The sequence below is a fragment of the Scomber scombrus genome, chromosome 19 (genome assembly GCF_963691925.1).
Source record: "Scomber scombrus chromosome 19, fScoSco1.1, whole genome shotgun sequence".
NCBI classification, from domain to species: Eukaryota; Metazoa; Chordata; class Actinopteri; order Scombriformes; family Scombridae; genus Scomber; species Scomber scombrus.
Genome location: NC_084988.1, coordinates 12,863,250 through 12,985,145, shown reverse-complemented (window position 1 = coordinate 12,985,145; position 121,896 = coordinate 12,863,250). Strand labels below are relative to the sequence as shown.

The 121,896-nt window shown below is 39.4% G+C and overlaps 8 protein-coding genes, 22 non-coding genes and 1 pseudogene across 33 annotated transcripts; 29 read left to right on the top strand and 2 right to left on the bottom strand.

Annotated features, from left to right (window-relative positions):
* The first annotated feature begins 489 nt into the window (after positions 1–489).
* On the top strand, positions 490–14,940 carry si:ch211-15d5.11 (nuclear receptor coactivator 7). 2 transcript variants are annotated; one of them, XM_062441036.1, is made up of 16 exons: positions 490–601; positions 1,265–1,482; positions 3,100–3,296; positions 3,550–3,629; positions 6,744–6,890; positions 7,365–7,535; positions 8,928–9,059; positions 9,158–9,342; positions 9,439–9,806; positions 9,907–10,063; positions 11,283–11,472; positions 11,681–11,797; positions 12,824–12,976; positions 13,057–13,152; positions 13,275–13,348; positions 13,476–14,940. In XM_062441036.1, the coding sequence occupies exons 2-16, from the start codon at positions 1,382–1,384 to the stop codon at positions 13,609–13,611; spliced, it is 2,304 nt and encodes a 767-aa protein (XP_062297020.1). In that variant the 5' UTR covers positions 490–601; positions 1,265–1,381; the 3' UTR covers positions 13,612–14,940. The 2 variants fall into 2 exon arrangements, with proteins under 2 accessions (XP_062297020.1, XP_062297019.1); XM_062441035.1 differs by having other exon boundaries at positions 7,362–7,535.
* selenon (selenoprotein N) lies at positions 13,632–22,772 on the bottom strand. 2 transcript variants are annotated; one of them, XR_009927468.1, is made up of 14 exons: positions 22,705–22,772; positions 20,401–20,578; positions 19,506–19,623; positions 19,261–19,391; positions 18,696–18,908; positions 18,490–18,614; positions 17,660–17,797; positions 17,473–17,554; positions 17,064–17,255; positions 16,871–16,976; positions 16,462–16,574; positions 16,271–16,372; positions 15,568–16,147; positions 13,632–15,494 (listed from the first exon to the last, which is right to left on the bottom strand). XR_009927468.1 is itself a non-coding variant. In XM_062441037.1 (13 exons), exons 2-13 carry the CDS (start codon positions 20,563–20,565, stop codon positions 15,980–15,982), a joined length of 1,653 nt encoding a protein of 550 aa, XP_062297021.1. In that variant the 5' UTR covers positions 20,566–20,578; positions 22,705–22,772; the 3' UTR covers positions 13,632–15,979. The 2 variants fall into 2 exon arrangements, 1 of the variants encoding a protein (XP_062297021.1); XM_062441037.1 differs by having other exon boundaries at positions 13,632–16,147.
* A 100-nt stretch (positions 22,773–22,872) lies between these two features.
* On the bottom strand, positions 22,873–24,720 carry znf593 (zinc finger protein 593). Of its 2 annotated transcripts, none has more exons than XM_062441040.1 (4): positions 24,687–24,720; positions 24,162–24,377; positions 23,392–23,454; positions 22,873–23,266 (listed from the first exon to the last, which is right to left on the bottom strand). In XM_062441040.1, exons 2-4 carry the CDS (start codon positions 24,359–24,361, stop codon positions 23,140–23,142), a joined length of 390 nt encoding a protein of 129 aa, XP_062297024.1. In that variant the 5' UTR covers positions 24,362–24,377; positions 24,687–24,720; the 3' UTR covers positions 22,873–23,139. The 2 variants fall into 2 exon arrangements, with proteins under 2 accessions (XP_062297024.1, XP_062297023.1); XM_062441039.1 differs by lacking the exon at positions 24,687–24,720 and adding an exon at positions 24,504–24,675.
* A 1,244-nt stretch (positions 24,721–25,964) lies between these two features.
* On the top strand, positions 25,965–40,694 carry rlf (RLF zinc finger). The gene is made up of 8 exons (XM_062441034.1): positions 25,965–26,273; positions 28,566–28,720; positions 30,306–30,387; positions 31,135–31,270; positions 31,357–31,559; positions 34,695–34,831; positions 35,061–35,202; positions 35,461–40,694. Exons 1-8 carry the CDS (start codon positions 26,094–26,096, stop codon positions 40,204–40,206), a joined length of 5,781 nt encoding a protein of 1,926 aa, XP_062297018.1. The 5' UTR covers positions 25,965–26,093; the 3' UTR covers positions 40,207–40,694.
* Positions 40,695–41,963: 1,269 nt separating this feature from the next.
* On the top strand, positions 41,964–47,491 carry zmpste24 (zinc metallopeptidase, STE24 homolog). Its single transcript, XM_062440715.1, has 9 exons — positions 41,964–42,370; positions 43,821–43,967; positions 44,207–44,410; positions 44,498–44,650; positions 44,762–44,903; positions 45,032–45,207; positions 45,512–45,616; positions 45,782–45,925; positions 46,048–47,491. The coding sequence occupies exons 1-9, from the start codon at positions 42,263–42,265 to the stop codon at positions 46,270–46,272; spliced, it is 1,404 nt and encodes a 467-aa protein (XP_062296699.1). The 5' UTR covers positions 41,964–42,262; the 3' UTR covers positions 46,273–47,491.
* Positions 47,492–48,684: 1,193 nt separating this feature from the next.
* atp5if1b (ATP synthase inhibitory factor subunit 1b) lies at positions 48,685–50,782 on the top strand. The gene is made up of 3 exons (XM_062440168.1): positions 48,685–48,808; positions 49,429–49,541; positions 49,654–50,782. The coding sequence occupies exons 1-3, from the start codon at positions 48,740–48,742 to the stop codon at positions 49,793–49,795; spliced, it is 324 nt and encodes a 107-aa protein (XP_062296152.1). The 5' UTR covers positions 48,685–48,739; the 3' UTR covers positions 49,796–50,782.
* Positions 50,783–56,437: 5,655 nt separating this feature from the next.
* rpl13a (ribosomal protein L13a) lies at positions 56,438–60,316 on the top strand. Its single transcript, XM_062440467.1, has 7 exons — positions 56,438–56,505; positions 57,717–57,789; positions 58,060–58,125; positions 58,528–58,629; positions 59,236–59,321; positions 59,539–59,598; positions 60,070–60,316. The coding sequence occupies exons 1-7, from the start codon at positions 56,485–56,487 to the stop codon at positions 60,277–60,279; spliced, it is 618 nt and encodes a 205-aa protein (XP_062296451.1). The 5' UTR covers positions 56,438–56,484; the 3' UTR covers positions 60,280–60,316.
* Positions 57,131–57,207, top strand: LOC134001471 (small nucleolar RNA SNORD50). Its single transcript, XR_009927507.1, has one exon. It is a non-coding gene; the product is annotated as a small nucleolar RNA SNORD50 (small nucleolar RNA).
* Positions 57,901–57,982, top strand: LOC134001455 (small nucleolar RNA Z195/SNORD33/SNORD32 family). Its single transcript, XR_009927493.1, has one exon. It is a non-coding gene; the product is annotated as a small nucleolar RNA Z195/SNORD33/SNORD32 family (small nucleolar RNA).
* Positions 58,362–58,442, top strand: LOC134001462 (small nucleolar RNA Z195/SNORD33/SNORD32 family). Its single transcript, XR_009927500.1, has one exon. It is a non-coding gene; the product is annotated as a small nucleolar RNA Z195/SNORD33/SNORD32 family (small nucleolar RNA).
* Positions 59,060–59,136, top strand: LOC134001478 (small nucleolar RNA SNORD50). Its single transcript, XR_009927514.1, has one exon. It is a non-coding gene; the product is annotated as a small nucleolar RNA SNORD50 (small nucleolar RNA).
* On the top strand, positions 59,396–59,474 carry LOC134001469 (small nucleolar RNA SNORD34). Its single transcript, XR_009927505.1, has one exon. It is a non-coding gene; the product is annotated as a small nucleolar RNA SNORD34 (small nucleolar RNA).
* LOC134001475 (small nucleolar RNA SNORD50) lies at positions 59,747–59,823 on the top strand. Its single transcript, XR_009927511.1, has one exon. It is a non-coding gene; the product is annotated as a small nucleolar RNA SNORD50 (small nucleolar RNA).
* A 3,476-nt stretch (positions 60,317–63,792) lies between the features above and the next one.
* Positions 63,793–67,217, top strand: LOC134001304 (large ribosomal subunit protein uL13-like). Its single transcript, XM_062440867.1, has 7 exons — positions 63,793–63,796; positions 63,970–64,071; positions 65,292–65,375; positions 65,640–65,705; positions 66,114–66,215; positions 66,807–66,892; positions 67,110–67,217. Exons 1-7 carry the CDS (start codon positions 63,793–63,795, stop codon positions 67,200–67,202), a joined length of 537 nt encoding a protein of 178 aa, XP_062296851.1. The 3' UTR covers positions 67,203–67,217.
* Positions 63,808–63,888, top strand: LOC134001463 (small nucleolar RNA Z195/SNORD33/SNORD32 family). Its single transcript, XR_009927501.1, has one exon. It is a non-coding gene; the product is annotated as a small nucleolar RNA Z195/SNORD33/SNORD32 family (small nucleolar RNA).
* On the top strand, positions 64,723–64,796 carry LOC134001479 (small nucleolar RNA SNORD50). The gene has a single exon (XR_009927515.1). It is a non-coding gene; the product is annotated as a small nucleolar RNA SNORD50 (small nucleolar RNA).
* LOC134001457 (small nucleolar RNA Z195/SNORD33/SNORD32 family) lies at positions 65,479–65,560 on the top strand. Its single transcript, XR_009927495.1, has one exon. It is a non-coding gene; the product is annotated as a small nucleolar RNA Z195/SNORD33/SNORD32 family (small nucleolar RNA).
* Positions 65,948–66,028, top strand: LOC134001461 (small nucleolar RNA Z195/SNORD33/SNORD32 family). Its single transcript, XR_009927499.1, has one exon. It is a non-coding gene; the product is annotated as a small nucleolar RNA Z195/SNORD33/SNORD32 family (small nucleolar RNA).
* LOC134001477 (small nucleolar RNA SNORD50) lies at positions 66,631–66,707 on the top strand. The gene has a single exon (XR_009927513.1). It is a non-coding gene; the product is annotated as a small nucleolar RNA SNORD50 (small nucleolar RNA).
* On the top strand, positions 66,967–67,045 carry LOC134001468 (small nucleolar RNA SNORD34). The gene has a single exon (XR_009927504.1). It is a non-coding gene; the product is annotated as a small nucleolar RNA SNORD34 (small nucleolar RNA).
* Positions 67,218–67,316: 99 nt separating the features above from the next.
* Positions 67,317–67,393, top strand: LOC134001474 (small nucleolar RNA SNORD50). Its single transcript, XR_009927510.1, has one exon. It is a non-coding gene; the product is annotated as a small nucleolar RNA SNORD50 (small nucleolar RNA).
* A 701-nt stretch (positions 67,394–68,094) lies between these two features.
* Positions 68,095–68,176, top strand: LOC134001456 (small nucleolar RNA Z195/SNORD33/SNORD32 family). The gene has a single exon (XR_009927494.1). It is a non-coding gene; the product is annotated as a small nucleolar RNA Z195/SNORD33/SNORD32 family (small nucleolar RNA).
* A 75-nt stretch (positions 68,177–68,251) lies between these two features.
* LOC134000942 (large ribosomal subunit protein uL13-like) lies at positions 68,252–72,476 on the top strand (annotated as a pseudogene).
* On the top strand, positions 68,552–68,632 carry LOC134001459 (small nucleolar RNA Z195/SNORD33/SNORD32 family). The gene has a single exon (XR_009927497.1). It is a non-coding gene; the product is annotated as a small nucleolar RNA Z195/SNORD33/SNORD32 family (small nucleolar RNA).
* LOC134001476 (small nucleolar RNA SNORD50) lies at positions 69,244–69,320 on the top strand. Its single transcript, XR_009927512.1, has one exon. It is a non-coding gene; the product is annotated as a small nucleolar RNA SNORD50 (small nucleolar RNA).
* On the top strand, positions 69,580–69,658 carry LOC134001467 (small nucleolar RNA SNORD34). Its single transcript, XR_009927503.1, has one exon. It is a non-coding gene; the product is annotated as a small nucleolar RNA SNORD34 (small nucleolar RNA).
* Positions 69,930–70,006, top strand: LOC134001472 (small nucleolar RNA SNORD50). Its single transcript, XR_009927508.1, has one exon. It is a non-coding gene; the product is annotated as a small nucleolar RNA SNORD50 (small nucleolar RNA).
* On the top strand, positions 70,699–70,780 carry LOC134001454 (small nucleolar RNA Z195/SNORD33/SNORD32 family). Its single transcript, XR_009927492.1, has one exon. It is a non-coding gene; the product is annotated as a small nucleolar RNA Z195/SNORD33/SNORD32 family (small nucleolar RNA).
* LOC134001458 (small nucleolar RNA Z195/SNORD33/SNORD32 family) lies at positions 71,166–71,246 on the top strand. The gene has a single exon (XR_009927496.1). It is a non-coding gene; the product is annotated as a small nucleolar RNA Z195/SNORD33/SNORD32 family (small nucleolar RNA).
* Positions 71,538–71,616, top strand: LOC134001464 (small nucleolar RNA SNORD34). The gene has a single exon (XR_009927502.1). It is a non-coding gene; the product is annotated as a small nucleolar RNA SNORD34 (small nucleolar RNA).
* On the top strand, positions 71,889–71,965 carry LOC134001470 (small nucleolar RNA SNORD50). Its single transcript, XR_009927506.1, has one exon. It is a non-coding gene; the product is annotated as a small nucleolar RNA SNORD50 (small nucleolar RNA).
* Positions 72,477–121,896: the final 49,420 nt, after the last annotated feature.

Below are 121,896 nucleotides of genomic sequence, written 5' to 3'. Positions count from 1 at the left end.
CAACTAATGATTATAATGAATCGATTAATTGTTTGGCCTATGGAATGTCAGAAAAAAAGATGAAAAAGGCAGCTCTAACATTTTCCAGTGAAAGGTGACGTGACTGACGTGATGTCCTGTTGTGTATGATCAACATTTAAAAAAGATATTCACTCAACAAAGAAAAGAAATAAATCATCACATTTTGGGGGCATTTTTCCTTTTTCGTTTATCAAACTAATAGCTGGTTATTTTTCTGTCAACTGATTATTGAATAATGAACTAGAAAACAAAGAATAATACATACTTAATAGACAAAATAATTAAATAAATTCAAGGGAAATTAGCCCTGGGGATCAGCAAATACTTCCATCTCCTAATAAACCCTTTTCTGAAAGCACTTAAATGACAAGAGGAATCGCTCCCGTCTACTTCCGCCTTCGCTTCGTCGGCCGGCCGGGGAGAGGAATCATCTTGACAGAAATCTCCGACTGCTCCTCAAACAGTGGGCGGCGCCTGAATATTGAACTTGGTACTGTTGTCTGCAGTGATATCATAACACTGCAATATGAAGACGCGCTCTTATGACCGCCACCCGTCTCCATCCATGGCCAAGTGACAGGTCGGTAAAGATACTCCTCCGTCTACCTGCTGCTCACATCACTTCTTCATCTCTTGTTGCGCTGCTGATGTCATATTTTTTCTGGCCATTGCAGCTATCTCGATCATCCTGTAATGTCGTCTAAAAAAATGCCTTTACTTCCTCCATGGTGATGATGGCACCCCCAGCACTTACAGGAAGCAAATTGTGATGATTTTTAAAAATGATATGACTTGAGTAATTTTGCAGCCCTTGAATGATGCATCACACAGCTGAACTAACCCTGCTGACCATGACACACATATCTCCACCCAAAGGGATGCGAGCCGGATGAGTTGCAGAAATGAGGCTGTTGTAGGATGTAGCCTGATGCATTCCTGTGCTATGATATGTGAATAAGTCATGTCTGAACAGCTGTGCACTGCTGTCAGGAAATGAGGAGTCTGATCAATTCTAGAGGTTGAACAAGACATAGAGACATTGATTGCAAGCATTATATAGATGGATTGACAGCTTAATTGAATTGGAAACCTGGGTCCATTACTCTGCTAAATGCCTAGCTCACTTCCTTATGGGGTCATGTGTCTGGAGGAAAGGCTTTTACCATCTGTTTTTTCACCCTATGCCTGGATGTTTGTAAAATCAGCCCACATTTTATGACTTAACTGCTGTTCTGTGGTGTAGGTGCTGCGACTGTTGCAAAAGGTAGGCATGGGGAATAAAAGGAGGAGGAAGGATGTCAGCTGAGCCCCATCATCCCTCTTTGACTTCCACCACTGCCAGCGTCAGACTAAAGACAGAATGGCTCAGTCTATGAGGAGGACAGAGACTCTAGGAGCCATGGACCATGAGCCTCAGAGGGAGAAGACCAGGACCAGCTACTTTGGCAATGTTAAGACCAGGTCAGGCTCATGAATATGGGGATTACTGGAAGGAAAACAGGGGGAGTAAGCTCCACTCAGCCATGTGACAGCTTTGGCTGGCATTTGCATATCAGGCTTAAGATTGCCACAATCAAGTCTTTCAACATTTTCGTTTAATGTCATGCAAAGACAACAAGGTTTCAGATTCAGACTACTATACGAATATGAATGTTTTTTAGCACAAAAATCCTCCAGTTTTTTCTCATCCACTGGTAATATCCGCTGTCATTGAAGGACTTCACGCTTCGTCACAGAGCATCATGTGGGTGAGAGCTGCAGCATCTTGCCAAGAATTCACTTCCCTAGCCATCGCTTAGACAGATCCCACTCCCCTAAAAATAACTCCTCTCTGACTCTGGATTCTGCTCGATACAGTTATTCACACTTCCAGTACTCTAAACAACGAATCCCTGTTTTTAAAGAGAAAATCCAACCCACCACAATTCATTTGTACATTAAAACCTGTTTTTCCTAAAACTGAACAGCAGAGGCTCTTGGAGATTATGTCATGAAGGGGAAAAGATTTGGAGAGAATAATAATAACAAAATTCTTTGTTTCACTGAAAACAGCTACAAGATCAGACTGCCTCATAATAAAATACATGCAAATGTGTAAAAGCAAATGGGGAGACATAAAGACAACTAAGAGAAGGCAAGTATGAACATGTGGGTCATGTCTAAAGTCTAAAGAGAGAATTTAGGAGCCTTAGTTTTGAGTCTAGAGGGAGGCACAACCAAAATGCTCCAATCAGAGGACCGTAGCAACCTACTGATAGTATGAGACTGCAGGGGATCTGTAATATGAGCTCTGAAAGTAATCATATGAATCATGAATTGGATTTTGAATCAATAGTGTAAAAAGATCAGAGTCAAATGAGACCTTTTCAATGACCTGTCAAATAGCTTCTTTACTACTTATAAACAGTCCGAGGATATTTCAGTAAAAGAAAAACCTGAAGAGGGAAATACAAAAGACTAGATGGGATGAACTAAAAGCATGAATCATCATCTCCATCTTAGCTTGAGGTGCAGTTGGTCTAAGTTTAGTAGTGTTGGTCAGCTTGGAAAAACAGGAATGAATCAAATGCTTCACATGCTCGTCAAGAGATAATGTCTGGTCCAAAGTGACACCTGACTTTCTGAGTGTGGATTTAAAAAGATGAGGAAACATAACAAGACTTTTCCACACCTCTAAATTAACCCTAACCCAGTCATTCATTCATATCATTTAGGCTATCATGTAAAATACATTGATTTTGTTGTTATAAGGGGTTAAGAGAGATGTATAACTGAAGATCATCAAGAAATACCTGAGTATATCAGAAAAGTAGGTCTTGATCTGGTGATTTCCTGCTTATGGAGGCATTTGTTTGTGTTTGTATATTGATTTTACTGCCCAAAATCATTATAATAACGCATTGTGAATTAGTGCTCATATGATTAGTCCATTGACAGAAAATGTATCTGCAATCATTAGACATAGTCCCCACCCCCACTTCCAGTTTCTCAGGTGTGCAGAATGGCCGCTCTATGTACAGTTGTAGAAATAAAGCCAACTAAACTCACAAGTTAATTTTTTCTTGCTTCATCTCTCAGGCTGGGCTCCAAACTGCCTGCTAGTGTCTCTCAGCCCTCACAGTTCACCAAGCGGTCGTGGGAAACTCAGGCTCAGGCTCGAGTGATGCAGGAGCCTGCGGCCAGCAACCAGCGTCAGCACCAACCCGCTGTGGTCCGGCCTCTCGACCACGTCCCCCATATCAGAAACCCCAAGCTGCGGCAGTACTACCTGCATGGTACGCTGGATTTGTTTGACATGAGTGGGCAGAGTGCCAGCTGTTTGCACCAAGCAGAGGCAGCGTGGCTGCCAACAGCTGCTTAAATTTACACTTCACAATACGTGTTGGCAATTTCAGGTATTTGCATGAAGTCATTTTCATATCTGGCAGCCATTCAGGCTGTAGTGGAAACTGTACCACTGCCTCATACTTCAACTGTGATCAGGATGTTTTTACATGATAATGACTTAAATTCTTTACCTCCTCACAGGAACTTCATGGGACTTGAATAACACTGCAGTGAAACAAGAACAACTGGGTGGACCATTAAATGACATCACAGGCAGCAAGGTTAGTCACATGTTTTTGTCTTTCTTTGAGAGGAGCACTGTGATGAGCACAGATGTGGGAACAGTGGGAACAGGTAAGGGGAAACAGAGGAAGTTGGGAAGTGACAGATTTATTCCTCTCATGTTGTCTCTTTACGAGCATTATACAACTGGTAATTGGTTTACAATTTATGATCTTGAAAGAGTTTGATAAGGAGCGTCCAAGGTACAGAGAGGAGTTGTATCTGAATGTGAGAGTTGTCACAGCCGTTCTCCGACGCTATGGGAAAACAGAGTCTGTTTCAGAGCCTCTATAACAGATACAGCCGGAGGAATGTACATTCAGACATTTACTCTAAGGTATTTTTTTGTTGTGTTTTTAATTTTGCCGAGGAGCTGTTGAGTAGCGGTTGGATAAGGTATGGTCACGCCTCTGAAATATGTGCTCTGGTCAGATATTTGACCTTTGCATCGGAATTTACAGTATTATCTGTGGTCATCATCATTGCTTTTCTTTTTCTTATAATTTAAACCATTTTTTACGATTACTGTTTTACTGTTCTTTTAGAAAATAATGATTTTATCCATTTTAACGACACATTTCACATTTAATGCTTTTTAAGGTAGACTAAACATTAAAACACCTCTACTATATATACACTACCGTTCAAAAGTTTGGGGTCACATTGAAATGTCCTTATTTTTGAAGGAAAAGCACTGTACTTTTCAATGAAGATAACTTTAAACTAGTCTTAACTTTAAAGAAATACACTCTATACATTGCTAATGTGGTAAATGACTATTCTAGCTGCAAATGTCTGGTTTTTGGTGCAATATCTACATAGGTGTAGAGGCCCATTTCCAGCAACTATCACTCCAGTGTTCTAATGGTACAATGTGTTTGCTCATTGGCTCAGAAGGCTAATTGATGATTAGAAAACCCTTGTGCAATCATGTTCACACATCTGAAAACAGTTTAGCTCTTTACAGAAGCTACAAAACTGACCTTCCTTTGAGCAGATTGAGTTTCTGGAGCATCACATTTGTGGGGTCAATTAAACGCTCAAAATGGCCAGAAAAAGAGAACTTTCATCTGAAACTCGACAGTCTATTCTTGTTCTTAGAAATGAAGGCTATTCCATGCGAGAAATTGCTAAGAAATTGAAGATTTCCTACAACGGTGTATACTACTCCCTTCAGAGGACAGCACAAACAGGCTCTAACCAGAGTAGAAAAAGAAGTGGGATGCCGCGTTGCACAACTGAGCAAGAAGATAAGTACATTAGAGTCTCTAGTTTGAGAAACAATCGCCTCACAGGTCCCCAACTGGCATCTTCATTAAATAGTACCCGCAAAACACCAGTGTCAACATCTACAGTGAAGAGGCGGCTGCGGGATTCTGGGCTTCAGGGCAGAGTGGCAAAGAAAAAGCCATATCTGAGACTGGCCAATAAAAGAAAAAGATTAAGATGGGCAAAAGAACACAGACATTGGACAGAGGAAGACTGGAAAAAAGTATTGTGGACGGATGAATCCAAGTTTGAGGTGTTTGGATCACAAAGAAGAATGTTTGTGAGACGCAGAACAAATGAAAAGATGCTGGAAGAATGCCTGACGCCATCTGTTAAGCATGGTGGAGGTAATGTGATGGTCTGGGGTTGCTTTGGTGCTGGTAAGGTGGGAGATTTGTACAGGGTAAAAGGGATTCTGAATAAGGAAGGCTATCACTCCATTTTGCAACGCCATGCCATACCCAGTGGACAGCGCTTGATTGGAGCCAATTTCATCCTACAACAGGACAATGACCCTAAACACACCTCCAAATTGTGCAAGAACTACTAGAGCAGAAGCAGGCAGCTGGTATTCTATCGGTAATGGAGTGGCCAGCGCAGTCACCAGATCTGAACCCCATTGAGCTGTTGTGGGAGCAGCTTGACCGTATGGTACGCAAGAAGTGCCCATCAAACCAATCCAACTTGTGGGAGCTGCTTCTGGAAGCGTGGGGTGCAATTTCTCCAGATTACCTCAACAAATTAACAGCTAGAATGCCAAAGGTCTGCAATGCTGTAATTGCTGCAAATGGAGGATACTTTGACGAAAGCAAAGTTTGATGTAAAAAAAATCTTATTTCAAATACAAATCATTATTTCTAACCTTGTCAATGTCTTGACTTGTCATTTCACAACGTATGGTGGTGAATAAGTGTGACTTTTCATGGAAAACACAAAATTGTTTGGGTGACCCCAAACTTTTGAACGGTAGTATATATATATATATATATATATATATATATATATATATATATATATATATATATATATATATATATATATATATATATATATATATATATATATCATAGAAATGGGTAAGGACATTTTTAGCTGCACATCCTCCTATTGTTTTTCTCTTGAGCCACTGCTGCTTTTGGTGTCAGGAGTGCAATCTTTTTTTACAAAGATAAGCAGTACAAATACAAATACACACACACACACACACACACACACACACAGTGTATTTTCCTATGAAAGCTCACATACACGCTTACACCCACACAAATGCACACAGTTTTTCTGCGGTCACATAATCTGTCAGGCGGCAGTAATCTAATTTAGGTCAATGGATCCATCTGTCAATGGATCACAGTTGTAGAACTGATGCTTCCCCATGCAGTTTCAGCTCATCAACTGGATGATCTTACTTGTAAAACAGTTGTATGTGTCACTCAAAGATTAACATCCAACCTTATAACCTTATTTTGAGTGGAAACACATCACGAGTGTTCCACAACCAGGGGCTATGGGGATAATTAAATGTTTAGAGCTCTTCAATAGTGAATATAGTGAGTGTTCCTGCATTTAAATTGAGCATCAAGTGAAAGATTTCTTCCATTAGGTATTCCACAAGTGCAGGAAAAGTCACTGTTGAACTGTTGTGGACACAAAACATTAACATTTCACAGTGATAGTGAAGTCCAGTCTATGTTATTTAGTCTATGGATTTCATGAAACATTTAAAATAGAAAAAACATACTCCTTTATGTCATGCAGTTAAAAATAATAAACTACTCCAAAGCTGGTGTGTGATAAGATTTGACTTAACTTGATTTCCTTACATTTATGCTCTATGCTTGCAGGGTCTCCCTGGCGACACTGTGTTCAGTGTCTCATCTCAGTTCAGCAGCAATGCTACACCTTTAGCAGAAGAGGGTAAAGTGGGTCATTGTCCCTCTCAGTCCTCCTCACAACTATCCTCCTCATCTGCTACCACTGTCCCCAGAGAGGTGAGAGTCAACTATAATCACATGATGTCCCCTGACATGAGATGCACACATTATACGTGCACAGTAGTCTATTAAAATAGTGGAAGGGACTGTTGTTGACTGGATTTGAAATGCAAAACAAGAGCCCCCTCCTTTCTGCCTCATTAGCTAAGCAGCTTTTTGCATGGCAGGAAGTGTGTTGCTTCACTCTCAACACATTCGAGCAATCACCCCAAAACTAAGCAAACAGACCGATAGTATATAAAATATTCTATTTGTCATTTTGATGTCAGGAATTTGTTTATTGTAGCTGTAAAACTGCTTCCAACCCCACATCCATCACATAGTCATGTGGAGTTAAGATATGACTACAAACAAAGAGCAGTGGGGAAATACTGGCTTGTAGAAAGAGGAAGTAGTCACTCCTGTTACTCCTTAGACTGTATCTATTTCAATGTCATATCTATTCTTATCATGGCTTCCATTTTGAAGCAGCTGGTCGCCCGAAAGGGAGAAAACACTCAAACCAATCGAGGATTGACTAAACCTGAACTGGACTCTGATCTTAAACCAAAGCCTGAAGAGGAGAGTTATCCGGACTCTTCCGATACGCTCCCTGCTCAGCCTCAGTCCCCCTCTCCAGAGGCAGAATATGACAAATTGCTGGTAAGCAGAACAAAATAACTTCCTTTAAGTACTGATTGGAAACAATTGTTTTTATGTTCATGTCAAAGTATGTTTTTAAGAAAGAAGCATTTCTGTGTTTTCAGTTAAATAAGATATTGACCTTTTAATGTCAAACAGGTCAAAGTAAAACAGCCATTTTAAAACATCTTGCAGCAGAACGTTTAGCACAACCTTTATGTAGGTGCTAAAGTATCATGGCTTTTTATTTTGACTTTTGACACACAGTTATGCAAAGTTATCCCTACTGTGTGTACAAGTAAATGAGTATCAATAGTAACATTTTGATGATTCTTTTCAATAAGTTAATTTAGTAAATGAAAAGGAAGGAATGAAAAGCAAAGAAACAGAGATACGGTATCTTTGTAATTGAACAGATTTGATCATAAACTGGCTGTTCATCTTATTACTGTGCATTTTTGTCCTCAGTAATTAAACAGTTATTATCTGCGGGGAGGAGAAATGAGCCATGGAGGTTTTATAATGGATCAAGTGAACAGAGCATGTTACCCTGGAAACAAGCAACAAAACAAGCCACGGAAATGAAATACAGAAATAAAAACATTACAGCGCTGAGTGCAGACTGTATTTAGGAAGACAGGAGAAAAATACGGCACAGAAATCTCAGGAAGAAAATATTTTGCTCAGTAACAAAATTTCCAAAGATAGGTAACTGTTAACTTGGTAACACTGCCTCTATTTAGCATTTATAATCACAATGATCTGTTAATACACCAGCCTGCAGTTCTGAGTGCCAACAGGAGCAGTTATAGTTTTTTCACAAATACATTAATAAACACATAAATCTGCTTACAAATAAATTATAAATGATTAATTGGGAGAGCTCTACATTCAAAGAAACATACTGACTTTGAAAAAACCATGGATTTAACTCTTCTGCACATATATGTGGACCTGAGCGGCTCATTCTTTACAAACAAAAATCACTCGAAAAATTTGGGAAAATGTTAGATATTCCATGCTGCAGTTGGATTAATTGATCAATTTGTATATTACAGTTTCATCTAGTGCTGCAAATAACATTATTTTCTTTGTTGAGTTATCTGCCAACATTTTTAGGGATTAATAAGTTAAAGGCTTGATCTAAAAAAAAAAAATAGTAATAAATAGTAAAAGAAAAATCCATCACAATTTCCCAAAAGCCCCAGGTGAGTATATGCATGGCTTGTTTTGTTCAGTGCAACAGTCCAAAACCCAAATGTATTCAGTTTTACTATCACAGAGAAGAAAACCCCCAATAATTCACATTTGTGAAGCTGTTATAGAAGATTCATTTTCTGTTGATTGGCTAATTGATCAATCAAATAATTTTTTGTTTTTTGTTGTTAACGCTGATACATGTGATGTTAACAGGATGTGGAGGCGGTGCCAATGCCTGATGGACAGCTCTGCTTATTGGCTCTCCCACCTGAGTGCTGTCAGGGGGAGGGGCCAGAGGCCATGCCGTACCTCAAATTGTTCTGCCGCTACATCACTGATCGCAAAGTGGGTGTGAAGAATGTTTGCATCTGATCTTTACTTGTCTTCATCAGTAGACATTTGTAGGCTAACATTAACATTTCCTTTCTTCTTCTCTCCATCAGGGTGTGGTTTCGGGTATTCTGTTGGTGACATCCAATAAAATCTTCTTTGATCCATGTAAGACACATCCTCTCGTGAAGGAACATGGCTGTGAGGAGTACCTCCTGTCCTGCTCCGTTGACAATCTGGCATCTGTCTCCTTTTACTCTGACATCTCACATGTTCACTTCAGCCAGTCCCAGCAGAGGTCAGTAGAGGTTCACTGCTCCAAAACACACACATATAGAGACACAGAGATTACATGAAATATCAATACAAGCTTTTTTCTTTTTTCCCTTTTTAGGAGAAAAGGAAAGACATTTTTCCAGAAGTTGAAAACTGCCAAAAGCCCCAAAAGCCGAGCAGGCGGCCTCCCAGACCACAAGGGGGAGTCAGTCCCGGCTCTGATGTCTGCAGCTACATCAGATCTGTCCAGTCTGGCACTGGGCCTGACCAAGGAGGTTTCTGAGAATGAGGAGGCAGAGAGCAGGGACATGGCAGAGGCAGAGCGGGAGCTTGATAGCAGCCCACTGGAGGTGTTGCCAGATGCGCCTGTAGGAGCTCTGGGGGTGACCTTCTGCTGTGGAGGTCAGGAGGCGCCAAGTAATGTAAAGATGGAGCTGCTACACACTGATGAAGCAGAGAAGTCTTCTGTGAAGAGTCAAACTGCAGGTACGAATGTGAATAATGTTCAGTGTGATCTTCTAATCATTTTTCTAATAACTAATATACTAATTTACAATAAGTGGACTCGTCCTCTCTCTATTTCCAGTTCCTCGGAGGTCAACAGGTGGTGCTGGGACTTTGATGTTTGTGCGGCTGCGGGTTCAGTCGTCTGCAGGAAAGAAAAAGAGTGGAGGGGTGCTTCACCTGGGGATAGCCAAAACATTACACAGAAGGGATGCCTGGCTTGCCCTTTCACAAGAGAGGTACACTAACTAATGTCAGAGATTTAAAGGGGAACTCCAGAGATTTAGTGTTGCTAAACAGTAGAAAAACTCATAAGAGACAGATTAGAAAAATCAAAGCAGCTGAAGCCGAGATGGGTCAAAATCCAAAAACACTTGATACTTTATTTCTCATAATGCAACTCAACACTCAGTAGAACCATCCCGCACATATATATGCATGTATATATGTATATGCATTAAATAAAGTTTGTAGCATTTTGGTCACCAGCTTAGTTTTGCATAAAAAGATGCCAAATCTGACCACTTCAGATAAAAGTTTACATTTAAAGTCTGTGTATAGTAAAAATAAATATGTGTTCTGAGTTTGACATACCACAGAAAAGTGTGTTGTTAACCACCCAGCCAAATTTGAATTATTAAAAAAATCGCCAAATATATGAAATTACGCTTCAAAGTTGTGTAAAAGTCAGCCTATTTCTCTTCTCCCAAACGATGTGGGAGTGCCCGTCGAGTTCGCTAAAACCCCGCCCCCTACCAAGTGTCAACTGTCAATCAAAGTCACCACCTCTACCAGAAACATGGACGCTAGGTCCAACTCAGCTGCTAGCTCGGCGGCTAGCTCGGCGGCTAACTCAGCTAACTGGCTACCTGTAAACTGTAGTAAAGTGAATGTATGTACTCTACAGCAGCAGGGGCGGGTTTATGCTCCGGTGTGTAACCGTGCTATTGGTTAACGGCCGCGTTACGTAACCCGGCGGTGATTTTCAGACCCGCCTATTAAATCCAGACACAGAAATCTTGAAACACAGTTTGTGAAGCCTAGCTCCACAATTCAAATCTAAATGGTTGAAATGCTTTTTACACCTTTTTTAGAAATACATTTATGACCTATTTAATGTGTTTGGAAGAAAATGTCTGAATTCACTTTACACAGTCTTTAATGAGCATTATGAAAACATCAGTAACAGTACAAAGGTAGCTCTTATGAAAAATACAGTAAGTTAAGTACACATGGTCTCTATAAAAGAGCCAACATGACATTCAAACTCTAGTGATTTAATTATTACACCTGAACAACCAGCCTGTCTTAATTTCAGTGATACTCTCGAAATTTGTGACAGGTTTAAAGAAACCAGCAGCTCAGTCTGCTCTTGCAGCGTCTTGTTTCTCACCATGGTTACGGGGCTGTTGGTTCATTTCAGCAGTTGTGAAATATTGCATTCTTTTCCCCCTGTAGCTCTGACGAACTGTTTGCTTACCTTACACACTGTCGACCAGACCTGTGTATACTTGAAGGAAGGGAGGAGGAGGGAGAGGCAGACCGTGACGAAGAGGAGTTTGTACTAATTGAGGATAATGAGGAGGAGGAGGAGGAAGAGGAGGAGGAATTGTTAGAGAGGCACCGCAGCTCAGGAGATGACTGGGAGGTAAGTGGGTTTATTCAAGTCTTGGAGTAGAGACGAAAAATAGCAAATAAGAAATCTTGAGGACAAACAGTAACAGGTGTTTGTTTTTGAACACACTTGCCTCACGATTGGTGTGTCTTAAGACTAAAAACTTTTGCTGTCTGATAAAAACTAAGTTAACTACTAGTTGTTGAGCAAATTGATGTTTCATGTTTTTGTCTTTTTGCAGATGGTGTTGATGGAGGACAGCAGAGACAAGCCAACCCTGGTCATAGACAGGGACCCTGAAGGACTAAATAACATAGTGGAAAACAGCCACATTTTTGAAGCCTCCCATATCAGAGAAGTAAGTGACATACACAGACGGTAAGATGCACACACACATCATCATACACAAGGTCATCCAAAAAAAAACACTTTTACAGCTAGACATGAATTCAGAGTGAAAAAATACTTGTGCAATAACACAAGATAAACAGAATTACATTAAATAAGAATGATGAGGGATGAGATGGTGTGAACAAAATAAAGAAGAAGAGGAAAAACATATGAATATAAAGTTTATATAACAAATACCTTCAGTCAACACTACACTGAGGAGGTCCACAGTGTTGTTCTAAGTCGTTGTTTAAAAGTAAACAACATGCAAATTTGAATTTCACAAACAAACATCTCTCTATCTGCAACAGTGGTTCTACTTTTTCATACCAATGACCCTTAAACTGACACAAATTAGCCCACTGTTACAAAAAGTTTATGAAAACAATGACCTTTGTGTTACTTATGGTTGGAATTAGGGTGAAAATAAATTATTCTTATTATGTCACTGAATGAAACAGAATATCAATCATGTGTAAATCAGATATGTTGACCATATTAAGGCTACTTCCTTTTTGCCCCCACACACTGTTTTTGTTGTTCTTTGTCAGAACTAAAGGTCTACTCTGTATAATAAGGGAGTTGTATGCTGGACAAATTGTGTTGAGAGGAAAACTTGTGATAGAGTTTGTGATTTTTGGCTATATATTACCTCTTACACTTTTAACTGCTGTTAAAGCTGTAAATGTGTCTTATATAAGCAAACTTATTTTCAGCTTTAACAGTTTTCAACAATGCAGCCTGCCTGTTAGTAGGTGTAAATATTTAACATCTGGTCCACACACAGTAACTATTCTGTGAGGTGGAATCTGTTTTGATTTTAGTTCCTTTGTAGCAAGACCAGGTCTGAAATTCAGAATAGCTGGTGCCACTGGCTCCAGAGTCAGAGAAGAAGAGCAGACTGACAGCTGTGTGGATCAAAAGGATATCTCTTCCTTCCTCCTTCTTTCTCCTTCATTTTAATGTTCTTTTCTCATCTTTTATCTCTTCCCAGCTCTGTAAGGAGCTGCCCCCAAGGACAGTTGGCTATACCTGGCAACTGGCTTACAGCACGTCTCGTCATGGCGCCAGTCTCAAGAACCTCTACCGAAAACTCAGTGCCACAGAGTCCCCTGTGCTTGTCGTCATCAAGGATGCACTTGATGAGGTAAAATCACACATCCATATAATAGGTGTCATGATGTCTTTTTGAATTGCTGTGTTTTGCTTGTGACTTTTCGTCATCAGATATTTGGGGCGTTCCTCTCTCACCCGCTGAGGCCCAGCGAGACATTCTACGGTACAGGAGAAACATTTCTCTTCATGCTGCATCCTCGTTTCAAGGTAAACCAAATAACAAGCAGAGCTTTATCTGTTGGTTCACACAGTTAGTAAAATATCTGAAGTTTCTGAATGTTAAATTATAGTTGGCTCTAAAAAAGATGTTGTGCCATCTCTCTCTGCAGACATTCCGCTGGACTGGAGAGAACTCCTTTTTCATTAAAGGAGACTTGGACTCATTTGCCATTGGTGGCGGCAGGTAATGTTTTTCTCTGCACTTCCTCTTTTGCATACAATTTATACATGTATACTTGTGTAAAAAATGTTTCAGTCAAACCAAGTTGAGGAAAAACAGGCAGTTTTCCTTTCTTTCTTTTCTTCCCCAGTGGTCACTTTGGTCTGTGGCTGGATGAGAATTTATATCTGGGCCGCAGTAGCCCCTGCTTCACCTTTAATAACTGCTGCCTCTCAGAAACAGATGACTTCCGAGTCATGGAGCTGGAGGTGTGGACATTCAGCTGAGGAGACTGGGTGACCTCCAAGTTTCTCCTTGACTCGCCTCGACGCTGCCGATCGGCTTTATCAAGACAGCATTTATCTCTGAGCAAAATACATGCGGCTTAAATGTCAAAAATCTACCATAAACTGTTGGATTTATCCGTGTGATTAAGTGCTGTGGACTGTAATGAACTTAAATGAACCAAACAAAGCTGATCTTGGAGCGCTCACTGTCCCAGAGTGGGTTCTAATGTTGGACTGTTTCATGGTTTACTCATTTCTGTGGGTTTGGCGACCAAACTCCTAAACTGAGTCCAGCTGAACTGTTAGGAAACTGGATTCTTTGAATCCTGGTGTTTGAATGGAACGGGTTACAAGTCTCAGACTTTGCACTTTTCTCTTTAATGTGAATCAGTGATAGCAATGCCATGATATCTCATCGTTTATCATGTGAACATGATGGTACACATCTTCGTAGGTAATGCATGTCCCCGCTGTCATAGAAGTGTGTTGGGTTAATGCTGGAACACGTTAATCTTCTTATGAATAGATCTATTGTAAAACAAACTGCGGCTGCACTGCACAAATGAGACTCTTTCTTCTCAGCCTCTGTTCATTTTTAAAGGGTTTCATCAGTGAGTGTCTTAGACTGCATAAATTAATACTAAAATGAATCATATAAAGAACACTTGGAGCTCCACTTTGAGAAAAGCTTCTCACTTGAAGAACATCTGTACGGTCAATTTTTATGCCTCACTCATTCAGATGTCTTTTCATTTCAAGTGCTGACTCATACATTACTGTGGTTTCTGAACATGAAGGGAAAAGCTCAAGAATTACTTTGAGTTAATGCATTTTTTCATTCAAATGTATCTGTAACCTGCTCTCACAAGCCTCTGATAAACCAATATACTAGGCTGTACAGTAATGTAGATTAGTTAATAAAAATCAGCACAATGTGAACATGTAAATGTTGAAAATGTTTGAATAGAAAAATAAGACCACAATTCAATTTGTTAAAAAAACCCCAAAATGTTTTATTTCAACTTGTGAAAAAATGGCACTGTTGTGTTACAGAATAATAATGTTTAACCCCTCAAAGGCTCCAAGCAGACAGATATTTCACATGGTCAAGACCTTGTAAGTCCAATTTCATGTTAATTCTTATTCAAACTGCACAACTATTAATTCAAAAGAGTTTTCTTCATCCCTGGTTTCTTCTGTTTCACACTAAAAACAGGATCAGGGCCAGAAAGTGGAATCATTTCTTTCTGTACATTTGAAAAGGGTGAAAAGAGACATAATGTGTAATAGAAAAAGAACAACTAACGGTCCCTTCAGATTGTCATCTTTTTTTTTTTTTAAATATCCGTCTGTGTAAAGACATGAGACTTGAGTCTAAAGCAGAGTAATAACAGGTCATGGTATCCAGTGCCTTTCTGTTGAAGAAGCAAACAATTTTGCAAAGATTATGACCATTTGGTTCTTTTGAGTTACATAAATATGAACCAAGTAGCAACTTGATAGATTTATTGGTAACAGCTGCTCTAGGGCTGCAAGCCAGCTACTGTCTATACATAATGAAAACAATGCTCTTTGGTGTGGTCATATCGTCCTCAAAACAGAAAATCTGCAAAACATTTCGACATTTGGTTTCAAACTCAAAATACAACTGGGTTCATCATACTATATGCCGTCGTCCAGTTTAGTTGTTCCTGCTGCTTTAGTCCCCAGAGTCAGAGAAAGGGTGTTCCCTCCATCAGCCTCAGCTATAAACATCAGGCCCTGCCCGACTCGTAGAGAGCTTTCAGGCAAAACCTTCACAAACTGCTGAAACACAACTGGAAGCAACATCTGCACTAACCCTGTCTCTGAGTAAAAAACAGCAGGAAAACACAGAAACACATCTACTGTTCAGTATTTAAATATTGCACTATTTAAAAGAAGGTCAATTAAATGTTTCAGTTTGTTATGATGCACTTGTGATTTGTCACAGGAAGGTTGTGGGAAGGAATGACTTTAATCAGCAGCTGAAAGCAGATCTAAATGTGTTTAAATATTTGCAGCTGCTCAGTATGGGAGGCCTTTTTTATGTCATTATAATGTACTATATTGACAGGTTTGAGATGTAATATTTCCCTGTAGGTAATTAATATGTGCTATGCACAATAGAAATACTGGTAAATTAGTATACATTTTTTGATCACGCCTAAATAAATAGTAAAAGAGGAAAAGATTTTTCAGCTGCCAACACAGATGAGAAAGCTTCCCTCTAATTGTTGGAGGGTTTTCATTATCTCGGTTCATTACCCAGAGGAATGATGATGACTTCCTCCACTTTAGTCTTGCAGGCTCTATCGCATACACACGGGCGAAAACGCACACACACACTCTACTGTGCCAAGTACTGCTTGGCTTTTTCCAACCCCTCTTTCAGGAAACTGATGTAAGTAGAAGTGGAGGGGTCCTCAAACCCCCCAGAGAAGCTGAAAGTGGCTCCTTCCTCCTCTGGTTTCATGGCTGTCTGGTCCAGGAAGAAGTTTGCATTGATGTGGTGGACCTAAAGATTTATACAACAGATAGAAGAAATTAAGTGGGAAGCAGTTTTAAGCCCTTAATACATTTAAAATGTTTTTACTTGATATGTTGAAGTTGCAGGATGATAAAATAATAAGCTATTTACAATAGTTCCATTGGGAAGAGCCAACATCATCTCCACAGGGAAGTTGTAGTTCTCCAGGTGTAAACGAGCCTTTTCACTCAACGCAGGGTTCTGTTCATCAGCCTGGTAAGAGAGGAAACTGTGCGTCAATTACAGCAGAATGACGACCAAGCATTTATTCAGTCAGCTTTTGCACAGTCGTGGCCGCTCACCTGCATGTTCTCCAGCTCTTTGACCAGAGACCAGCTGCTGATGAAGCTCTGGTTGAGCAGGGCCAGGACGGGCGAACTTTCCAGGACTGTCTCCCGGAGAGTTCGCCCCGAACCTGCAAAGGTGTGGAAAGAAGACAGAGAAGTTCAAGCATAATAAATACACCAGAGTTTATCATTCAAAAAGGTTTATTTTAAGGATTAAGGTAAGCTATAAGGTTATGCTTCAATACAATGCTATAAGTTAAAGTTATTGACCAATAAAATTCACCTTTGAAGACAGAGGTAATCTTGTCAACAGGCTTGTTATTGTATTGATTCTGCACATTTTTAAGTCATTTTAAATATTCATTTTCCCAGACGTCAGTGACTGTATAACACTGTGAAATCAGTGACATGTTTATGAGCTCACCTCAGCAGGACTGATCGTCTAATGCTCCCCAAAGCAGAATGGAATGTACCAACTTTTTATCTGCTTCAGCTCGCTCAAAGGCCTCAGAAAAAGGCAAGTAGGACACCTGTGAAGAAGCACGGCATGAAAACAATTAAACAATCACTGCTTCATGCCCAATTCATGGGAAACAATGATGTCGACAGGTGTTTACCTTCTTAAACGGGTAGAAAGTGACCTCCAGGTTGTGAGCGGCTTCCTTCCGACTAATCTCTGCGTTCCAGTGGATGTCCTCAAAGACAAACTGGATCGGCTCGCCGCTCCTGCCGGTTCGACTGTCGATGATGTTGCCCTCCTCATCCGTGATGATGGAGGGAGTGGACGGGCCTGTGGACTGCAGCTCCAACTGTGAACACAAGAACAACTCTAAATACAAGCACCCTGGCAAATGAATTAGTTTAATGTAACTTTGAAAAATTGGTTACGAAGTGGTTACAAGAGTTTTCACTATGTGGAACACAAGGTAGAATATTTAACGTAATAGTAAATAATGAGGTGACATTTACAGGCCATATCATTTCCCTTCTACCCTATAAAATATAAATGCATCACTGCAGCAGCACCTGTGGCAGGTATCCGATGTCCACCTCCATGTTGCTGCTCTCGCTAGCCCCGTACAGCCACTCCATGTCCACATTTAGAGACCTGGGACACAGCACAATATGTCACACTGGATCCACAGTAGCAGGAAACCGTACACTATACTAAGAGTGGACTGTATGCATGGAACAGTGTGTTCAGGGGCTTTACCTGTTACTGGGGACATAGAGGTGGAAGTGGCGGACATGTGAAGCGTCTTTAGAGAGAACTATGTTGCCGGTCATTTGCCCCGGCGTGAACCAGAAGGGAAAGTCTGGAACTTCATTCAGCTGAAACTCTGCATGAATCCTGCAGAAGTGAACAGAATACATAGTTGAGTTTATTCTTTAACATGTACTTTACAAAAATTCAGGTCATCTGTATTGTGTTTTAAATGCTACATATAAAAGTGATGTTGAGTTAGTAGCATGTAACAGGAAAGTGGTGAAGTCATTTAAAGAGGACTGTACCAATGATTTTGTATTTTAGGCAATTAATTACAAATTGCGTAAACTTAACATCACTGCTGACTATTTTCCAAAGCAAACAATAATTTGACGATTTATTCCCAACCTTCCTGACGGTCATCAAATTCCTGTGAAGTGAAATTTGCTTACATTAGATTTTCCACTTCTTGTTTTTTTTTTTTTTTAAATATATTCTTGTTTCATGAAAAATACAGTTGAGTGAGGACTGTCTTTAACACTGAGAGAACATAATGAAACTGTGAGAAGAAGAGTTGTAAGTTAGTAGGTTAGAATAGTTTAAATCTGGTACTGCTTGCTAATGCAATACCACACAAAAATGATGTACTTGAAAAATGATGTGTAAACACTTTCTTGGGTGGATAAACCTCTACATGCTGATTTTAAATTGAAACCAATGGCTGCCTGCCAGGAAGGACATTGGTCTAAAAGTTTATCATTACTCAGCTCTAATGCAAAGTATACTGAATTTGAAAATATGAAAAGGCATTGTTATAGTCTCATATGTCACCTCACCTGAAGACAATGTCATAATAAAAGTCGTTGCTGGCACGAATGCAGGCGACTGCACCCTGAGGAGCAAAACGTGATTTGATGAAGGGCCGGGGATGAAACATGCTCAGCAAGGAGTGGATGAGAACCTACAGCAGGACAAAAACAGCTGTTATTACAGTCACAGCCTAATCACAGGCTGAATGAACAGCAGTGAGCTTTTAGGATACCTCTTTTCCCTTTGGTGTGGGAGGATGGTAACGATTGTTGGGCAGGTACCCAGTGAAGATGTTGAGCTCGCTGGGAATCACCCACCACGTGTCTCCCACTTCCACCTTGTTCTTTGGGGGCAAGAAGACCCTGAACTGGCTGGCAGAGAAGGAAGAGGAAGGCACTGCCGGGCTCTTCCATGAGCGCAGGCCAGCCAGAGAGCTGTGAGAAACCTGCAAGAGGCCAAAAACGAGAGGTGCAATTAATTTAATGTCAGTGTCACCAACTCACACGCACTTCTTCAAAAGTTGAGGGATTTCCTCTTCAAAAAAAAAATGTATGGAACAATTTAATGAATAACAATGCAATAATAATGTAACACTATGAAAAAAATGAAGACAGTGATTCATAGTTATGTGATCCATTTGTATTTATCACACCTGGTACACATGTTATTTTAATCTCCACCTAAGATATACCTGCAACCAACCGGCACCTGATTGAAAACACTGTCTGTGCATGAAGTGTTCTGCTCACTGCAATAATAATTTACTTAAATATATTCATCTTTAGGTGTTGTCTTACCCCAAGAAAGCCATCCTTGCTTTTTGTCATTGTGTCAAGTATCAGAGGCTGCATTTTGGCCTCCAAAGTCAAAGTTTCTCCATTAGGGTCATGGATCACTTCCTCCTCAACATCGACCGGGGGTGTAATCCCTGCGAGGAAGCCACAGGAAACACATTCAGTGTAGAAGATAATGAACAACTGGCACAATCAGCGGGGGAAAAACGCACATACAGGAGGAGAAGAACACATTACATGTGATGTACCTGTGAGTTTCTCTGCAATGGGTTTAAACTCTTCCGGACTGAGATAGAGGTCATGGTCGGTGTCTAAGGAGGAGAAGAGAAAAAGCCCCTCGGCACCCAGAGATCGAACACTCTCTTCCTAATGGAGAGACACATGTATTATTGTTATTCGACATGCTTCAGTGATTTTCAGTGTCATGTGATGCATCACATAAAAACAGGGACACTGAGACTTCTTATGAGATTAAATAACAAATGCGGGATGTAGTAGATGTGAAAAACACTGTTGAAGAAGCACAATAAATTGACATTAAGACATAAAATATGTTGAAATGATTAAAATTTTGTCCTTAGTGTTTGGCCATTCATCCAACATCAGCAGCAGTTCTGTGTGCATAAAGATCAGCCCAGAGGCCACAGATTCTTAGCATGTGTTTCAGTCAGACCCTTTCTCAGACAGATGCGTGCCTAGCAGCTCTCGTACAATGGAGGGAAAGGGGGGCAGGGAGGTAGCAGACCCTCTGAAGCCAAAAAAGAGTGGGTTTAAACAAGAGGTTGAGTTTAACCAGCTGGGACAAAGAACCAACCCCCCTAATAAAACTCCAAGGGGTGGAAAAAACTGCAGATGTGGTGTTTTATGGCGACTGCTGTCTGGCAAATAATTAGTCTGAACACACCCTTTAGGGAGAATAGTATTCATACATAATGTCACAGTAATACCGTCTGTCAGGATGTGCCAGGAGATCACTGCAAACTCTTTACAATCACAACGAAAGATGTTAATTAGGGCTTTCTTTGCATTTGACACATGTACAAGCAGACTTCATTTCTTTTTAAATTAAAAAACGGACCAAGTTAAGATTTCTCCTAAATATATGAGACGTGTGTTAATGTCATTACAGATGTTAAAACTCACTTGTCGTTTGAGGAACTGGGCATCTTGGTAATACTTGATCCCAAACGCGAGAAGAGGGACAGCAGCGACCATGAGCAGCGTCCACATCACTCTGGAGACCCGGGATCCTGAACACCGGGACCGGTGCCCATCCTCGGGGGCTGTTTGATCCACGTCCGCGGCCATCCTCGACCTCCAACTCGGCTATTTACATAAAGGCATGACCGTCGGATAACATCCAAAAAACGATCTACCAGCAATCCTTCGGTGTAATAAACTAGCACCTTAAAGTGACATGAATCCACCGACACCTCCGTTATCTCGTTCCCCGGAGATCGCGCCTCTTCTCCGGCTGTAAACGCTCGCTGGCAACAGCTGGTCGTCTTTCAAGGCAGCTAACTAGCAGCACACATTTCTTATTTCCCACATCCACTGTAGAGCCATATGTAAACGGTTAGTATGTATCAAGTGACCAGATTAAAGGCAGGAAAAGACCGGATATGTGGCATCTGCATCCTTTCACACTTACAGTCTAGCCCAGAAATGTAAGGGGGGGCTCTTTCACACCATCAGCCACCAGACTGCACAACACTACAGCTCCCAGTACCTCCCACTCCCATTAAAAAAGACTGATGCTGTCCTTACTATGTCAAAATCCCAGGAAGATTGCACACATATAATCTCAGGAACTTCTGCATATTGCACATTTATATACTGCAGATTTTTTTTTCACCGAGATTGTTTATTGTATCTAGTATTTTATTTTATTTGATCACTTTCACCCTCACACTGCTGCTTTTTTCCCACTATAGCTACTTCTTGTGTCAATTTGAATTTCTTCTTATCTAAATTCCCACCCCGAAACACTCATTAATGTATTTGCAATAGTGAAAATCAGTTGCGATGCCTGAAATGTAATCCCAGTAATTTACCGGGATCCAAGTGTGAAAGAGGTGATTCAGTCAAAAATATAATCCCAGGTGACATAAAAATATCTTTCATCTTTCATCTTTATCAGCAGTGATTTGACCCTTTGGATTATTTCATCATTAGGTGAGGTACTTTCTGCCCTAAAAATCGTTTTCTGTGGGTAACAAGGAAGTTTAAAAGGAAAATTGGGGCAAACAGTAAACATCTGTGGTATCAAGATGAAAACTCACTACTGGATAACTGAAAAAATACATACACACATGAGTGAATACTGAAGTCACATGTAAGTCTAAACCAACCCACAAATCCATTTTACTATTAAATGTTTTATTTTGAAATGGGTGACCGGAAGTTCTCCTGTATATTCTTTGTAATTTGGCCGACATTTAGTGCTGGCACAGTGGTCACAATTAAAGGCGCATGGTTGTCTTTTCATCCCAGGAATGTCTGCTTACAAGCTTCAATTTGCCTGCCAGAGGGGTGTATTATTACATTTCGTGCAACTCCAACTCTGCCCTCTAAGTGCAATGAAGGCTCTGTTTCTGCTGGACTGCTCTCTAGGATTTTATGTTCACAATATTAGATAAGATTAAACTTTATTTTCATTGCACAGAGGGGACAGGTACTGATATAACAAAATACAGCAGTGAGGCTATGTAATTAACTTATGGTTAGGGTACTGATAGAAATACATTGTGTATATTCATTGTTTCATTAACTGTTGACCAATGAAGTGTTATGACCTATTACCTAGTTGCTAGAAGAAGATTCTGTGTGCTTATTTGTAATTTTCTCACACAGATCCCTCTTAAAAATTCCTGTTTGGACCAATATTTGTTACAAAAGATGCTTGGATGGGAGCTGTTAACCTTGAAGAGATAACTGCTTATGACGTATGTTTAACCAGCCTGGAGAATAAAAGTACTGTTTCTCTTCCAGTCTGGGAAGCTTCCCATATATACAGATTGTTTGTGTGCTGTCTGTGTAAGATTTGTGAATTAATGAGACGCTGACTTTCAAAGACCTTTTGTTAAGTGAGACAAATCTTTGCGTCATCTCTGTGAATTAGGTACTAGCAAAACCGAGACACGGACTCCAGCCTCCAACTAAAGCACAATATCTCTAACCTTTGCTTGTGCTTATGATCCCTTACAGTGAAGCAAAGTCTAAATGTTACCCACTCATTTTGACCCAATGCATTAGTGTGGATAGGGGTTGCACACACTTTACACTAACAGTGGATTTTCTCCTTTCAGATTTGTTTCCATTTTACAGGTTTTAGAGGCCTCAGACCACTGAAATACCACCCACATCCAACAATTTCCCCAATCAAGATAAGCAAAAGTAATTGTAAATGAGAAAAAAAGAGTTAGGACATGAGTTAGAAAGCAATACTTACTTTATTGTGTCTTGGGAACACTTGCTGGATCCTAACCCCAGACTGGGGAACCCAGCTGAACCCAGCTTTAACCACAGATAGATAGATATACTTCATTGATCCCAAGCTGGGAAATTACAGGCCTTGATATGTCACTAGGTATGAATGCAATCTGACTGAATCCACTCTTTTTATAGTTTATTAGCATTCCACACAGTTGTGCAAACACCCAATATTTACATGTTGCATGTTACATTACCCAGTATAAGTTAAGGCTTTCCTGAATCCGGCGATAACAGATAATATAACATGTGGTGGCAAAAACAAATGTTATGTGTCGCGAACTAAACATTAAACCATGTTTTTGTGGCAGCAAGAAATATCAGAAGCATTATAGATTTCTGTTAATGCTTCTGCAAATTCAGTCCAAAAGGTGAAAGTGGGGGCGGTTCTCAGTCCATGTTCTCTTCCACAGACTGTGTCTTCACTTCAACTGTTTTAGGAGGGATGTAGGAGCCCATTCCTGCTGCTCTCTCTGCCTCTGCCTGGGTGTACGGCTCTTCTCTGAGCTGTTTCAACCTGGACAGAGAAAGAGAAGTAAGCTCTAAAACTCACACTGACATAATTTGAGCAAGAAGAAATTGAAGCGACAAACATTCAAATGCAGATAAAAAGTGACATAGTTTGAGATGCTGGTGGCTTACCGTTTTTTATGCACTTTAGTCTTGAAGTGCTCTTTTAAGGCTTTCAAATCCACAAAATACCTCCTGCAAGACACAAAGAGCCACTGTATTAAGAAACTATACAGTAAATTAATGAATCCACCAACAATATAGGGACACTTTCCAAAACTGTAGTCAGCTCAAGTCATCTAGATTTTCTAATGCTGCTTTCTAGAGCTGCAACTAACAACTAATTTAGTCATCGATTACTTTATCTTTGGTTATTTTCTTTAATAAATTGGTATATGTAAGTGTTGAGAACGCTTTGGTAGCCAAGTGGTTACCATGCATGGCACATAATCGCAGCGTCCCTGGTTTGACTAAGGCCAGGGACCTTTGCTGCATGTCATTCTCCTCTTTCTCTCCCTGATTCCTGTCGCCTTTTTGCCATCTACTTACAAATAAAGGCAAAAATACCCCAAAAATATAATATATATAAAAAAAAGCTTCCAAAGCCTAAGATGACATCCTCAAATGTCTAGTTTGTCCACAGCACAGAAGATATTCAGGTTACTTTCACAGATGAGTAAAGAAAACAGAAAATATTCACATTTGAGAAGCTGGAAACAGATCATTTGGAAAGTGATTAATCAACTAATCATTGCAGCTCTACTACTTTCAAATTCCACTTTCAAAAGAAAATTTGTAGTTGCCCCTTTCACAGATAACACTGCTATGGTTTGATATGATTTGAGTATTTCCTCATCTTGCCTATCGGAGCTCCTGATCAGGACAGACAGTGATGGACTTACGCGCAGTGTAAGCAATAGTGTTGTGCACATCCTGTGACATCGAAGTCCACCTCCTGATGCAGCAGTTTGGCTGCTGTCTCAGGCTTCATGTCTGAGTGGATCTGGTCCAGGTCTTTAGTCCTGCGCTTGGTCTTCCATGTCTTCGCGATGTTCTTCTTCTTGTCACTCTTGTGGTTTCCTATTTGTTTGGACTTTCCCATGATGGACCCCGCTGGACTGCAACGAAAACCACAGATACACGTATGGTAAGGTTGTCTGTGGGTGGATTTCAGAAGAAAACTGGATCCTGCTGTTTTATTGATAGTCGGGACTATCGATAAGCAGCGATAAATAACTTTCTACTTGAGTGTTTAGCAAGTGAAGTACAGACTCCAGATGTCAGCTGGTCGTTTAAGCTGTTTTGAAGCACCAGCTGTGATCTAACGAGGTAAATAGACTGATGATGAATAAAATGTCTCAACTCAATAACTTATGCGGCAGATTTGCTTTTAAAACCCTTCCCTTGTCCATTTTATGTTTGCTTACCTTTCACACGTGTGGTCGAGAGGGATGAATGTGCTTCCGGGTCAAGAAAAGACAAAAAAACAAATGCACCTGCTCACCTGTAGGGGGCGTCAAACACAACTATGGGCCAAAAAACCCCCACTATAATCAATACATAGTGTCTGATCATTATAATTAATACAAATACGAAACCTAAACATACAAAAAGTAACGTTTTAATTCACCAAACTCTCAGTCAGACATATTAAGAAAAAACATGTGCTTAACGTGATATTAATATTTATTGTACAAATTAAATTACAAACCTTTACAACACATTTCACATTATAAGTGTACATTCATGTTGAACGATAGAGAGCAGTGGTGGAGTAGATACAGATACCTCATTTGTGCTCAAGGAGGAAATTCATTTCCACAGTAGCTGCATACAAACACAATCGAGACAGAAGTAATTCAAACAGAGTTATAATAAATACAGAATTTACAAGGACACGTTGATACAGAGGTCACACAAGGACATGGAATGACTCTGCACACCACAGACTGGGTGTTTTTAGAGACATGCTGCACCCTCTGGTTTTTCATCTTTGTGAAAAGGATTAATTCTGCAGCAGGATAATGACTCCCCCCTTACGCTACTTTCAAATATGCCACTGTTATTGGTAAAACATCGTACACATTATTTTTGTTGCACCTTTCCACCACACAAGACTTAGGACTGTAACGATTAGTCAATTAGTAGTCAACTATTAAATTAATTGGCAACTACTGTGATAATCAATTAATGTTTTTTGAAGAAAAGAACACGAATAATCAATCAAAAATAATACCGACAAACATCTACGAAACCAATTTCTGCCAATGTGATGAAAGAAAAAGATCCTGCAAGTCAATATAATGAAAAACTTTCTCAAAATAATGACTTATCTCAAAATAATGAGACACTATCTCAAAAATAATAACTTAGTAACTCAAAATAATGAGAAACTATCTCAAAAATAATGACTTATTACCTCAAAATAATGACTTATTACCTCAAAATAATAAGAAACTGTCTCAAAATAATGAGAAACTATTAGAAAATAATAGTAACTCAAAATAATGACAAACTATCAGAAAATAACATAGTAACTCAAAATAATGAGGAACCATCTAAAAAATAATGAAGCACTAATAAGTCATGTCATTGTTTTGAAATAGTTTCTCTTTATCTTGAGCTACGTCATTGTTTTGAGTAAGTAAGCCATTATTTTGAGGTACTAAGTCATCATTTTCATCACATTGGCGGAAATGGGCTTCCATATGTAGTCGTCTACTCCGTATCTTCGAGTTATTCAGGTGAAGTTCCGCTGACATGTTTAAATATTCCGACAGCACTTGAAGGCGGCGTCAGACTGCACTGCATACGCGCCGTGGCGGAGAGTGAAGATGGCGGAGAGTAATGTCGAACCAGAGCACGAATGGAGCGACCGGGCCCTGGACACGGTCGAAGACACCCTGGTTGCAATGGAAACCCTGCTGGCCACACTGAGAGCCTTCGAGGACGTCCTCAGGCAACAAGAAATATCCGTAGCATCCTCCACGGAGTACTGCGACAACTTCTGCCAGGTAATGTGTACATGCAACATCGAGGCTATAGCGTTAGCCGTCACGTTAGCTTCAACCAGGATTGTTTTTCTCGCAGCCCTGCAAGCTAATCTGCGACGACTGCTGGCCCGCTAGCTACCTACCTACCCCACCTGGACAAGTTTACGATGGGTGGATATCCCATTTATCCACTTACGTGTATTTTTTAAGAATCACATTCACGTCTACGCATTATTGTACGTGAACACACCTTTATTTGTAGCCGTTGCAGTAATGACAACTAGTGTATACATTTGGCAGCTGGGTGATTATTTTTGCTGCTTCAAATTGTTACAGAAAGATCGCCTTTTTGGTTAGCCTTCATGTCATATCGAAACATGCATGCAAATCTGTGTACGGCTTTTTGCATATTCATTATACTGCCACAGTTTGTACATTATGCAGGACATACTACAAGAGTATGGGGCGGGGCGGTGTGGTGTGTTGATACACATTTACAAGCTATTGGGGTGGTGTAGTGACAGTGAAAAGGCTCTCTGGTCATTATCAGACGTTGCACACATCTTGTACTGGTCTAATGTATCCTTTCAGCTTTGCATTCAGTCTCATGACCTGTGCATCTAAGCACTTGAGTTGTTTTTATGGTCTCAGTATTATTTATTTGGGAGGGAGAAGCAATGTAAACAAAAGTATAGTGATTGTATCAAGGGGGGCACACTGGGATTATACCCAGGCTTCCACTTTGCAGAATGCCTGATTAAATAAACTGTAGGCCAGATATCACTTTCGTTTTCATTGTTGCCACTTGAGTCAATTACAGAGGAGCTTCTATTAAATCTTGGTTACCAGCCAAAGTTGGATCATACAAGAGTGTTTACAAGTAAGCTGCAACTAACGACGATTTTCATTAATGTGACAATTATTTTCTCAAATAACCAATTAGTTATTGGGCCTATAATATGGTGAAAAATGTTGATCACTGTTTCCAAAAGGCCCAAGATTCAAACTCAAATGTCCCAACCAACAGTCACAAGGACAATACACACAACCCAAAGATATTCGATTGAGTGTTACAGAAGAAAAACTATAAAATACTGACAATTAAGAAGCTGGAACCAGTGAATATCAGATTTTTTTTTTTTAATTTTTAAAGTGTCTCAAAGCGATTAATAGATTATCAAAATACTTGATGTGATACAGTGTTCTGTATTTGGATGGTGGCATCTTTTAAAAGATACGTTCACTTTTTTAAAAGATTAAAAAACAATTTAGTCTTAAAAATAATATGCTCCTCCTTCCAAAGTTATCATACTACATTGTTCCATAAAATGAGGAGTGTGGCTAATAAGTTTGTCATTGTGCATATGAGCATATAACTACAGTTTGATTTTGAAAAATGTGTAAACCGAGTATTTTTTGGGGTTGATATTAAAAAAACACTTTTGTCAGTGTTAACTTTCTATTTCAGTCGGAAGTAGTCCAGATGTAATTAGTACAATGATATGGTTCTCCAGGGTTGAGACCTTATTCTTAGCTCCCTTTTGAGAGAGTACCGTATATTTAGACTGAGGGGAATTAATTTAGCGCCGCTGTAGACACTGGCACCAACCAGAAAGGTTTTTGCTGTCTGGCAAATGGGACTCTTGGGATGTTGATAGTGCTATGATGAATTAAAGTGACTACCAGATGGCTAGATACAGGTGACACATGTTTTAGACAAATTGATGTTGACTCTTCTTTGTCTGCAGACAGACAGTTGAAACTTATATTTAATGTAAACAGCAAGGTGTTTTCTGTGTAAGGCAAGGAAATGAGTTACACAAGAGGATTATTTTCAGTTCCTGTTTTTTTTATTTTAGTGTATAATGGTCATGTTTTGAAAGATCTCATGCATTACTGGAATATGGTTAGTAGGCACCCACTTACTAGTCAGATATTAAAAATATAAGTGTGAAAAGGTTTTATCATCAAATATATCATAGTATATATTCCCCTCAAGTCATTTTTTTATAGTGCATCTTTGCTCCCTATTGAAGGTGTAGAGTGTCATATGCTGTACAATTAAGTCCCTTCAGGCCCAATCAGGAGCTCTTCACAGCAGATGGGTGTCAGCTGGGATCAATCAGGTATAGACTGGTATCTCCCCCAGGTGGAAAGCCCCCGTTCATCCAGACAAATCTCATCTCTCTCATCTGATATTTAAGCATTAACAGTCTGTTTCATTAAATACTTTTTCTTGTTTGTCTTTTATATATATATATATATATATATATATATGTGTGTGTGTGTGTGTCCATGTCCGTGTGTGTACAGGCGCTGATGCACTATGCTGGGAGCAGGAACTCTATGGATCATGGTCTGCCTCTTCTGGAGGTGTACTGTCTGTCCATAAACTGCTTTGCTGCAGCCCGATCCCACCTCACTGCAGATTCTGACAGAGTGGCCCTTGTGTTGAAGAGACTAGCTTTGTGAGTACCGACAAATATTCCAGGAAAATCTTGCAGTTTGTGTTTCCTCTTGGAGTCATTCTCACCACCTGTATGCACAAGTTCAAACATCACATAAAAAGTAATGAGACTTTGTGGTCCATGCATATATTTCAGTTTGTAATTAAGCTAGTATATCTTGACTCCTTGCAGTTTGAGTTGTGAGGCTGTTTTGAGGTGAAAAGCTCATCTGCTTTTGTAATTTATTCAGCTCTTAATTGTCTGGTAATATAGGCTTACATTCACTGTTTCGTATAATATGGTCTGCAAGGCTTAGTTGCATTTGCTTTGGACAGTCGTTTCATTTGTGTTGTACAGCAGATAGACAGTTAGACATTTCTTTCCTTCAGAAGCAACCATGCGTCCTTTCAATATACGATTGGGGAATGGCACAAGTAGCAATGTTGTCATTTATCTTTTCCTCTCATTTTAAAAAACTTGGAGATGTTGATTTGCTCCAAAACTATCCACCAAATTGGGTTTTTGAATACATTTGAGGAATAAAGCTATGCAGTTTCTTAATTGTGCTTAATTTTTTTTATCTTTAACATCTAGTTTGATCACCTTTTTCAAAGGTCGTACAGACAGCAAGTAACACTGTCCTCTAAACCTCTTTCACCCTCTGCTGATTGGTTCATCAAGAACTGAGTCATGTTTCATTGCTGTAACACTTGAACTTAAAACACTAACAATTTAGATTTTACGTATTGTCTTTCACGTCTCAAAATAGTGTCCAACAAACATAATTTCTGATGAAGATTTTGTTTGTTGGCCACAGAATATGGTTGAATTTTTTTTAAAGAGTAAAGTGGAGCCTATCACCTGAAACCAGTATCACAATTACTTGTTGGCACATGTTGCTTATGTTTCCTTTCAGAGCCACAACATTGTTTTTAAGACAGTATTTACTTTAGGTTTCAGTGTGTTCTGTATCACGTTGAAGCCAACCAGTGCCAGACTAAGCTTTAACAGTTCCTCCTCCTCATTTCTCATTGACCCAAGCTGCAATTTCTCCATTATTTGAGTTGTCATACTGGGCACTTGTAGTTAATTACATCGCTTAAAACTGCTGGGTGGAACAACACAAACTCTACTAAATGAATCAACCCACACAAAAGACTGAAGCACACGCTGACTGACAGTGATTGGTTGTTACTTTGAGTTAGATCTGATTCTTGTCGTACTTTTAAAGTGCATTAACAGAATGGACTATAATTAACACCCTGTCTGAAGGTATTTACAGAGCAGACTTAAATTCAGATTCAGATTCTGTCCATCAGCAAATTTTTCACCGGATCAAATGTGGAGAATGGAGGTTATTTCAGTGTTTTGTGCAATCAAAAGTCTTACAAGAATGATATTTGTTGTATTTGGTATCACCTACCACAAAATTGCTCTTTCTATATTCAAACATGCCTTTTTGAACTTAGATGTGTGAAGATTTAAGAATGACTCCTCCTGAAACATTAATGCAGAGCCACAGAAGGCTTAGTATAACACAAACCCTAATGTTGTCATAATATTCCTGAGTTATAATTGATGAATTTCTCTGTTTTTTCTGTTACAGGAGCTGTTTTGAACTTTTGCTGTCAGTACCTGAAAACGAAATCCCATATGAAGCCTGGCTTCAATTCCACCACTCTGTTCAGGTAGAGGAGCGCGTTTCAAAACGTTGTTTCTCGGGTTGTTATCAAAAGCCTTCTGATAGGAGCCTGAGAAACTATGCTTGTTGGTTTAGATTGTGCTGCTTTCTGTCTACTTTCACCTTGTTGAGTCTTAAATCATGCTGGCATTTAGTACACAGAATGAACACTGTGCTAAAATTAATCCATCAAGCATCAGATCATCTGTTTTCAACTGTGAACCTTGAAATGATACAAATATATAAATTAATGTTAGGATAGCTGTAGACTTAAAGCCTTGGTGAACCACATTTTCACTGCAGGGTCAACAGTAAACTCTGAATCAGCGGTCCAAACAAAAAACTATGTTGTAAGAGTTATGGGAACCCATTATCACAGTGCAGGTGCAGTGAAACTTTATATTGGTTGAAAAAAAAAAGTACAAACACTCCTTTGCTGTCAGATTGGGTCTAACTAAGGCACTGTGAATTTTCACAAGAATGTAATGTTTTGATGGGTTTATTTTAGTGTGAAACCATATTTTTTGTCAGCAGCAGTTGACAGCAAAGGAGAAGGAATTAAAAAAACAGGCAGCTTGAACATAATTATCATCAGGTTTAATTTACAGACATGAACAGTGGTGTTCAAAAGACAAATACTGTATGTAGAGAAGATAAATTGTTAAATGTGGCCTACATATTTAAGTCAGTTCTTAAGAAAGTGCTGAACAGTGTTTTGAATGCAGAGGTGACATTTTTTGTGTGTTCATTGTAGATTGCCCATGATACCTTGCTACAGTATGGGAGCACAGACCTCCAAGCTTTACTCCAGATCACGGGGGAGGGAGGAGCATGGAGCAACCTGGTCCTCACCTCCCTCCTCACCGGCCAGCCCACCAACAAAGAAGAAGGTAGGACTCTAGCTGCAGTAGCTAATATGGGCTGTTTTATGACATAGTTGTTCACTAATCTGATTGTGTTTGAATCATGTCTGTAGTTGATGCATACATCAGCTTGGAGGGCGAGGGCTTCATGGAGATGCGAGTGAAGCACCTGGAAAAGATGAGCGAACTGGCTAAGGCAGTGGTTTTGGCCAAAGCTTGCACTGAATGCAGCTTCATCTCCAACCAAGCTACCTTTCGTCAAGTATATGTCACCCTGCTTTGTCACCTGCTGCCTAATGAAGAAGCCATCATGGAGGTATTACAACACTTTGTTTTTGTTAATAGGGGCGGGAATACTTTCAGTAGATGTATAAGTTGTTGACACGATTCCCTTTTTAACTACAGTTAAAAACTGGGATGAAACATTACTTTACATCCATGGTCCCCACAGGTAGTCAGCCTGATTTCCAAGGCACTGATCAGGACTTGTTGTAAATAACTGAGGGAGGGTAAAGAAGTGAAGAGTTGATAAACCAACCTGCAGGATTTTCCAAAACAAAAATCCAAAGTGTTAAATTCAGTTTTTCACTGAGACAATCATGATGTTCAAGGATTTTTTTAAAATCCTTTAACATCAAAGGATTTTTAAAAGGGCAACTATAGTACATAGACACTTTAAAACACCATGTTGCTATAGTAAGATACAGATGGTACTGTCAGGATGCAGTGAGGGTTCACAGCAGGCCTTGATCTCCCCTAAGTCCTCAGTCTGAAGGGACCAATATACTGTCAGAAGTGCTTGTCAGGTGGTCGAACAGCTTCAGAAACCTCCCTTCAGACCTCTCTAAGGGCGTTTTTACTTCTCTAGTTCTTTTTTTTTCATTCTTGACACAAATCATTGTGTGACTTTTTATATGAACAGTTGGTAGCAACTCTATGAAGAAGATGTGCACTGCCGTCACCACATTTAAACAATATCACATCTCCCACTCCTCTGTGACAGTTGACTTATGACTTTGCTTTCGAGTGTGGCCATTCGGAACAAAGATGAACACTTTTGATTCCCGATAACACAATGTAACAATCCAGTTCTGATCGACCTAAACTGACGCTTAGTCCAGATGAAACCAGTTCTGTTCTCAGCATTCAGTTGCACACACAAACACAGGCTCAGTGATTCTCTCTGTTCAGGCAATGTATACTTGAAATTAAAGTTATGATGAAAAATGATGTTAAATTAGTAAGTCAATCATTTTTTACAGTTAATTTAACAAAGGTGCCTATTTTTAAATATTTATCTGCACCCTCTCCAAAAATAGAACACTAAATTCACTTGCAAATTTGGCTTACTGGCATTCAGTTTGAAGATTCAGAAAACATCAACAGATAGAGCATTTTTGTATTTTTCTGGCCTACTATGTATTATGTAGTTTATGTCAAACTACGAATACCTGATTTACAGGGATTCAGTATAACATACTGTGAATCCAGTGTTTTCAACATTCCCTTAAAGCAGAAGCAGCACTACTTCTTTACATGGACACACATGATATGGGTGTGGTGTCTGTAATGTCCTTTCACTGCTGGTTTATCTGATCTTGAAGACAGTTTTCTCTTTAAAATCACCACCACTTGTGTAGCTCATTGTTCAGTCTTGCCTTTGGGGTGCTGCCGGTCTCCATTCCTCCACCTTTTCTTGCTATGCTGTCCAGCTTTTAAACGATAATGCTTCCAGAGCTGTTGAAAGATCACTTGCACAGTTGAAGGTTGAGAACTTGCGCTCTCAGCGTCATAAAACCCATAAAGTGTCATTCAGCTAAAACAGACTGTTTACTTAGTTCCTCATAAGTTTACAACTTAGGAAAACAAAATAAAGGAGTATTGTGCGTCTAGGCATTTAAAGGGAAGCATGTTCATATCAGTTTACATGCAGTTGTTGCACTGATTGTCTTGATGTAATCTAACTGTTAAAGTCACTCTTGCATCTTGGTTGCTTTCCTCTTGCTGCCCGTCTTTTTTTGTTACGCCTTTTTGGGGTGAAAAAAGCAAAGTTCTAGAAGTCAGAGTAATGAATTAAGGAGAAAGGGGAATTGAGGTCTTCAGGTTCAAATTAAATATGTAAAGCCTCAATGTAAAAGTAATACACTATAATATACTTAATGTGACATATAATGGACCAATATATTTAGGTGTAAAGAGCTAAATATTGTATCTTGTATTTTAAATTTGTGTAGTGATTTTAATTAATGTTTGCAACATTTGTTTTAATTTGCTGAGTCGGGCTAGTTGAACACACTAACCTGAAATGATTTCCTAAACTTCCTGAGCATTAACTGTGCTGTGTCCTGGGAATCATGAGCATGAACTGCAGCTCTAACACCTTGACTTTTGTTTGAATCTCTTTCCCTCTTAATGTGGAGTAAAGTTGATAAATACTTACGCTATTGTCGTCTTCATGTCATCCTGGCATTGGTGTATGACTAATAAAAGAATTATGGACATGAATACAACTTACACAAATTATATTATGGATATTTTGGTGCTTTGGTTTTTAATTGTTTTGTTGCTGATTTTGACCTTCATTAAAGAGTTAACAGTAGAGGATAACACAACCCAATTTGACCAAAAGTTCAAAGTACTTTGGAACCAGAGGAACTAATCTCAGGACTAAATTAGGAACCAAAAGTCCCTGTTGTGCAATCTTGATAACTTTTCAACCACGTGTGGGGAACCGGGTAGATCATACAAATTTGACCCATAACATAACCCATCGTTCTTTGTATTTACTGTTGCATGAGTTGGATGTAATGAATTAATGAAAAGGAGAAATGCAGAGGAGGAAAATTAAACTGAAATGAAGAGCATCTGTCTCCACAGTAAATCATCTGCTGAGTGCTTGATGGTTATTTATTTGTGCTTTAGAACATAACTGCCATGAACAATCAGAAAATAATGATTTATTTTCTCTCATTCACTGTCCTTTCTACCACCGCTCGCTCGACTACCGCTGCTCTCTCTAATGCGCTTGTGCTGTCAGCTCACTCTTGCTCTCTCTTTTTCTTGCTCTTTTTTAAAACAAGCCAGGAAGTTGACAACAAAACCTCAAGTTAAAGTTGACAGTATTTTAGTGTTAACAAGTAAATAGAAATATCCTTCCCTTGTCCTAAACCGATACCAGAGTACGTCCTTGTTTTATGAATGAAGCTACACAAGTTGAAGAAGTGTCTGTGTTTGACTAATCAGCAACGGTCATCCCTGCAAACCCTGCGCTCAAAGTTCCTCTACTCTTGGAAAGTATTTCCACTGCAGCAGGGACTTTTTGGGAGGTAAAACAATATCTGGAAATCGTTCCTGCAGTCGAAACATGGCTATGGTTACATGGCATTAGTTGAGAAATTGTGCCTCACACTCCAATCCTAAGCAGTTTACATTGTATTTACTTCCTCAATAGATATCCAGACTTGACTGTAAGGATGTGCTGGAGATAACATGTAACATGGAGACAGAGGGCGAGGAGAATACAGGCTTCATCCTGTGCACAACGTTCCTGACACAGCAGCTTCAGCAGCAGAACCTTTACTGCTCTTGGTGAGTCGCCTCTGTTGGATGCACTGCATATATGATTACAGTCTAATGTAAATTATTGATTTATTTGGTTGGTTGTATAAAATCAGACTAGATGTCTAAACTGCAGATCTCTGATCAGATACGTTGTTTGTGGTTATTAGAGTCAGTCAAATCTGTGTTAGTGGTTTTCAGAAAGAGAAAATCACTTAATTTTGTTGTGTTTTGTTTTGGGGGGTTTTTTTATCCAAAGGGAGTTAACTCTCCTGTGGAGTAAACTTCAGAGGAGGATCGGCCCCTCGTTGACGTCTCTCCTTGAACGATGCCTTCAGTTGGGTGCCATTGCCAAAACGGTCCACCATTTGCTTTGCCTGGTCCGTGTTATTCAGACAGAGGTGAACCTGAACAACCATATTATCCATTTTTTTTATAGTACATTGTAATTGTTTCATTGATTATATAATGAAAGTCAAGTAATTTGTGTTTTGCAATATGAAAATCATTTTCCATTTGAATTACAATGGAATATTTCCTACTGTTTCTGAATGTGAGAAATGTAGAATTGTATGTGTTTTTAAATGACTATTAATATAATAATAATTATTATTATTTATAAACGGTATGTGATTTTTTTTTTTTTACTGTCATTTCAGGCGGAGGCAATGGGGATAGCTGCATCAGTGGAACTTTGTGTCAAGGCCCTCCAACTTCCAAAGCAGGATGACTCAGATACAAGGATCTCTGTCTGTAAGACTGTATCCTGCCTACTTCAAGATGACCTTGAAGTTTTGCGTGCCTGCCGACTCACAGAATTCCTGCTTGGCCCCAGCCAGGAGAGCTTTAGTTGCCTTGAGGAGCTCTACTTGCGCCCAGACCAAAAGTATGATGAGGAAAATGAAGTTATTCCCAACTCACTACGCTGCGAGTTGCTCCTAGCACTGAAAGCATATTGGCCTTTTGACCCCGAATTCTGGGACTGGAAAACTCTCAAGAATCAATGCATAGCCCTTCTAGGGTTAACGCCAGAGTCAGAAGGGGAAGAAGAGGAGTTGTTAGTCAAACGAGAAAGCGAAAAGGAATATGAGACACAGGGAAACGCAGTGAAAGTAGAATCTGAGCATCAACAGAGTTTAAATGGAAATCTTGATGATGATGAGCAGCATGATGAGAAGACGACTTCTGACTCATCAGAAGTTCAAGGAGAATCAGAGACCAAGAAACACAAGTTCTGCTGTTTGATTTGTAAGAAGTCAGTCGCTGACACCCAAATCATTCACCACTCCAAAAGACACGCAGAGGACAAAAGCAACCCCTGCCCCGTTTGCTTGGAGAAGTTCAAGAGCAGAAAGGAGCTCGTTCCTCACATGAAACAACATATTCAGAGTGAAACACAGCTGAGCAATAACAACATAAAGAAAGAAGATCTGCAGAAACAGATGGATGAGGATAATGACGTTGAACCAGGTGAGATCACCATCGACCCCTCCTTAATGCTATATTACAAATCCACACACGATCCAGATGTGCTGGACCACATTGTGCAGCAAGCAAAAACTGTGAAAGAGAAGCATGTGGAGGATGACGAGCATGTAACATTCGATTACATTGAGCAACACTTTAACCTGCAGAACAGGGATGAGTATCCCTGTCCAGGAACTGGATGTACCAGGACTTTTAAACATTCCAAGTACCTGTATGTTCACTTAAAGTCAGAGCATAAAGCTGATGAGAATGTGAAATATTTTCATCAAATGAGAGACAAGCGGGAGAAGTGTGTCTTTTGTAGACGCCATTTTGTCTCAGCTTACCATCACCGCAAACACAGAAGAGTTCACTATGGTGATCACCCATACACGTGTGTGGTCATTGGTTGTGGCGCCAAGTTTAGTACTTCCAATGAACTTGTTACGCATAAGCAAACCCATGGCTTTCAGCTGAACTACCAGTGTGAGCTTACAGGCTGTTGCGTCACTTACTCCGACTTGGGACAAATCTATCACCATGAGGCACAGCATTTCAGAGATTCTGCATTTACCTGCTCTAGTCCTGAATGTACAAAATACTATTTATCCAAAAAAGAATTTTTAGAGCACCTATCCACACACAATATTACCTTCTCTGAAGATGATTTTGAGGCCCAGAGGAAGGCAAAGCGGAAACTTTTTAAGACTGTTTCTGAAGCCCACCTTAATAAGTCAAGTGATTCAGAAGAGATTATAAATGGTAATGTCTTAAACTCTTCCTCTGTAAGTTGTGCCTCCTCTTTGCAAGAATCTGACAACAAAGAGCCGAAAGGAACAATGACCCTGGTGGCTGTGTGTTTTGATGGAAGTAAGTTCACCTGTGGTTTTGAGAAGTGTGGCATGACTTTCTCTAGAGCCAGAGACGTCCAAAGACACCTGAAATGTGCCCATCCAGAACACCTGAAACTGGAGAACAAAGAACACAAACACGACAAGGAACGAGGCTCAAAGTCCAAAGGCATAAAGACTGAAATTGAACCAGAGAGTGAGGAAAAAGGACAAAATGAGCCCTCAACTCCACTTCAACCTGTTGAGGCTGGGAAAGAAAGAAAAGCAGCCACTCATCCCAAAAACAATGAAACAAACTCTTCAAGCCTTGCAAAAAATGACGCCCTGAAAGAAATTCTTATTGGTATCAGTAAACTGGACCTGAATTCCTCATCCCCTCATAGTGTGCCAAATGAGCCCCCTCAGGCAGAATCAAATGCATCACAAATGTCCCTTCATCAGGCAATCACAGCAAACACACCTGTTGTATTGCTTCCAAAAAGACCTCCGGTTCTGCCCGACGAAAAGATAGAAGTCAAAACTGAACAAGTATCCACAGATGATGAAAAAGAAGACAATGTTGAATCATTAGCCACAGCTAAGCCGTATACCTGTGAGGTCAAAGGTTGTAGCTTTAGGACTGCACAGAGTTACAGCTTACTCCGCCACTATAACACCAAACATGGCCGTACGGTCGAACAGGCCAAAAGGTTGACTTCTTTGAAAAACACATCTTTTAAGCCGTATGTGTGCCAGCTTTGTTCCAAGAGTCACAGAGAAAAACACGTATTGAAGGCTCACTATATCCAGGCACATAATCTGAGTGAGACTTTGGTGAACAAAATAAGCTATGCATCTGTACGGTATGAGGGAAACAAAGGCACCAACTCTGCAAAGCATACATCTCAGCACTTGGCAAACCACGCTCTAAAAGTGAGGAAGATTGATATCTCCAGATTGCATCGCCAACAAGAGAGAAAAAAAGTAACCCCAGTAAGTGAAAATGGACAAAACTCTGGCAATCAGTCTCCATCTGAAGAGGAAGGAGAGGACGAAGCAGAGCGCAGAAAGGAAGGCAATAAGCAGAAGGGAGAAAGCAAGGTTGGGACCACACAACGGGTCAGAACTACGAGACGCTTGGTGGCCAAAAGTAATCTCTGCTATATTTTGGATAAATTCAGTAAACCCTTTCATTGTGTAGCAAAAAACTGTGATTCAGCTTTTTCCACCCAGGGAGGCCTTGTACGCCACCTGCAGTTAATACATCATTACAATCGCTCTCAGCTTTTGTTGGAAAAAGATTTTGATGTGCATCACAGTCCAGAAGCCAAGAAGGAGCCTGCCAAGAAAAGGCCTCTCTCAAACTCGGATGAACCTCAACCCCAATACAAATGTCACTTTGCCAACTGTGTCTCCTCATACCACCTTAAAAGCAGCCTGGTACGACACACTCGTGACTGTCACTCTCAACCAGCACCCCAATACAAATGTCACTTTGCCAACTGTGCTGCCTCCTACCACCTTAAAAGCAGCCTGGTACGTCACACTCGTGACTCTCATGCTCAACCACCAGAGCTAATAAGATGCAAGTATGAGGGTTGTACAAGAGTGTTCAGCCATGATGATGCACTTAAGAAACATACACTTTATAGTCACTGTGAGTACTACGATTCACTGGTAGTACGTCTGCAGAGCACTCACAAAAAGTCAATTACTGGATGTCAAAAGAAGCTTATAGTCACTCCACAGAGCCCTCAGAAAGAAGAACCTGTTTCACCAGACACACAGGCTGTGATATCTAGTCCCAAGCCTGAGGTGACCGCCCAATCAGAGGAAGTGGGTGAGCAGGGTAGCGAGGAGGAAAAGAAGGTGACAAGAGTCAGGAAGGAGAGAAGATATTCTTTCAACCGCTTTGTCTTCAGATCTCATGAGGAAGCTTTACAAATGTGCCAAGACCGTTGTCTGCGTGTGGCCTACCCGTGCTTGGTTCAGAACTGTGATTCGGTTGTCACATACATACGGAGCTTGCACCGTCACTACCTGAAGGTTCACCGTATGCGTCGAGACGATATTTTGAAGAATGAAGATAAGCTTTTATTGAATGCTGAGCAGCTGGAAGAACTGATTCAGAGGACGTCAGCCAGGCCAACTGTTACAGGAGTTAGTAGCCCAAATGGGGTTCGCAAAATGGAGTATCAAGCTGAGCCAGAAAACAAAGGGGGGCAGCCTGCACCCATGAGCCTGCACTCCATCAAGGCAGACACACAAGATGAGGATCATCATGATCCATTGGGATTCCCTGACGAGGAGGATGAGGAAGAGAAGGAGCCACCTCCTGTTGAGAGAAATGGTGTCCTTGTTGGTGCAGATGATGTTCTGTATGGTGAACCGAGCACCGGTGGGCACGCCGAAGACTCAGCTGCAGCAACACAGAACAGTCACAAACCGGAGGAGAAACTCAGCTTGGATAAAATCAAACCTCTCCTTCGTACCGTCACTGTTGACCTCTCACCACCTTGCTTATTGCGATTTACTCCTGAGGAGGGCTTTCAAGAAGCATCAAGCATCAAAGATGGTAAAATGTTGAACAGGTCCGCTCTGATGCCCACTCCCCCTGTTCGGCAGCCGCTAAAACGGAAAAATGAACTATCTGAACAGCCATCAAACTTGAAAGACACTCAGTCTTGTAGCCCTTCTCCATGCCCTTTTGACATTGGCACATATAAGCCCATGGGCTTTGAGTCCTCATTCCTGAAATTCATACAAGAAAGCACACCTAAAGACAAAAGTGCAGCATTGGCGAAACGACGAGACTCATTCAGACGCAGTTGTTCTGTCAAAGAGAACAACCAGCTGGGAATCTCTCACACCCGCAGCAGACGCACTCATTCCCCACTGCTGAAGCCCCATTCTATGACTAGGGACTTCACCTCAGTCCAAAACTTGAAGTCCATCCTGGACAAAGCCCTGGCTGGGTGTGGGGACCTGGCCATTAAGCAGCTTCAGTACCTCAGACCTGTGGTGGTCCTGGGGAGACCTGTGTGCACTACCCTGCCCGACCTCTTCCCATCAGACACCAACAACAGCAAACTGCTTCTTGGAAGTTAAGTTTAACAGAGTACCTTTTTAACATGGCTATGGCTAATTATTTTGTAATTTCACAAGCTGTGTACCAGTATTTTCATTCACCCGAAATGATAGTATTATGTTTTTCTTGTTTGTTTTTTTTAAGTTGCCAAACTGAAGACTTATAGAAATTAGCATTAAGATAAAAACAAGCTTAAACAGTGCACATCAGATCACGACTCTTTTTAGACATGTTGCAAAAACATTTTAGATAATGCATAATATGTTAACTCATAAGTGTATATACTGTAGTTCTCTGATATATATGTACAGATTTTCAGATTGTTAGAAGTGGTCAGTAGCGCATTGCAAGTCCATTTCTCTTGTGTGAAAATGTGACTGAAAAGCATTTCCTTAAGGAATATGTGTGGATATTTTTCACCTCAGTTTATATTACATCAGTGTTGGGATGCAGTGGACAGAGGTTGGCAGACATGTATGTAACACTTTCTAATAAAATAAATGTGGAAATGAATGTAAAGCTCTTCACTTTCTGAATTGTGTAATTGACTTCTTTTCGTGACAAGTTTTGTCAAGTCACAAGTAAATGGAGCCTTTGGACCTGCAACAAGTTGGGTGTATTTCCTTTGAAAACAGGATATTGAGACAAAACTTCAGGTGACTGTCCATTGGTGCGGAGGCCCATTATTCTGGCCTTTTTGTTTTTTGAGATAATAGATCATCGGACCAATGGTCTTTTGATCCAATGGGGAGTTTAAACTATTGGAGTTTCAGAATAACGGGACATCAGACCAATGACATGGTACTGAACATAATGCCGGGAAAGCACAATTAAAAGAGGAAAGGGAGAAGCCGTCATCGCACTGAAACTTTCAAGCTCCTAAGTTTTTATTAATGCAGTGTATAGGACCTTGCAGGTCAAACATTGCATTAATAAAAAGTCTAGGACTTGCACATTTCAGTGCATTAGACGGCCACTCCTTTTCTTGTGTTGCTGCTTTTTATCATGCACGTTTCTTTTGCTTTTTCATTTGAAAGTATAATACCTATTCCTTTTGATGTAATGAACAGAGGGGAAGTTTTAAATTATTAAGCTCTATTGTAGTGTCTTTAATATATAATTCCACTGGCAGGAATATTATTCATGCTCATAGGTGCACAATGAGGCCCCATTATTGAAAACTGGGAAAGTATGAAACATTTTTGTCATTACAACTTTAAAAACACCTCAAGTGATAATTGCCATCATCAGTTTTGTATTTCTGAAGTGCACCAATTACTTAAAAAGTTATGTTGTGTGTTTTCTGGTAGTTTTTGCACTGTACATATTACAGACATCCCAACTCTCCCGGAAGTTCCGGGAGTCTCCCGTATAATAGCCCGGAAATGAGCTACAATCTCCCGGAATCTGGAGACTATCAATGCAATAATATTGAGGAATATTGTACTACCGCCACCAATATGAATGCATTGCTGGCAGACATCAATGTTGACACTCCTCTGGTTTTATTTGATTGACCCGGATTTGCAAGTCTCGAACATTTTGGGTTGAATGAACTCTTATCACGTTGGTTTCGACAAAAGAAACACAAATAAACAATGTAAGAAATGTTATATGTAAACAACATTAACATAAAAAATATATATGGGGTTGTTTGCTCATAAAAGTTCGTATTAAGTCGTGTTGTTAACCTATTTGACTTCAACGAGTTCCTCACATATAATTTACCTGAGATGAGGAACCATTCTTACCGCGGTCGTTTCAGAGGGGGCAGAATTAGTCGCTACACTCTCCCGACATACTCGCTCGCATGAATGGAAAGATATTTGCTATAAAAGCCTCGATTTAGGAATGGAAAGATTTACGAGTTCACATTTTTAATCGGTACCTGTCAATTTAAAGCGGGGGGATTTTCCCCTTTGTTTCATCTTTAACGTGTTGCTTGTTTGTTGTGTGTATAGCGGAGGCTAAGTTAGTTAGCTCGCTGCTAGCCTAAAAACTACCAGTCAGGCTAGTTAACGTGAACATTACCAGGACTGTCGAGCTAGTTCAACCTGCTCCAACAACACAGCAGAGATGGTTGAGACTATATTTGACCTCCCGGTGGAGAAGCAGATATTTTATGCTGTGTTGGGGTTTTCGTGGACAGTATATCTATGGGAGGCATACCTTGCTTACAGACAGGTAAGTTAATATGATTATTAGCCGTCATCAAACTATTGGTTTATTGTTTATTGGGGGTCAAGTTGATTTTTTTTTTAATTTTCTAAATTACATTTAATGCCAATTTATTTGTTTGAAACCATTTTGAATATGCAAGGAGGCCATTGTTTACTTAATTCATGAGTACAGACAAATCTTTGTTGTAAATTAGTATTTGCAAGTGATATTGGACATAAAGTGTTTGACACTGCTGCAAAATCGTTAATGTAGATAAGAAACAATAATGGTTCTCAATTAACTCAAACTCCCAAATTCAAAATATATACCTTTTTATGGTGTAATGTGTAGGTTTTTGCAAGCAGAAGAGTGATAGTTTTAAGTAGTTCACATGACACACAGAGCATTTGTTTTCTAGACATCTAGACTGAAAGCATTTATATAATAGATGACTTGTGGCTTCCTAAATATTTCAGATTGTTACCAATGTGTGTTGCAGGGCCTTTCGATTGTGTGAAAATGTAACAGACGTTTCCTTACTGCAAAGTTTTTGAGGAACAGCATATGTTTGGTTGATTTTTTACATTCATTTATACTAAGTCAGATGTTGACGTTTGCAGACATGTATGTAGAAGTGTCTAATACACTTATAAACAGATACACAGCATTTTACTTTCTGAACTGTATAAAAGGCTTCTTTGTGTTTGCTATATTGGGTGTATTTCCTCTATGAAAAGGAAGTGAGACACCACAAAATGCAGAGTAGTCAACAGTCAGTATCAAGATCTACTTTATTGGTCAAGTATGATGACTCACTGGAAGTATTTGACTGTTTCTCAGTAGTTCTTGATGTATTTCAGCACAGAGCCAACAAATGTACTAAAGGGTATAAAATACAAGTCATCAAACAAATATAAACATAGAAATATTTTAAATAAGCAAGATGACAAACTATCTTTAAATGACAAGTTTGTTGCTTTATTGTACGTACAGTGTTGTGGTACAGGTAGTGCAAACAATACTGGAATAATTGTGGTATGAATAATATGTTTAAATGAGTGCGATACAGATGTAGTGGTGAAGCAAATAAAACGGTTTCAGTAAGGATTTGTAAAGGAAGCTGAGTAACAACAAATGTGATGGGCAGGTCTTGCAAAGTTTGAAATAGGAGCTAAACAATTCTCAAATTGTATGTTTTTTGTTTCCAATTCTTACTGTTAAATGTTTGTTTTTATGTAAAGCACATTGAGTTGCCCCTGGGTATGAAATGCGCTATATAAATAAAGCTGCCTTGCCTTGCTTAAATCCTGAAAAGGATACAGATAGGTCTAAATTTGTGGGATAGTTGTGTTGATTTTATATGACTAATATCTGATAATGTTTGAATTAAATGAATAATCTCTAATATGCCCTGCATTATATGTGATAAATTAATTGAGCTTTAACATTGTGCTGATCTCTTTCTTCTCTGCAGCGGAGGATATACAGATCAATAACAAATGTGCCACAAGAGCTGGGGAAGATCATGGATTCTGAAACATTTGAGAAGTCACGTCTTTATCAGCTGGATAAAAGCAACTTCAGCTTTTGGTCTGGACTCTATTCTGAGAGTGAAGGAACGGTAAGACACTCACTAGACTGACTTCCCCCTTACACCTTTTTCTTCCATCAGTCTAGTTATTGAAGATAAGTAAGTGGGTTGTCCAATTAGAGGGTCAGTGCTAACACTAGTGTCTTATGGATGTAGAATAGTACAGCTCTATTTAGAGTACTATTCCCCATTTTCTTGTTAGTTTGTTGCTACATACTGTATTTAAAATGTTAAATTTAAAAAAGGTTTTTTTCTTCTACACTTTGTAGTTGATTCTGCTCCTCGGTGGAATTCCATTTCTGTGGGACGTCGCCGGCTCTGTGACAGCTCGCTTTGGATTCGCCCCAGAGTACGAGATCACGCAGTCCCTCGTGTTTCTGACGCTTGCCACTCTGTTTAGTGCCTTTACGGGACTTCCCTGGAGTTTGTACAACACGTTTGTCATTGAGGAGAAGCATGGCTTTAATCAGCAGGTAACACCGGTTGTACAGCACTCACTCTGTGCTCTCTCAGTTTTATGTGTTGTCTTTCTTTATATTCATGTCTGGTCTTCCTCTTAGACTGTGGGGTTCTTCCTCAAAGATGCTGTAAAGAAGTTTGCTGTGACCCAGTGTATCCTGTTGCCTGTTACCTCACTGCTCCTCTACATCATTAAGATTGGTGGAGACTACTTTTTCATCTATGCCTGGCTCTTTACCCTGGCTGTTTCTCTAGTGAGTGCCACATTTAACTTGCCAGCTGTAAGAGATCTCAGTAATTATGCTCTGGTTAGTTGTTTGATACCAATTGCTCATCATACATCTCCTCTTTGCCTCTGTTCTCAGGTACTTGTAACCATCTACGCTGATTACATTGCTCCCCTGTTTGACAAATTCACTCCTTTACCAGAAGGAGAACTCAAGTCAGACATTGAAGCAATGGCCAGAAGTATAAGTTTCCCCCTCACTAAGGTTTATGTAGTTGAAGGTAATAAATGGTCATAAATCCAGGCTACTCTTACATTGAGTTACACATCTATTTCATTGTTGTTTCATGTTTGTGTTTTATGCGTCATTATTATTACTGTTTTTAATAAATGTTTTCCATGTTTCCAGGTTCAAAGCGTTCATCGCACAGCAACGCGTACTTCTATGGGTTCTTCAAGAACAAGCGCATTGTGTTGTTTGACACTCTGCTGGAAGACTACTCCCCTCTCAACAAGGCTGGAGAGCCACAGCCCGAGCAGCCAGAGAGTGACGAGACTCCCAGTGAACCAAAAGCCAAGCCCAAGGTAACAAAGCCACAACATTTATGGAGACCTTAATCAATCTTAATCAACCTTAATCCTCCCATTGAATGCCTCAGAACCAGGAAGTGCAATAGTATTAAATTAAATGCATAATTATAAATAACACACATATAATGTGTTTATTTTGAGGACCTCTAGAACAACTTGCCACAGAGTTTGGAGGATATTTTTGGTCACCAAACAGTGTTTCTGTCAAAATCACCTTGTAGTGATTGTATTATATGTTTGATTTTATGTTGTCTTCCTGTGTAATCCAACAGTGTTGATCTCATCAATATTTTAACAGAACAAGAAACAAGGATGCAACAACCCAGAGATCCTTGCTGTCCTGGGTCATGAGCTGGGCCACTGGAAGCTTGGTCACACTGTCAAGAATATCGTCATCAGTCAGGTGACAAATTCTCTCCATTTAGCATTATTATCCTGAACATCTGAATTTTCTTTTAATGTCTTCACCAAAACAAAGCCACAAGTTGGATGACCACTGATGAAATGCAGATGTTGAGATGTTTTGTTCATATTCAGATAACATCTGCTGACTCTGTTCTCTCTGCAGATGAATTCCTTCTTGTGCTTCTCCCTGTTTGCTGTTCTGATTGGACGCAAGGAGCTCTTTGTAGCTTTTGGCTTCAATGACAGCCAACCTACATTAATAGGCTTGATGATTATCTTCCAGTTCATCTTTTCTCCTTACAATGAGGTGACTATAGAATTCCATCAACATTGTATCAGTGTTTTTGTGTTATTTACATCTTTACCTCATTTCACTCCATCATTTACAGAACAAATTTTAGACCTTCATATTTGATCTTGTCTTTGCAGCTTCTGTCCTTCTGTCTGACGGTCCTGAGTCGCAGGTTCGAGTTCCAGGCAGATGCCTTTGCACGCGGCATGGGCAAAGCCTCAGAGCTCTACTCTGCCCTCATCAAGCTCAACAAGGACAACCTAGGCTTCCCAGTGGCTGACTGGTTGTTCTCCATGTGGCACTATTCACACCCTCCCCTCCTGGAGCGCCTCAGAGCGCTGGGCAACGTCAAGCAGGACTGACGGGGCTGGAAGGGGGAGCAGCGACTGCTGCCTCCTCCAAAGGGCCTCCGTAGACCGCTCTTGGCCCTGTGATGCACCCCACTCTTTTTCTACCTGTCCGCCCCCCTCCCTCTCATCTTGTTTTATCTTGTTTTAGTGATTTCTTTAAATACCATACTTTCCGTTTTGTTCCCTTTTGAAACTTTGTTTTAAACAAAACCAAAACATATCAGCACAAGGCAGCCTGAAAAATCTTCCCTGAACTGAAGTTTCTGCTGTTTCTTTAAGTAGAGACACCTAATAATGCACTTGCTGAGAGCAATCCATCTGGGCAATGTGTGTTTAACAAAAGCTATTGTCAGCACATAGGTCACATTTTGCAGTTTGGCCTAATAGTTTAGTTTTTGAAATTATGTAATTTCTGCACAGTTTGTGTAATTTTGTTGTCATGTATGATTCTTATAATAACATGACATCCAACTACTAAAAGCATAAGAGTTTTTTTTGTTTGTTTTTTTTAAAGAAAAGCGTATGAACTGGTATACTTTGAATTTCATTGGTTGTAAATATCAAGAAAGCGGGTGAAAAAAGACATGGCAGTTACGCAGATCACCCCTTACTTAATCACGAATATGCTTTTTACAGGCACACAGGCCAGAATATGGTATGTTCCTCAAGTGCAGCCGTTGCTTCTTTAGCAATATGTCCAGACAAACTCAAGAGTGTAGAGGAAAAAGGAACTATGTAGATGCTTTATCACAGCGACAAAATGTGAGTGCCTCTAATTATCTGTCTTTGTTCTGGTTATTGACATCATTACGAACAGAGCAGTGCACAAATTTTCTTTTTAAGTTAGGTTAGACTTGTGATTTTCATTTTTTACAAGCATCTTGGGGGGATCTTGTTTTGCTTCTTCTAATGCACTTGCTTGCTGACAAGGGTCCAACCATACCTGTACATATGTAACTTTGACAAGTAGAGTAATGGCGTATGAAGTGAATTGTGAAAAATGTTGAATGTGATTTGAAATTTTAAGTTGATAAAGGTGTTAATCTTAGTTTCTTCTCTTGATTTTGGGCTGGAATGAGCCCAGAGTTGCCTGGCAAGCAAAGTATTTATAGGGGACTTAGAGGGAGGGGGTCTGTGAAGTACCTTTCACCACATAAGCCAGCGTTTGGTTTGCTCAAAGAGGGGAGCATATACTTTCTTTGCAGCGTTGAATAAAATCCTTCAAAGCATTCCTCATATTGTGATTTCTTTTCATTTTTAAATATAGTTATTAAAATTAGGTTGGATTTTTTTAAGCATGACAAAGTTTCATCCTTATTTAGAACTTACTGTGATGACTTTCATTTAAACATTGTGATAAGCTTTAGGTTTATGCTGGCAATAATTCAGTAAAAAGTATTTAATCAATTTATTATAATCATTATTATCATCATTCTCCTTATTGGAAGGGACTTTACAGCCATAGAAATATGGTTTACAACTATACAATGAAAATACTTTTCATGAATCCTGTGTTGCACTTTAATATTTTAGTTCAATTGTAACATATATTAGTTTTTGGTTTTTTTTAAATCTGTTTTGTTTTCTCTTAGGATTTTTCTTTCCATAACTTTATATTACTTAGTTAATAGGCCTACAATAAAACTTTACACATATCAATAAAAGGAAATAGGTCAATCCATAGCAATTATTTCAAATCATGTAGATAAAAAAGAGTTATTGCTCCATAACAAATAAAAGATACAAATTCTAAGTGTTAAAAACAACCTTTTTATAGCCTTTTTGCAATCTACGTACTGTATATACACAAGATACAATGTAAAATCTTGGTATTATTTTAATATAACACTTTAACAACGACCACGACAATAATTAAATTATGTCAGGCACAAGACACATACACAATACAATACAGGAGAGCTGATAATATCAAAAATTGTATATAAATATCCAAATAAATCAATGCAATGAGAGACAAATAAATATTCAAAATAATTCGAAAATGACAATTAAAATATAATACAATATTCAAAAAATAAAGAAGGACCGATATTGGGCAATAAAAAAGGCAATAAAATATACCTCTGTAATAATCAAAATGATTATTAATAAATAAAAAACTTGACGTCTGAGGTCAGGCGTCAACGTGAAGTTACCATGGAAGCACCAGTACGTAGACAACGTGCGCTATCATGCTGTCCATTTTCAGACCGTACCATTACGGAACAGGTGAAATTGTGTTTTTCATTTATTTATTGATTAGTCTATCTAGTCTATTTGGTTGCATGTTAGACACATAACGTTGAATTTGGAAACTACACTTATCACGTATCAAAAAATTTATTGAAATTGAATCACGAATGATGCTGGTGTAGGAAGTTACCCCCGTCAGGCTCATAATGGCGCCGTCCTGTGGCATATTTTTAAGGACAAGGGCACACTCTTCTGTCAGTGTTGTTTTCTTACATGAGTACCAAACATGGCGAGGTTTCTGAGGCCTAACATCCGGAGTTTTGTCACCTCACAGCTGAGAATGTCATCCGACCAGGTAAAAAATACGCTCTGTGGGCCCAAATGCTGATTAAAACGCCATGCTGTTGTTGTGTTTACCGTTGTTTTTGGTTAACTCAAAGCCTTCGTGACTGAAAGGTAAACAAGTGTTATTGGCTTGATTTTAGCTCATAGAAGAGTTGTAATAATGCATTTTTAGGGCAAGTGGATTAACAACGGATCCAGGATAAATTAGCAAAAGTGATACTTGGAGTAGTCACCTGTCAAACTACTTAATTCAGAAAATAACTCAGCTCTATTAACTGGTCTGTCTGAATTGACTTTGGTTGCATTGTTGTCACACAAACAGTTTTCTAGTCTCTTCTAAATGCCTCTATTATCACCTGGCTAACAAAGAAGGCCCTCCTTTGTGAAATAAACACAATCTTGACCTTCAGAATAGGTTGGTTTCTCTTGCATCAGCTACACTTTGCAACCCTAAATATCACAAGGCCAAGTACTAACAGGGGAGATAAATTACCTTTTGAATTTGTAACTTAAAACAAATGTCTGTTGAAGAAAAGTCATTAGAGTGAAGCCCTAACAAGGTTCTGATGTGTTGCTGAAGGTATATACTAATCATTTTACCTTTGCACTTCTCGCCCTGCCCCACCTTAGTTGGGTGAGCTGGGTAAAGGTGCAGGAAAAGGTGGTGGAGGTGGAGGGTCCATCAGAGAGGCCGGTGGATCCATGGGGAAGAAACAGGCTGCTGAGGAGGAAATGTACTTCAAGTATGTATAACTTTATTTTTAGGGTAAACTAATTGTGGATTCGGTGTTACTTCTATTTATAATTTTCCTCTACCTTGTCTCCATCGCCTTTATCTATCCATCTGCACGTAAGGCGTAAGGAGCAGGAGCAGCTGGCTGCACTGAAGCAACACCACCAGGAGGAAATTGACCACCACAAGAAGGAGATTGAACGCCTGCAGCGGGAGATCGACCGCCACAAGGGAAAGATCAGGAAGCTGAAGCACGACGACTGAGTGAAACCTTGCCCAAAAAAAAAAAAAGAAATGTAAAGGTTCCAGTTTTCTCACCGTCCCAGCCAAACACATTAGTAATCAAAGATTGCTGCATGCACTGTGTCAGAGGGCCAGTCATGAATGTGTGGATGATTGTTCTGTAAATGCTTGAAAGTTATTAAACCAATCATAAAATGATTGTTGTTTTCATGGCATGCTGTGAAACAAGTTGTACTTTTTCATTCAGCTGTTAGTGTACGGTTACTGTGCTTTAAATTGAAGGCAAAAGGCAAATGTGGTAAAACAATATCTTTAATGCTTCATATGATAAAATCAACACATCGTGTGTATAAATAAATGTTATGTGGTAGCTCTGTCTGTGGGGTCTGAAACAGTACTCAACTGACAAACCAAAGTTTATCGCCAACAATTATTGGAGAATTGACCAATTATACAAGTCGTTTATTAAAGAAAAATATCAAACATCTCCTAGTTCCACATTTGAGGATTTGCTGCTTTTCTGTTTTGTTGTTTTGTTTTGTGCAAAATTAATATCTTTGGGTTTTGAACTGTAAGCACTCACCTCTTGGAATTTCTGAAGGACATTTTTCACTTTTTCTGGCATTTAACAAACAAAACAATTGATTAATTTGGGAAATATTTGAAAGTTAATGGATAAAGCAAATACTTACTAGTTGCAGGCAGTCCTACATTTTGATATGAAAAGGTGAAATTATGATCTGAAAAGGAACTTTGTCATTAAGGCAACATGACATCGTTCACAAGTTCACCCACAAATAGGTCACATGCAGTAGATTTTCAAGCAACATATTGTATGTCATAGAAAATTACAACTCAAGTGTCCAGCATCTGTCAAATTACCTGAACTTACTTAAATAATGACATTTTAAGAAGGTATTCTGACCATAATATACAGTCACTGAGCTCTTTATTAGAAACACCTGTGTGCAATGCAACAACTCTGTCATAAATTCTACTCTTAACTAAGCGTGTTTGCTTTTGTTTTTTGTTGATGTCAGAAATGTGATAATTGTACTGTAATGCTTTATTATGTGTTTTGGTTATGTCACATGCCATGTGATCATGGTCTTGAGTCAAGATAGATAAGTACATAGGCACCTGAGCAATGGAGCAAGTGGAACAAATGCATGCCCATAATTCATATAGGTGAGCAAAGTTACAGTTTTGCGACCCCATTTTTTGTCTTTTAAAAAATAAACTTATCGTACAGTCCCTGTAATCAGGCACAGCTGTCACGTTCTGTAGGTCAGCACATGGCCCACTGGCCTTCATTCCATGACACCAAAAACCCCCTTGCTCAAATGCAGTACCCCAGTTGTGCAGGGTGCAGAGTTAAGGTTGTTCAATATCGTATTACAGTCAGACCCTAGTAACTACTCTGGCATCTGTCAGCAGCTGTGTAAGTAAATTATTCTGTAGTATTCTAGATAAAAGAATACGAGACTTCCTTTATGAATAATCCATCCTAAGTAATAATCAAATTGGCCTCCTCCATAACCCCACCACTCACCATGTATATATCCTTCATACTTTAATTAACACACATCAAACAAAAATTGTATTCACTTGTTTTCTTGACTTCAAGCAAGCTTTCGACTCTGTTTGGCATAAAGGGCTCTATTACTTCTACATTGAGAAGTGGTATAGGAGGCAAAATATCTCGTTAAATCAGTGCAGTTGGAAAATAAGTTTGCTGTTAAAATTGGAGACAAATTGAATTCTTCACACAGAGAATAGGTTTTAATCATAGTTGCAATTTAAGTCACTTGCTGTTCACTCAATGTTTTGCACCTCTTGTTATTCTGATGAAAGTGTCTCAGAGTTCTCAGTTATGTAATAGTTACCTGTAACTGACCTTTGTCTTTACTTGAATTTTGCTGCAGCTTAAATGCCGTAGATGATCATGGAGGTCCCTGAACAGTGATGAGCAGTGATTAACAAACTCAGGGTGTCTTGAAACAATGAAAGTTATGTTATTATACATTATAGACCAACTACATCAACAGTTCCCAACACAGCCCAAGCTCTGAGAAGAGGATTAAAATCTCAGACAGAGATCCTCCCTCCAGCAGTGTGCTTCATTTAGCTGTTGTCTACCTAAATTACTGTCTTACTGTTATGTTCAGTTCAAAAAGCTTATTTACAACAAAGGTATGTGGGTTTTTTCCATTTTTTTTGTTTAAGTTGAAAGGAAAGAAAAAAAAAACATAAACCAGAACATAACAAAGAAACTACACAATAGTATTGCTGCTACGCCAGATAAAGGAAAACAGATCAGTACCAATAACCAGAGCAATAGCAGATCAGTAACTCATGTGATAACTTGAAAAGTTCATTGTTATTGTCCTACCTTGGGCATCTATCAAAGGTGGTAGCAGATTATATATAGATAAAAATACATCTGGCACTTTCCTGTTCCTTTCCATGGCATTTGCATTCCACACTCTCTGGTCGCCAGAGAGCACTAAGTGGTGTGTGTGTGTGTATTCCATGGTGGCGGTACCAAACACAGGCAGGCAGCAGCTGGGCAGGGTGGAGTTCTGGATCCAACGAGGTAACAGAAATTTACAAGCAAACAGAAACCAACAAGCAAACTTAAAGTCAAAAGCCAAGGCACAATACCGCAAAGGAGAGCAGACGATCTGGCAATGACTGCAGAGAAGGACCTGGCTTTTAACATGAAGTGTAGGTGGCTTGACGAATTGATGAACAGCAGTTGTGCAGGTGAATAGTGCAGGAAGGCTCCACCTCTAACCAGCTTCCCACAACAAACACAAGGAGAGACAGACATAACACGGACACACTCACAAGAGGTAAGGGAAAAAAACACTGTCCTGAACACTGCTAGAGTCCACAGAGTGGGGGCTTCGGAAGTAAGTAAGTGAATTACCATTTATTCCATTCAAACTCACATCTGATTAAAAAATGTTTCCTTTTCTATGGAAGCAACTGACTGGAAGAACAATAAATAGCATATTGGACATCCTTTTTACATTTAACACTCAGGAAGAAGAAAACAGGATCAGCTGTACTACAGATACAACTCAAGATCCCAGGGAGGTTGAAAATCTTAATTGATGTGCATGTTATAATTTCAGTCAGAGACACTGACCATTTTGCTGTTACAAGTTGTTTTACATACGTCATGCTGGCAAATATAACATAACCAGCCACAAGCCATCAAGCCCCTACTGCTCTGCTGAGACCAAAACAATTGTGCGCACATTTGCTGTGTCAACAGATCAACAGATTAATGAGGAGGAGAGCTGGTTCAGGTTAAGGTTAGGGTTAGGGTTAGGGTTGAGGTCTGCCTAATACACTTGTACCATACAGTCTATCAGTGATATCAGTTATTCCAAACGTGCTTCAGTACCTCTCTACCTGAGTGAAAAGCTTAATTTATCATGTGCATTGACACTAACTCATAATTTATGTGAGAGGGACAGTACGTCATTAATGTTTAATGTTGTTTCTTTCCAAGTGGAGCTACTACATTCGATATTAGCCTGAAACATGGTAAGTCTTTTTGTTTAAAATGCAGATGTTTATCTGTTTACTATTTATGATGCATCTCAGCTAGCACATGCGTAGGCCTATATTGTTGTTCTATTGATTTGATGTTAAGGACAGTTAAGGAGCAGTTGGTATGGACGAGTGGCTTTCATACCATTGTATGTTAAACTCTTTTTTTGGTTTTCAAATTAGATATTTGTCTTCTCAAAACAAAACATTTAATTTCCATAAATTATATGACATAAGTCTACCTGTAAAAGGTCATTATAAAGTGGAGTTTTTGTACAGCTGGCACCCCAGTGAATTTTAGAGGTTAAATGTTGATGTCAAACAGAATGTAATTCTAATATAAAATATATTATTATTAATATACAGCGGAACAGATGGGGGTCCTTGTATGGGTAAAATGTCTAGAGAAACTAACCACATCACTAATGTATATCCATCAAAAGCTACACAGTCCTTTTGAGGTGTTGATCCTCTCACAAGCCCCTGCGTTTCCAGAATGGGTTGCACTTAGTAGCAAACAATACAGTAGAAGACAGCAGCTGCTAATGTTACTGACAAAATAGCGTACATTTTGAAGTAAGGGCCTTAGACAGTGAATTAGTTGTGGCAAATGAGACAGCAGTGTTCAGGACCATTTAAAATACAAATCATACTTTAAAAAGGTACTTAGTCCCATCAGGAAGCTGCATTTTCAGACTCCAACAGGAAGAGAAAGCCCAACAAATTTTAAAAATGCACCTTATTTGCAAGTTCTATAAGATTCTGTTCTGGGATGATTAAATGTATAATAAAAAGCCAGCGTAAGTGGGAAACAGCAGGTAGTGTACAGATTGTAATGTTGTGCTTTAGGAAAGTTGATGTGTGGTCAGAGCTAGTCAGCACATGTAAAAGAGGGGAGAGTGAGCACTGATAACATTATGGAAATCAATTTTCTGTTTTACATACTGTATGTAAAGGAAGTAAAATGTCCTCCTCTCCTCCCCTTTCATCAGGTAGGGGACAACAATATAGTACAATGGGCTTTGTTGTAATATTCCATGTTACATTCAGTTTGAATACGGATTGCTTGCAAAATCTTGTTCCATGTGCGCCTTTTTAACTTTGAAGACCTGCCCCTCTCAAGGTCTCTGCACAGCCTGCACAGCACAGGGAACAGGGGGAACAGGGGGTCAGCAGGTGGGTGTTATGTTGTCTCTTACAATGTACAACTTGTGCAACATCCTTCTCTCCACAACCAACTCTAGGGGCTCCAGACCAGTCCAGCAGAAAGCCCATCTTCTTCATCAGTTTGTTCAGTTTCTGAAGAGTTGCCAGCTCTGATGCTGCTGCCGCAACAGATGGCTGCAAAGAAAATTGCACTTACCACAACAGACTGGTAGAAGATATGCAATATTTTGCTGCAGCAGTGAAGGACCCAAGCTTCCATAAAGAAGTGGAGTCTGTTCAGCCTTTTCAATATGAACCCGAGCACAATGTTAGTGAGGAGAACAATACAGAAGACATTAGTGCAATTTCAAATAAAAATGAAGACCATCACAGGAGAGGAAAGTATCTGTGCAGCAACTGCTCGCCTATGCTAGGGAGGGTCGGTGTGTGTTGTAGAGCTCCACTTTCTGTCAGCAGCTGTACTAGTTAAGCATTTGGATTAAACTATTGTTGTACGATAAAAGCCTGTGCCATCGTCCTGATGTGTACCTCAAAAAATGTTTAACTATGCATTGAGGCAATGCAGACCACAAGGGCTGTGATTGGTCAGCACTACATCATCTCTAGCATTTTGTCCTTTTCAGTTTCCGCATCCTGCCATACAACTCAGGTGTTGGAGTTTTGTTGTTTTTGAGCGAAAAGAAAACATGGACCAAGTAGAAGAGCACTTTATTGAAGAAGTGCGAATTTCACGATAGACTCTTTAGGCCATTCAGGAACCTCACACCCCCTAGCGCTTTGGTGGTGATTTGCACAGCGTCATTCAACCCCAGCGCAGAACCTTGAAAGGTTCACTACGGTGTTGAGGCAAAGGCGCATACCTCCGGCACATAGACTGTATATAAAAGCTCCGGCATTGAGTTGAAACAGTACTGTAAACCTGGTTTCAGGGTTATGTCCGATGGTTCACCTTCGTGGTTTAACATCACATCCTAGCAGGAGAACATCTAGCGTCTTATGTCCTTGACAATTCCTAGAGTGGATTTCACTGGCTACCCGAGAGTGTTTAACGTTAGATAATTGTAGGCATGGCATTTGGTTTTAGTCTTTGCTTATAACCAGCAGCACCCATTAGCTCTTTTTTACAGCTGGTAAATTAAATACATCAAACACATCAGGACTGAAGTGGCGAGAACACAGCCATGTGTTTAGGAAGTTGTAGCCATCCACTTCTTTCTCTTATCGCTAGGAAAGCTGTGAAGATTTACATCATTTCCTTTAGACTGGAAATTACAACCAATAGCAGCACTGTCTCCTCTCAAATTGCAACTATTACATCAATCCAGAATTCATTGCATAGTGTGGCTTTCATATGTCAAAATATGCATTTAACATGTTTAAATAATGAAAATATTTCATGTGTTTTTAATGACGTATTTTTAGTTGGAGAGGGCAATTATTATAGCGTATGAAAGCATACAAGATTTAATAGTCGAGGTTTCTTTTTCAACTGATCAACTGGGCCGAGCCTAACCTAACGCGTTATGTGTTTTTTAATCACATTAATCGTGCTGCTCACTGACTCACTCACTCAAAACGACTGTCACCTCAGTAAACTGTGCGCCATGCAGGAGTCTTGCTGCTACTGTCATATTCCTGCACTGTCTGCGCTGACTGTTGTGACTTTCCTTGCAATTTCCCATCGCTCTGCAACTTCAGAGAAGTGCTGGCCTCATGTTTCTGCATAGTGTTGTGCACTTGTGCGTATTTCTCAATGTGGCAACTTCCTCAGTTTTCAACTTCCGACAGCCCTTCTAGTAATTTACTGGAAAATGTATGAGACATGTGAGAATAATCAGATTTTCTTTTCTTTTTCCACAGGTGGCGATGGAGCATTTCTGAACACTTCACATCCAGCGAGAAAGAGACGATAGTCGTCATTTCCGGCTGCCCGTGCCTTTTTCCACGAGCGAACCCGTGTCTCTTTCTTTTCGCACATCATGGCGGACCGGTTCAATAAGGTATTTGGCCGCTGCCGAGTTATTCAGCGTTTTTGTTGCATTTTAGTGGGCGATAGATTTGTGTTTTATCGTTAACGTGCTGCTGGTTACTACGGGGTATCTATGTGTAGTCGTTGTTTTGGTTGGTGTTTGCATTTAGACTCAATTTGAATACTTTTTAGATACAGCTAGCTGTGGCAGAGTGGACATGCCTTCATCATGGCAGCCTCTCAACGAGTCCGCACCTTTAGCTAACGAGCTAGCTAACGTACTTATTTCACGATCATGTGTATACTATGCTTAGAAAACAAAACCACGACAATGTAATGGATGCCTATACATTTAGTGCCTGTCTCTTGTACACGTGGATCATATTTTATTGGCCACCCGTCGTTATATCGAGCCGTAAGCTCGGTTATCGTGTCAGCATGCTTTAGCGAGGTTAGCTAACGTTATTACTGAACTGGTACGTTGCCATGTGCTTATTACTGCGATCTCATTATAATACATTGTGTTAATGGTTGTTCGGATGAAGTTTAGTTCACACTTTTGTAACGGTAACGTCAAATTGTGACGTTACCGTTTTTGTTTTAAAGTTTACAGACTTAAATCTGAATGCTTCAATTTAGCTGCAACAGTTCTTACTCAGCAGTGATGAGCTCTTTTATCCCGAAGCTGATCATCTATTGATGAGACAACCTTTACGGATCTGACTACTGAGTTGAGTCAGGGACATGTTGTGCCTCAATTTGAAGCTTCGAACATTAAGTTAATTCATAAAAACTAATTCATGTCCACATCATGGCAGCTTCTGGTGTTAGCAGGAATGTCAAGTCTAGTCATGTGGAGATTTCTGGTAATGGACAAACCTGACTATTTAAGCTGCCTTTTATTAAAACTTTTTTTTTAATACACCTGTAATGGCCACCCACTTTTAAAATGTAGGCACAAGTACACCAAATGTGTTAGCATGCTTTGACCTTAGTTAAACAGGTTCCTAGAGGCAGCATTGCATTTCAAAAGGTTTTTTTTCAGTAGCAGTAAAAGCCTGAAATGTATAACTTACACAAGTAAACCTCAAGACTTGATGTAGCCACATAAAAGGTGCCAGGAGCTGACCAAAATTTGAAGGACCAATCTTGAGTTTGCCAGCATGGCAGTGCCACTTAGGAAAGCCAATGTTAACCTGATTTCTAATCAAAATTCACATTACTCTCTTCTCAATCCTGCAGGTTCTGCTGCTTGATGGCAGGGGCCATCTTCTTGGCCGGCTTGCTGCCATTGTGGCTAAACAGGTGTTGCTGGGTATGTATTAAATTAAGGAATAGTTTTGAAATGTGAATGTGCTGAGGCCATGTCAGCATCATCTAATACCATACAGCATATTTAGAGTCTGAAGCTGCAATGTTGCTTAAAACTGTCAATGATGATTACCTACTCCCCTTGGTTGAGTTTAACGACCATGAAAAAACTTACATGCACTACCATCTGAGACAGGATGCTGACAATTATTGGAAATCATTTTTTTTTTTGCGTGTTTCAATACTAAATTGCTGTTTGTTTGTTTTTTTAAAGGACACAAAGTGGTGGTGGTGAGATGCGAAGGCATCAACATTTCCGGCAACTTCTACCGCAACAAACGTGAGTAGTGTTCATCTTAAATACCCTGCACACCATAAGTTCATTCACACAGGTGTTTTCAGTTATTTAGCACCAAACTTATGTGGTAGAATTTACACCTCCATATTGCGTCATGAAGTTCAGTGAAATGTATCTCCAGCATAACTATGCCCAACTTACCTGAGCAGAGGTGTTATTAGCCAGGATAAGTGAAAACACCTGTGTGGGTGGTTATGAAGGCCTTTTGTGATGTGCTTGTTGTCTGTGATGCTTTATCACGTGTATTCGAGTTTCACTGACCATGAGAATACTTTACATGCACTACCATCTGAGACATCAGCATTATGTACTAAAATGTTTTTGCTAATACTTGTTGTTTAAAGTATTAGATAAATGATTTCTATGTAATGTGCCCCTTTACAGTGAAGTACCTGGCTTTCCTGCGCAAGAGGATGAACACCAATCCCTCTCGTGGACCGTACCACTTCAGAGCTCCCAGCAGGATCTTCTGGAGGACGGTCAGAGGTGAGAATGTAGTACAACTCTACACATGCACAAACCAAGATGTTCTTACACAGAGGATGCAGCCAGACGATCTCTCGAACACCAATGAACAATGCATGACTTCACCTTGCACTAAACTGATGTATAGCCTCACTGTAGTTGTAGTTATAGACTATAATTTTCTGAGCCCAGTTCAGGTCTTCATAAGTGTAGGCTGATAAAAAGCATTGATCTGGTTGACTTTAACTGAGGTTTACATTTGTTATATAAGTATTTACTTCAACGTTGCAGCTATAAGTGGTTCACAAATTGAATCATAAGACCTACATGAAGGTTCAAAATGTGAAATGTGCATGTTTCTTCTCCTTGTATGAAAAAAGCTGACTTCATGTAAAGCAGGATGTTTATAATCCTGTTGCTTTTTCATTTGACCCAGCACAAGTTCCTTGCTTGACAATGATGAGCTCTTTTATCCCGAAGCTGATCATCTATTGATGAGACAAACTTTACGGATCTGACTACTGAGTGGAGTTAAGGATGTGTGCTTGGGCAAATGAAGATTTGATAGAGCTGGTGGTGGTTATTTGAATATGTATGAAACTTAAATTAATCTCCTCTCCTAACCAGGAATGCTGCCCCACAAAACCAAGAGGGGACAGGCTGCTCTGGAGAGGCTGAAGGTGTTTGATGGTATCCCCCCACCCTATGACAAGGTGACTGTCATTTACCAACCAGGACCCATATTGTATCCATATTCTTTATGGCCTCTACATGCAACTTAAACTCTGCTGTCGATGATGTGAATCTTACAATCCTTACCTACCTTGTTTGAATGACACTGAAAAGAAAAAATAACTGAGACATGCAGTACCACCATGATTTGGACCTGCTGTTTGTTTCGTTATCTGATTTTTGTTTTTTGTTCTACAGAGGAAGCGCATGGTTGTCCCAGCTGCTCTGAAGATCGTGCGTCTGAAGCCCACTCGCAAGGTGAGACTCCAGACATTCAGTGTTCATTGTTAGATGAGGTTTTAATGTTGCACTACTGCCAACTTGACTGGTAGTGTTTACACAGTGAAGTTTGCAAACGGATGAACTCAAATCATAATGCTTCAATTTAGCTGCAACAGTTCTTACTCAGCAGTGATGAGCTCATTTATCCCGAAGCTGATCATCTATTGATGAGACAACCTTTACGGATCTGACTACTGAGTTGAGTCAGGGACATGTTGTGCCTCAAGTTGAAGCTACACATTTAGATTGTTATATTTATACATTAAGTCACCACCTCAAACCAGGTTGATTTTTAGAACTAAATTAGTACATGAGATCTAATGCAATAGATTCAAACTTAGCTGCGTTATAAACGGCTATTGAACACTTGTTGAGAATTTGCTTGTATTTGATTGTTAAAAATTTTGCCTTTTTAAAAAAAAAAAATTCATATTTTTACTCCTTCAGTTCGCCCTCCTTGGGCGTCTGGCTCACGAGGTCGGCTGGAAGTACCAGGCTATCACAGCCACCCTTGAGGAGAAGAGAAAAGAGAAGGCTAAGCTCCGCTATACCAAGAAAAAGACAGTGACCAAGCTGACCAAGCTGGCAGAAAAGAACGTCGAGAGCAAGATTGCAAAATACACAGACGTTCTCAAACAATATGGAGTCCTTGTCTGAGCTGGTGTCCTCTGGCCAATAAAGATAAATAAATGTTTATAGAAAGTGTATTGAGTTTTTTTACATTCATTAAATGCATATTGCACTTTGGTTTAAATAAAGTGAGCTATTTACTTACACATGCATGTTAGTAGTTTGGACTGCAAACAATTCAGTTACATACTAGTGTATCATAGGCTACATGAGAATCATCTCTAGCCTAGTTTATTACTTCAAATTTCACCATACATTATGTATTTAAGTGTCCATATTTCTTGAAATATTGAAGTTGCAGTGATGTACACTAACATCTGAGGCCAAGGAGCATGTTCTACACTGCTTTTCCTTCTGTAGCTTAACTAGTGTAAAAAAACAAAGAAAGCAACGTGCTATATTTCTATTACAGGACAATTTGCAAAAACTGTTGAACAGAATTTCAATTTCCCAGAATCAGAAATAACAGGTGTATATTAACCAGAGGCATTTCTGTTAGCTGTTTAAAAGAAGATTGGACCTTTTCAATGTAATTTGATTCCTTTACTACAATAATTACAAAGTTGCTATAGTTTATTTCACATGACAGCTGACAGGATCATCACTGCACCACTGTGGCATTCACTAATATCCACAAACCAGTGTAATTATTTGTTGAGGTGCATAAATGAATCAAAATGAGGTGCTGTGTTAAACTTCAAATGTGTTTTCTAATTGCAGTTCAACCTTTATACCAGCAGAGAGCAGTGTCACTTAACTTCATGTGGGACCATTCAAAGAAATTCTCTGCAAAGAAATAGTCAAAACAACATTTAGGTGTTATTATTAAAGGTAGCAATTCAGAGTAAACTGTTAAACCAAAGTTCTGCAAAAAAAAGGGAAAATTAACTTTCAAATGAATTAAAAGTCTCAGTTTATTCACCAAAGAGTTGAGCTAAAGAAAGCTATCACAGGCATTAAAAGATATATCCCTTTTTTCCAAATGTTAGACAGTATATACTTTTAAAATACTTACTCTTAAATATGATGCAACATTTAGAGAACTTGTCATAAAAATAAATGTCTGTCTGGACAGTCTAACACTTAATGTCAGTCTTCCAATATTCAGATTGAATTTGATGGAAATTTAGTTGAAAAATGAAATATAAAATGCTGCTGAATGGACTTTGCAAGCTTTTAACTGAAGTGTTTTACCATGTGTACAATAATATTGCTTCAAAACATTACCCTAAAGTAATTGATTCCCACCACAGGAATTTGTTATTGGACTTTTTTTTTGGTACAATACATCTCATGCAGCTTGAAATAATCACAGCAATTTCACTGCACCTTTGTACTGCAACAGCTGAATCTCCTGGGACGCACTGGGCAGCCTTCAGTGCCCTTTTGTTGAGTTCACTGTGGTTAAATAGGACAGACTCTGAGCTTATTACAAACCAAGTGAAGCAGTCCTTTCAACAGTAGTGAGATTAAATTTATTTTTTAAAACCTTGTTCTCATTTCATCAATCATTTTTGTTCCAGCATATGAAAAAATCTGACTTTAGCTTGAAGTGGATTTAAAGGAGCTAGTGAGAGATTGTTGACAAGGTAAAATACTTTTTACCCATTGGCAGCAAACAATAAAACATACCAAATAAGAAGTGTTTACTGAGGTAATAAATCAAGTGATAAGTAGGGTCATTTTCCCATAGACCTCTAAACAAATGGTCCTCTTTTTGAAACTAATGGAGCTGCCCCCTATTGGCCATTATAGAGAATGCAGGGTTAAGGCACTTCTGCATTGGATTCACCTTTCAGATCCAGAGCTTGCTGCTTGAGTTGGACCCTGGGAAGCTCCTCCTCAGCCATATGCTCTTTTCCAAATATGGTCACTTCTAGTCACTTCTGGTCATAAAAATCAAGATGGCGACAGACAAAATGCCAAACTCATGGCTTAAAAATGAGAGTCCATAAACCAATGGGTGATGTCATGGTGGCTATGTCCATTATCTTTCTTACTTCCCTTTTCTAGACATCAGCAATGAAAATAATGAATTCAGTACTTCTCAAGAAATAAGCAATAAAATTGGGGAAAAGTCAGAAAATATAAGAATAAGTAGTCAATTTTGTGGAACAAAAATGTTTTTTCCCCCATTTTAAATCATCTTTTTACCTCAGAATGATCTTTAATGTACACTGATTCACCACAACATTAAAACCACTGACAGGTGAAGTGAATAACACTGATTATCTGGTTACACTGGCACCTGTTAAGGGGTGGGATATATTAGGCAGCAAGTGAACGGTCAGTTCTCAAGGTTGATGTGTTGGAAGCAGGAAAAAAGGGTAGGCATTAGGATCAGAGCGACTTTGACAAGGGCCAAATTGTGATGGTTAGATGTCTGGGTCAGAGCATCACCAAAATGGGAGGTCTTTTGTGGTGTCTGTGGTATGCAGTGATCAGTACCTATCAAATGTTGTCCAAATATGGACAATCATTTTCAGTGACCATGAGAATACCTTACATCAGGCATGTCCAAACTATTCCACAAAGGGCCATGTGGCTGCAGGTTTTTTGTTCCAACCGATCAAGAGCACATGATTCAATTAATCAACTGTCTGAAGACTGAGATCAATTGATTAAATGATTCAAGCCTGGTGTGTTCCTTATTGACTGGAATGAAAACCTGCAGCCACATGGCCCTTTGTGGAATAGTTTGGACACCCCTGCCTTACATGCACTACCATCTGAGATGGGATGCTGATTATTGCTTATAGCTTTTTTGTATGTTTCAATGCTTTTTTTTTTTCAGGACACAAAGTGGTGGTGAGATGCTATATTTTTTTCGCAATGAACGTTAATGGTGTGTTCATCTTAAACCACCTGCACACCTCAAGTTCATTCACACAGGTGTTTTCACATATATTGCACCCATTTAGGTGGTATAATTTACTCCTCACTATTTATTGGTTCATGAAGCACAGTGAAATGTATCTCCAGCATAACTATGCCCAACTCTTACCTGAGCAGAGGTGTTATTAGCCAGAATAAGTGAAAACACCTGTGTGGGTGGTTATGAAGGGCCTTTTGTGATGTGCTTGTTGTCTGTGATTAGCCTGGCCAACACCAAGTAGGGTCTGGCGAGGAGCCGTTCATTTCCTCGTATTTGAGGCGGGATCAACAAGTGTCGATCAAATGCTTCTGTACGCTACTGGACAAACTTACAGCCAATCATATCAACGATGACGTATTCAGAGCCTGTGTAGGGAGCAGCGCGAACAAATCCTTTCTATTAAGGGAAAATCACGTAGCTTAAGTTTTTGTTCAATTTTCAAAGTGAACTTGCCTTCCAATTTATTTAGCACACAATCTACTGCTCGAACGGTTGCAGTGCTTCCGTGGCCGCCATGTTGGATGTAAAGAGTCGCTCTACGGGCGTCATCGCCTTGAGCCCGCCTCCCTGTTCTGTGATTGGGTCCCTATCTCAGGCGAAAATGTTGTCTTGGTGGCCATGCTAACTTTCTGAGCGAAGTAGAAGAATCTCGTTCGAATGAGAGCATGGGTATACCCAGGTTAGTCTGTGAAGCCTTATCACGTGTATTCGAGTTTCACTGACCATGAGAATACTTTACATGCACTAGCATTTGAGACATCAGCATTATGTACTAAAGTATTTTTACTAATACCTGTCGTTTAAAGTATTATATGATTTCAGTGTAATGTGCCCCTTTACAGTGAAGTACCTGGCTTTCCTGCACAAGAGGATAAACACCGATCCCTCTCGTGGACCGTACCACACCAGAGCTCCCAGCAGGATCTTCTGGAGGACTGTCAGAGGTGAGAATGTAGTACAACTCTACACGTGCACAAAACAAGATGTGGCCGCTACCGAGTTATTCAGCGTTTTTGTTGCATTTTAGTGGGCGATAGATTTGTGTTTTATCGTTAACGTGCTGCTGGTTACTACGAGGTATCTATAGTCGTTGTTTTGGTTGGTGTTTGCATTTATACTCGATTTGAATGCTTTTTAGATAAAGCTAGCTGTGGCTAAGTGGACATGCCTTCATCATGGCAGCCTCTCAACGAGTCAGCGCCTTTAGCTAACGAGCTAGCTAACTTACACTTCTTTCCTGATCATGTGTATACTATGCTTAGAAGACAAAACTACGACGATGTAATGGATGCCTATACATTTAGTGCCTGTCTCTTATACACGTCACGTGCATCATATTTTATTGGCCACCTGTCGTTATATCGAGCCGTAAGCTCAGTTATCGTGTTAGCATGCTTTAGCGATGCTGACACGACGTTATTACTGAACCGGTAAATTGCCATGTGCTTGTCACGGTGATCTCATTATAATACTTCGTGTTAAAGGGTGATCGGATTAAATTAAGTTCACACTTAAATTGTGACGTTACCTTTTTTGTTTTAAAGTTTACAGACTTAAAACCTGAATGCTTCAATTTAGCTGCAACAGTTCTTACTCAGCAGTGATGAGCTCTTTTATCCCGAAGCTGATCATCTATTGATGAGACAACCTTTACGGATCTGACTGAGTTGAGTCAGGGACACGTTGTGCCTCAAGTTGAAGCTTAAAACATTAAGTTAATTCATAAAAACTAATTCATGTCCACATCATGGCAGCTTCTGGCGTTAGCTTGAATGTCAAGTTTTGTCATGTGGACATTTCTGGTAATGGACAAACCTGACTATTTAAGCTGCCTTTTTATTAAAACTTTTTTTATGCACCTGTAATGGCCACCCACTTTTAAAATGTAGGCACAAGTACACCAAATGTGTTAGCATGCTTTGACCTTAGTTAAACAGGTTCCTAGAGGCAGCATTGCATTTCAAAAGGTTCTTTTCAGTAGCAGTAAAAGCCTGAAATGTATAACTTACACAAGTAAACCTCAAGACTTGATGTAGCCACATAAAAGGTGCCAGGAGCTGACCAAAATTTGAAGGACCAATCTTGAGTTTGCCAGCATGGCAGTGCCACTTAAGAAAGCCAATGTTAACCTGATTTCTAATCAAAATTCACATTACTCTTTTCTCAATCCTGCAGGTTCTGCTGCTTGATGGCAGGGGCCATCTTCTTGGCCGGCTTGCTGCCATTGTGGCTAAACATGTGTTACTGGGTATGTATTAAATTAAGGAATAGTTTTGAAATGTGTAATTGCTGAGGCCATGTCAGCATCATCTAATACCATACAGCATATTTAGAGTCTGAAGCTGTTTAAAACTGTCGATGATGATTACCTACTCCCCTTGGTTGAGTTTAACGACCATGAAAAAACTTACATGCACTACCATCTGAGACAGGATGCTGACAATTATTGGAAATAATTTTTTGCATGTTTCAATACTAAATTGCTTTTTTCTTTTTCTTTTTTTCTTAAAAGGACACAAAGTGGTGGTGGTGAGATGCGAAGGCATCAACATTTCCGGCAACTTCTACCGCAACAAACGTGAGTAGAGTGTTCATCTTGAATACCCTGCACACCATAAGTTCATTCACACAGGTGTTTTCAGTTATTTAGCACCAAACTTATGTGGTAGAATTTACACCTCCATATTTATTGTGTCATGAAGTTCAGTGAAATGTATCTCCAGCATAACTATGCCCAACTTACCTGAGCAGAGGTGTTATTAGCCAGGATAAGTAAAAACACCTGTGTGGGTGGTTATGAAGGCCTTTTGTGATGTGCTTGTTGTCTGTGATGCTTTATCACGTGTATTCGAGTTTCACTGACCATGAGAATACTTTACATGCACTACCATCTGAGACATCAGCGTTATGTACTAAAATGTTTTTGCTAATACTTGTTGTTTAAAGTATTAGATAAATGATTTCTATGTAATGTGCCCCTTTACAGTGAAGTACCTGGCTTTCCTGCGCAAGAGGATGAACACCAATCCCTCTCGTGGACCGTACCACTTCAGAGCTCCCAGCAGGATCTTCTGGAGGACGGTCAGAGGTGAGAATGTAATACAACTCTACACATGCACAAACCAAGATGTCCTTACTCAGAGGATGCAGTCAGATTATCTCTCGAACACCAATGAACAATGCATGACTTCACCTTGCACTAAACTGATGTATAGCCTCACTGTAGTTGTAGTTCTAGACTATAATTTTCTGAGCCCAGTTCAGGTCTTGATAAGTGTAGGCTGATAAAGCATTGATCTGAACTGTGGTGTACATTTGTTATGAATATTTACTTCAACGTTGTGGAGGTGCCCTGTTCTATAAGTGGTTCACCAACTGAATCATAAGACCTACATAAAGGTTCGAAATGTGCATGTTTCTTGTATGAAAAAAGTGACTTCATGTAAAGCAGGATGTTTATAATCCTGTTGCTTTTTCATTTGACCCAGCACAAGTTCCTTGCTTGACAATGATGAGCTCTTTTATCCCGAAGCTGATCATCTATTGATGAGACAAACTTTACGGATCTGACTACTGAGTGGAGTTAAGGATGTGTGCTTGGGCAAATGAAGATTTGATAGAGCTGGTGGTGGTTATTTGAATATGTATGAAACTTAAATTAATCTCCTCTCCTAACCAGGAATGCTGCCCCACAAAACCAAGAGGGGACAGGCTGCTCTGGAGAGGCTGAAGGTGTTTGATGGTATCCCCCCACCCTATGACAAGGTGACTGTCATTTACCAACCAGGACCCATATTGTATCCATATTCTTTATGGCCTCTACATGCAACTTAAACTCTGCTGTCGATGATGTGAATCTTACAATCCTTACCTACCTTGTTTGAATGACACTGAAAAGAAAAAATAACTGAGACATGCAGTACCACCATGATTTGGACCTGCTGTTTGTTTCGTTATCTGATTTTTGTTTTTTGTTCTACAGAGGAAGCGCATGGTTGTCCCAGCTGCTCTGAAGATCGTGCGTCTGAAGCCCACTCGCAAGGTGAGACTCCAGACATTCAGTGTTAATGGTTAGATGAGGTTTTAATGTTGCACTACTGCCAACTTGACTGGTAGTGTTTACACAGTGAAGTTTGCAAACGGATGAACTCAAATCATAATGCTTCAATTTAGCTCAACAGTTCTTACTCAGCAGTGATGAGCTCATTTATCCCGAAGCTGATCATCTATTGATGAGACAACCTTTACGGATCTGACTACTGAGTTGAGTCAGGGACATGTTGTGCCTCAAGTTGAAGTTGAAGCTTAAGCATTAAGTTAATTCATTAAAAACTAATTCATGTCCACATCATGGCAGCTTCTGGCGTTAGCAGGAATGTCAAGTCTAGTCATGTGGAGATTTCTGGTAATGGACAAACCTGACTATTTAAGCTGCCTTTTTATTAAAACTTTTTTTTTTTAATGCACCTGTAATGGCCACTCACTTTTAAATGTAAGCACAAGTACACCAAATGTGTTAGCATGCTTTGACCTTAGTTAAACAGGTTCCTAGAGGCAGCATTGCATTTCAAAAGGTTCTTTTCAGTAGCAGTAAAAGCCTGAAATGTATAACTTACACAAGTAAACCTCAAGACTTGATGTAGCCACATAAAAGGTGCCAGGAGCTGACCAAAATTTGAAGGACCAATCTTGGGGATTGCCAGCATGGCAGTGCCACTTAAGAAAGCCAATGTTAACCTGATTTCTAATCAAAATTCACATTACTCTCTTCTCAATCCTGCAGGTTCTGCTGCTTGATGGCAGGGGCCATCTTCTTGGCTGGCTTGCTGCCATTGTGGCTAAACAGGTGTTGCTGGGTATGTATTAAATTAAGGAATAGTTTTGAAATGTGAATGTGCTGAGGCCATGTCAGCATCATCTAATACCATACAGCATATTTAGAGTCTGAAGCTGCAGTGTTGCTTAAAACTGTCGATGATGATTACCTACTCCCCTTGGTTGAGTTTAACGACCATGAAAAAACTTACATGCACTACCATCTGAGACAGGATGCTGACAATTATTGGAAATCATTTTTTGTGTTTCAATACTAAATTGTTGTTTGTTTCTTTTTTTAAAGGATAAAAGTGGTGGTGGTGAGATGCGAAGGCATCAACATTTCCGGCAACTTCTACCGCAACAAACGTGAGTAGTGTTCATCTTAAATACCCTGCACACCATAAGTTCATTCACACAGGTGTTTTCAGTTATTTGACACCAAAGTTATGTGGTAGAATTTACACCTCCATATTTATTGTGTCATGAAGTTCAGTGAAATGTATCTCCAGCATAACTATGCCCAACTTACCTGAGCAGAGGTGTTATTAGCCAGGATAAGTGAAAACACCTGTGTGGGTGGTTATGAAGGCCTTTTGTGATGTGCTTGTTGTCTGTGATGCTTTATCACGTGTATTCGAGTTTCACTGACCATGAGAATACTTTACATGCACTACCATCTGAGACATCAGCATTATGCACTAAAATGTTTTTGCTAATACCTGTCGTTTAAAGTATTAAATGATTTCTATGTAATGTGCCCCTTTACAGTGAAGTACCTGGCTTTCCTGCGCAAGAGGATGAACACCAATCCCTCTCGTGGACCGTACCACTTCAGAGCTCCCAGCAGGATCTTCTGGAGGACGGTCAGAGGTGAGAATGTAGTACAACTCTACACATGCACAAACCAAGATGTCCTTACTCAGTGGATGCAGCCAGATTATCTCTCGAACACCAATGAACAATGCATGACTTCACCTTGCACTAAACTGATGTATAGCCTCACTGTAGTTGTAGTTCTAGACTATAATTTTCTGAGCCCAGTTCAGGTCTTCATAAGTATAGGCTGATAAAAAGCATTGATCTGGTTGACTTTAACTGAGGTGTACATTTGTTTTATTATTGACTTAAATGTTTCGGAGGCTGTTCACAAACTGAATCATAAGAACTACATAAAGGTTCGAAATATGAAATGTGCATTCTGATTCTTTTGTACGAAAAAAAAAAAAGCTGACTTCATGTAAAGCAGGATGTTTATAATCCTGTTGCTTTTTCATTTGACCCAGCACAAGTTCCTTGCTTGACAATGATGAGCTCTTTTATCCCGAAGCTGATCATCTATTGATGAGACAAACTTTACGGATCTGACTACTGAGTGGAGTTAAGGATGTGTGCTTGGGCAAATGAAGATTTGATAGAGCTGGTGGTGGTTATTTGAATATGTATGAAACTTAAATTAATCTCCTCTCCTAACCAGGAATGCTGCCCCACAAAACCAAGAGGGGACAGGCTGCTCTGGAGAGGCTGAAGGTGTTTGATGGTATCCCCCCACCCTATGACAAGGTGACTGTCATTTACCAACCAGGACCCATATTGTATCCATATTCTTTATGGCCTCTACATGCAACTTAAACTCTGCTGTCGATGATGTGAATCTTACAATCCTTACCTACCTTGTTTGAATGACACTGAAAAGAAAAAATAACTGAGACATGCAGTACCACCATGATTTGGACCTGCTGTTTGTTTCGTTATCTGATTTTTGTTTTTTGTTCTACAGAGGAAGCGCATGGTTGTCCCAGCTGCTCTGAAGATCGTGCGTCTGAAGCCCACTCGCAAGGTGAGACTCCAGACATTCAGTGTTAATGGTTAGATGAGGTTTTAATGTTGCACTACTGCCAACTTGACTGGTAGTGTTTACACAGTGAAGTTTGCAAACGGATGAACTCAAATCATAATGCTTCAATTTAGCTCAACAGTTCTTACTCAGCAGTGATGAGCTCATTTATCCCGAAGCTGATCATCTATTGATGAGACAACCTTTACGGATCTGACTACTGAGTTGAGTCAGGGACATGTTGTGCCTCAAATTGAAGCTTAAGCATTAAGTTAATTCATTAAAAACTAATTCATGTCCACATCATGGCAGCTTCTGGCGTTAGCAGGAATGTCAAGTCTAGTCATGTGGAGATTTCTGGTAATGGACAAACCTGACTATTTAAGCTGCCTTTTTATTAAAACTTTTTTTTTTATGCACCTGTAATGGCCACCCACTTTTAAATGTAGGCACAAGTACACCAAATGTGTTAGCATGCTTTGACCTTAGTTAAACAGGTTCCTAGAGGCAGCATTGCATTTCAAAAGGTTCTTTTCAGTAGCAGTAAAAGCCTGAAATGTATAACTTACACAAGTAAACCTCAAGACTTGATGTAGCCACATAAAAGGTGCCAGGAGCTGACCAAAATTTGAAGGACCAATCTTGAGTTTGCCAGCATGGCAGTGCCACTTAGGAAAGCCAATGTTAACCTGATTTCTAATCAAAATTCACATTACTCTCTTCTCAATCCTGCAGGTTCTGCTGCTTGATGGTAGGGGCCATCTTCTTGGCCGGCTTGCTGCCATTGTGGCTAAACAGGTGTTGCTGGGTATGTATTAAATTAAGGAATAGTTTTGAAATGTGAATGTGCTGAGGCCATGTCAGCATCATCTAATACCATACAGCATATTTAGAGTCTGAAGCTGCAATGTTGCTTAAAACTGTCAATGATGATTACCTACTCCCCTTGGTTGAGTTTAACGACCATGAAAAAACTTACATGCACTACCATCTGAGACAGGATGCTGACAATTACTGGAAATTTTTTGCGTGTTTCAATACTAAATTGCTGGGGTTTTTTTTTTTTTTTTTTTTAAAGGACACAAAGTGGTGGTGGTGAGATGCGAAGGCATCAACATTTCCGGCAACTTCTGCCGCAACAAATGTGAGTCGAGTGTTCATCTTAAATACCCTGCACACCATAAGTTCATTCACACAGGTGTTTTCAGTTATTTGACACCAAAGTTATGTGGTAGAATTTACACCTCCATATTTATTGTGTCATGAAGTTCAGTGAAATGTATCTCCAGCATAACTATGCCCAACTTACCTGAGCAGAGGTGTTATTAGCCAGGATAAGTGAAAACACCTGTGTGGGTGGTTACGAAGGCCTTTTGTGATGTGCTTGTTGTCTGTGATGCTTTATCACGTGTATTCGAGTTTCACTGACCATGAGAATACTTTACATGCACTACCATCTGAGACATCAGCATTATGTACTAAAATATGTTTGCTAATACTTGTTGTTTAAAGTATTAGATGATTTCAGTGTAATGTGCCCCTTTACAGTGAAGTACCTGGCTTTCCTGCGCAAGAGGATGAACACCAATCCCTCTCGTGGACCGTACCACTTCAGAGCTCCCAGCAGGATCTTCTGGAGGACGGTCAGAAGGTGTTTGATGGTATCCCCCCACCCTATGACAAGGTGACTGTCATTTACCAACCAGGACCCATATTGTATCCATATTCTTTATGGCCTCTACATGCAACTTAAACTCTGCTGTCGATGATGTGAATCTTACAATCCTTACCTACCTTGTTTGAATGACACTGAAAAGAAAAAATAACTGAGACATGCAGTACCACCATGATTTGGACCTGCTGTTTTTTTCGTTATCTGATTTTTGTTTTTTGTTCTACAGAGGAAGCGCATGGTTGTCCCAGCTGCTCTGACGATCGTGCCCATGAAGCCCACTCGCAAGGTGAGACTCCAGATATTCAGCGTTAATTGTTAGATGAGGTTTTAATGTTGCACTACTGCCAACTTGACTGGTAGTGTTTACACAGTGAAGTTTGCGAACAGATGAACTCAAATCATAATGCTTCAATTTAGCTGCAACAGTTCTTACTCAGCAGTGATGAGCTCTTTTATCCCGAAGCTGATCATCTATTGATGAGACAACCTTTACGGATCTGACTACTGAGTTGAGTCAGGGACATGTTGTGCCTCAAGTTGAAGCTTCAAACATATAAAGATTCTTAAATTATAGCTCTTAATGGAAGTCTTTAAAAAAACAAAGTTTTATATTGTGTAGAATGTCATTCTTAGAACTGTAGTATTGAACTAGTGTTTTAGAGGTTTTTCCTGCAGTAGATTATTGTTGTGTACTGGCTCTTGAATTATTCTTTAGTCACGTACTAAAAGAAGGTTGCTTTAGACCTAAATTACTACATTTTGAGATTTTACAGTACATTCAAATTTTTGCTTTGTTATAAACAGCTTGCACTTGGTTGATAAACATTCAGTTTGCCTTTCTTGGGTGTTTTACACACGGTCAGCTAGAAGTACCAGCCACCCTGAGAAAAGAGAAGGCTAAGCTCCACTGAAAGAAAAAGACAGTGGTGAAGCAGGCAGAAAAGAAGTTATAGGGCAAGATTGCAAAATGCATAGATGTTCTAAAACAATATGGAGTCCTTGTCTGAGCTGATGTCCTCTGGCCAGTTTATAGAAAGTACACTGACTTCAACATTTGTCATTACTGGGAAATTGCACTTTAAATACTTAAAAATAAATATTTCACTTCAAGTAAAGTGCACTATTTACTTTGACTTGAAATTTAAGTACTGAATTGACACTGGGGGATAAACATGAATTGTGAAAGGCAGTGGTTCCCAGCTTTTCTAGAACTTTTTGTGTGTGTAAACCCTTGTTGAGATCACTTGGCAGATTATCTGCTGACTCATAAACCCTTGTTACAGGAGGTTTGTGCCAATTAGCTTTTTACTTTTTAAGAAGGTCGCCTCCTCCTTCCCTTTTTGCCTTCTTTCTAATCTCATTTCAGCATTAGACTGGGGAAGATTTTTCCTTTTTTGTGATTTACCAGAGCATGACAGCTTCAGACCCACCATGCACCTGATGTTTGTTTGGCCCTGATACTGAGACAAATGCTGAAGATGTCCTTAACAACCTCTTCATGTACCTGCCTTAACACTTCCTCCCAGCATCTTGTGCTGTATAAAACAGTGATTAGCTGCATGGGTGTGGGCATTGTATTTGTTGTGTGGAATTTCTAATCTCATTTTACCATTATAGACCATGTGTGGGAAAGATTTTTTTTTTTTTTCATATAATTTATCAGAGCATGAAAGCTTGAGACCCGTTATGTAGCTGCTGTTTGTTGGATTCTGATACTGAGACGAATGCTGAAATGTCCTTGAACAACAACTTCTTCATGCCTGCCTTAACACTTCTCCAAGCATCTTGCAATGTGTTAAAGTGATTAGTTGTGCTTGTATGTGCATTGTATTTGCGTCTTATGGAATTTCTCATTTTGAGTGACTCCGTTTGAGGCAACACTTTGGTTATCTTCTTGATTAAAACATATGGTGTATGTACGATTTCTTGTATTACTAAAGCTGGCAACACATCCTATAATTTCTATGTTTGTCTCTGTTTCATAGATGTGCTGTCCCCAAAAGTGGGCCCAACGAGGATGAGGTGGGTGCTAATGTGCTGCCTCTCTACCTGTGTTAAGAAGAGACGTCAGGTATCCAGCAAACAGATGGGGAAATCACTTTGAGAGCTCCAAAAATGAGAGTTTTGGATGATGCTGGCTGCAGTAGATTGCTCTCTAATCACACCATCTGAGACAGATTGAAAAGACCATGATTGTGTGAAACTGCTCCTGCAGGCCTGGCTTATTATTTAAAGTCCTACTTAAATACATGAATTGTTCTCACTTTTTGTGTCTGGAAACAAACTGATTTATACTGCAGCTGTTGGTCAGTTGTTCATTTTTCAAAGGAGGATAACATTTTTTTTTTTTTAACATATTAGGATAAACTGTTCAAAAGCCTTTGGGGTGATATTTCTCATAACATCAGCTTACTTCCTGTCAACCTCTGAGCTACTGAGTGGGACAAGTCATACACATTGTTTAATAAAATACATTTTTCACCTCAGTTCAAATGACTTCTTTTTGGATATTACAACTTTATCAAATAATAAACCATAAATGTACTTATTTCATAAACAAAATGATTATTTTCATGCTACGTTAACACAGCTATTGTTTTTTTTATTTTTATAATGACCTCAAATGACTAATGTCAGGTGTTGCTCGTGTGAACATTTAGCAGCTGAATAGCTAGTTTCTTTTCAGGAGTTGATAGATGCAACGCTAATAGTGAGTGAATATTGGACTTAAATGGATCAGGTGTACAAAGAAATAACTCCAAATGAATGCTATTGTTGCTCCTAATTTCACTGTACAACTGCGTGTGTGACAAAGTACCTTAACTGCTGGATATGTAAAGAAGTAGCTGACAACATATCAGCTTAAAAGGTGGGGATACATTAGTGTTGTGTTGACAGTTTCTGCTGCCACCAGGTGGCCAAAAAATCAGTTAATGCAGGTTTAAGACAAACTTCTTCATATATTTATCCACACTTAACTTTCTTTTGGCTTGTTTTGTTGTGACACACCTGAAAAATTATATTACAGTAATCTGATAGCTGATGTTTCACCACTGTGTGCATTCAAGATACAAAGTGTGAGTAATGAGAACGATAAAAAGGCTTTCCTACATGCCAGAATGAGCTCATTACTTTTCTTAAGATGTTATTTGATGTGTCAGTAATTTCTAAGTGAGTCTGTCTCAAGCTTATGCTGTTGAGTCATTATTGAACCAAAGATAGCTTTGAAATCAGATTAAAGCACAGGGACACGTCAGTGTGCAGTGTGAAAAACATAGATTATCCAATTTATTCCTGATAACTATAATATATTTTGATATGTGGGTCTAGACAGAAGTGCTACAGATGAGCTAACTCCCTCTTTGAACAGTTAGTATAAAAGTTTTCCAGCCTCTGCCCATGTCACCCTTGAATGGGAACAAATGTATTCTAAATTTCAATGGCTGGCTTTGAGAAAGAAAAATAGAGCTAGAGAAAGAGAGCTGGAGTTTGGTCAAACCTATAATACCTCTGAGAAAAATCAGAAGAATATAGACCTGACTAAGAAGTGCTGACATCCCTAAATTAATAGCTTTGATACAACAAAACTGCCACATGTACATGTATGTAGTAAAAGTAAAATTATTTGTCCACAGACTGCCACAACACTGGTAAATCATTTTCATTCATCCCCTCGAAATTGTGAAAATGTACTATATATTTAGGTTTTATGCTACTGATACATACAGAAATACACTATTCTCATGGCACACTGCCAGAGCATTTTCTCATTTTCAGCCTTGACGTTGATGAAGAGACAGACAAAAGAAAATGCAGACATCCAAAGAGTCATATATTTTCTTTTTTGTGAAGTCCATGGAAATAACCTCTTCACAAATAACACCTCAGAGAATAAACCAACCTATAAACCACAAACATATGCATGCACCTTGCTTATCGCTGTAATATACACAACCACACATTTTTCAATCCACACACAAAGTCAATAATGGCAGGCTATAAGTACCTCTGAGAAAACCTTGTCACATGATGTATGCACTTGGTGTGAAGCCCCATGATGCGTTTTCATAAACATGAGAGGCAGTAGGGCTGGTCCGTGCCTTGTTTACATTTAGTGACCTCCAAGTGTAATTGAAATGATGTAGAATGACAGCTTTACAACTTGATTCATTCAGTCACGCTGAAGTCGTTATATCCATTTATAGACAAGAGCAGCTGTAAAATTCAGACAGGAGAGGCCGAGCGTCTGTGAGAGACTGCTGGCAGAGTCACAAATTGGATTCAGAAATTGGGCTCCGTAAATAGTGAGCGACTAATCAAGGAAACCTTTATCGACTTCATTATAATGAAGCACCTCTGAGGCCAACACACAATATGCACGTTCACTTAAGCTCATAACTCAGCGTCAAGAGAGGCTTTGTGAGAGGTTGCATTTTCATCCACTGTGACGGCTGACATGAATGCTCACCAAAGTGTCCTTGAGCAAGATAAATCCTTAGTAGATCGAGTACTTTGTTACTCTTCGTTACAGATGTCTCATGGAAAAACAAATCATCCCTGATTACACAGTGTGTCTGTGACAGCGCAACAAACGTAATCCATTTATCATGTTTTAACACACCAAATCAAAAATAATTTATATTAAATGACAATGAATCAAAAGCAATTCCATGTATTTGCATCAACTGATCAACTTGATGCATGTAAGTGAACTATCAAACAATGAGTCTATGCAGTGCTAATTAGATACACTAGTGTCTGCAGACCGACACTGGTGTGACTATGTGGCCTTACGTATTAATTGCAATGTGCTTAAATTATTCAAACATAGATTTAGTGAATATTGCCACATCTCATGGAAAGAGTGCACATATCAATATGGATGTGATAATGGACCTGATATGATCTCTGGTGATCACTTTGCTAAATGTGGTTGCAGTTATTTAAGAGACAAGGGTGAAAGTTGATTAACCATTGCCAAAACAATTTCACAACAAAATCCACTTAGTAACTGTTCTGGAGCTTTTGGTCGAATTGCATTTTGATAGTATGAGGTTTTTGCAGCCATCATGGAATTGTGGATGTTTAAACTTACCAGACAACCCTATTTTTATGCAAAAGCCTGTGACTGTGACTGTGAGACGGTGACTGTGCCTCAACCCTTTTGATCAAAGTCATAACCCTGGACTCATTTGAAGGTAACTCTTTGAACTTACAACCAAAAAGTCAGAACGGGTAAAAATGATCCTAAAAATAGTGCCACCAAGGCTGGGACAGCTTCCTTTAACAAGTTAAATTTCCATTTTTCTGACCAGATTGATCCTCTGTAAGTTCTTCATCTACATACTTGTACTGTGCAGTCAAACATTAATAAAACCCTCAGAACCAGAGATACTCATGATAGATTTTAGGGAAATGTGTATAAAATTACACACAAAACATGGATTCTTATGTTTGAATATTTGATCATATAGATTCAAGGATGAGCTGCAAAACCAAGGAGCTGATAATTGATTTTAGGAAAAAGTAGGTAATGACACTCACCCTTTCCTATCAGTGGAACTGAGGTGGAGCGGGTGAGAAGTTTTAGATTCCTGGGAATCAGAATCACAGAGGACCTATCATGGATATTACATATATGGTAAAGAGGGCTCAGAAATGGCTGTACTTCTTAAGGAAACTAAAGAAGAAATACCCAAATCCTGCCAAGTTTTTGTCATCTTTTATAGAGGATTAGCAAGGGATGTGCGTGGCCCCGGACTGGATGGCTCTGCAGCAGGTGATTAAAAGCTCCCAGAAAATCTGTGATCTGCCAAACACTGTATATCTCTTATTTGGCTTAATCTAAGCTCTGAACTTGGACTATCCAAAGACCACACAGAAAAGATTTAAATGTATTCAGAAGGTGTTTGTTTCATTAGGAGGCAAGAAACATGCATAAATTCAGGTTACATGCGTATATTCAGACGCCTACAGATGCACACAATACAATAGTTTCTCCAACTCCTGTGTGTGTGTGTGTGTGTGTGTGTGTGTGTGTGTGTGTGTGTGTGTGTATGTGTGTGTGTGTGTGTGTGTGTGTGTGTGTACATATATATATATATATATATATATACACACACACAGTCATATATATATATACACAGTCATATACATATATACACACTCACACAAGGCCACCACAAGCCTCCAGAACAGCTTCAGTACTCCTTGCCAAGTCTGTGGAACTGTATTAGAGGGATGAAAACAGGGATGAAAACTCCTCCACAAGATATTCCCTCATGTATACCTTAATTTAATCAGGTAATCTCATTGAGATCAAGATCTGTTTTGCAAGAGAGACCTGAGCACAGCAGATAGAAAGACACACAATAGCCAGACATAACAAAAGGACATTAAGCATCACAGAGAATTACAGATATCACTAAACAGATTGAAGATGAAAGTTATATTTGGCTTTATGAAGATGATGGTGGAGAGCATTGTCTTACATGGTGGTCCAAAATGTGCCATAAGCATTTAACCAGGTTGAGAACTGGTGAGTGTAAAGGCCCTTGCATTTTATTCATTTCATACTAATCAAACCATTCAATGAGCCCTGGTGCACGGAAGCATGTGCATTTGATTTGATGTTACTCCACTCTTTTATTCAGGTTTTCTCTTTAATATTTCACTCATCTATTGTAGCAATGCAGTGATCAGACTGAAGGGCTCTTATGAGATTGTTTCTTCCACCAGCCTATGGGAATCTTTTGGCTTTCTTTGAATGTTAACCCATTATAGTTGTGGAAAAACAGGAAATGTAATGCATTACTCTATATTACTTTTCTTCTGTTGTTCAGGGCTGCAGGTTTTATGTTTTTTTTTAAACAGCTATATAAAACAGCTTTGTGACGTTCACAATGGAAGATCTTTTGTTGACATATTGACATAGCCAAATCTACCATACAGGCAATCTGGGCAAGTGGCCTGGGGGCATTGAGCAGAAAGGGGCCCTCAATGATGGGAGGCTCCACAGAAATATGACAAAAGGCTTGACCCATTCTTTTGATGTTGATAGTTATCGTTGCTCTCGGAAACCCAGTATGCTAAAAATAAAATATAGAGTTAAAAAGTCTGTTTTACTTGTCAATTTAATAGATGGGCAAATGATGATTGGTTAACATTATGGGTTGTTTGTATCAACGAGTCTGTTGGAAAAATGATCAACTAGCGGAATGAGCATGAGCTTCAGGGGCTCCTAGAGGTACTAATCCAGCCTTGCAATTAACTGGTCATTTCTGAAATCTTTAGTTTGTGTTTTTATCTATGAGCATCAAATTGCACCCAGTCTTCTTCATCCTTAAATATAATCCTTTTTAGGCATTTTTTCCAGCTTTTTGCAAAAAGGACATCTATTAAACTGCATCACATTGTCAGTCCCATTTGATGCTGCTTACCAATATTGAAATCCATGTGATACTTGTGTAACTGCCTTGTTGGCTGTAGCTTTTGTGCACGCAATAACACAGTACATGCTTAGTGAGATGACTTTAATAAATAAATATCACCAGGAGTACAGCAGCAACATGTATGGAATTCTTCCTTTGCATTTTTAAAAACGTTTTCTTGTTTGAACCTCAGATTTGACCTTTGAGGAACATGATTAATAACGCACACATCATCTTGAATAGATCTATCACTTAACCTTATTGTCAGGGTCAATAGTGGTTATACTCTAGAAATGATTATAGATCACAAGGAGCCACAAGAGCAGCTTTAATCATCTCTGTAAATATGTGAAGAAAAAAGATGTATTTAGAGGGAAAAATACAAAAATATTTTAAGGTTTAAGGTCACTTTGTATAGACCCAATGCTTCTTTCTACATAGGATCATATCAAATCACTATTGCTGTACAAAAACGGTCAATCTCCATTTCACTCCCACATGCAGAACCAAGATGAAACTCTCAGCAAGGTGGCTCCAATTCTGGATTGTGAAAAAGAGGGGCGATAAGGCAAGGCATGAGAATTAATGAGGGGAGAATAAATGAAAATACATCAAGTAATTCCTCTGTCAGTTCAACAACACCATTATTAGCAAAATAGGAGAAAAGGGCCTTCTGCATTCTTCCCTCATCTCTGGTGTCATTGATTTTTTCATGCTTACAAGTTACTCTGTGGCTCTATTGATTATGCAACCTGACTTTGCAGAGAGGGTACAGAGCAGTTACTGAGCAGGATTATCAAAGTTGATGGACAGAAGCTATTTTCAGTATTGGTCTCTAAAGGGACAATAAACAATTGCTGCCTATTGATTCTCGGTTGCACGCTTACAGCTTACTGTATCGAATAGAAAACACAGGCAATATGATGATATTACATCTAAAAAATATGACATTTTCAATGGGTTTCCTCAAAATGATATCCTGGTATATGCTGCTAAACTGTGCCTTAAATGCCTGATCTTCAAATCAGAAGGCATTTACCTTGGAGCCATGTGAAACAAATGCATTTCATGTAGAGTTAATGCCTTTGCCAGAGGCATCTGGGAGGCTTTTAGGCTGCCTTTTCGGTCTCTATCAGCATGAACGGGGCTCTTAAGTTTGCAATTGAACAAGTACTTAGGTATGTGTCTTTCCTACTGCACAGCAGAGCTCTCAGCAGCACAGCACGGAGGCCATTATGGCTTCAGATGCAACCATTCACCGCTGAGCAGTGAGGACACTCGCATACACACCCCACCCCAACTGATGGAGCTTATCCAGAACAAATTCCATCTCTAATGAATGGATTTGAACTCTGCACTGCCAACCGAAGGATTATGAATTATTTCTCTGTTTTGAAGAAGAAGTTGTTTTGCTTGTGGGAAATTACCACTGATGAGACAGATACTGAGTATGGCCTGCAGATTGAGGCTGATGTCAGAGCAAACAAATATGTCCTTAACTCAAACACTGTCCAAAACAAACACTGTTCAGGTAACTTTGAGGCAGACAAGAGTACAATACCTGCACAGTGGTGGAGCCAGGCAGTTTGTAATGGGATGACGGGTATGGGACCAGTGGTCATTTTGGGGTGGCACAGAAACCACTAATACTGTATATGAACATAAAAATGCAACTTACTAGAAAATAAAGGTCTATTTTTTCCTTATTCCTGCAGGTTAAGTAACAAAGATGGTTACACTATAGGGCCAAAGTTAAGTGTCCCAACCTACAGAGCATTACTACTGTTCTGAGAGCAGATGTTCGGCTCAGTTTATGTTGTTTGAGTTTGTCAATCATGAAATCATCTAAATCCAGTGACTTTTTTTCGTCTACGCTGCTTGTTTTATCATTATCTATGGTACATCTCAGACAGGTTGTGACTAGTTTGAGCATGGAAAAGCTGCGCTCACAGGCAGCAGTACTCACAGGTATAGTAATGGAAATTTTGCATAATCTGAAGAGCTCATAGAATACCTCTTTAAATAGTTCAATGATTGTGGTGAGATTTATTATGCTAGAGGTCTTCTGTATGCCAGATTTAACTTTCCTCTCTAGGATTCTTTTTATTTGGCAAACCTCATGTCTGAGCTCCTCTATATTAAATTCATAAATAGAGCCAAATGAAAATAGAGCCTTCTCTTGGCAAAATGTAGCACGTGCAGGATTTAAGGCTTGGATACCCATCAGTATTTCACAATTTGTTTTTGAGAATTGTCTATTTGGCTCACTTAGCATGTTATCAAGGGCAGGGTAGAATATTCTGGCATGAAAAGTGTCCTTGGTCTGCTATGAACGCTCACTTAATGGGATATTACCCTACATCCATCTGCTCTGTTTTCTATTTCTTTTTAGAAATGGTTCTGTCTCAACACTGCATTGTTCAACAGTATTTATTGCAGTAAACTGTATGTGTGTCTGGCACATACAGCATTCTCAGGTAACGTACATGTTCCTTGTATAAACATTCTTGAGAGTATTGTGGGATAAACAACAAGCATAAATATGCACTCATCTCCTCCTACCCCTCAACTCCGTAACATACATGTAAACACCTGGGAATAAAATGTTATGAGCTAGATATGGAATTGCTCTAAAGGAGTCTTTCAAGGAAGAAATTCCCATGAGTGAGCTGGTTACCACCGCTGAGATTGGAGTGTAAACAAATCTTCCACTCACTGTTAACTGAGATCATGATAAGCTACAGAAAATACTTAAATATGATGTTCTCTCTCATAACTTTCAGCCATCTGTTCCCAGCTCGGGCCATGGAAAGCAGCGCAAATCTGTGTTGACTGGTTGGCTGGGGGCTTCAGACATTTCTGTTTTTACTTCAATGTATATCGTACATATGCTCAGTATTTAGAGTGAAAATTCTGAAGCTGAAAGACACTCAATCCATAAAATGCTCAACAGCACTTAAAACATGAAATTTGCATAACATCCCAAGTGTGTGATGGATCCTGGCAGCAGATTGTTGATAAATTATTTGCAACTCTGTGTGCAGGTGCTTATGTTGAAAATACTGCATCCGACTCACATACTGCATATTCTAAGAGCTTATACTGCGGCCGGGAGGCTGTACAAGTATAACAGGAAGACTGATTGCCAAAATGATCACTCTAACTATTTAAGGTGTCAAAAAAATAACCCACAGACTGTGAATGCATCTGTAGTCAACACATGTTTGAGGTTCTAATTAGATTAGATGCCGAACCATCAGAGGAGAAAAGGCACATTTCATTTTCAAACCAAATAAGGCAAGCTTGTCAGGGTATGACAAGGAAATGTTGGCATACAGAAACCCACAGAGTGATGAACATTTCAAGTGACGCTTTCAAGCCGGTGTGTCTGAGAACAGCAGTGTATCATAATCACCTGCTGCAGGAGAAAATATTTTGAGTACACTTTCCAGCATGTTTTTCCTCATTTGTAACAAGCAGGAACATGATATCCATAAGAAGAGATAAGGAAGAGCGGAGGAGTGCACCCAGAACCGTAAATTGATCATGATAAGCAGTAATGAAACTCACTGAGTTGTGCATTCAGTATTGATTTTCTCTCCTGTAACATGGTGTACAGAGTCATCACCAGTCATATTTAAGCCTCTCCTTGACAATCATTGATGGCTGTGTGAGTGAATAAGAAGTGTCTCTATCGCCAGGGGACCCTCTGCTTTTTCCAAGTTCTTGCTGGTTCCATTAATCAATTCCCCAATAAGCACACAGCTTGTCTCGCAGTAGCCCTCAATATATACCCCTCAGTTCAGTTCTCTTTGTACTTTTTTATCCTATTTCGTATTTTTCTCATTTTTCTTTTCCTTTTCTTCTAACTTTTACTTGTATGTAATCATTTAACTTTGAGAAAAGGTGTATACCGACTTACCATTTGCCACTGGGGTGTTATTTCTGTGTTGCAGCTTTGTAAAGCCATTGACAGAGCCCATATAATATGACTTCTCTTTTCATCATTTACTGCGAAAGCAAAGGACAGCGTGAGCCTTTATGTTGACCTGAGGAAGATCCAGTAGGGATTGAAATGTTGTCTGTGTCTTCATAGTGCTGGTTGGTTAATGTTTGAACAGAAAGAACACTGCAGGCTGTCCTGTAGCTGTGTGTTATTGTGCAACAACAAGTGCCTGAAAATACAAGTTGAATTAAAGCTGCAAGCAGCAATGACCGGGCCCTCGCTACCCTGCCCCGCCCCGAATTTCAGAGTCATGGTTTCGTACGTAGCAGAGCAGCTCCAATTGTTCAGCCCACTCCCCTGGCTCCTTTTGGCAAGTTTTGGGACAATCCGCCACCCTTCCTCATTTTGGCCTTTTTCGATAGCGCCGGCCCTGTCGCTTTTCACCCGTTTTGGAGAATCCTCCACAATTTTCACATAACACCCCCACGGTGCTTGATTTTGCTCATTCTTCATTCAGCCCACCCCCCAGCGATTTTGACATGGTGGACAGCCACTATCCTTTGGCTTCTATTGCTATGGGGAAGATGCAATGAGCGCAAATCAGACTATAATTAATTCAAAACACTTTAACACTGAAGTTGTAAAGCCGTAATTGCTGAAATCACACAAAAGTGACACAGAAATTTAAACCAAATTAACTTGTAAAATCAGTTTTCTCAACACCACAAACTGTAGCTTCTGCTCGGTGTTAGTGAAACAATAAACTGGATTATAAGCTTGGTGATTGACAGTTTCTTGCTGAAATGCACCTTGAGCCATAGTTACCTTCTACCCCATTATTTTATGTCCCACATATTTTTTTTCTTTTCTTTTTAATTTTTTTTTTAGCAAAGAACCAGATATTTTCTAACACTGATGACCATCTTTTGTACTGACGATTTAACAAGGAGAGATTCTTACCAAACTAAGCTGTTGAAGTGCTTAAACTGTGAGTAATGTAGCACTGTCTACCGAACAAGTCCTCTGGGACCAGGGGTATCTGAAATTGGTCCTTTCAATTTGCAGCTCTGTTGCAGCAGTACTCCTGATGAAGGCGCTAAATAGGAAGTAAATAGGAAGCATTTAGTGATTGATTTATTAATCATTAATAAAGTTTTTTTCCCTCTTTTTTTTAATTTTTTAATTTTTTACAAACCCTTTAAAAAGTATCCCTTAGTAGTAAATAAGTAAATCAATAGCTTTAAATGCGCTTAAGTGTGCAACATCTGGTTTTGGCAGAACATCGTGTTTTTTGTTCAAACTGGTGGACTTTTGCTCTATACACAGTATCCTTTGCTGCATTGGCCTTGATGGAGCCAGCAGTCTTTTCTTTATCAACATTTTTAAGTTTTTAATGATCATTTCATTTGACATGGCATAGCAAAAGTACTAAAAACTTGTGCCCAATCACCGACAGCAAGGTATACTTTGTGGGTGGTAATACATCAGCAGTGAACACCATCACAGCTGAAATGCTCTGAAGCAAGACACTGAACCCTGAATTGCCCAAGGGATACTGCACTGCAGGCCATCCTGAGATTTCTAAACCGTTATGCAGTAGCAGGCAGGCAGCTGTTAATAAGGATTTTGGGGAAGAAAAACTCATTAAACTTAAAACTTTAATTTCAGAAGGTTATCTTGAGACTCTCTGTCAGCTGTTATATTATGCCATGGTAACATATTGCTTTGACCACCCATGAACTCTGACTGTTATGCTGAAAAGTGATTCAAGTGATTTTGTGTCATATAAAACAAACAAGCAAACCAACTTATTGCACTGTTTCTTTCTCTTTGTGCCCACTTTGCTTTTCCCCTTCTTTTGATGAGGCTGTCTAAATGGCTCCGTGGGTAACTTCATACCTCATTAAAACCCAGTATTTGATTCAATTATAAAGCAGTATTGTTGTCAGAGACATTGTCCCTTTTCTCATCACAAGGAGAGTCATACTGTGTGTGTAAGATAGAAGCAAAGACAAAGACACATTTGAAGTGTTAATTCTGAAGTAACTGGGACAACAGTGAATGAGGAAAAGTGGATGCGTTATGGAGGAAGCCAATTACCTCACCATACTGTCTAATAGTACAGTTTGTCTTCTCTTTTACCACCAAGAGGCAATGTTCAGTGGATTTTGTGAGAATAAAGATGTTCTCTGGTCATCACATCTGTGCTTGTCCAAGTTTCCCAGACTGTCCACTTTGGTCCAGACCAAAATATTTCAATAACTACTTGACGGTAAACTTGGTACAGACATTCACCATCACCATAGCATTAAGCCTAATGACTTTGGTGATCCCTTGACTTTTTCTCTAGAGCCACCTTGAGGACATTTGTGAGTTTGAGTGAAATGTCTCAAGAACTTTTGGATGGATCGCCATGCAATTTGGTACAGACATGTACAGTCATGTTCCCCTCATGATAATTTGTAATAAATCTGGAGGTCAGTTACTCTACATCAACAAGTATAAACTTTAATTTGTTGAGTGCTTTTGTTTATGACCAAATATCTGCAAAACAATTCCCATCAACCTCAGCTGGACTGTGTGTTTAATGCTTATTCACAAGTTTTAGCATGCTAACATGCTAAACTTAGATGGTAAACATGCTAAACATCATACATACCTGTTTAACTTCAGCATGTTAGCATTGTCATTGTAAGCATATTAGCACCATTGTATAGCATCAAGATATGTATGTACAGTCTGACAGAGCTTCTATCATTACTGTAGCTGTAGCAGGGGTCCAGGCCAAAAACAGCCCTGTGTTAATACAACACAAGAGGCTGAGTTGATGGGAGTGTGTTACCTCACAGTTTATAATTTAACAATGCAGGATTTTGCAACTCTTGAAAGTTATTACTATGGGAATCATTTTATCTTTTGTCACAATGATTGTGAGGTAAACTACAGTACAGTACAGAATTATAGCATTCACAAAGTAATCTACCAGGAATATGCTTACACATACAGTACATACCACAGGGTCCTGCTGGATGACATTGCTGTGTAGTCCATCAAAAGTTGAGATATGGCTAAAGTAGGTCTGCAGTAGTCTTGTTTACAGTTGTTTTGTGTCATATTTTGCAGTAAATCGACATAATTTTCAGTCTACTCTGATCTATCTGAGCATATCTCTGACTTTCAAAAGAGCCAAAGGGCAACTGAGAAGGCAGTGAAGTTCAAATATTAAAATGACCACATCAATTACATTAGTTTCAGTTCAGTTATCATTACACAAATACCAAGAACACAAAAGCATCTTTCTCAGGGAAGCCAGAGCTTTTTGATGTCAATAATCTCCTCTTTTTACATGATTTATTTAGCTTCTGTTCACCTCAAGAGGAGCAGTTTTTTAAATGTAATGTGTAGTGTAAATGTTGCAAATAAAACAGTTTCACTGCTGTCATGACCTCAGGTAACCCCTTTTATTGTCAGTGGTGAGAGGACATTGTTTTCCATGTTCTTGTTTGCCAAAAATTGTTTGCCCTATGGGTCGATAAAGAATTCAATTTAATTTGAACTGAGCTGAGGTCAGTGAGGCTACATTGAGTTCAAGCTCACAAAAGAAAGAGTGAATCTATTTTCTATCCATTTTGCAAGTTATAATGGTTATGGTTATGATTTAAAAAGTCCACCCACTGGTGCTATTTGCTGACCATTTGCTTTAAATGTCTCTATTATAAAATACAATTCAAATGGAAACAGTTTCTTTTTGTGTGGTTTGACCCTTTCTGGATCTTGTGAAGTGAGTGTTTACTAAATTTAAAACGCAATTGTTCACCATGCTAATCTTTGACCATTTGTCTTTTCACAAACTGAGCCTTTTAGTTATCAAATGAATACTGTTGGTTTTCATAACCTAAAATGTATCCTCACCTCCACTTTTAATGGACAGTTGTGGGTGTGATTTCAATACAATTCAACCTACACTGCTCAGGAGGAAGCTGGAGAGAGTGGGGGTCAGTGACCAGATGGCTGCATGGACCCTTGACTACCTCACAGACAGACCCCAGTATATGAGGTTGCAGGACTGCGTGTCTGATGTGGTGGTCTGCAGCACAGGGGCCCATCAGGGTACAGTACTCTCACTTTTCCTCTTCACCCTGTATACAGCAGACTTCTGTTACTCCACGGACAGTTGTCATCTCCAGAAGTTCTCTGATGACACTGCCATTGTGGGATGTGTGTCAGAGGGGAACGACTGTGAGTACAGGAAGGTCATCATGGACTTTGTCGACTGGTGTGAGCAGAACCACCTACAAGTCAATGCCAGCAAGACAAGGGAGATGGTGGTTGACTTCCACCGAAAACCCTCCAAAATTGCACCGGTGAACATCCAGGGACTTGACATCAAGAGAGTCACTTCAATAGTAATCTGAACTGGTCAGACAACACTGACTCTGTTTACAAGAGGGGTCAGTGTCATTAACACCTGCTGAGGAGGCTGGCATCGTTTAGTGTGTGCTGAGATCCTTCTTCGACTCTGTGGTGGCATCTGTGGTCTCATATGCAGTGGTGTGTTGGGTAGGGGGATGTTCTGAGTGGGACAAGAACAGACTCAACAGACTGAGTAAAAGAGCCATCTCAGTCTGTGGCTGCCCCCTAAACCCCATAGAGGTGGTGGGAGAGAGGAGGGTTTTAGCCAAACTGTCCTCCATCATGGGCAACACCTCTCACCCTCTGCATCTGACTGGGAAGGCCTAAAGCAGCTCCTTCAGCGGCAGACTAATACACCCCAAGTGTAAGAAAGAGCGCTTCCGCAGGTCCTTCATTCTAACTGCAGTCAGACTGTACAATGCTGCACTATAGTTGCACTTTAGGGTCCTTTTTTTAGTTTTTAATTTTATTGTTGTATATATATGTTATAATTGCACTTTAAGGTCCTTTTTCTTAGTTTATAATTTTATTGTTGTAGATATATATATGTTCTAATTGCATTTGAGGGTCCTTTTATTTAGTTTTTAATTTTATTGTTGTATACATTTGTTTTTTTGTTTTTTTTCTATATCACTATTTTTTGAGCTGCTGTAGCAATGATTTTTCCCCACTGTGGGATCAATAAATGTATCTTATCTTATCTTATCTACCTAATTTCAAAGAGCAATTTAAGAAGAAATTGGGTATTTACTATTACAAAGAATAAAATCTCCTACCCAAAGAAATACAAAGACTAGTTATTCTCAGAATCTAAATCTCTCTTCTCAGTGGAGTTTAGAAGATTCTGGGAAAAGGGCTTTGCTTGACACCTGGAAAAAGTGTTTCCATGCATTGTATCCCCTGATCTAATTGGGTTTATTCAAGGAAGGCACTCTTTCTAAAGCTTAAGATTTATCATTTCATTTAGTACATGTTTTATCCAAATTGATGTACAGCTGTTGTAGTGTTGATACAACAAAAGCAAGGATGTAGTTAGGAGAGAACAACTCGAGTAAGTGCCAAGCTAGGTTTGAGTCTGATAGGATATATGTTCCAGCAGGCAGTGAACAGAGGCAATGCATAGAGGTCATAACGCAGATTTTTTTTCAAATGTGGAGGTGTTTGTTAAAAAGCTGGGTCTTTAGTCTTTTCTTAAAGACTGAGAGGGACTCTGCGGATTGAACAGAGTTTTGTAACTCGTTCGACTATATGGGGAACTGCTGAAAAGAAGAGTTGGGCTAGTGACTTTTGGGCCCGTTGTGGTGGTTGTACCAGATGCCCTTCATAAGCAGAGTGCAGTGAGCAGGAGGAAGTGTAGCCGAGACTGTGTGGTCTTCCGGTGGGAACAATAGGCACACTCACTATTCGTAATCTTTTTTAACATAATTTACATCATGATTGTAATTTACATTATTAGATTAGATGCAGAAAAAGCATTTGGCTGGCCCACATTTAATTTCTTGGGCCTCTTTTGCATGAATTCAGAAAAACAATGCTCAGTCATTTCTCTCTTCAGAGAGGGCTGCTGCGTTTCTTTATTCGATCTGTTAAATGAGTCATTTGCTATTTCATTGCAACAGAGCTGTTGATATGAAGGTATAGCTCTAATATATTCAATTCCTTCCAATTTGGCTGCACTAGATCAGTTTGGGAAATTGTCTGACTATAAGTTTAATTTTGGGGAAAGCCTATTAAATCTTGTCAACACAGCTGCCCAAAAGAAAACCATAATCAGACATTTCTTTAAGGAAAGTGAGCTCTCACTTTATAACTTGCATAATGGTCCCTTGATCCGTTGACCTCCACGTTTAACCTAATGAAACCACTTTGATACATAAATGTGGGACAGATTTTGAACATTGGAGTACCCTCCCTTGTTCTACAGCAGGCCATGTAAAAATAATTACAGAAATAAAAAAGAAAACAGTAATGTTCAGTCATTGCAGATATATTGTAAAAATACAAGCTGAGTTATCTCTCTGAGAAGCTCCAAGAATAAAACATGCACAAACCATGAACAGTCACATCTCTCCTTTCTCCCTCCGTGGGGACAAGAGGAAACAATCATACAGGCGAGTATGAATGCTTACCTAACCCTGAATTTATTCATGATGTTCACTGGAAATGCTTGGGAATAAATCACTTCTTCCCAGAAACCTTTCTCCTCTGGCCCATGTCCTCCTTCATTTCTCTGGAGTTTTCCTTCAGAGCAGGAGGAGCTCACAGAGAAAGAGGGAGAGGAGGAGAGATAAAGGGCAGGAGAGAGAAAAGGAGAGAACTTATTTTCCCCCGAGGTGGAATTAGTTATCAAACTAAAAGTACAGTACGTTTGCAGGTGGACGCTAGGCAGTTTCTCTTTGAGATATGGACACATATCAACCCAGACGTTATACATCCCGTTAAGAGAACAAGAACAAAGAAGAGGCTGTTTTTATTTTGACTGCCACAGGAAACAGGACAACAGTCTCTTCTGATTGCTGTTAAATCCTTCTCATTAGGGTATGTGAAGCCTGAGGGAATGTGGGGTCCTTTTAAAGTTTAATGTCACTGTAAACCTTTAAGTGACTCCATCTAGGGATGTTCAAGGTTCAAAGTGTATCTGGTTGACTAAAGCTAAGCCCCCTGTCACTGACCCATTGGTGTCCTATGGTATATGCCTCCAATAGCCAATTAGGAGGAATCTGAAATGCATCATTAAGTCTGTGAAAAACCATCTGTGTGACGGCCTCATTGGTCCTGGTCCACGCTGGAACCAATTACCACAAGGGGACTTCTAGTTTGGCAGACAGACAGAAATAAAGAGGCAGTGTGTTTTTCCTTTGAGATAGCTGCAGATATTTAGATGTGTGTCAATGTGTGAGTTGTTACCTGTCTAATACTTAAAATTCCCAGTGCCTTTTACATTTCTTCCTGCAGCTTACAGCCGCTCTCTACTCTGTGCATGGTCCCTTTTAAATGTCAGTCACTGTGTAAGGAGAACCTGAGTAGAATCTGTGAGAGCCCAATGACTTGAAATGTAAATGTTTATAATGTGGGGAAACCCACTGGAAAGTGAAAGCACAAGTGAGAAGAAGACATGGAGACAGAGGATTTGCCTGCATCTGTGAATATATAGTAGGAAAACACATTGGTATGCTGATATGATTCATTTTTTTTCTCACAAGCACACAGACATATGCAGCAGGATATTAATACACGGAAATGCAAAATTAAATCCCATTTTTTCCAAGTCTCAAATTCGATTCGAATTTACACCCTATGTCCATCCCTCTTTTCTGATGTATTATATCATTATAAGAGCACTTTGTTGCTCTTATAATGCCATTCTAGTCTATGTGGGTTTCCTCAGAGACTCCAATACTCTACTCTAACAAGCACAAAGGCAGGAACAGTATGCCTACCTGAAGCTCCCTGTAGGCCCACGACGCCTGAGGTCAGAAACAAAGAAAACATCACAGTTTGTGCAGCCTTGAAAAGGATGAGCTGCAGTGTCAGCTGTGCACAACACAAGCACATCAGCAGACTGAGTCATTGAATAATATATCTGAGAAGGGGCGCTCATGCAGACAAACAAACTTCAACAGCCTTGTCAGGTTTTTTTCGTATACGTAAATCAGGTGCAACTGACAGCTTGCTAAATCCCTCCCCTGAACAGGCAGATTGTTACTGTCAACCTTTGGATTTCTCTACATATTGAAGTGGTGTCAATGGGACCTTACAAAGTGATACTCAGGATTCAGAGAGTTTGGATCATGATGTCTTTTTTTTATTGCCGCTCTAAAGCCTAAAGCACAAAAGCAAATGTGTAAGGAATGGATTAAAGCGTTTATTACTCTAATACGAGATGCAAATGTTAGCATGACTGGCATATTTATTTATTGTTTTGTTGTATAGTGTTATAAAGGGTTGTGATTGGTTGTGTGTGTTGCCAAATGTGTGTAGTATGTATGTATGTATGCAGTAGTATGTCAAAATACCACTGTGATGGGCACTAGTATTTTAAGTACAGTATGTAGATTTTCATTTTAAATTGGTTAACTGTACATATATTCATCTTGTTAATACACACATACAGCTTATTAACATTCAAATGTATTTCATAAATGTATATCTACATTGGTATTCATACTTATATTCTGCTTGTTTGCACACTCATGGTTTTTATCTGTCAACATGTATGCACATACTCCACCCCCACTACACAGAAATGTAAATTACTGTTCCTTTCTTGCACTTTCTGTTCATATTTTTGCTTTTTATGCTGACATCTGAAACACACTGAATTCCTTGCACTTGCTACTTGGGAAATGAATCTGATTCTGATTCTCATCAGCTATAACTACAACACTAAAATAGTGTTAATTCTCAGGCAAAGGAGCACATCAATAAATGTATTTATTTATTTATTTAATTTTTTAAACTCACCTTTAACCTCTCCTTTAAATGTAAAAACACCCCAATAAAGCTAACCAGTTTGTCCAAGTCCTTTTTATTTATGTATTTATTTTTATAATTAGGCATCCAAACAGTGATAATATTACAATAAAAAAGCAGTCAGATATGATATTTTTTCTAATTAATACATTCATCAGCTTGAAATAAAAGCTTTTGTCTACCACTGCGTGAAATCAGAGATCCGTTTTCTTTTAAAAAGAGCTGAGATATATCAATGCTGTTGTTATCATTGTATAGTGCAAGTGTTCAGAGAGTATCAGAGTACAGCCTGACAGGCTTAGCAGTAGCAATGAAAGGGATGAGAGGACAGGGAGGGAATGAGAATGGAAACGTCATCACTGTGTGGCGGAGAAGTCATTTGTTTTGGCTGCATGGATACTAGAATTACTAGAAATAGATTTTTGCTGCTCAAACATTCATTGCTCTGCAAGGTGTATAATGCTGACTAGCATGACACACTCCCAGAGTTCAGTGATATAAGTTACACAACTCAACTTTCCACAAATAAGCATCAACAGCAGCCTTCGGTATGAGTGAATCTCATCCTGAAACTGCTCTTTGTGGCACAACATCGAATAACCTCTTATGCCTGAAACTGTAACTTTAAACTGAACTTCAGGTCATCCCCTTTCTCAATTCATCCACAGCAACTACTGATGTTTATCTTTCCTTTTTCTCCAGCTCTGTGTCAAAGGCCCCCAAAGACATGGGAGGTTGAAAGAAGAAGAAGGTGGAGATAAATCTGTGAGGACATTGTATGTGGAAGAGAGAGGTAAAGAGTGAAAGAAGGTTGCTGTGGATATCAGAGGAGACTTTAATCATCAGGTGCAAGGTGAGGAATGCAGGGTGAGCCTTGAATAGACCTATTGTTCTACTCCGGTGGGTTTGGGCATAAACAAACAAGAAGAAGGCAGCAGGTGCAGGTTGTCTTTCACCCTATTGTCTTTCTCTCTCTATATATCTGCCCCCTTAAAAACACTGACTGTACATTCACAGGAGCACTGATGAGTGACGGCTTCAAACCAGACTGAAGCCATCACTCATCAGTGGATGTGCAGTCTGCACACTAAGTGAACCGTTGCTTCAAAAAATATTACATATCTTATTTGTTCCTACACATTGCTTAAAACTCATCATGCAATTGTTTAAATAAAGCAATAATGCATTTTGCAAAAAAGATAGAATATGTATTTTAAGTAGAGGGAGGAACACAGGGTGATGTTTAAGAGTGGAAGAAGGTGCACGCCAGTAGCATAGGCAAGAATCATAGTATGGATGGAGATGTAGAAAATCAGGGTGTTAGATCAATCATATTTCATAGGTTCTGACACACATATAATATACAGCATCACATATCCTTGCACAGCAGCCACACACACACCACACGCATGCACAAATGCACACACACACATGCACGCACGCACGCATGCACGCACGCATGCACGCATACACACACACACACACACACACACACACACACACACACACACACACACACACACACACACACACATACACACACACACACACACACACACACACACAGCTGACAGAAGTAACAACAGCATCATTAATAAGACACCTGAACATAGCCTGGCATGGCGGCCACACAAACCAAACACAGACACACAAACCAGGTCAGGCGCCAAGATGAAGTGACATAGGGGAGTTAAAAATTAAGAGGGGGCAATTTTTTGCACAAAATAAAATAAATTGATTTAAAGGTTCAATGTTTAAGAATTATCAACCTGATCCAAACAAATGGGGCCAGCATGTCACCCACAACCCCACTTTCCCCCAAATGCATCATTCCACCACTATTATCACTCACTAAATATGACATAAAGCTTACTGTTTACACTGAATCTGTGCTATGGCATTGTGAAGATATCAAAATGCCCTGGCAACATTAGACAGCAGTAAATTACAAAAGCGCTCAGAGCACAGCTCAGAAGATGTTTGCACTATGGAGGTAAGCTGAAAGTAATTCTAAGTAACAGTACAACAACAAGTAAAATAGTTAGACACATGCCCGAAGGGTAGGCAGCAGCAGTGCTTTCATGCCAGAAAAGAGCACTACAGATGTGATGTTTGCTTTGAGAATGTTGATGGAGAAGTATAGAGAAGGTCAGAAGGAGTTGCATTGTGTCTTTGTGGATCTAGAGAACACATATTAGAGGTTGCCGAATGAGGAGGTGTGGTATTGTATGAGGCAGTCAGCAGTGTCAGAGGAGCATGTAAGAGTGCTGCAGGATATGTATGTATATCATGCAGGATATGAGAGCAGTGTGACAGCAGTGTATGGTTGGAGTGACGGATGGGTTCAAGGTGGAAGTGGGATTACATCAGTGATCGACTCTGAGCCCTTTCTTGTTTGCAATGGTGATGGACAGGTTGACGGATGAGATCAAGTAGGTGTCTTTGTAGTCTACGATGTACGCGGATGATGTGGTAATCTGCAGTAAGAGTAGGGAGCAAGTTGATGGAGAGGTGGAGGTGCACTGGAGAAAGGAGGAATGAAAGTCAGTAGGAGTAAGACTGAATATGTGTGTGAATAGGATGCGAGAAGCAGAGGTGGTGTAGGTGGATGAGTTTAAATACTTGGGGTCAACTGATCAAAATAATGCAGAATGTGGAAAGGAGGTGAAGAAGAGATTGACAGCAGGGTGAAGAAGAGTGTCAGGAGTGACAAAAGGAAGCCAGCTAGAGTGTCATGAGACTTGCTATGTTGTAAGGAGGAGGTGGCACTGATGAAAAGACAGGAGGCAGAGCTGGAGGTGGCAGCGTTGAAGATGCTAAAATTTTCATTGGGAAGTGACGAGGATGGACATGATCAGGAATGAGTATATTAGAGACAGATCAGGTTGGACAGCTTGGAAACAAAGTGAGAGAGGCAATATTGAGATGGTTTGGACATGTAAGGAAGGAGGAGAAATGCTGTTTATATTGGGAGAAGGATGCTAAAGTAGAGCTGCCAGGGAAGAGGAAAAGAGGAAGGCCAAAGAGGAGGTTTATGGATAGAGTGAGGGAAAACATGCAGCTGGTTTGTGTGACAAAGGAAGATGCAGAGGACAGAAAGAGATGGAAGCAGATGATCCGCTGTGGCAACCCCTAATGGGAGCAGCTAAAGGTGGAGGACGATATCTGAGTTATACAGTCACTCTGTGTTTTGCCAAGTGGCTTACTTGTTACCGGTTTGTTGCTGTAGTGGGTAAATTTGTTGGGTGGACGAGCTAATGCGTTGTAGGGCTCTTGTGATGAAACCCTTTATGAAACAATTTGAGCTGTACACAACATGAGAGAGGTATTAAGAGAGAGGCCCAATGAGGTTAGAGAAAAAACAAAAAACAATTACAGATCATTAATCATGACAGCTGATTGTGGTCTGCAATGCAAACATCTCACATTGCTTTCCTGTTGATGACATTCTCATTACCACTGGTCTCGCTTGTCTGTCTGTCTTCCTCTCTCTGTCTCTCACCATCCTCCTTGTTCCCTCTTGCTTCTGTATGTGACTTGTTTTGAAAAGCAGCAGTGACAGTGAGCTAGATTATCTGTTTCTTCCGGCAGAGAAAAAACGACTTGCTCCAAAATACAATAAATCACTGTCAATGATACACACGCTTGGCAGGATGTTGGATGTCATCTACATCGGCATGAATGATATAGAGATGCAGGTGCTGAAACGCCAGCTGGTGTTAACAAGAAAATAGCTTTGATAGTTTTGAACCTCACACAGCACAGCCTGAAGCAAGACCAGCCTGGGAATGAGATGAAACAGTTATTTACAAGACGGGGTAAAATCAAGGCTTTGAGCATATGTAAAGAAAACTACTTGATTTACTTTCATACAAACACAGGCAACACAATCTCATCAGTTTTTCCACAAGTGTGCTCTGAATGTTGATTTTGTGAAACTGGGTGCAGCTTTAGCACAGACTTGGAGTGGGTGCACAGGGATACACTTTTTTTTTTTTTTTTTTTTTGCAGTTATGGGGGTTCAGAGACAATGCCGTAAAAGAGGCTGAAGCAGGGTGAAAACATTTTTAAGCAGAGGAATAGAGTTTCAATAGAGGGCAATCACAACATCTCTTCTCATCTTGACTTATTATCCCTTTACATTAAATTCTCTCCTTTTGTTTCTTCTTTAGAAACTATAAGGCTGTTAATATCATCCTATTCCACACTCTATGACAGAATTGGATTCAAATTTCTTTCACGATTGTGCTCCATAGTTTGACATTATGTCATTGAAATACAGTTCCATTATGTGCTTAAACATTTACAACTAATATCATGTGTTTATATGCTTCAATGACAATATGTAAATAAGTAGATAATTATATCAATCAATCAATCAATCTTTATTTGTATAGCGCCAAATCACAACAAAGTTATCTCAAGGCACTTTACACATAGAGCAGGTTCTAAACCGTACTCTTCAAGTTTTAATTTATAAAGAGACCCAACATTCCCACATGAGCAAGCATTTAGCGACAATGGCAAGAAAAAACTCCCTTTTAACAGGAAGAAACCTCAGGCAGAACCAGGCTCAAAGTGGGCGGCCATCTGCCTCGACCGGTTGGGGTAGAGAGGAGAGAGAGGAAGAATAGGAGAGAGAGAGAGTAGCACATTGAAAATAAACATTGAGGCTAGAAGGTCCGGGACTGGAATCTGTCATCCGGACGTCTACAGGCCCAGATTGCCTGTGAGATGAGAAAGCACAGACAACTCCGGGGAAGAAGTGTAGGTTACTGAATGCATTAATAGTACATGAATGTTATTGGATATAGATGGATGGATAGAGAGAGAGAGAGGAGGAGAGAGGAGCTCAGTGCATCATGGGGGTAGGAGTCCCCCGGCAGTCTAAGCCTATAGCAGCATAAACTAGGAGCTTGCTAACTATAAGCTCTATCAAAAAGGAAAGTTTTAAGCCTACTCTTAAAAGTAGAGAGGGTGTCTGCCCTCCGGACCGAATCTGGGAGATGGTTCCACAGGAGAGGAGCCTGATAACTGAAGGCTCTGCCTCCCATTCTACTTTTAGAGATACTAGGTACCACAAGTAGGCCTGCGTTCTGGGAGCGCAGTGTTCTGGTAGGTACATAAGGTACTATGAGCTCTTTAAGGTATGATGGAGCCTGACCAGTAAGAGCTTTAAAAGTGAGGAGAAGGATTTTAAATTCTATTCTTGATTTTATGGGAAGCCAATGCAGTGAAGCTAAAATAGGAGTAATGTGATCTCTCTTTCTAGTTTTTGTCAGAACGCGTGCAGCTGCATTCTGGACCAGTTGGAGAGTCTTTAGAGACTTGTTAGGGCAGCCTGATAATAATGAATTACAATAATCCAGCCTAGAAGTAACAAATGCATGGATTAGTTTTTCAGCATCATTTTGAGACAGAATATGTCTGATTTTTGAAATGTTACGCAGATGAAAATAGGCAGACCTTGAAATTTGTTTTATGTGGGAATTAAAGGACAGATCCTGGTCAAATATAACTCCTAGGTTCCTTACAGTAGTACTGGAGGCCAAAGTAATGCCATCCAGAGTAGTTATATCATTGGATAATGTGTTTCTAAGGTGTTTAGGGCCAAGCACAATAACTTCAGTTTTTTCTGAGTTTAACAGCAGGAAGTTACAGGTCATCCAGGCCTTTATGTCCTTGATGCATGTTTGTAGTTTAGTTAACTGGTTGATTTCATTAGGCTTTATTGATAGATATAATTGAGTATCATCTGCATAACAATGAAAATTTATTGAGTGTTTCCGAATAATATTTCCTAAAGGAAGCATATATAAGGAGAATAGTATTGGTCCAAGCACTGAACCCTGAGGAACACCGTGTTTTACTTTTGTTTGCATGGAGGATTTATCATTGACATTTACAAACTGAAATCTATCTGACAGATAGGATTTAAACCAATTTAATGCTGTTCCTTTAATACCAATTAAATGTTCAAGTCTCTTTAACAGGATTTGATGATCAATAGTATCGAAGGCAGCACTAAGATCTAACAGGACGAGGACAGAGAGAAGTCCATTGTCTGATGAAGTTAGGAGGTCATTTGTAACTTTTACCAGTGCAGTTTCTGTACTATGATGAGCTCTGAATCCAGACTGAAAATCCTCAAATAAGCTGTTATTATTTAGAAAGTTACACAGCTGATTAGCAACTGCTTTCTCGAGGATCTTAGAGAGAAAGGGGAGGTTCGATATGGGCCTATAGTTAGCTAGAACCTCTGAATCAAGAGTAGGCTTCTTAAGAAGTGGTTTAATGACAGCTACTTTAAAAGACTGTGGTACATATCCTGTCACTAAAGACAGATTGATCATATTTAATAAGGAAGTACTAACAGAGGGAAGGACTTCCTTAAGCAGCCTAGTTGGAATCGGGTCTAAAAGACAGGTTGATGGTTTAGAGGAAGTGATCATTGAGGTTAATTCTATAAGGTCGACTGGAGAGAAACAGTCTAAATAAATATCAGGTTTAAAAGCAGTTTCTGAGTTTCCTATGTTAGAGGATGAATCAGTGCTTATTGAGGGCAAGAGGTGATTAATTGTGTCCCTAATAGTTAAGATTTTGTCATTAAAGAAACTCATGAAGTCATCACTACTGAGAGTTAAAGGAATACATGGATCAGTAGTGTTATGACTCTTTGTCAGTTTAGCCAAAGTACTGAAAAGAAACCTTGGACTATTTTTATTCTCCTCTATTAGTGATGAGTAGTAGGCAGCTCTGGTGTTACGGAGGACCTTCTTATATGTTTTAAGACTGTCTTGCCAGGTTAGGTGAGATTCTTCTGATTTGGTGGAGCGCCATATTCTTTCTAGTTTTCGTAAAATTTGTTTTAATTGTCGAGTTTGGGAATTATACCAAGGAGCTGTTTTCCGTTGTTTAATTATCTTCTTTTTTAAAGGAGCGATGGAGTCCAGAGTTGTTCTCAGTAAGTCTGCAGCGCTATCAACAATACAGTCAATCTGGGGGGGACTGAAATCAGAATAAGTCATCTCTGTTGTATTGATACATGGCATTGAGCTCAACATTGATGGAATTTTTTCTTTAAATTTAGTGACAGCACCATCAGACAGACATCTAGTAAGAACATGTCTGTCCAGTGGTGTATAGTCCAGTAATAAAAATTCAAATGTTATTAAGTAGTGGTCTGATAAAGAAGGATTATGAGGGAAAACTATTAAATGTTCAACCTCAATACCATATGTCAGAACAAGGTCGAGGGTGTGGTTATAACAGTGAGTTGGCTCATTCACATTTTGAGAGAAGCCAATTGAATCTAATAATGCAATAAATGCAGTGTTAAGGCTATCATTCTCAACATCCACATGAATGTTAAAGTCACCTACTATAATTATCTTATCAGTGCTAAGCACTAAATTTGATAAAAGCTCTGAGAAGTCAGATAAAAATTGGGCGTACGGGCCAGGAGGACGGTAGATTACAACAAATAAGACAGGCTGTAAAGTTTTCCAGGCTGGGTGAGAAAGGCTGAGAACAAGACTTTCAAATGATTTATAATTAAGTTTAGGTCTAGGGTTGATTTTTAGGTCTGAGTTAAAAATGGCTGCAACTCCACCTCCTCGGCCGGTGTCTCGAGGGATGTGGGTATTGATATGACTGGGAGGAGTGGATTCATTTAGACTGACATATTCATCCTGACGCAGCCAGGTTTCAGTAAGACAGAATAAGTCAATATGATGATCTGATATTATATCATTGATTAATACACCTTTAGAGGAGAGAGATCTAGTGTTTAAGAGTCCACATTTAACTCTCTTATTTTGATGGTCCATTACTAGAGTGGTATTAATTTTGGTCAGGTTTTTATGTATCGCTCTTCTATTAAAAGCTGTTTTAATTGGTTTAGGAGGTCGGGGGACAGACACAGTCTCTATATGTAATTGGGTGGGTAACTGCTCTAGTGGAAGCACAGAGAAGCGTGTAAGACTGCAGCTCTGTCTCCTGGTCTGGACTCTGGGTTGTCATGGATTTGGGTCAATGAATTCGGCCATATTTCTAGATATGAGAGCAGCTCCGTCCAAAGTGGGATGTATGCCGTCTCTCCTAATCAGACCAGGTCTTCCCCAAAAAGTTTGCCAATTATCAACGAAGCCCACATCATTATCTGGACACCACCTCGACAACCAGCGGTTAAATGATGACATGCGGCTATACATGTCATCACTGATCAAATTAGGCAGGGGCCCAGAGAAAACTACGGAGTCCGACATTGTTTTAGCAAATGTACACACCGACTCAACATTAATTTTAGTGACCTCCGATTGGCGTAATCGGGTGTCATTTCCACCAGCATGAATGATAATCTTACTGTATCTATGTTTATCCTTAGCCAGCAGTTTTAAAGTTGACTCTATGTCGCCCGCTCTGGCCCCAGGAATACATTTGACTATGGTCCCTGGTGTCGCTAATTTCACGTTTCTGACTATGGAGCTACCAATGATCAGAGTCTGTTCCTCAGCAGGTGTGTTGCTGAGTGGGGAGAATCTGTTTGAAACATGAAGTGGTTGGTGGTGAACCGTGGGCTTCTGTTTGGGGCTATGCTTCCTTCGATTAGTCACCCACCTGCCCTGGTTTCCCAGCTGCTTGAGAACTACCGGGGGATTAGCAGTTATGCTAACACTGGCTGCAGGACGGCTCGCACCGGTTACTGGGGCCTGGCTAATAACTGGAGCTAACTGGCTATCCTTGGTGCTGAGCCGCGTTTCTAACTCACTAAGCCTCGCCTCCAAAACTGCAAACAGACTACACTTAGTACAAGTATCATTACCGTCAAATGAGGCAGAGGAGTAGCTAAACATGTGACACACCGAGCAAGATAGAGCAGAAGAGTGAGAAGAGGGGAGAGAAGCCATGGCTAACCGCTAACCAAGATTATCTGTGGAGCTAACCGGAGCTAACAATAGAGCTAAAGCAACAGAAGTTTAAAACTGTGGGTTTTAAGAGATCGGAAAAGCAAGAAGCGCTTTAAACCAAACAAGCGTATGCTTAAGTGTACAATTAATAAGTATCAACAGGAATTAAGAATATATAAAAGTTAGCGGAGTAGAGAGCAGAGACACTAACGCTAACAGTAAACAGTAACACAGACGGTAACAGGAAGTGACGGAATACGCTTACCGGAAACTACCTGTGTATATAAATAACTGAAAGTCCTATTCCACCTAATGTTGCAACAATAAAACGTTACATAGCCAACTGGGTCATAGAAAAAAGACATATGTTCCAATTTATTTAATTTCTATGAATTAAATTCCAAAAATCAAAAATTTATGGAACAGTAAACATGTTGCAGACTAGACCTACTGATTTTCCCAAAATACGTTTGTCTTCACGTACACTGAGTAGAATTTCTATATCTCTTTGTTGTGCTTGTTCTGCTGCATCCAAGAGGCCAAAAAAAGCCAATTATTGCTGATAAGCACTGTCTTCTACTCCAAATACAGTAAGAAAAACAACTGTCTAATCATTTAAACAAGAAAGACTGAGAACTCCTTGTGTTTATCACATATACATGTCAAAAAATATTATAAAAAATAAGTTAAGAATTCCTAAACTGAAATGTCCCTGAAATCCATGAGCTGTGACCTTACCATCATTTATTTTGACAGATTATTTCATCACTGGGTCTGACAAATGATATACAGGGAGGCTTGTACTGTATATTGAGGAACGCCTGAGACATATGGACACCAACTGTGATTCACTCTAACAGTCATATCTCCTGCGTAGCAGCTCATCTTACAAGGAACACATCTCCCAGAAATATGTTTTACATATCCTATCTGACAGAATAAATAAAAAAATAATATCCAAAAAAAAGTAATACATTGTTCTGTATCACCACTGCCAGGAAAGCGTTTCCAGGAGGTTGAATTTTACCCAATTTATACATCCCACATTTATACATCCCATCCCTATACATACACTCTCTTCTGAAAATGTATCAATAAATCCAACAAATGAAATTAAAAAGATAAATATGTGGCAAAATGAAAAGTAAAGTTAACAAAAGTTTTTACTGCTGCTGTAATTGTAATACACACAAAAAAGTAAAAGACTAGGCAGAAAAATTGCCTCAGTGTCTATTAGGTACATTAGTTAGCATTACAACCAGTTGCGATTTTCTTAAACTTTAAAGGGGAATTTTTAAAAAAGAAAGGAAATGTACAATCTTGATGGGACTGCCCCTCTGTCCAATTAGCTTGCTCGGCTGAAAGTCTTCCTCTTTGCAAAGCTCCTGGCTGCCTGCAGGCTCATGAAATATCATGAAATGAGCATGTCTTAAAAATGCAAATCATGTTCCCAGCATATGAAAGGATGAGAAATGAGTTTCCACACCATAAAAGAGGAGACACAATGGGAAACAGGCAGCAGACCGTCGTTGAAATATTGCAGGAGCTCGAGATTAAAGATGTGTTTTTACATTCCCCCGTGTCCATGAGTCTTTCCCAGCTTTCCACTGCCAGTGCAACACTTCATTTATAGTGCAGACATTTTCTAATGTAATGTAATGTAATTTTCTAATGGAGGACTTAATGACCCCTGGATGTGACAGGCTCAGTCAACACATCAGTCATTCAGATCTGTCTGTTTTCTTTTTACTGTTGTTTCCAAGGTCAACACTGAAATTTCTAAACTCAGTGAAAACACAGACAAGAGGTCCTTCAGGTACTTAGAAAAATGGACATTTGAACATCCATAATTCTGTGACACAAGACAAACTTTATCTGCTGATCATGTGATATGATCAAAAGCTCCAAAAACCGGATGTTAAACTTGCAATGCAGAACTTTTGCATATAATTGTACATTCTTTACATTTAAGCCCTTGCCAAATGAGTTCACATAATGCTGATTAAGCCTATCATCACCAGGTAAATCTCACAGTATTTTACAGTATTTTAAGCTAGATCTCATGTCAGATGTGACATTCCCATGCTGGCTGCTTGGCCAGCTCATGTAGACTTTCCAAATGTTTTAGGACTGAACAGATCAAATTCTGATAATGAACTAATCATTGTGCGGGGGTTGTGTGATGCTCAAAACAAAAAAATCCACCATTTTACAGCCACAACAGTAGGTTAAGGCCAGTGATATACTGGCATGTTAAGACAAATCCCTGTGGGCCAGTGGACTGTCAAAACATATCTGTTTTTACTAGCCCTCTCTGTGTGCTTGTCATTGAGAGTGTGAATGAGAGCGTGCTGCATGTCTGTGTCAGTCAATCACAGCCGTGGTGGGCCCCTTTAGTCTCGCTGCCAGAGGGGAGAGACAAAAGTCTCGTACTCCAGCTTTAACGTGAGAAGATTTGAACTGTAGGGCTCAAGTTTGGGATCTTCTATATATATCAACTTTAACTTTTCAGAGCTGTGACATTTTCCTGCATTTATGTCAAAGTAGTGATTTTTTATTCCATTGCTGTTAATTGCTCTGAACCAGTTAAGATCACTGGGACGTAAGTGATGCCTGCTTAATTGAAGCCAGGTAACTGAACTGTACTTCGCTGCTATAATGACACGGAAAAAGTTAAACTCTGCAATATTCCAAATAGTTTAATTAAATGACCACTTAATGAATAATACATTACATAGTATTGTTTTCTTGTTTTCTGCCTTGATTAATAGCGTAACAGTGTTGAATCTTTACATTGTTTTCACTTCTCTTACAGTAGTAAAAAAAATAGCTTTAATGAACGCAGTCAGGATATTAATGAACACACTCAGCAGATGGCCATTTCACACTTTAGCTTCTGAGAAAGGAGGAAAAGAAAATTAAATTTGAATAAAATATATATTTAGCTTTCTGTCTGTACATGTATCAGCCTACTCAGTGAATCTATGATTCCATATCGTTAATTAACTCTTTTCACCCTATAATATATTTCAATATGTGTTTAAAAGAGAGGCTTATGATACATCAGATCCACTGTGTGCAGTCACACGTGAGCTTTGAGTTATTCAAAAACTGAATGCAAGATGAAACTAAGGTTAATGTGGCCTTGAAGCACTAAACTACGGGCACTTTCAGGTAGACATTCATGAGAAAAACTCATCTTCTCATTCATTTGAGGCCAGTCCGTTGTCTTATTAGCTGACGGCTCCAGGAAACAAAAGTTGAACCAGGCTCAACTTTTGCTGACGTCATCTGGCTAGCCACAGTAGTGGCCCATCAAAAATATGAGCAAAAACATGTTCCTGATTGATTACTTTGTGACTGTGATCGCTGTGACAAAAGATGAATAAAAGTTACTGCCATGATAACAACTCACAGTTGTAAAATCCTGTCTATCTACCACAACTCTTTCAGTGTCAATGTCCTCTATGGCTTGACTGTCTTGCCATGCTTGTAAGTCGTTGTGGGTGAAAGCATCTGCCAACTGACAAAATGTAAATGTAAAATATGTTATAAACCAATGTGCGGTGTTTGGCATCTGATAAACCTTCAAATTCACAGATCTGTTACTCAAACTGGACTACCCGAATTGTGTTTCATATCTCACCAGTTCCTGAAGCAACTCACCACCAGTAACTCAGCCCCTGCATTGTTTTAATGCAGGGCTGCTTTGATCTGAATGCCAACTTAAAGGGCACATGTCATGCTTTTTGTGATTTTCTGTAAGATATCTCTGGTCAAAGGTCTAAAACTTGAGGTGAGCGTATGTAAATGAGTGGGCTCACCAATGGGGGGACCTTAAGAGATAAGGGGAGCTAAAATGGCCTGTTTCAGACAGAGGCAGAACTGAACAGCTGCATAAAGAGCCAGTATAATATAAATAATCAGTTTCTTGAACTGTAAATCATGTAAAAATATTCTGGTAAAGCCCTAGAATATAAATATATACCTGAAAATGTGCATAATACATTCCCTTTTTAAACACATTACTCGGCAGTTCATTAACATTTAAAACTAAGTCAATCCTGGTTAAGTCTATTTATCTCAGTGTCTGGGCTTAGATGAATGGTGGATTTGGCGGATGTAGGTGTAGGGGTATGGGCGTGCCTTTTTTGACACCACCACTAGAGGACACCAAAGTCTCAAATTGTACACAGTTTAAGGTTGCAGGTATTTGCTCTTTGTTATTCAGTGCACTTCCCAAAGCATCTGACCCCTGACCAAAACTTCCCACTCAGCTACCTCAGTGGATAAAAAAAAAGTACTTAAGAATATTTAGCCAAGCTTTCCAACACCTTCGGGACATTTTCCAGTGCCTGAATGTATAAGCAACAAGCGAGCAAATCCTAGCTCATGGAGCCTTCAGCAATTTATCCAACAATGTTCTTATTTTGTTTGTTTAAACCCATTTTTAACCATTTTTGGAATCGTTTATGTTGGATCACTGTAGTAATTACAGCTGCAGATTCATCAATTTACCACAGTGTATTTTTTATCTTAGTGAGACAAATCGATCTATGATGTTCCTTGTTTTTATGTGAGCAAACAGCCTTTTATAGACTTTGCTTTTGCCAGCAAGCTGTGAATATAATCCGTGAACCACAGGCATCTGGGGCTGTGTTGCTATTTATGTGACCCATATCATCAGATACAAACACCAGACATCTGGTTTTATTTGTTTGTTTTTTTGTTCCTTGTTTCTTGTGTCAGTCATGGTTCGTCAGCCTTTACAGGACACACACACACACACACACACACACACACACACACACACACACACACACACACACACACACACACACACACACACACACACACACACACACACACACACACACACACACAGCAGACTATCTACAAATAAACCAAGAGCTGTAAACATGAACTTGCATGAACTGAGAGATGCAGTAACTCATTAATTGGAGAGTTTTGTGACCTACACAAACTCACAGAGGATAATCAAAACAAAGACAGCAACTTATAATGCATTTATCTGTGTTGGAAGGATTTATTTATTTTCTCTAGCGCTCTGACTGGGAAAGAGCTAAAGGCATAAATATCAGGATAAGTGTATTAGTCTACTACAACTATAAGTGGACACAGCAGCACCTGTCATAAATAATGAGGAAGGAGAAGAAAAGCTCAGTTTTTTGTAATTAAAAAAGAGACTTAGTCATTGAACACATTCATGACATTTAATTGGGATAAATGAAAAGTGCATAATTTCTTTGGCAACTGACCAGTGGAATCCAATCTCTTTCATGCAAAGTGCGTAAGTCACTATTACTATCACTCACTATTATTATTAAGTTGTGTCCTGTAAGTCCTCCTCGTGTGATTGAAGCTTTCGTGTCATCGTCATGTGTTTATACGAGTTTATGACTCTCTCTGATTCTGTTATCATCATGTACTCAGGGGGGGATTAGTTTTCCCAGCAGAATCAATGTTGTTGCTTTTGGGATTTTCGTTTCCTCAAAGTACAAGAATATTTTCCACCAAATCTGTACAACCATTTGTAATAAATAGTTATTTCTTCAATGTCTCTGAATTAATTAAAGTAGTTTAAACATCCTTAAGCACAGAGAACAGGAAATAAATCCCAGTGGATAATAATGGAATGAAATTGAATAATGACCTTTGTCTTAACAAACAAACAAAATCATAAACAACAAAATAATAACAAACAAATTACATCATAACAATAACATAGAAAGAAAAAAACTCACACACTACAATGGCGGGCAGACTGAGGTCGTATTGGGCAGCTTCTAGATCTGAATGTGTAACTGTGTGAATATGATCATGGTTTTCCTGAAAAAGAGATCACTGGTCTCAGTCAAATACCCCTAAATAAATGAAATGTTCAAGAAAAAAAAGGTACAAAAGCAGGTTTGTAAAATGTCTTCCAACTTGAACCTGCACTCAAAGCATCCTTTGCTTTTCGTGATTTGAAGATAAGAGAAACGGTCAACAAACACCATCAATGCTGGGAAATGAACCTGTTCAAACAAACCATGTCAACACAGTTATCATAATTAGAGCACAAAGTTAACCAAATGACCACAAAACTGTGTAAGCTGCTGGTTCAGATGCCAGTGGCTCGTATAGGAGGCTAAGATGTTCACCTCCTCCACCGTTAAAGAGGCTCTTCAGAACATAGACTGCAGGAAATCAACTGGTGAGGATAAAATATATCCCTATTTCTTAAAACTTTGTGCTCCTTACATTGCAGACCAAATTACATATCTGTTTAATCCCTCAATTTCCTCTGGAGTCATACCCATAGTGCATATGTAGTCCCACTTCATAAGAATGGAGATAAATCAAATCCTAACTATCGACCAATTTCTAAATGACCCTGTCTTGCAAAGGTCCTAGAATCTCTAGTCAATAATCAGCTGAAATCATTCCTTTCACACAATGATGTGTTGAGTCTCACCAGTTCAGTTTCCGAACCAACTACATCAGTTACAAATTACATCTTATGTGCTATGGACAAGGGTTAATACAATGCAGCTCCATTTGTCGACCTAACTAAAGCATTTGACACCGTTGACCTGCTCCTACAAAGACTGAAAGATATCGGATTCGATTCCAATTCCCTAAAATGGTTTCATAATTATCTATCTCACCGACAGCAGTGCGTAAACCTCGAAAACTATCACTCTTCTTTCTTACCATTAACAAAGGGGGTTCCACAAGGCTCAATACTGGGTCCTGTCCTGTTCACCATTTATATCAATAATATTACTTCCTACATAACAAATTGTAACGCCTATCTCTATGCAGATGACACAGTTCTGTATTGCACTTCCAACACCCCACACTCAGCAATTAAAATCCTCCAGCAAGCCTTTGACACATTACAACAGTCACTTCTCAACCTGAAATTAGTTCTTAACACAGATAAGACCAAATATGGTATTTTCAAGAGCAAGAAACTTCACAGATGATGGTTTACATATCACCACGCTATCGGGACACAATATTGACAGAGTTACAGAGTACAGATATCTAGGCATGTGGTTGGATCAAAAACTCACATTTAAAATTCACATTGCAAGACTGACAGGTAAATTAAAACAAAAATTAGGATTCCTATACTGGAACAAAACCAATTTCCCCTTGCCCTGTAGGAAACAGCTCATCCAGATTTCTAGATTATGGTGACACCATCTATAGACATGCCTCTGTCTCCACTCTAAAACCAATGGACTCAGTCTTTCACTCTGCACTTAGATTCTTTACTGGTGACAGCTACTCCACCCATTATTGCACTTTATATAAAAAAGTTGGGATGGGCACCTTTATCGACGAGACAAGACATGCACTGGTTCACTTTCATCTATAAAGTCTTGAAAGGCAACATGCCATCATACATCAGCACTTTATTAAATTGGTCTCACAGTAACTTTTCAACACGTTCAAGCGATTACTTAACACTCAACGTTACCCGGATTAACACTGAATTTGGTCAAACTACTTTCATTTACTCTGCTGCATCATCCTGGAATACGTTACAACCGACACTTAAACTCAACACGATTATTACTATGGGCCAATTTAAAAATATGATTTCCAGCTACTCTGCTTTTGAATGTAACTGTTATTTCAAACACAAGTGTGTTATATGTCAAAGCCCCCCTGCAGTAACAGTCTGCTCTGCTCTTGATGAGAAAAATTATGGAGAAGAGTAACTGGAGCAGGTGGATTATGTTTCTCATATTGCATCAAATACGGATAAATACTGAGAAAAACTAATTGACACTTAAACTTGAAGAAAACAAGAGGCTGTGTCTTGATTCATTTCTTTCTTTTTCTTTCTGTTCTTCCTCAAGAGGTCATGAGTCAGAATGCCTCCTGATCTTCAACGCAAAAGACAAGAAAGCACCATTTCTTGGTTTGATGTTATTAAGGTGAACTGAATAAAGAATCTCTGAAGGGAGCCGGGCAGAGTGTTTCACAGATTGCGTCAGTCCCTTGTTGGCCTTCAAAGTGTCAGGGTCCGACTCCAAAATGCTCATCGTTGTCGTAGGCGATCTGACTGAGATAAGGCAGATTTTTCTTAATGCATTAGAAGTTTATTGTTTGTTAGAGGAGACAAAGCTTTCATCTGACAGCAGTGTGGGTGTTACAGCGTGCCAAGTCGCCACACAACAACTGCCGATGCTTTTGAGTCATCACCATGGTCGAATAATCAGGTGGATGAGAAGTGTGGGAAGCCGAAGCAGCCTACTATCACCTTTGTGATGACCAGAACCCGCTGTTACATAATCGTTTTCGTCACCTAGATTAGACTAGCAAGTAATTGGCAGTATTTTGATAACACTGTGCAACAGTTTACCAGTAACCAGGTGGCGAAAATGTTATCATGTTAATTTTGGTTTGAAACAATCATGTAGGAAATGCACTAAGATATCTCACTGCATCCAAACACCTCTGGGCATTTATTTATTCAGGGGATATTACTCTGGCTTGTTTATTAAGAAATTAATTAAGAAGTCAGTGACGTTATCATTGTTTTTTTTGTCCATGGTTTCACATCCTGACACATCTAAATAATATGCTGCAGAGAATCTTCTGTAATGAAAGGCAAAAAAAAAAAAAAAAAAAAAAAGAAGATAAAAGCGAAAGACTAAAATATTTCTTAATCATATTTTTTTGTTTTTTGTTTTGAGGAGAACATTTCAGAGTGTGAAAGTGAGCTCAGGTGAGAAGGTGAGCATGCTGCTAGGTTGCAGTGACAGCATGCTAAAGCAAAGTAGTCCAAACGTCCTTCACCCTGGCCTTGTGCTCCAGTTCCTCCTGAGGAGATCCTTAGGCATTTCCAGGAAAGCAGAGCAATGTAATCCCTCCAGTGTGGTCTGAGTCCACCTCAGGGCATCCCAGTTGGATGTACCCTGAATACCTTAACAGGGAGATGTCAGGTGGCTGAACCACCTCAAACTAACTTCCCTAAGTGCAAAGGAGCTGTAGTGGTGCTCTGAATTCCTACCAGATGTCTGGAGAAAGAGTGAGCTAAGACACCATGAGGAGGAAACGTAGGTGAGGTTCATATTCAATCTTATCCTTACTCTAGAGACCCTTTTTCCACATGGCCATCCCAGAAGCTGTTGCCCCTGACAACACAGCTCCCTCATGATCATGCTCCTCTGCTGTAAGGGTGGCGATTCTCAGAGGGGTCAGTATCAGATTGCTTTATTGAAAATTGTTGTGGGGGATCAATAAATGCAAGATTTAATTGAGCACTGTGGGATCTCAAAGAAAGAGCCTATACTGAGAAATATGCTGAAATTACACAAATAACTCCTATTGTACTTACAGTAAATTATTTTTGTATTTATTTTTTATCTGGTATAAGGACTTTATTGTGACAAATCAAGAGTGATAGTCGCTGTGTCTCACAGAAGTGTTATCTCTTGTCGTCTTCATCAAGGATTCAAATAAGCCAAGTATTTTCAAAATATGACTGTCAAACTATTTAAAGTGCTTTACAGAGTGATACACACAAAATGAATTAAAGGCTAAATTAAATAAATCCTCAGTTTATTTAAAAAAAAAAAAAAAAAAAGATAGTGTGGGTGCAAAGTTTGATTTAGCTGTTAGGATTTTCCAAGCTTTAGGTGCATGAAAACTGAAAGCTCTGTCGCCAGGTCTATATCTATTTTTTTTCTGATTGGATTGGGAGGAAACAGCAGACCTGTGACCTGAGAAATCTTATCAGGTGATACACTGGGAGCATGTCAGATATATAGTCTTGAGCCAGCCCTTTCAGTGCTTTGTAGACCAGGAGCAAAGTCTTAAAGTCAGTCCTTTAATGAGCAGTAGCCAGTGGAGTTATTTGAGAATTGGGATGATATACAGTATTTTTATTTCTGTATGTGATAGACAAACAGAGTGATCTAATGTCAATGAAAGACAGAGCAAGATGTTGGCTGATGGTCTGGTGAGGCCAAGAGCACAATGGCTTCATAAACATGTACAAAAGAGTACAAAGAATCAACTCTCTGAAAAAGAAGATAAAGTGTTTAAGTCATGTAAGAGGTATATTATAGATTTGCCAGAGATACAGGTGCCACAAAGCTGCTTTCATTGATCATAAAAAGTAGTAGAGGTTTCATTTCCTCCTGCTATATGCAGTCGTTTTCAGAGAGTTTTGCACATTTTGCTGCTGTGATAAAGAAAAAAACTCAAAAAATAAACAAAAAAACATGAATATAAACACATTCAGGAGCTGCCGTGAGTCTGATATTTGAGTTTAACCCTGGCTGCACTGTTTTTCTATATGACAGCAGAAGCTAACTGTCCTTTTCAACAGAGAAAAGCAGAGTGGTGAGGCTGCAGAGTCTCCCTGGACAGTTGACATCATTCCTGCTAAATGAACTCTGGGTGGCTAATCAGATCACAGTTTGATACACAGACACATGCACATACAGCAAAAGGAGAGACTGTGTTCCTTAATTCAACTGTTGAAGCCAAGAAGTGCTCATGGCAGAGATGTGAACAGTATAGTCAGTTCAGTTCACTGTGACATGTTTCTGACTCCAACACCTGCAGCATCTGACGCGTTTTTTAATAAGACAGCCATCTTTTTTTCTTTCCTGGATGTCCACTGATCCGCAAGTCAGTTAATTTCCTGTTGGGTGTGCGGTAAACAGAGCACTCGCATACACATTTGCACACACATCACATACTGGAAATGTGTCCTCACAAAAGGCATTCAGAGACAAAATCAAAACACTGTGATTAAAGTAGAGATGATTTTAGGAAAGTCATGTTATTTTGAAGTGCAGCATTGAATTATGTTGTATATCTACTAAAATGCTTGAAGATGGTTGACAAAAAGCATAGCATCATACTGTCTATTTACCTATTTAGACTCATTAATTATTAAGAATGCGTGCTTATACAATATGCCTGCATTAATTTTTCACTGCATATTTCCAGACAGGCTCACATTCAGCCTGCAGGTTCACACAGCTGACTTCACTCACAGCTCCAGAAATGCACCTCAGCACAAGGTCCTTTCAGTTCAATCAAGCAAATCTTTTCATCCTACTGTATTTCAGCTACTGTATGAAGGCAACCGACCTGAATCTGCCCAGACTTTGTGCAGAGACGAGAGTCGTGATGCACTAAAGTTTTAATGAACATTACAGTATGCAGTTGGCATAATAAGGTGTCAAAGTTCAAGTGTTCAGTTGATGATATGTGATAACCAGACACACTTAGCGGTTGGAAGAGATAGATACAAGAAACTGCAAACTAAACTTTTATTTGGGCATCTAGCTTGAACTCTCATCCATAATGACAGTGAGTGAGTGTACAGGGCATCAGTGTTTCAAGAAACTGTTAGTGGACATCTGAGCCTGTGGCATAAAAATCTAAATGCAAAACCAAAAAGCTGGCTTCACTACTGCTCAGAAATACTTAATTATATATTATAAATCTTCTTTAGCAAGCTGGATGTACTAAAATATTTCTATTCTACTAAAAATGATATATATACACCATTTAGTCTAGCAGTGTACATGGAAAGATTGTGGAGTATCACCATAGTTATTAAAATTCATCCTGTGCAGGACATGAATGCCACCAAAATGTATGAATGAATGTACCAAATTTCATTTATTTAAAAACCACAACCTCATGATATAGGTACAGTTCGACTGAACATAATGTTCATTCACTGGGCAGCATGAGTATCTGTACTAAATTTAATGGCAATCCACCCACAGTTGTTGAGATATTTACATATGTGTTAAGGAGGAAATTAACATCTCAACACCACATGCTGAGACTGAGAGTGTGTGAAAACTCCTCAGCAAGCAGAGTGGTGGAAATAGTACGTATGGTGGATAGCTTGTGCTACTACAGCGATAGAGACATGACCAAACCCACTGAAAAATAGGCCAAGCCAAATCACACACTGTGTCTTGTATGAAAATATAACTTTTATATGTATAATATAAAAGTGTTTCCGGTTCAAGCTCATCTCATAGGGATGTGGGAGTACGACAGACAGAAGTCACCACTGTATACCCTATAAGAAGGCACTTTTAATTATGTCTTTGATAGAAACACATGTATTGCAGATCAGGAATACCTTTAGCAAAATTAAAGCAGCTGGATTTCAAAACATTACTTTCCAGTTGACCCTGATTCAAGTGGTGGTTTTTGGTTGCCTGAGGGCACTCATGTGTCTCACTACACAGTAGAAGGCTTTACTTTATGCTTTTAATTGTTAAATAAAACATAGCTCAGACGGTAGGTTTTATTCTTGGCTTAAAGTAACAAAGATGTTATTCACTATCTTACACTGCTGTAGTCTGTCCATTACTGCAAAATCTGAATCTCTTTACTCACATCTATATAGATATTATGCATTTTTAGGTTTTTCTGCATATACAAAAACAGTTTGACACAGTGTAGTGTAATTACTGTTCAGTCACAACTGTAACTACAGTGACTTTAATGACTTTTCAGTGACTTCTAGGCAATTTAAACAATCTTAAATGTTGCATGCAGACAGTTTGAGAAGTAAAGAGGAGTCAGTCCTGCAGTATGTCCCACGCACATTATTCCTTAACTTTGCCATTTCCAATGTGCTTATATCAAGTATGAAGTGTTCTTGGTATTTCAGAGTTAATAAATATGTCATGAAATGAAGTGGAGAAAAAAAAACTTGAGGTGCAGAAAATATTAAAAATACAAAGAATACGTTCGGAGCTGAGCTTTTTCTTCTACAGCTGCAGCCTATCCATTACACCACCTTTTGTTTTACCTTACAGAGGTGTTGTGTACTAATGCTTCTGTGTCTCGCAAGTCAGTGGTGAAAGAAATGTTCAAAATAGTTAATATTTTTGATATTAACAATGGATTACATGAGTGCTTGTATGTGAAAGAGGTTGCTGCTAGAAACCCACTGAGAATTTGTCTCAACTTTTTAGCTCACTTTTTTTGTTTTCCAGCAACATCATTACAATCATTTGTTATTTTTTATAATATTATTGGATTTTTCTTACTGATTCAGTAACATGAGTAGAATTTTGATGTTCATTTACATTTTTTTGATATACTTTTGGAATTTTCTAAGCTGATCAGGTTGGATGTGAAATCCTTATCTGCTGACTAGTGAGATACAGTACAGCTGTCAGATAAATGCGGAGTGAAAAGTTCAGAATAATTTGTACAGATGTCCGCAGTGGGCTAAGTGTGTAACCTGACACGCCAGATGGTTTCTTACACAGAACCATCTGAGAAGTCGTCTTTGGAAACTGTTTGGAAAAGGGCAGGTCAAAAAAGGACTATCAAAAAATACTTGGCGGGTGATTGGATGAACTATCACCATCCTACCTTTTGAGGCAGATTCGTGAGATCCTGATATCGTGCAAGAATCCTCATAGAATGAAGCTTGAAAAGATGGAATTGTGCGTGATCAGCTGCCTCGCAAGGTAACTAAGCATGTGCCAAAAATTTGCTGACCCTTGAAGATACAGCCAATCACTGTTGCAACAATTGCAACAATTGCAAAATGCAGATGAATCAGGTCCTTCTTAGTTAAAGGACAGCAGACTTCCAGAGAACAATTTAATCACAGCCGTTAACTGCGCAAAAAGCGTTAGTCGAAACAGTATTCTGTTTGCACAATTAAAAGCTGTGAATTACTTGATGTGCTCCAGTCCCTTTTGTTCTCTGGATATATTTGTCTCGCAAAATATCAGCATGCAGTTAGTGCAGGTTTGTTAAAAAGTTTTTGAAATATTGTGATCTACTGATAGAAACATTAGCATTGTCGTTTTAGGAAGTGTTACTGGAATGAGATAGGGGGTGCTGTTTGGTACTATGCAACAGGGAGTTTTAGAGTGGTAAATACGCATTCACTTGTTTTTCTGCTGTGAGTTTGTCTTAAAGCATAAAAGTGAAATAGTAGTGAAGTAAAGTACTTCAGTAAATATACTTTCTACCACTGTAGCCAACAAGTCACTGTTTTTTTTCTTGTTCTGTTCTTTGTGCTGTGAGTAATGGGGCTTTACACAACAGTGAACAGCCACACAAAAACAGAGGAAAAACCTCTAGCACATAATGAACTAATTGCGTTCCAAAGAGTGGATACCTGAAGTGCAATTATAGTTCATTATGTTGTTTCTGTCATGATTTGAGCCACTGAACAACATGAAAAATATGATATAATTTGTATTTGTGTAGTCAGTGAGGAATGGTGGAGACCTTTGATTCTATCTCTCTCAAATGTCATGAATTCAAAGCTGCTACTGATTGCTCTGCTCGTGGACCACAACATGTACACATCCACTGAATCATTCACAATGTCTCACTAGCAGTTATGATTTACAGTTCTGCATGACAAACCTGCCACAGAAAATCACTAACGATCAGTGTACCTCCTAATTCATTCGTTGGGCTCAACATCAGACAGCTCCCCTGGCTGTCATGGATTTTCTCATAATTATTTGAATTATGGGATTAAGCAGCAGCAGGACAATTGACACACACACGCACGCACACACACACACACACACACACACACACACACACACACACACACACACACACACACACACACACACACACACACACACACACACACACACACGCACGCACGCACGCACACACGCGCACACACAAGAACCTGTGACATGATATTAATGTTTTAATTAGTGTGTAATGACCTTAAAATAAGAATTGTTGTGTATTTGTTACCTTAGAATATGCTCTTTATATTTAGATAAGGAGCAGGTCCCCGATCATGGAGCATGCCTTGTTGCACTGCCATGTTTCTACAGTAGCTCAGAATGGATAAAACAAACACTGACTCTAGAGAGGGTCTCTCTCAGCTATTGTAGGTTCTACATGCTCAAGTATTTGCTGTGTTTCCTTATTGTAAATTGTACATATTTGGGTTTTGGACAATTAATTGGCTAAACTTCTGTATTTTAAAGATGTCAATTAATGGAAAGAGTAATCAATCCAAAAAAATTATCGGTTGTTGCAAGACTGATTACAATACTCAATCAGGAAAGAGCAGCACCCTGGTCTTGCTACACTTTGCTGTATCACCAGTATAAACAAGTTCTTCTAGTGGCACATAAAAAGACAGGTGCATTGTTAATGATAAAGCTGGTCCATTTGGGCCGTGATGGTGTGTCTATCACACATTGTTTCTCCTTCTCATTTCTGTCCTTGTGTTTTTTTTCAGTTGCCAATCCTCTGGTTGTGCGAGGAGAGCTCATTTGTCAGTGAGCAGCTCAGTTTGTTAAGGATGTGTATCGTTAGCCTGGGACGACAGGGCCTCGTTTCACAGTTGAATAAGCCACTCAGCATGGGATCCAACCCTTGATTAAAAAGTAAAAAGAAAAAACACCCTGTGGAAATCTTACAAATGATGAATAGCTGTGCTCAGAGGGAGTTAATAGCATTTGAGGTGAAGCGGTGCCAAGAAGCCTGTGAGGGACAGCATGAATGTGTTAGATGGCTAGCAAAAAACAAACGCCTAAAAACACATGCAATCATACATACTGTACACACTTACATGCATGCATGCACAGGCACATGGTTATGGATTACAAAGCATATAATACAGACCACTAACATGGTTTAGGTATGTGATAAGTCTAAAGCTTATAGCACTTGTTTCTCTGCTCATCATTTGTCCTGGCAGGAATTGTTCTATAATCTATTTCAGGCCTGTCGCTGATGCAAATATCTTCCTCGTACAATTGGATTTGGACTCTGGCTGCACTTGGAATACGTTTGAAACATTCCTACTGAAGCTGAGGGATGTAAAAGCTTTCTCTTATTGGGATCGGCTTAAATCTCCTCCACATTTCCAACTTGGCTCATCTGTGTTGCGTGGTGAGCGTGTGCCTTGACAATGAAGCTTCATCTCTTCCTACATCTTTCATGAGAAGATCTGGTGCTGTATACATTCTCCTTTGTCTGAGAGGAACATCCCGTATCAACATCATCACTAGTCTGAATTTTGTAATGCTATAGAATATGACAGATTATTCAGAAAGCAAATTTAAGGAATTCAGCATTTGGCCATGGTGCCATGCCTTATGAAAATACAAGATAAAACTAATATCTTTCTTCATGTTCACCCATCACAGCCAGGCTCAGGCACAACTGCTTGTTTTGTCCCTTGTAGTATATCACAGTGGAAGACAGCTGACACTTCATGATATACCACAAGAAGCCTTCTCTCGTCTTGTTCAACAATATCTACGAAATGTTTTGTAACATAACACCATAGTAGCAAACAACTGTAAACACAGCAAAGTGAAGGAGGAATGATATGTAATTTAAAATCAGACCCATCAAATCAGATTTGACCCTCAGGTCAGAAACATTATACAAAATGTATCCTGCTCACCCACACATTCAAGATATTATGAAAGTCTATGATATGTCAGATATGATATGTCCCCCTTATGTTCATGTGATATGAAAAGCTAGAGAATAGCAATCAAATTAACCTTTTGCATAGATTGTTTGTCAAATACTTTGCTTCAGATTTCAGTGAAATCCATTCTCCCCATGAAAGTAGTATTTATATTTTGTTTCAGTATCAAAAATACCTAACCTGGTGATTATCACAAAATGTGTGATTATCATCCAAGACGGAGAGCACAGTTGAATCGTTTGAATGAATAAAAGGATTTATAATTTGATGTCAATTTTAGAATACAGAGCCAAGTGTCCAGTGCGAAAATTCAAGGTGAGGGTATTCATCCATGCATCAATTTTCTGAACCATTTATTGTGTTTAAGGTTGTGTTGGGACTGACGCCTATTTCGTCAAGTAATTATATCTGCGAAAATGTAATTAAAGCTCTAAGTAAAATATATCAGGAATGACATGATAAGTGCACAAATGTCTCTGGTAATCCTTTAATAACTTAGTGGTGACTATTTGCATTTAGGGCAGAAAATATGACAATGATTTCCAGTTACATTAAAGTATTTAACTTGAAATATTGATAGATATGACTGGGCAAAATAAAGGGAGAAATTGCATTTCAATTTAAAGGTTTCACTTTCTTTAGAAAAAAACCCCTCTCCCACCCCTTCTGGACTCCCACTGCACCCAAGAAAACACATTTGCATGGCATGTCTCTTCACGTGGCACCTCTATTTCTGCTTTTTTTGGTGGCAGGTCTATACCTCTAAGCGGTTTTATCATGCTGACACAGCCCTGCGACTTGCTCCACTTGTCTGTATAATAGGGGTGTCACCCAACTGGCAGTGTACAGCTAAAGTCTATTATGGAGTATTGTTCCAATACAATTTTCTTAATCTGCAAGTGCCTGTTAGCATTTAGCTGGAATAAGATGACACACATGCACGCATGGGCTCACAAGTGTAGATAGACAGATGGAAAACAGACGTGCTGCATATGAGAATGATCTAATACAAATGCAAATGATTGTATATATTTAGAGGGGAGAAAACATTGCGGCAAGATGAATATTCACATCATACGACACAGAACCATATGTTTACTGCATTTCTACCTCAGTTTGACTGGAAGGTTAAGAGAGTGTGAGTGTGTGTGTAAGACACTGACCAAAGCCTCTTGTCAGTGCATTCATCATCCTGACTCGATCTGCTTCTGCATCCATTCCTTTTCATTATTTTGGGAATGCTGCTTAGTTCCTGACAATGATTTTCTCTCTTCCCTGGCCCCATTTTCTCTCTGGCTTAAAGGCGGCCTGACATTCTGTCAATAAAAGCTGCACTGTTTTTTACCCAATGCAACTGCCGCAAGAAGTGTTTTCTATCTAATTAACAAGTAATTAAAGAACACACCCCACCTCCACCTGGTCCCCATCTCTTTCTTTTTCCTTGATGCACACATGTTTTGGGAAGGATTGGGAAGGATCCTGATTCAGAACAAGGGCTGTCCCAGAAGCAGCACTCCATTTGTGGGACAAGCCCGCTAACAAAAAAGGATCAACCCATCAGAGACATTACAATTCTGACTTTGTGTAACAAGTGAGATTTGCCAGTTAAATGGAAACTTCCTTTAGCTCCACCTGCAATTTGAAGTTTCGACACAGGTCATCGTGAAAGGCTGAACAACAGCTTCAATTTTTCAGGCAACTGCTCCCTAAAGTCGGTTCTTTTGGGTTCTGTTTCTGCCCTGCACAGTTGATGTCTACATTTTTCATTTTTTGTCATACATATAAAGTCAGACTTGGAATTCACCTAGACGCCAGACTTAATTGTCTGTCACTTCATTTATTCAGAGAAACATTAGCCCTATATTTCTCTCCTTGCTCTAAAGCACAGGCCTAGACGAGTGAAGAGACAGTTTTGTAATAACATTGTTTCACATCATATTGTATTACCCTTCAGGCACTTTCTCCATTTACCACTTTCCATTTTTTGATATGTGTCAATTTTGGCATCAGCCCAATAATTTAGATGCACACTATGATCAGTTTTTGATCATATGCTCTACATCACTGCCAGTCTTTGTCATTTTTTTGAGTTTTCTGTCAACACTTGATGAAACTCATTTTTGGCTGCTGGGATGCTGCTCTCCACTGGATTTGACTTCTCCACCTTGTCAACAGCAATTGAAGACAAGAGTGACAAGCGCTAATGAGTTTGTTTTGCTCATCAGGCTTTTATCTCGCATCAATATGTAGATGATTGTTTATTGTAGATAATTTATCATCAATTGTTGAAAAGTTGAGGCAGATGGAAGACTAATCAAAAACTTAGATGAGGTGTTTACATGCCACACTATTTAGTTTTCTTTCACAGTGACCCAGTTTACATAAAATCTGGCTGATATTCTGGCTGAGATTTGGCTGTCTCTGTTTGACATGCACAACACATAATTAGGACACTAATATACATATCTCCACTGAATCCCTTTAAATGCTGGATGAAAGGACAGTCACACAAAACAAATCTGTAAATCGAAAGTTTCAGTCCATCAGTATCATCTAGAATATCTGGAGCATTTGGATAATACTGACCAGTGACCACACTGATGGGCAGTGAATAAGTGGGCTTTGCTGCAGTGGAAGGTTTAAGAAACTTGTGTGGACATTTTAATACTTTTATGCTGAGTAAATTGAACCACATTGTGTCATTGTGACATGAATTCAACCTGACTGCAGCTGCTGCTCCCCGGAAAAAGGAGGAATCTCACAACTTTTAAATAGTAAATCATTAATCACTCCTCTGAGAGGTGTCAGCACTGTCAAAGAACTGTGTTTAATCAGTTGTTTTTAGACATAACCTTTAAGGTGAATCTGTGAATAACAATTGCTTAGAGCTCCTTTATGTTGTTCAATTGAAGACGGCATGTGACGAAGGTCACATTGACATTTCTTATTGTCATGGAAGATGCTGTCACAATGTTGACCTTGACGTTGTATGTCCCTGGTTGCAATTACTGTTTCATTTACCCGGCATGATGCTGCTGATACGGTGATTATTCGAGCCCCAGAAATAATACCCAGCCCATTCCGCTCTGCTACACCCCTCTGCGTCTGATACTGATGCACAAGGTGCCCTTCAGCGTCTGTATAAGACACACTGGGCTTTCAACTAACTCCAATGCAATTATGCAACTGCTTTGGTTGTCCATTCACTGTTGTGCTATAACATGTTGTGAGCATCAGTCCAGTGAGCGGACTGGAGGACCTGCTGTCCTCACTGTCATGTATCTTTAACAATTTTCAACAAAAAATCACACCACCTCATCTGAAATAATGACGAATTATGGCATCTGATGAGATACGTAGCCAGCAGGTATGTCCTCTTGATTTTTAACTCAGATTTTTACTTAAAAAATACTGTCTACTTGTGTGAAAATACAATATGTAAGTGTCTTCTGGATAAGAACATCAGCTAAGCAACAAAAATGTAAATCATACCACTGATTCACTTTCGCATCCAGGTTCATGGTGAGTTTCATGAAGGTATCTCCACATGCCTCAAGTGATTTGTCTCTCTTTTAGATGGGTCGACCACATTAGCCATTTTGCCTTTACAAACCAGTGGTGTCAAATGCAGGATGTGTTGTCTCTTTTGCAATACTTAATCTGAGTAGAAGTGCCACTGGTAAAGGCCCCAGAGAAGAGCATATGAAACTGTCTCTTTACTGTCAAAGAGTGCATACAAAAAAGAAACTAAGGCCCTGGTTACCCATCAGCAACAAATCCAGGATGTCAAGTTGAGTAAGTTAACAGCAGAAAGAAATATGGGTATTACTACACCCATGATTGATAGTGCTTTCTATTGTATATTGCATATCACTTGACTGAATTTCAGCGGAAATGCAAGAGAATAGAAGCCTATTCCTGGTAGCTGTCCACATTGACTGTCTCTGTTCTGACATTTATTTCATTATTGTGTACTGTTAGAGAACCTGGTGGATGCCAAAGATTTAAAGATATCCCTGAAAAAGTCAGCAAATAAAAATCGCCTGCGCTTCATACATTTTTAGCACAGTGATGAGTGAATGGCATGTATCACAATCCTACTCCTGCCTTTGTTTTACAGTTATCCTTGAAGTTTGCCTTAAAGAGAGAACTTGAAAATCTCTATTGGTACCTTTTTGGGTATCTCATATGTCTCATGGGCCACAGAAGGGTGTACTGGAGAACATAAAAGCAGAAGAGGGGCTCAAGGCAGCAGGGGCCAACACAAGTAGAGGTTCATTGCAGTGAAATTGTGAAATGAATGGATTGTGTAAATTTGAATGTTCGGATTGCTTTTCTCCCATTTGCTTCTATCCTTAGGTTGCAAAACACAAGACCTCTGGCACCTTTGGGCTTGCTCACATTGTGCTGAAGAAACAGGAACATGTGTGGCTAGAGAGATTCCTTCACCACAGGCTCCAATTAAAATAGGGAACTCTGATCTTGTTTTTTTTTTTTAAACACAAATGGAGCGGTGTACCAGAAGCTACAAGAAGCCTTCCGAGACTGGTGGGCCACTTTCAAAGTCACCCAACATTCTCGCTACTGTGAACAAGTATCAGCACATATGTAAGCTTGTTTACTTCCTCCAGAATGATCATAAAGCCCCTCAGATACTACATGTTAATGGCCAAACTGTTTTTATTTCTTACTTTCAGATAGGCTGTTCCCTGAATTAGAAGGAACAGCTTGCAGTTTGCCACCAAATGTGACACTTACAAACCATAGTGCAAGCTTTCTTTGAGGCAGAGTCAGACATCAGAGAGGTCA

Coding starts and splice junctions, on each gene's coding strand:
- si:ch211-15d5.11 (XM_062441035.1), top strand. CDS start 1,382: ATGGCTCAGTCTATGAGGAGGACAGAGACTCTAGGAGCCATGGACCAT. Junction 3,630..6,743: donor ATGACATCACAGGCAGCAAG/GTTAGTCACATG, acceptor CTATGCTTGCAG/GGTCTCCCTGGCGACACTGT. Junction 9,060..9,157: donor GCTACATCACTGATCGCAAA/GTGGGTGTGAAG, acceptor TCTCTCCATCAG/GGTGTGGTTTCGGGTATTCT.
- znf593 (XM_062441040.1), bottom strand. CDS start 24,361: ATGGGAAAGTCCAAACAAATAGGAAACCACAAGAGTGACAAGAAGAAG. Junction 23,455..24,161: donor CACTATTGCTTACACTGCGC/GTAAGTCCATCA, acceptor TGTGTCTTGCAG/GAGGTATTTTGTGGATTTGA. Junction 23,267..23,391: donor ACTAAAGTGCATAAAAAACG/GTAAGCCACCAG, acceptor TTCTCTGTCCAG/GTTGAAACAGCTCAGAGAAG.
- rlf (XM_062441034.1), top strand. CDS start 26,094: ATGGCGGAGAGTAATGTCGAACCAGAGCACGAATGGAGCGACCGGGCC. Junction 30,388..31,134: donor AATTCCACCACTCTGTTCAG/GTAGAGGAGCGC, acceptor TGTTCATTGTAG/ATTGCCCATGATACCTTGCT. Junction 34,832..35,060: donor CAGAACCTTTACTGCTCTTG/GTGAGTCGCCTC, acceptor TTTTATCCAAAG/GGAGTTAACTCTCCTGTGGA.
- zmpste24 (XM_062440715.1), top strand. CDS start 42,263: ATGGTTGAGACTATATTTGACCTCCCGGTGGAGAAGCAGATATTTTAT. Junction 43,968..44,206: donor ATTCTGAGAGTGAAGGAACG/GTAAGACACTCA, acceptor TACACTTTGTAG/TTGATTCTGCTCCTCGGTGG. Junction 44,651..44,761: donor TTACCCTGGCTGTTTCTCTA/GTGAGTGCCACA, acceptor CTCTGTTCTCAG/GTACTTGTAACCATCTACGC.
- atp5if1b (XM_062440168.1), top strand. CDS start 48,740: ATGGCGAGGTTTCTGAGGCCTAACATCCGGAGTTTTGTCACCTCACAG. Junction 48,809..49,428: donor TGAGAATGTCATCCGACCAG/GTAAAAAATACG, acceptor GCCCCACCTTAG/TTGGGTGAGCTGGGTAAAGG. Junction 49,542..49,653: donor GAGGAGGAAATGTACTTCAA/GTATGTATAACT, acceptor TCTGCACGTAAG/GCGTAAGGAGCAGGAGCAGC.
- rpl13a (XM_062440467.1), top strand. CDS start 56,485: ATGGCGGACCGGTTCAATAAG. Junction 58,126..58,527: donor CAACTTCTACCGCAACAAAC/GTGAGTAGTGTT, acceptor GCCCCTTTACAG/TGAAGTACCTGGCTTTCCTG. Junction 59,322..59,538: donor TCCCCCCACCCTATGACAAG/GTGACTGTCATT, acceptor TTTGTTCTACAG/AGGAAGCGCATGGTTGTCCC.
- LOC134001304 (XM_062440867.1), top strand. Junction 65,376..65,639: donor GGCTAAACATGTGTTACTGG/GTATGTATTAAA, acceptor TTTTCTTAAAAG/GACACAAAGTGGTGGTGGTG. Junction 65,706..66,113: donor CAACTTCTACCGCAACAAAC/GTGAGTAGAGTG, acceptor GCCCCTTTACAG/TGAAGTACCTGGCTTTCCTG.